The sequence below is a fragment of the Triturus cristatus genome, chromosome 5_2 (assembly GCF_964204655.1).
Source record: "Triturus cristatus chromosome 5_2, aTriCri1.1, whole genome shotgun sequence".
In the NCBI taxonomy this organism is placed as follows: domain Eukaryota; kingdom Metazoa; phylum Chordata; class Amphibia; order Caudata; family Salamandridae; genus Triturus; species Triturus cristatus.
This window is the reverse complement of record NC_140588.1, coordinates 454,087,647-454,231,825: the sequence shown is the minus strand read 5'-3', so window position 1 is coordinate 454,231,825 and position 144,179 is coordinate 454,087,647. Positions and strand designations below refer to the sequence as shown.

The 144,179-nt window shown below is 45.2% G+C and overlaps 1 protein-coding gene across 1 annotated transcript; it reads left to right on the top strand.

Moving 5' to 3' along the window:
- The first annotated feature begins 67,504 nt into the window (after nt 1-67,504).
- MRPL32 (mitochondrial ribosomal protein L32) lies at nt 67,505-133,230 on the top strand. The gene is made up of 3 exons (XM_085607423.1): nt 67,505-67,851; nt 93,192-93,373; nt 132,679-133,230. The coding sequence occupies exons 1-3, from the start codon at nt 67,743-67,745 to the stop codon at nt 132,931-132,933; spliced, it is 546 nt and encodes a 181-aa protein (XP_085463549.1). The 5' UTR covers nt 67,505-67,742; the 3' UTR covers nt 132,934-133,230.
- The last annotated feature ends 10,949 nt before the right edge of the window (nt 133,231-144,179 follow it).

Below are 144,179 nucleotides of genomic sequence, written 5' to 3'. Positions count from 1 at the left end.
ATCCGGGAGGGTGGGAGGCGTTCTGCCACTGGACCGCCAACCCTTTCTCCCTCCAAGATGGCGCCTATGCCCCGCGTCGTCAGCCCCTGATCGGCCACGGCGAGAGGAAAAGGTGAGTGAAACGCGCCTCAGTGCTAAACAAAGCTTGTTGTCACTGAGCGCGTAAATGTACAATTAAAAAACACCAGTTTAAAATATGTACAATCGTTAAAAAAGACTCGCCAGAAATGCAACAGGGATAGAATAGAGCCCCCGGCTTCCGCCTCAGGGGAGAGTATCTAGTACACAGAGCGGTGGACACTCGCAACTTAAGTATCCGGGAGGGTGGGAGGCGTTCTGCCACTGGACCGCCAACCCTTTCTCCCTCCAAGATGGCGCCTATGCCCCGCGTCGTCAGCCCCTGATCGGCCACGGCGAGAGGAAAAGGTGAGTGAAACGCGCCTCAGTGCTAAACAAAGCTTGTTGTCACTGAGCGCGTAAATGTACAATTAAAAAACACCAGTTTAAAATATGTACAATCGTTAAAAAAGACTCGCCAGAAATGCAACAGGGATAGAATAGAGCCCCCGGCTTCCGCCTCAGGGGAGAGTATCTAGTACTCAAATCAGTCTTGACCCTGTGCCTCATGGGTACAGTCCAGCCTGAACTGCCAAGCCAGGTCCTTCCTGGACCGTAAACAAGCCTCGAAGGACCGGTTTCGGGTTTTACCCCATTCAGACAGGATAGCTTGATTCTAGTGGCACAGTGAGCCAAGGACCCACGTCTGGGCATACCTGCCGCACTTTGGGCGAGAAAGCAAAAGACACACAATTGATGGACAGAATGCAGAACAAATCAAAACATTCACCCCGTCAAGAGATCTGGGATAAACCCATCATTCTTTTGCTCACCATGCCACCCTAGTTTAGACCTGTCCATTTGCAAATCAGTCTTGACCCTGTGCCTCATGGGAACAGTCCAGCCCGAACTGCCAAGCCAGTTCCTCCCTGGACTGTAAACCAGCATCCTAGGACCGGTTTCAGGGTTTCACCCTTCTTCAGCCAGGATAGCTTGATTCCAGTGGCACAGTGAGCCAAGGACCCACGTCTGGGCATACCTGGCACATTTTGGGCGAGAAAGCAAAAGACACACAATTGATGGACGGAATGCAGAACAAATCAAATCATTCACCCCTGTCAAGAGATCTGGGTTAAATCCATCATTCTTTTGCTCACCATGCCACCCGAGTTTATACCTGGCCATTTGCAAATCAGTCTTGAACCTGTGCCTCAAGGGAACAGTCCAGCCCGAACTGCCAAGCCAGGTCCTCCCTGGACCGGAAACAAGCATCCTTGGACCGGTTTCGGTGTTTCACCCCTCTTCAGCCAGGATAGCTTTATTCCAGTGGCACAGTGAGCCCAGGACCCACGTCTGGGCATACCTGGCGCACTTTGGGCGAGAAAGCAAAAGACACACAATTGATGGACGGAATGCAGAACAAATCAAAACATTCACCCCAGTCAAGAGATCTTGGTTAAATCCATCATTCTTTTGCTCACCATGCCACCCCAGTTTAGACCTGGCCATTTGCAAATCAGTCTTGACCCTGTGCCTCATGGGAACAGTCCAGCCTGAACTGCCAAGCCAGGTCCTTCCTGGACCGTAAACAAGCCTCGAAGGACCGGTTTCGGGTTTTACCCCATTCAGACAGGATAGCTTGATTCTAGTGGCACAGTGAGCCAAGGACCCACGTCTGGGCATACCTGGCGCACTTTGGGCGAGAAAGCAAAAGACACACAATTGATGGACAGAATGCAGAACAAATCAAAACATTCACCCCGTCAAGAGATCTGGGATAAACCCATCATTCTTTTGCTCACCATGCCACCCCAGTTTAGACCTGGCCATTTGCAAATCAGTCTTGACCCTGTGCCTCATGGGAACAGTCCAGCCCGAACTGCCAAGCCAGGTCCTCCCTGGACTGTAAACAAACATCGAAGGACCAGTTTCGGGGTTTCACCCCTATTCAGACAGGATAGCTTGATTCTAGTGGCACAGTGAGCCAAGGACCCACGTCTGGGCATACCTGGCGCACTTTGGGCGAGAAAGCAAAAGACACACAATTGATGGACGGAATGCAGAACAAATCAAAACATTCACCCCGTCAAGAGATCTGGGTTAAATCCATCATTCTTTTGCTCACCATGCCATCCCAGTTTAGGGCCTGGCCATTTGCAAATCAGTCTTGACCCTGTGCCTCATGGGAAAAGTCCAGCTCGAACTGCCAAGCCAGGTCCTCCCTGGACAGGAAACAAGCATCCTAGGAACGGTTTCGGGGTTTCACCCCTCTTCAGCCAGGATAGCTTGATTCCAGTGGCACAGTGAGCCCAGGACCCATGTCTGGGCATACCTGGCGCACTTTGGGCGAGAAAGCAAAAGACACACAATTGATGGACGGAATGCAGAACAAATCAAAACATTCACCCCCGTCAAGAGATCTGGGTTAAATCCATCATTCTTTTGCTGACCATGCCACCCCAGTTTAGACCTGGCTATTTGCAAATCAGTCTTGACCCTGTGCCTCATGGGAACAGTCCAGCCCAAACTGCCAAGGAAGGTCCTCCCTGGACCGGAAACCAGCATCCTAGGAACGGTTTCGGAGTTTCACCCCTCTTCAGCCAGGATAGCTTGATTCCAGTGGCACAGTGAACGCAGGACCTATGTCTGGGCATACCTGGCGCACTTTGGGCGAGAAAGCTAAAGACACACAACTGATGGACGCAATGCAGAACAAATCAAAACATTCACCCCCGTCAAGAGATCTTGGTTAAATCCATCATTCTTTTCGTCACCATGCCACCCCAGTTGAGACCTGGCCATTTGCAAATCAGTCTTGACCCTGTGCCTCATGGGAACAGTCCAGCCCGAACTGCCATGCCAGGTCCTCCCTGGACCGGAAACAATCATCCTAGGACCGGTTTCGGGGTTTTACCCCTCTTCAGCCAGGATAGCTTTATTCCAGTGGCACAGTGAGCCCAGGACCCACGTCTGAGCATACCTGGCGCACTTTGGGCGAGAAAGGAAAAGACACACAATTGATGGACGGAATGCAGAACAAATCAAAACATTCACCCCCGTCAAGAGATCTGGGTTAAATCCATCATTCTTTTGCTCACCATGCCACCCCAGTTTAGACTTGGCCATTTGCAAATCAGTCTTGACCCTGTTCCTCATGGGAACAGTCCAGCCCGAACTGCCAAGCCAGGTCCTCCCTGGACCGTAAACAAGCATCGTAGGACCGGTTTCAGGGTTTCACCCCTATTCATCCAGGATAGCTTGATTCCAGTGGCACAGTGAGCCAAGGACCCACGTCTGGGCATACCTGGCGCACTTTCGGCGAGAAAGCAAAAGACATACAATTGATGTACAGAATGCAGAACAAATCAAAACATTCACCCTGTCAAGAGATGTGGGTTAAATCCATCATTCTTTTGTTCACCATGCCACCCCAATTTAGACCTGGCCATTTGTAAATCAGTCTTGACCCTGTGCCTCATGGGAACAGTCGAGTCCGAAATGCCAAGCCAGGTCCTCCGTGGACCAGAAACAAGTATCCTAGGATCGGTTTCGGGGTTTCACCCCTCTTCAGCCAGGATAGCTTTATTCCAGTGGCACAGTGAGCCCAGGACCCACGTCTGGGCAAAACTGGCGCACTTTGGGCGAGAAAGCAAAAGACACACAATTGATGGACGGAATGCAGAACAAATCAAAATATTCAACCCCGTCAAGAGATCTGGGTTAAATCCATCATTCTTTTGCTCACCATGCCACCCCAGTTTAGACCTGGCCATTTGCAAATCAGTCTTGACCCTGTGCCTCATGGGAACAGTTCAGCCCAAACTGCCATGCCAGGTCCTCCCTGGACCGTAAACAAGCATCGTAGGACCGGTTTCGGGGTTTCACCCTTCTTCAGCCAGGGTAGCTTTATTCCAGTGGCACAGTGAGCCCAGGACCCACATCTGGGCATACCTGGCGCACTTTGGGCGAGAAAGCAAAAGACACACAATTGATGGACGGAATGCAGAACAAATCAAAACATTCACCCCAGTCAAGAGATCTTGGTTAAATCCATCATTCTTTTGCTCACCATGCCACCCCAGTTTAGACCTGGCCATTTGCAAATCAGTCTTGACCCTGTGCCTCATGGGAACAGTCCAGCCTGAACTGCCAAGCCAGGTCCTTCCTGGACCGTAAACAAGCCTCGAAGGACCGGTTTCGGGTTTTACCCCATTCAGACAGGATAGCTTGATTCTAGTGGCACAGTGAGCCCAGGACCCACGTCTGGGCATACCTGGCGCACTTTGGGCGAGAAAGCAAAAGACACACAATTGATGGACAGAATGCAGAACAAATCAAAACATTCACCCCGTCAAGAGATCTGGGATAAACCCATCATTCTTTTGCTCACCATGCCACCCTAGTTTAGACCTGTCCATTTGCAAATCAGTCTTGACCCTGTGCCTCATGGGAACAGTCCAGCCCGAACTGCCAAGCCAGTTCCTCCCTGGACTGTAAACCAGCATCCTAGGACCGGTTTCAGGGTTTCACCCCTCTTCAGCCAGGATAGCTTGATTCCAGTGGCACAGTGAGCCAAGGACCCACGTCTGGGCATACCTGGCACATTTTGGGCGAGAAAGCAAAAGACACACAATTGATGGACGGAATGCAGAACAAATCAAATCATTCACCCCTGTCAAGAGATCTGGGTTAAATCCATCATTCTTTTGCTCACCATGCCACCCGAGTTTATACCTGGCCATTTGCAAATCAGTCTTGAACCTGTGCCTCAAGGGAACAGTCCAGCCCGAACTGCCAAGCCAGGTCCTCCCTGGACCGGAAACAAGCATCCTAGGACCGGTTTCGGTGTTTCACCCCTCTTCAGCCAGGATAGCTTTATTCCAGTGGCACAGTGAGCCCAGGACCCACGTCTGGGCATACCTGGCGCACTTTGGGCGATAAAGCAAAAGACACACAATTGATGGACGGAATGCAGAACAAATCAAAACATTCACCCCAGTCAAGAGATCTGGGTTAAATCCCTCATTTTTTTGCTCACCATGCCACCCCAGTTTAGACCTGGCCATTTGCAAATCAGTCTTGACCCTGTGCCTCATGGGAACAGTCCAGCCCGAACTGCCAAGCCAGGTCCTCCCTGGACCGTAAACAAACATCGAAGGACCGGTTTCGGGGTTTCACCCCTATTCAGACAGGATAGCTTGATTCTAGTGGCACAGTGAGCCAAGGACCCACGTCTGGGCATACCTGGCGCACTTTGGGCGAGAAAGCAAAAGACACACAATTGATGGACGGAATGCAGAACAAATCAAAACATTCACCCCAGTCAAGAGATCTGGGTTAAATCCATCATTCTTTTGCTCACCATGCCACCCCAGTTTAGACCTGGCCATTTGCAAATCAGTCTTGACCCTGTGCCTCATGGGAACAGTCCAGCCCGAACTGCCAAGCCAGGTCCTCCCTGGACCGTAAACAAACATCGAAGGACCGGTTTCGGGGTTTCACCCCTATTCAGACAGGATAGCTTGATTCTAGTGGCACAGTGAGCCAAGGACCCACGTCTGGGCATACCAGGCGCACTTTGGGCGAGAAAGCAAAAGACACACAATTGATGGACGGAATGCAGAACAAATCAAAACATTCACCCCGTCAAGAGATCTGGGTTAAATCCATCATTCTTTTGCTCACCATGCCACCCCAGTTTAGGGCCTGGCCATTTGCAAATCAGTCTTGACCCTTTGCCTCATGGGAAAAGTCCAGCTCGAACTGTCAAGCCAGGTCCTCCCTGGACAGGAAACAAGCATCCTAGGAACGGTTTCGGGGTTTCACCCCTCTTCAGCCAGGATAGCTTGATTCCAGTGGCACAGTGAGCCCAGGACCCACGTCTGAGCATACCTGGCGCACTTTGGGCGAGAAAGGAAAAGACACACAATTGATGGACGGAATGCAGAACAAATCAAAACATTCACCCCCGTCAAGAGATCTTGGTTAAATCCATCATTCTTTTCGTCACCATGCCACCCCAGTTGAGACCTGGCCATTTGCAAATCAGTCTTGACCCTGTGCCTCATGGGAACAGTCCAGCCCGAACTGCCATGCCAGGTCCTCCCTGGACCGGAAACAAGCATCCTAGGACCGGTTTCGGGGTTTTACCCCTCTTCAGCCAGGATAGCTTTATTCCAGTGGCACAGTGAGCCCAGGACCCACGTCTGAGCATACCTGGCGCACTTTGGGCGAGAAAGGAAAAGACACACAATTGATGGACGGAATGCAGAACAAATCAAAACATTCACCCCCTTCAAGAGATCTGGGTTAAATCCATCATTCTTTTGCTCACCATGCCACCCCAATTTAGACCTGGCCATTTGCAAATCAGTCTTGACCCTGTTCCTCATGGGAACAGTCCAGCCCGAACTGCCAAGCCAGGTCCTCCCTGGACCGTAAACAAGCATCGTAGGACCGGTTTCAGGGTTTCACCCCTATTCATCCAGGATAGCTTGATTCCAGTGGCACAGTGAGCCAAGGACCCACGTCTGGGCATACCTGGCGCACTTTGGGCGAGAAAGCAAAAGACATACAATTGATGTACAGAATGCAGAACAAATCAAAACATTCACCCCGTCAAGAGATGTGGGTTAAATCCATCATTCTTTTGTTCACCATGCCACCCCAATTTAGACCTGGCCATTTGTAAATCAGTCTTGACCCTGTGCCTCATGGGAACAGTCGAGTCCGAAATGCCAAGCCAGGTCCTCCGTGGGCCAGAAACAAGTATCGTAGGATCGGTTTCGGGGTTTCACCCCTCTTCAGCCAGGATAGCTTTATTCCAGTGGCACAGTGAGCCCAGGACCCACGTCTGGGCAAAACTGGCGCACTTTGGGCGAGAAAGCAAAAGACACACAATTGATGGACGGAATGCAGAACAAATCAAAATATTCAACCCCGTCAAGAGATCTGGGTTAAATCCATCATTCTTTTGCTCACCATGCCACCCCAGTTTAGACCTGGCCATTTGCAAATCAGTCTTGACCCTGTGCCTCATGGGAACAGTTCAGCCCAAACTGCCATGCCAGGTCCTCCCTGGACCGTAAACAAGCATCGTAGGACCGGTTTCGGGGTTTCAACTCTCTTCAGCCAGGATAGCTTGATTCCAGTGTTCCAGTGACACAGTGAGCTAAGGACCCACATCTGGGCATACCTGGCGCACTTTGGGCGAGAAAGCAAAAGACACACAATTGATGGACGGAATGCAGAACAAATCAAAACATTCACCCCCGTCAAGAGATCTGGGTTAAATCCATCATTCTTTTGCTGACCATGCCTCCCCAGTTTAGGGCCTGGCCATTTGCAAATCAGTCTTGACCCTGTGCCTCATGGGAGAAGTCCAGCTCGAACTGCCAAGCCAGGTCCTCCCTGGACAGGAAACAAGCATCCTAGGAACGGTTTCGGGGTTTCACCCCTCTTCAGCCAGGATAGCTTGATTCCAGTGGCACAGTGAGCCCAGGACCCATGTCTGGGCATACCTGGCGCACTTTGGGCAAGAAAGCAAAAGACATACAATTGATGGACGGAATGCAGAACAAATCAAAACATTCACCCCCGTCAAGAGATCTGAGTTAAATCCATCATTCTTTTGCTGACCATGCCACCCCAGTTTAGACCTGGCCATTTGCAAATCAGTCTTGACCCTGTGCCTCATGGGAACAGTCCAGCCCGAACTGCCAAGGAAGGTCCTCCCTGGACCGGAAACCAGCATCCTAGGAACGGTTTCGAGGTTTCACCCCTCTTCAGCCAGGATAGCTTGATTCCAGTGGCACAGTGAACCCAGGACCCATGTCTGGTCATACCTGGCGCACTTTCGGCGAGAAAGCTAAAGACACACAGCTGATGGACGGAACGCAGAACAAATCAAAACATTCACCCCTGTCAAGAGATCTGGGTTAAATCCATCATTCTTTTGCTGACCATGCCACCCCAGTTTAGGGCCTGGCCATTTGCAAATCAGTCTTGACCCTGTGCCTCATGGGAACAGTCCAGCCCGAACTGCCAAGCCAGGTCCTCCCTGGACGGAAACAAGCATCCTGGGACTGGTTTCGGGGTTTTACCCCTCTTCAGCCAGGATAGCTTTATTCCAGTGGCACAGTGAGCCCAGGACCCACGTCTGAGCATACCTGGCGCACTTTGGGCGAGAAAGCAAAAGAGACACAATTGATGGACGGAATGCAGAACAAATCAAATCATTCACCCCAGTCAAGAGATCTGGTTTAAAACCATCATTCTTTTTCTCACCATGCCACCCACGTTTAGACCTTGCCATTTGCAAATCAGTCTTGACCCTGTGCCTCATGGGAACAGTCCAGCCCGAACTGCCAAGCCAGGTCCTCCCTGAACCGGAAACAAGCATCCTAGGACCGGTTTCAGGGTTTCACCCCTATTCCACCAGGATAGGTTGATTCCAGTGGCAAAGTGAGCCAAGGACCCACGTCTGGGCATACCTGGCGCACTTTGGGCGAGAAAGCAAAAGACTCACAATTGATGGACGGAATGCAGAACAAATCAAAACATTCCCCCCCATCAAGAGACCTGGGTTAAATCCATCATTCTTTTGCTGACCATGCCACCCCAGTTTAGACCTGGCCATTTGCAAATCAGTCTTGACCTTGTGCCTCACGGGAACAGTCCCGCCCGAACTGCCAAGCCAGGTCCTCCCTGGACCGGAAACAAGCATCCTAAGACCGGTTTCGGGGTTTCACTCCTCTTCAGCCAGGATAGCTTGATTCCAGTGGCACAGTGAGCCCAGGACCCAGGTCTGGGCATACCTAGCGCACTTTGGGCGAGAAAGGAAAAGACTCACAATTGATGGACGGAATGCAGAACAAATCAAATCATTCACCCCAGTCAAGAGATCTGGTTTAAATCCATCATTCTTTTTCTCACCATGCCACCCACGTTTAGACCTGGCCATTTGCAAATCAGTCTTGACCCTGTGCCTCATGGGACCACTCCAGCCCGAACTGCCAAGCCAGGTCCTCCCTGAACCGGAAACAAGCATCCTGGAACTGGTTTCGGGGTTTCACCCCTCTTAAGCCAGGGTAGCTTGATTCCAGTGGCACAGTGAGCCCAGGACCCACGTCTGGGCATACCTGGCGCACTTTGGGCGAGAAAGCAAAAGACTTACAATTGATGGACGGAATGCAGAACAAATCAAAACATTCCCCCCCATCACGAGACCTGGGTTAAATCCATCATTCTTTTGCTGACCATGCCACCCCAGTTTAGACCTGGCCATTTGCAAATCAGTCTTGACCTTGTGCCTCACGGGAACAGTCCCGCCCGAACTGCCAAGCCAGGTCCTCCCTGGACCGGAAACAAGCATCCTAAGACCGGTTTCGGGGTTTCACTCCTCTTCAGCCAGGATAGCTTGATTCCAGTGGCACAGTGAGCCCAGGACCCAGGTCTGGGCATACCTAGCGCACTTTGGGCGAGAAAGGAAAAGACTCACAATTGATGGACGGAATGCAGAACACATCAAATCATTCACCCCAGTCAAGAGATCTGGTTTAAATCCATCATTCTTTTTCTCACCATGCCACCCACGTTTAGACCTGGCCATTTGCAAATCAGTCTTGACCCTGTGCCTCATGGGAACACTCCAGCCCGAACTGCCAAGCCAGGTCCTCCCTGAACCGGAAACAAGCATCCTAGGACCGGTTTCAGGGTTTCACCCCTATTCCACCAGGATAGGTTGATTCCAGTGGCAAAGTGAGCCAAGGACCCACGTCTGGGCATACCTGGCGCACTTTGGGCGAGAAAGCAAAAGACTCACAATTGATGGACGGAATGCAGAACAAATCAAAACATTCCCCCCCATCAAGAGACCTGGGTTAAATCCATCATTCTTTTGCTGACCATGCCACCCCAGTTTAGACCTGGCCATTTGCAAATCAGTCTTGACCTTGTGCCTCACGGGAACAGTCCCGCCCGAACTGCCAAGCCAGGTCCTCCCTGGACCGGAAACAAGCATCCTAAGACCGGTTTCGGGGTTTCACTCCTCTTCAGCCAGGATAGCTTGATTCCAGTGGCACAGTGAGCCCAGGACCCAGGTCTGGGCATACCTAGCGCACTTTGGGCGAGAAAGCAAAAGACACACAATTGATGGACGGAATGCAGAACAAATCAAAACATTCACCCCCATCAAGAGATCTGGGTTACATCCATCATTCTTTAGCTCACCATGCCACCCCAGTTTAGACCTGGCCATTTGCAAATCAGTGTTGACGCTGTGCCTCATGGGAACAGTCCGGCCCGAACTGTAAAGCCAGGTCTTCCCTGGACCGGAAACAAGCATCCTAGGACCGGTTTCGGGGTTTCACCCCTCTTCTGCCAGGATAGCTTGACCCGAAACCGGTCCTAGGATGCTGGATTCTGGTCCAGGGAAGACATGGCTTGGCAGTTTGGGCTGGACTGTTCTCATGAGGCACAGGGTCTAGATCAATGTTCCCGCTAACATGCTCGCGTGCGCGCCCGCGCACCTCCCTTCCCCAGAGCGCGCACTGCCGTGTGTGGAGCGCGCACACACACAGGACATCCCACAAGAGTGTTCGCGCCGCTGCTTTTCAAAGGCGAGCGGCGCAAATAACAGGCATTTCCTGGATGCGGTGAAGACGGGAGCGGCAGGTAAGTCTATCTCAGCTTAGGGCTGAGGGCACTTGCTGTATTGTTCTGTTACTAAAGAGCGGGTGCGGGGCAGATTGTGTGCTTTTGTTTAAGTATTCATGTTAATTGCAGCCCCTTCACGAGCTGTGATTAACAGGAATACTTAAACAAAAGCACACAATCTGCCCCGCACCCGCTCTTTAGTAACACAAGAATCCAGCACATCTACAAACACTGCGTGTCCTTTCAGGTTAATTTGAAGATACACGCCGTGTTTTTTAACTTTCTGAATTATTGTGTTACTAAAGAGCGGGTGCGGGGCAGATTGTGTGCTTTTGCTTAAGTATTCATCTTAATTGCAGCCCCTTCACGAGCTTTGATTAACATGAATACTTAAAAGCACACAATCTGCCCAGCAGCCGCTCTTTAGTAACACAAGAATACAGCAAGTTTAAAAACACGGCGTGTATCTTTAGATTAACCTGAAAGGACAAGCCATGTTTTTTAATTTGCTGTATTCTTGTGAGCCAACATGAATTATTGAGGTGCCCATTAAAATGTATAAATTATTGAAAAGATGGTTCAATCACCTCCCTCTCGCAGAGATTCCAGGGGCTTGGAGAGGACTGTCTTATAACAGAAGAATATGCGCACATGCTATGCTGGGATTGAATCACCGCATAATTTGTTGCTTAATTGTAAACCCTTACACCCACTGAGACTGCACATTTTAGTGCTGTTTTGAAGGATGTCCGGATTGTTTGCGACTTTGCTTCTTTAAATAACTTAATGAATAAGACTCTGCTTGGATGTTTGATAAAATACTGTGAGATTATTTCTTTGCTATTTTAGACTTTTTTGTTTTTTTGTTTTAAAAAGCCCGACTAGTGCGGAAATGCCGACCTGGGCGCGTTGTTTATGCGCGGACCTTATCTCGCACCACAGAAAGACGTTTGCACTTCAGCAAATAAAATGATGTTAGAGCCCCAGCACTGCCTCCCTCGGTTGTTCTTTTTTCGTACCTGGTGTGTGCCCAGCTGTAGTCAGGGTGGAGGGGGCGGCGGCGGGGGCTGCAGGAATGCCTATTGATTTCTTTCCACATGTGATTGTGCGTTTGCGTGATTGTTCACCACATCTTCCACATTTGGGTGTAAATGTTTACCTTATTAGGCTGAATTGGCTGAGTGTTACACGTGCTAGTAAACCATAAATTATATTTATCTTACAGAATATTCGCAGCTTCCTAATGTCCCCAGATCACTCGGGAAACCTTCAGCCATCAGTGCTTTCAATGCTGCTGGTTTTTAAGCTCATAATTACATTATCGAGTAACCAAACGTGAAATCCCACATTGAAAGGTGCCAAAAAAGCCAGTCCTGATTGAAGATGTCACATACACCAGGTCACTTGGCAACTATGGCGTGCTGGTAAATATGTACATGCCGTGTTTTTAAACTTTTATTCTTGTGAGCCAACATGAATTATTGAGGCGCCCAGATCAACCTGAAGGACACGCCCTGTACCACACACAGAAACTACAATTCAGGAATTGGACAGCCGATATTCAGACAATTTAAGATCCAAATACAAGGGTACCCTAAGGGTAAAATGTAGGTAGACTGGTTTGATTGTTATTGCCATACTGAAAACCGGAAGATATTCCCCGAACGCATGACTGCAATTCAAAAAGTCGCTGGCAGCATTGGGCAGTTATTGCTTCACACTATCTGATGCACTGAAGGGAGTAATTCACTTCTCCCCATTAGAGATTCACCTCCGCAATCAAAAGTTTGGAGTGATATTTGGCGCTGCACACATGTGCGGTCTGGTTTCTGGCACACACAGCCATGGTGCAGAGCACAGAGACCCTCTACTGCCGCACACAGAGGAAAAAAAATTAGAGGGAACATTGGTCAAGACTGATTTGCATATGGCCATGTCTGAACTGGGGTGGCGTGGTGAGCAAAATAACGATGGATTAAATCCAGATCTGTGACTGGGGGTGTATGTATTGCCTATGTGCAACATTCCGTCCATCATCTTGCGTGTTTTGCTGTTCGCCCTGTGTGGAAAGGGTATGCCCAGACTTGGGTCCCGTGCTCACTACGCCACTGGAGTCAAGCTATCCTGGCTGTAGAGGGGTGAAACCCTGAAACCGGTCCTAGGAGGCTTTATTCTGGTCCAGGGAAGACATGGCTTGGCAGTTCGGGCTGGACTGTTCCCATGAGGCACAATGTCAAGACTGATTTGCATATGGCCATGTCTGAACTGGGGTGGCGTGGTGAGCAAAATAACGATGGATTAAACCCAGATCTGTGACTGGGGGTGAATGTTTTGCCAATGTGCAACATTCCATCCATCATCTTGTGTGTTTTGCTGTTTGCCCTATGTGGGAAGGGTATGCCCAGACGTGGGTCCTGTGCTCACTACGCCACTGGAGTCAAGCGATCCTGGCTGAAGAGGGGTGAAACCCCAAAACTGGTCCTAGGATGCTTGATTCCGGTCCAGGGAAGACATGTCTTGGCAGTTCGGGCTGGACTGTTCCCATGAGGCACAAGGTCAAGACTGATATGCATATGGCCATCTCTGAACTGGGGTGGCGTGGTGAGCAAAATAACGATGGATTAAACCCAGATCTGTGACTGCGAGTGAATGTTTTCTCAATGGGCAACACTCCGTCCATCATCTTGCGTGTTTTGCTGTACGCCCTTTGTGGAAAGGGTATGCCCAGACGTGGGTCCCGTGCTCACTACGCCACTGGAGTCAAGCTATCCTGCCCGAAGAGGGGTGAAACCCCAAAACCGGTCCTAGGATGCTTGATTCCGGTCCAGGGAGACATGGTTTGGCAGTTCAGGCTGGACTGTTCCCATGAGGCACAGGGTCAAGACTCATTTGCATATGGCCATATCTGAACTGGGGTGGCGTGGTGAGCAAAATAATGATGGATTAAACCCAGATCTGTGACTGGGGGTGAATGTTTTGCCAATGTACAACATTCCGTCCATCATCTTGTGTGATTTGTTGTTCGCCCTATGTGGGAAGGGTATGCCCAGACGTGGGTCCTGTGCTTCCTACGCCACTGGAGTCAAGCTATCCTGGCTGAAGAGGGGTGAAACCCCGAAACCCGTCCTAGGATGCTTGATTCCGGTCCAGGGAAGACATGGCTTGGCAGTTCGGGCTGGACTGTTCCTATGAGGCACAGGCCAAGACTGATTTGCGTATGGCCATGTCTGAACTGGGGTGGGGTGGTGAGCAAATTAACGATGGATTAAACCCAGATCTGTGACTGGGGGTGAATGTTTTGCCAATGTGCAACATTCCGTCCATCATCTTGTGTGTTTTGCTGTTCGCCCTATGTGGGAAGGGTATGCCCAGACATGGGTCCCGTGCTCACTACGCCACTGGAGTCAAGATATCCTGGCTGAAGAGGAGGGGTGAAACCCCGAAACCGGTCCTAGGATGCTTGATTCCAGTCCAGGGAAGACATGGCTTGGCAGTTCGAGCTGTACTGTTCCCATGAGGCACAGGGTCAAGACTGATTTGCATATGGCCATGTCTGAACTGGGGTGGCGTGGTGAGCAAAATAATGATGGATTAAACCCAGATCTGTGACTGGAGGTGAATGTTTTGCCAATGTGGAACATTCTGTCTATCATCTTGTGTATTTTTCCTGTTTGACCTATGTGGGAAGGGTATGCCCAGACGTGGGTCCCGTGCTCACTACGTCACTGGAGTTAAGCTATCCTAGCTGAAGGGGGGTAAACCCCAAAACCGGTCCTAGGATGCTTGATGCCGGTCCAGGGAAGATATGGCTTGGCAGTTCGGGCTGGACTGTTCCCATGAGGCACAGGGTCAAGACTGATTTGTATATGGCCATGTCTGAACTGGGGTGGCGTGGTGAGCAAAATAACAATGGATTAAACCCAGATCTGTAACTGGGGGTGAATGTTTTGCTAATGTGCAACATTCCGTCGATCATCTTGTGTGTTTTGCTGTTCGCCCTATGTGGGAAGGGTATGCCCAGACGTGGGTCCCGTGCTCACTACGACACTGGAGTTAAGCTATCCTAGCTGAAGAGGGGTAAACCCCGAAACCGGTACTAGGATGCCTGATGCCGGTCCAGGGAAGACATGGCTTGGCAGTTCGTGCTGAACTGTTCCGATGAGGCACAGGGTCAAGACTGATTTGCATATGGCCATGTCTGAACTGGGGTGGCGTGGTGAGCAAAATAATGATGGATTAAACCCAGATCTGTGACTGGTGGTGAATGTGTTGCCAATGTGCAACATTACGTCCATCATCTTGTGTGTTTTGCTGTTCGCCCTATGTGGGAAGGGTATGCCCAGACGTGGGTCCCGTGCTCACTACGCCACTGGAGTCAAGCTATCCTGGCTGAAGAGAGGTGAAACCCCGAACCTGGTCCTAGGATGCTTGATTCCGGTCCAGGGAAGACATGCCTTGGCAGTTCAGGCTGGACTGTTCCCACGAGGCACAGAGTCAAGACTGATTTGCATATGGCCATGTCTGAACTGGGGTGGCGTGGTGAGCAAAATAACTATGGATTAAACCCAGATCTGTGACTGGGGGTGAATGTTTTGCCAATGTGCAACATTCCGTCCATCATCTTGTGTGTTTTGCTGTTTGCCCTATGTGGGAAGGGTGTGCCCAGACGTGGGTCCCGTGCTCACTACGGCACTGGAGTCAAGCTATCCTGGCTGAAGAGGGGTGAAACCCCGAAACCGGTCCTAGGATGCCTGATTCCGCTCCAGGGAAGACATGGCTAGGCAGTTCGGACTGGACTGTTCTCATGAGGCACAGGGTCAAGACTCATTTGCATATGGCCATGTCTGAAATGGGGTGGCGTGGTGATCAAAATAACGATGGATTAAACCCAGATCTGTGACTGGGGGTGAATGTTTTGCCAATGTGCAACATTCCGAACATCATCTTGTGTGTTTTGTTGTTTGCCCTATGTGGGAAGGGTATGCCCAGACGTGGGTCCCGTGCTCACTACGCCACTGGAGTCAAGCTATCCTAGCTGAAGAGGGGTGAAACCCCGAACCCGGTCCTAGGATGCTTGATTCCGGTCCAGGGAAGACATGCCTTGGCAGTTCAGGCTGGACTGTTCCCACGAGGCACAGGGTCAAGACTGATTTGCATATGGCCATGTCTGAACTGGGGTGGCGTGGTGAGCAAAATAACGATGGATTAAACCCAGATCTGTGACTGGGGGTGAATGTTTTGCCAATGTGCAACATTCCGAACATCATCTTGTGTGTTTTGTTGTTTGCCCTATGTGGGAAGGGTATGCCCAGACGTGGGTCCCGTTCTCACTACGCCACTGGAGTCAAGATATCCTGGCTGAAGAGGAGGGGTGAAACCCCGAAACCGGTCTTAGGATGCTTGATTCCGGTCCAGGGAAGACATGTCTTGGCAGTTCGTGCTGAACTGTTCCGATGAGGAACAGGGTCAAGACTGATTTGCATATGGCCATGTCTGAACTGGGGTGGCGTGGTGAGCAAAATAATGATGGATTAAACCCAGATCTGTGACTGGTGGTGAATGTGTTGTCAATGTGCAACATTCCGTCCATCATCTTGTGTGTTTTGCTGTTCGCCCTATGTGGGAAGGGTATGCCCAGACGTGGGTCCCGTGCTCACTACGCCACTGGAGTCAAGCTATCCTGGCTGAAGAGAGGTGAAACCCCGAACCCGGTCCTAGGATGCTTGATTCCGGTCCAGGGAAGACATGCCTTGGCAGTTCAGGCTGGACTGTTCCCACAAGGCACAGGGTCAAGACTGATTTGCATATGGCCATGTCTGAACTGGGGTGGCGTGGTGAGCAAAATATCTATGGATTAAACCCAGATCTGTGACTGGTGGTGAATGTGTTGCCAATGTGCAACATTCCGTCCATCATCTTGTGTGTTTTGCTGTTTGCCCTATGTGGGAAGGGTGTGCCCAGACGTGGGTCCCGTGCTCACTACGGCACTGGAGTCAAGCTATCCTGGCTGAAGAGGGGTGAAACCCCGAAACATGTCCTAGGATGCCTGATTCCGCTCCAGGGAAGACATGGCTTGGCAGTTCGGGCTGGACTGTTCTCATGAGGCACAGGGTCAAGACTGATTTGCATATGGCCATGTCTGAACTGGGGTGGCGTGGTGATCAAAATAACGATGGATTAAACCCAGATCTGTGATTGGGGGTGAATGTTTTGCCAATGTGCAACATTCCGTCCATCAACTTGTGTTTTTTTTTGCTGTTCGCCCTATGTGGGAAGGCTATGCCCAGACTTGGGTCCCGTGCTCACTACGCCACTGGAGTCAAGCTATCCTGGCTGAAGAGGGGTGAAACCCGGAAACCGGTCCTAGGATGCTTGATTCCGGTCCAGAGAAGACATGGCTTGGCAGTTCGGGCTGGACTGTTCCCATGAGGCACAGGGTCAAGACTGATTTGCATATGGCCATGTCTGAACTGGGGTGGCGTGGTGAGCAAAATAACGATGGATTAAACCCAGATCTGTGACAGGGGGTGAATGTTTTGCCAATGTGCAACATTCCGTCCATCATCTTGGGTGTTTTGCTGTTCGCCCTATGTGGGATGGGTATGCCCAGACGTGGGTCCCGTGCTCACTACGCCACTGGAGTCAAGCTATCCTGGCTGAAGAGGGGTGAAACCCCGAAACCGGTCCTAGGATGCTTTTTTCTGGTCCAGGGAAGACATTCCTTGGCAGTTCGGGCTGGACTGTTCCCATTAGGCACAGGTTCAAGACTGATTTGCATATGGCCATGTCTGAACTGGGGTGGCGTGGTGAGCAAAATAACGATGGATTAAACCCAGATCTGTGACTGGGGGTGAATGTTTTGCCAATGTGCAACATTCCGTCCATCATCTTGTGTGTTTTGTTGTTTGCCCTATGTGGGAAGGGTATGCCCAGACGTGGGTCCCGTGCTCACTACGCCACTGGAGTCAAGCTATCCTAGCTGAAGAGGGGTGAAACCCCAAAACCGGTCCTAGGATGCTTGATTCTGGTCCAGGGCAGACATGGCTTGACAGTTCGAGCTGGACTGTTCCCATGAGGCACAGGGTCAAGACTGATTTGCATATGGCCATGTCTGAACTAGGGTGGCGTGGTGAGCAAAAAAACGATGGATTAAACCCAGATCTGTGACTGGGGGTGAATGTTTTGCCAATCTGCAACATTTCGTCCATCATCTTGTGTGTTTTGCTGTTCGCCCTATGTGGGAAGGGTATGCCCAGACGTGGGTCCCGTGCTCACTATGCCATTGGAGTCCAGCTATCCTGGCTGAAAAGGGGTGAGACCCCGAAACCGGTCCTAGGATGCTTGATTCCGGTCCAGGGAAGACATTGCTTGGCAGTTCGGGCTGGACTGTTCCCTTGAGGCACAGGGTCAAGACTGATTTGCATATGGCCATGTCTGAACTGGGGTGGCGTGGTGAGCAAAATAACGATGGATTAAACCCAGATCTGTGACTGGGGGTGAATGTTTTGCCAATCTGCAACATTTCGTCCATCATCTTGTGTGTTTTGCTGTTCGCCCTATGTGGGAAGGGTATGCCCAGATGTGGGTCCCGTGCTCACTACACCACTGGAGTCAAGCTGTCCTGGCTGAAGAGGGGTGAAACCCCGAAACCGGTCCTAGGATGCTTGATTCCGGTCCAGGGAAGACATGGCTTGGCAGTTCGGGCTGGAATGTTCCCTTGAGGCACAGGGTCAAGACTGATTTGCACATGGCTATGTCTGAACTTGGGTGGCGTGGTGAGGAAAATAACGATGGATTAAACCCAGATCTGTGACTGGGGGTGAATGTTTTGTCAATGTCCAACATTCCGTCCATCATCTTGTGTGTTTTGGAGCTCTAAACCAGGGGCACAACACAGGCCCCTGCATCCTCTATTGTGCAGGGGTTCCCCCAACTCTTCAGGGAGCCCCAATCATCCAAAGCCAACATCTGTGATATATGAGACTCACCTCATCAAATTCAGATTTGGGGGGGGGGGGTATAATTTTGCATGACGCCACAGCAGACGGTGGCACACAGAGGCTGAGTACAATCATTAAATGTGGGTCAGAGAGAAAATTGCGGAACACGCCAGGTATGGGAGAACATGGAGAGAAGTGCTGCCTATCAGCAGGAAATGATATTGTTCAGAGCTCTTTTTTTTAAATATAAAATCGGGGCCTTCGGTGGTCATTTCAGAAAATACATTTGAAAAAAATCTAATTGTCTATGGGTGCTTGTGGAAGACACGTTTCTATGGCCTGGAATCAAGGGAATGCTAAAGTGATTCTGGTATTTTACTGACCTCTACTGGTCGTTTTCTATCAAGACAGTTTAATAGATGTAGTTGCTAGAAAAAACAGTCCCTAAGCAAAAGCGGAAGAAGACCAGTCCTGGGGATAATCTCCAGAGCCCACAAAGTACATACAACAGATCTTCCTGACAGCGGAAGCGCTGTCTAGGCTCAACCTAAAATTCAGGTGGGGTTGCTCCTCATCCGGCACACCTGTCGCTACGGGTGGTGAATATTATATGCAGCCGCCGTGGCATGAGATAAGTCCGGTGCAGATAATAGAACTGTGTAAGCTTAAACTGCACATTAATAGCACTGTTCCTCACTTGGGCACAAGCTGCTTCCATTTGCCATCGGTGAGAGGCTCGTACAAATCTGCAGCCCAACCATTACGGACAGTTTCCAAATCTCTGTGTCATTCAGGGCTGCATATAGTTGGGAAATTAGGTCCCTGCTTGATTCCGGGTTTAGTATGACTGTAAGAGTGTGGGATTCCTCCAGTTCCTCTGGGAATGTCGTCCAGAACATCCAGGCTTATTCAGGAAAGTTTGGTATTTTGTAGCAACTCCCCCACTTCTCCTCAGGTCACAAAGGTGCCATTCTGGGACATATTCATCACTGAATTTATACGCATAAAGAGCTGCAACCACCCCAACATGAGCAGCTTCGCATATGAAGATCTTCCCAACACTTAAGAGACCACTTGCTTCCACACTCTAGGAACTTGCTGCAATATAGAAGGTTGAACCTCCGGTCCACACAGCAGCATTTTGAGGAGGTTCTGTCTCTCTACAAGGCCTGCCAAGAGCTGATTCCTTCAGCTATTGCCTTCCACGCACCACAGTGGCTTGTACTGCAAAATTCCGGCCATGTAATACAGCTGAAGATCCAGGAGACTCATCCCCCTGCGGCTCCAACTTGAGTATGTCCAGCCTGACCCTACGTCTCTTGCCTGCCCACACCAATGACACCAGTAGTTTCGTGAACAGGGATTTCGGTAGATCACAAATGGAATTTTGCGTTGCATTAAGACACTGGAGAAGCAGCACCATTTTACTCAGGGCAAATCTACTTATCATTGATATTGTCAATGTTTTCCAGAATCTTATGGACGCTTCTAAACCTTCGATAACCCGGCTCATGTTTAGGGCATATTGAGGGACAGGGCGTGGGCCTGCATTGCCAGGTACCTAAAGCATTCTGTGTCCCAGGGGATTCCCACCTCTTGGAGGTCAGACTACAGCCATGACGCCAAGTTAGCCAAGGAAAAGAGGACCATCTTATGCCTGTTAACCACAGTCCAAGTCCCCGCCCAAAGTCCTCCATAATACCCCAGAGTTTTGGTGGCAACGCCTCTGGCTGAGTTAGGTATATGAGGGTGTCATCATCGTACATGGACACAATATGGACTCCTCCTGCAACCCCCATTTCCTAAGATTCCATCTCAGACATATCGCCAATGGTTCCATAGCCAAGGCAAAAAAGAGGGAAGGGGGGGGCAGCTCTGCCTCGTGCCTCTCCCTATGTGGAGCACTTCAGACATTATACTCCCCATCCGCACCCACTCAGTGGGGGTCCACGTACAACAGCTGTACCCAGGACAGAAAACCCAGCCCCACACCCATACAACGCAACACCTCCCACAGGTACCCCCATCAAACGCCGTTACGATATCCCCGTTCTATGAGTGCTGGCTCCATGCCTGTCCCCTGAGAGGCGTTGGAAATTCATGTGGGTCCCCTGCCCTGAGATAAACCCACACTGGCCGTCATTTACCATGCTAGTCACTGGGCGCTGCAGTCTAGTCTCCAACACCTTTGAGAATATCTTTGTGTCCACTTTCAGCATGGACAGCGGCCGATAAGACCATGTGTCTCTTGGGTCCTTGCCCGGCTTAGGGGGCATCATAATCAGGGCTTCTCGGATCAGCAGTAGTAGAGAGCTGCAGTGCCTGGCCTCCAAGAGCGTCTCCAGGAGCCCAGGTATCGATAGATCAGAGTGAGGCTCGTAATTTTCCTCCAGAAGCCCATTGGGTCCCGGACATTTTCAGGGGCCATATCGGATATGGCAGACTGTATTTCCTCCGATCAGAGTTTCTCCTCTAGTTCCTCCCTTTGGGTCTCCATGAGATGGGATAGCACAACATTCTCTAAGAAGGATCTCACCCCATGCACTGTCTCTTCTCCGGGGGCCCCATAAACCCCACCCCTGTCAGGTGATCTTACAACATCACAGGTCCTATACACTCGAACCAGTGAAAGATTCACTGGGGGGAAGGGTCTCTCACGTTTTAGTAGTCAAGCCAGCAGCCTGCCCGACTTGTCTACCACTCTGTGAAGCCTCTGTCTAGTTTTGCTTCATGTAGCTGTCAACGGCTGTCCCAGAGTTCTGCCACTCGCGCAGGAATTGATTCCCGTCTGCAGTCTGTTGGTTCCTCACCTGACGCTGAATTTCCTCCCCTTCCACTAGGTATTTTTCCATTCTCTGGTGCCGTAGTCTAGAGAGACTCTCCCCTCTCACCACCACATTCAGGGCACCCATTCCGTATCCTGCAACGAGGTCGATTGCCAGTTGGACTCAAAATAACTCTGCAGGACCAACCTGATTGCTCCCTTATAAAGGAGGTACCCCGGAAGCTCCATTCGAAGATGCTATAGAGGGATCCTAGGGTGCTGGTCACTCAACCTACACTCCAACAGTAAGGGCGCATGGTCCGATAGAAAGCGTACCAAGTACAGCACTGCCTGCACATGGAATACCCCATCGTCTGACACTAGAAACCTGTTCAATCGGCTGTATGCCCAATGCACTGGGGTAAAACAGGAGAATTCCCTGAAATCGGGGTGGAGCTCCCTCCAAATATCTACGCTTCTCGGTCTGTGTTTTGTCTCACACAGACTAGCCGTCATTGGGCTTATACCAAACCCTAGGGGGGGTGCCGATCCAGGAGGCTGTCCAACAAGCAGCTGAAGTCCCCAGCCAAAATAATGGGCATCCCCACACATGGGATCAGATCTCTCTCCATTGTAAGGTCCTTGTTGACAACATTAGGGGCATATACGTTAAGTAAGCACATTTCCACTCTGTCCAACACACCATACACCAACACATATCTCCCTTCAATGTCAGCCTTAAAGCTATGAGGTTCGAATATGACATGGGGAGCCATCCATATTGATAACCCTTGCCATAACTGGAGTATGTAGAGGAGTGTAACTGTGCCCGCCATTGCTTTGCAGTTTCTGTGCCTTCCCCTCTGTCAGATGCGTCTCCTGGATCATTGTTACGTAGACAGCCAAGTATGCATTTACTCTATTTTTTCGCAAAGGCATTCAGGCCCCTCACATTCCATGTGGCCATATGTATCTGTTCTAGTTTTACATCAGTTGAGTCCCGCAAACCCCGCCATTCATCTTCAGGCCCCTCACCGGCACCTAAACGACTACTTCACCATTGCGGGCCCGTTGTGAGGGCTTGGTAAATCATTATGCTGCATAAACCAAACCATATTGAACACCCCCCAGCACTCTACCCTCGTGGGGGTAAACATTCACCAACCAATATTGTCTCCTCACCTAAATCAGACTCGCTCCCCAAAATATCAAATTGAAATGTGTGTGACTCGCAAGTGCTTGTTAACATCCTGTCCCTACACCCCAAGTGTGTGGCCCAAGAGACACTCTGAGACCCTAAACTGCCCTCCACTACCCATGCCTCGCACTGTTCCAGCAGGAAGTCACCTTGAACTACACACATTAAACACCTACTCCACGCCATCCACCCCACATCTCTCACTCAGACCCGCCTGCAAATTGGAGATCGATAGACTCAAGGTCAGAAAAAGATGCGAGAAAGAAAGGGGTGAACAAAGGAGGGAAAAGATAGAGAAGAAAAAAAGGGGGGTACTCTTGGGCTTTCCTCCCCACTACATAATTCCGCTCTATGCCTCGCACCTTGTGTCCAAAACAACTGCATAAACTCAATGAGGCGTTACATGTATGTCTTAGCAAGAGTCTACACGATCCCCCATGGGGCTCCGAGACCCACCTCCACCATCACCACCACGGCTGACCAGTCCATTCAGGTCCCTCCGTGCCTCCCCATTCCAAAGTGGAGTCACGGTCTCACAGCAGCAGCCTTCACACCAACGAGTATTTACGTGGCTGCGAGTTCAGGCGTTTTCTCCACAATGTCCGATCCGCTGTCAGTGGACGTCACGGAGGTAACCGTCTCCACCAATGCTCTGGCTTCCACCCTTTCCAGCCACTGTCTCTCCTCATCAAGTGTGCCATCTTGACGCACCACCACCCAGGTTCGCGAACCCGACCCCCACCGGTTACACACCTCCTCACCGTCCTCCGTGGACAACCTTCAGCTTTGCCCGAAATAATAACATATATTTGAGCCCCATGGCCTTCAAGTTATATTTTCCCTCCCTCCCCCCAACGTTTGTCTCTGCTGTTGCACACTCTGAGTGTAATCTGAGAAGATCCGAATGACTGTTTTCATGGGTGGGAACCCCCAGATGCCTTATCGCCTGAAGGACAGGATCTCTACCCCTATAGTTAAGGATCTTTCCAATGAGCGTCCGTGGAGGCGGCAGTGTCAGTGTCAGTGTCATGTGGGCTTGCTTCACCACAAACACTGAGGACTTCTCAGCCTCCGGCAACGTCACCCTAATCCGACGTAACAGAAAATGTTTCGGAGCCGTTCCCTCCACTCCTTTAGGTTGTTTGCCTAGTGCTACCCAAGCCTTATGGACCACATCCCTGTCATGTACATGGATCCTGTTCTCAGCTCAGCAGCTTTACTTTCTCAACCTCATCAGATAGAAAAGTAGACTTTAGTTAGGACCTTGTCAGTGTTTTACTTCTAGAAAACATGTTTTTAATAATCTCAAATCATCAAAGAGACAATGAAAGACTACCAAATACTGCATTGTGCTTAACATATTACATACTGCACTGGCTTCTGGCAGTCAGTCTAGCTCCATTAAATGCCTTCCTAAGGAAAGTGAACACCTGTCCACTAATTACATAGACTGTAAATTGAGCCTTGTGTCCACAGTTTCGTGGTAGAAGAGAACCGTGCTGTGTGTTGGTGTTCTATACCATATGCAGGTGTACATTACTCAGTGGGCGATGGTGCGCTTTGCCACAGGTCTTAGTGCACGGTTCTGGGGGTGATGATGTAGTGTGCCTTAGGTTATAGTTGAATGCACTGTGGGTGGTGGGGAACTGCATGAGTGGTAGTGCCTGCAGTATATGTGGTGGTAAACCATGGGATTGGTGGTGGGACACTATGAAATTGCTAAAGGTACACTTACAGACCATATGATGGTGCACGGTTTGGAACATTTCTGGTATGATCGAGGATTGTATGTGGGATTCATCTGTCATTCATGTTTTAGGCTTAACAGTCTTCTTGTTCTTGCATTACTGTTGGAGAACATATTGTATTCTACACTTTTTTAAAGGAGCTTTCTTGCACACATTATATCTCTCAAATGTACTATAACCACTTACTGTAGAGTTCACGCTCGCTCTGTATTATTATTACTTAAGAGCTGGAAAACCATGTTTATCAACAGAAAACTGCTTCTAGTACTGTCATTTAGAGTCCTAGAATGTAAAGAAAAAACCTGGACTCTGTCAGGACCGTAGGTTTCAGATTATGCTTCTCAATTCTTTACTGCAAAAACACAACAGCCAATGAAATCGTAACAACATTTTAGTAATCAAACAAAAGCAACATTTCCCATGAGCAGTCCATGACATCATTCTCTCGCAACAATTCATACCGCAACACAGTGTATATAATACTGATATACTTGCTTTGTGCTTAAAGGTTTACGAGCGTTTTTTTGGTGCAATATGACCGTCTGGCACATGAATTGCGGCTCGTTTTCATCAGCCGGCGCGATTGTGTCACTGTAAAAGGTGTTTAAGTTATTGACTTTGCTCCGAAATAGTATTAGTTTAGTCTGTGTTTTTTACTTTACTTTTCTATTATTTAGCTAGCGTCGGGCCGTGACCGTAACAATGGCTAACTGGAGAGGAGAGAGAGGATATGCTTTAGTTCTCTAAACTAAGCGCCAGGGCTTTAAGTGGGCCGGGTCTGAGCATCGGCAGTTATTTTCAGGGGGTCTCGAAACGGGTCTCTATCGGGCTCGATTTTTGGGCCTCGCAAAGGGCTTTGACATGCTGTGAATGGAGTCTGCGTTTATTTATGTGTGAATAGTGTGTTTAGCAATGCCTAAATTGTTAAACAAAAACAGACAAAAGTGCTGGTAGAGTGACTTCATTAATGAAGGACTACTCAGATGAGGAATGCACCCACATTCAGGGTAGGATGCCCACTCTGTTCTACATCACAGTTTTCATACCACTGGTCATTATTATGTGGATCATGAAACCCGCCCCACCACATGGCTCTCGATCCAGTCAGAGGGAGCAAGGGGGTTGCAGGCTGCAGGAGCGATCCTTCAAGGCAGAGCATAATGTAACCTGAACTTAATGATGATCCTTTCAGAGTGGAGTCTTAATGGACTTTAAGCAGGGCTGGCTGAGTGCAGTTTACTGTTTACTGTAATAAGCCAGGCTAATCATGTGGTACTAACACGACAACAAGTTTAAAGCAGGAGGGTCCTAGGGAAATTTTAACAATGTAAAATCCTTGGGTCCACTTTAAACAGGAAATAAGAGGGAAGGTTTTGCAAAAAAGCCACAGACTATAACGCACAGACCTGGCTGTGGGAAATTCCCTTTTAAGGACGAAATCCCTCACTCACCAGAGGTGACATGCTTCATCATTTGGGATTCTCCTCTCAAAAGAAAAACCTAGTTCCTTTGAAGGCTACAACTCCCTCTCAGAGAGGGAGGAGCTCAGGGATGTTTTAGGTATCTAATCTATTGGGATATTCTAAATCCACAAGTGATGAGAAATACAGTGTGAACGAGGGCGCAGCGCAAAGAAAAATAGTATATATAACGTGAGGAATGTGAGAATAAAACTAGCTAGCGAGCACAGAATGTGAAATTTATTCAGGTGCACTCACTGCCAGGATTAAAAACAGTGCATCAGCAGTATGGATTTAAACCGCATTTGTGTGGTGGAAAATAGTGGTCAACATGTTTCAGCCGAAATGCCCATAAATAGGGCAAGGCTTTCGCCAGGACCTTTATAGATGCTGCTGCTTGAGTGCTCAAGTGAATAAACCAAAAAGGATACGGGAACCAATACTGTTCGTGGTTCGGCTGCTTCAGAAGGTAACTTTACCCGCTACTGCTGGACAAGGGACTTCACCTCAACCTGGCGACAGCTCAGGATGGGGGCACCGCTCTCTCCGTCGGTACTCCGTGCTCAAATGAGCCTGTGACCAGAGGTCCGATGGAGAGACTCCTCTGTAGACCCTGACATCTTGCTAGGCTGGTTGCAGCATGCTATTTATTCGGCAATGCCAACTGTACCATCTCTTTGGAGCTGCGGAGCTCGGTTCTCATGTGCATCGACCCCCAGCTAGCTGAGTTAGCAACAGTAGAAGCAGGCCCAATTATTCTGCAACCATTTTGTTAAAGATATTTGCAAATTCGTGACCACTTTCTCTACACTAGACAAGGCCCAATCGTCCCTGAAGAAAGTTTTTCACGATTCATTTTGTGGCAGAGCTGGACACTTTAGAGGCCGAGCGTCAGGCTGTGGATATTACCAGGCTTCCCACAGAGGTTACCACGCCAGAAAAAGAGGAGGTGGGAACTTCACCTCTCACCAAGGGACCTTTTAACCCACCAGGAGTTGACTAAGTCATGGGGGATTTAGATGGTCTGGCTATTGTGGTGGAAAACCAGGTTCTGCAGATTTCACAGGTAAAATTAATTTCACTTTTAAAAGTCACACTGGGAGGTCGGATCAGACACTTTATGACCAATTGGTGTCAAGTTACAAATGACCCTTGCATCTTACAGATGATGTGGGGTTTCAGAATAATATTCTGTGGGAACCCCAATCAGCAAGTCATTCTCATGCCCCTATCTTTTTCCCAACAAGAAGCAACATTTATTGATATGGAAGTTTTGGAACTTTTGAAGAAAAAAGCAATCGTGCTGACGCACCCTCATCCCAGAGGCTTTGTCAGCACGGTGTGTCTGGTGCAAAAGAAAGGGGGCGGGCACCACTTGGTCCTCAAGCTCAAACATTTCAACTCCTGGGTAGTTTATTGCCATTTCAAGATGGAGGGCATTCACTTACTCAGAGATCTTCTCCAGGTAAATGATTGGTTAGTCCGACTGGATTTAAAGGACGCATACCTCTCCAACCCTATCCTCCCTCCCTACAGACATTTTCTGCAATTTCAGTGGGGTGCCCAATGGCCCGAATTTTTCACCCTTCCCTTTGAGCGGTCTTAGGCCCCTTGGTGTTTCACCAAGTTAATGAAACTGGTATTGGAGACCCCCAGACTCAGGGAGGTTCATCTTATCATCTACCTAGATCATCTGATTATTATGGCGCAGAGTCGAAACAAGCTTCTTGTACATCTCCATTGGGCAATGCAGTTGTTACAGATTTTGGGTTACATAATAAATGTCCAAAAGTCATGTCTGATCCCTTCCCAAATGACCGAGTTTCAGGGTTCTTGTGTAGACTCGATTCAAGCACAGCTATGCCTCCCTTTTCAGAAGATGGTCTCAATCAAGAAGGAATTGAGACGAGGCTATCATCTTCGATGATGTCTTTGAGACCCCTTGCCAGACTAGTGGAGCTGTTGCCCTCATCCATTCAGGCGTTTTCCCAGGGCCTATTACCGTGCCCTTCAACACCTAAAGATCCTCCTCCTTTGGAAGGGATTATCATATGCAGAACAGATAACCTTGTCCCTGGAAGCCAGGGTGGAGATTTCGTGGTGGCTGGACCACATGGAGGCCTGGAATGGCAGAGCCATCTTTGTCTGCATTCCGGATGTAGTGATTGAGTCAGACACCAGCAGAATGGGCTGGGCAGGAAGATGTGGTCTGATCTCCACTGGAGGTCATTGGTCCCTGTTGGAATTCAGTTACGTATCAAGTGTCTGGGGCTGCTGGCAGGTTACTTAGTGATCAATCGGTCTTGAATTTGTTTGAGTTAGAGATATTGGCAATGAAAATGGCAATGTCTTTTACCTATGTGTTATAGAATGTATGTATGTGGTGCGTAGTTGAATTTTGTGTATTGGATTGGATTAGGTAGTTGTGTGGCATGGAATTGTGTAGTGTGCATGGATTGGATATGTGTAGAGGAATTATGTTGCATTGTGTGTTGTGGTATTATATGGATAGTAAACGTGGTTTTGAGTGTACTGGAATTATGTGGAGAGGGATTGTGTGTTATGTAGTGTAATAATGTGGAATGGTATTTTGTGGTGTGTAGTGGAGTTTAGTTATATAGGGCCATATGTAGGTAGCCCAATACCGGTCGGTAACGGCCGATTTTCGGTAATTATACCGTTACCGACCGGTATTTAGGCTTTTGATATGTAGGGGGATCATTTCTGTATTCGGTAATTTACCAAATCGGTAAAATTACCGAATCGGTAATTTTACCGATTCGGTAAATACCGAATACAGAAATGAGATGTAGGGGGAGTGTGTGGTGGGTGTGGGGATTCGTTATTTACCACCAACTGAAAGTTGGTGGTAAATGACGATGGACTCAGTAAATGCATTTTTTGGCCCTTAGATGTGTGCAATGTGGCAGACACACATGCCCTCAGGGCATGTATGTGTGCCACATGTCCACACATGCAGGAATCAGGGGTGCAACAGGGTGTCAATGTGACACCCTGCCACCCTTGATTGAGCTCCCCCCATTACCGATTCGGTATTTACCGATTCGGTAATGGTAACTGGCTTCCCATTGATTCCTATGGGCCTCCTGGCCCATAGGAATCAATGAGATACAGGTTACCATTACCGAATCGGTAAATACCGATTCTAAAATACCGACACTTACCGAATCGGTATTTTTTTACCTACATTACATTTACCGATTCATAAATACCGAATCGGTAAAATTCGGTATTTAAGAATCGGTAAATGTAATTTACCTACATAAGGCCCATAGTGTGCTGTTGAATTAGGTCGCACGATGTGTAAATGTGTGGTGTATTAGATGGATGTGGTGCATTGTGTAACTGTGCTGTTAAGTTGCATTATGTGGTGTGGAATTATGTGGTGTATTGGCTTGACTAAAAAGACCAGAACGGATGTTCTAGAAGCTACGTGCACGTCAGTGCCCTAGGGCTGCATTGTGAACAACTTGAATTATAAATAGATTCAACCTGAATCTTGATTATACAAACATGAAACAGAAGCGTTTCTTTCAAAAACAGGTAAACGGCAAATCAAAGGAAAAAAACATTGCGTTCTTCATAAGTTGAAATATCCTTTATATTGTGAAAATGTTGTAGTTTCACATTCATGATATGCAGAATCAAATACATAGTTTTTCCTGATCTTTTCCATTCAAACAAAACCCAATGCATCAATCGGCCCTTTGTCAGGGGTCACTGTGATCAAAATGAAGCATATTGTGTTTAATGATTTCAAATTAGATTTGTGTCAGGCACATACTTTGATAAGCTCATTAAATGGAGATAACTTCATGCAAATTATGAGAGGTTTCCAAACTGGATACAAAACAGAAAAAGAAAAGGAGAAAGACGTCCACGCACCATAGCTAGAAAGTAAAAGAATAGAACAACGGACTGTGCTTGCTCAAAAACTACCTGTCCCAGCATGCATCAAACCAGTTTAGTAAAAAAGTGTGCCTACATGCCTAGACCCGCCCTAAACACCCATGTCCTGCATAATAAAGTGAAGTGAATTAATATAATCCCGGCATCTCGTACCTGAAATGTAATGTTCTGTATAACCTCTGATTAACGCAGTGCTTGTCATTGAAGAAATTAATCTTTTCAGAGATAAAACAATAGAGAAGCCCATGCTTAACCAGTGATCAGCAGGAATTATATGATGCCAACTTGTTTTGGTAGTGCTGTACTGCACTGAAACACTGTGCCATACCGTCAATATTAAATAGAAAGGAAAATAAGACGAAACATAAAAGCGGGCTCACCCATCTTCCGTCTTGTTTTAAGTGAACACGATTTAAGATCTTTAAAAGATGTGAGCCTGAGGCAAAACACTGAACCAATGGGCTGCACACTATATATAGCACGTTTTAGCGGCGAGCATGTTACTTCGGGAAATGTCCAACTAGCTATGAAGAAACAGGTTGCTGTTAAAAGTATCTACATGAAGTATTACTTTTCAGCAATTAAACCCTGTACAGTGGCAACAGCAATCTAGGTAATGCTATTAAAAGGCTGAAACCGGACGGCGTAGCAGGTAGGAAGGTGGGTGTGGAGGTGACAGACACCTAAGTCCCGAACAAACAACACTTGGCTGGTGCAAGCAATAACAATGATTCTCCAGTATTGTATCTCTTATAGATTCACATGCTTGAATCTTCCCCGTCGTCATGGTGGGAGTCCCACGGTAAAAGTAAAAGAGCAGTATTAAAGCTTAACATTGAAAAGCCCATAAGAATTCATTAACTTTAGTAACCAATAACCATTGTTATAAAACATCCAAACTCCAGCCAATCAGAGCTTAGACCATAGAATCTCCTTCCCTTGCAGGGCCACCATACCCTCAGATTTCTTACCGCACGTTGTGTGCTAGGGAGTCTCCCTGAGCTCTGCTCAGTCACAGTGTTTCTACTGTTGCCCTTTTGAACTCCAGCTAAAAAAGTATCTCTGTGTTCATTTTTCTTCTGAGGTACCAGTCAGGAGAGTGGGTACCCATTTTTTCTTCATTATGTCAGAGTCTAAAAAAGGGTTGTTTAGGCCCTGTAAGACTTGTGGAAATTCCAGACTTTATTCTGAGGACCCACATAAAGACTGCATTTACTGTCTTTACCCAGAGCATAAGCCCAGTGAATGCAAGTACTGTCGTACTTTTTCCTCAAAAACCCTGAAGGACCGTGAGGGTAGGCTGCTTCTCTGGCGGCAAAGGAAGAAAGCAGCTAGGACTCTGATTCTGAGGCTGAGGAGAAGCCCCATACCGCCTCCAAGACGAGAAAAGAAGAAGGATTTTCTTTGACTCTTAAGGACCCCAAAACGTCCAGGTAGGCTCCGATCTGCCCGTCTCCTCGTCTCTGGAGGATAGGCTTCTAGATGACTATCTCCCGGATAAGGCCATCTCTCTGACCTACCGTAAAATGCTTAATAATTCCCTGGAAATTCTCGACAAACTACGCACAAAATGGTGTGACGACGTGGAGGACTAATCTTACGAGGATTGGAGGGAGGCCCTGTCTTCACCCAGTGGGGGTGGCTGTCCGTTCCCGCTTCAAGCTCATACAGCTTAAAACCGGGGCAGAGGTCAATATCTCTCTTGCCCTCAGCTTTAACAGCTTTTCCAGCCCTATCACCAACAGGGTTTTCGTACACAGTACTCTTCTGAGCCCTTTCGGCAAACCTCAACATCGACCTACTTTAGACCAGCAGCACGTCGACGCCAACCATCAGGAGGTAGGGCTCACGATTCTAACAAGAGACAATGAGGTTTCACAGGCCCCTGCTACCGCAGTCCCACTTCAATTCGGCTTCATGTGCTCCAAATTCTTCAAACAATGGAAACTTATATCTTCCGACAACTGGTGTTGCAGGGATTCTGCTCATGCACAGAACTATGCGCAGGAAACCAGGACCTCAGTGAATTGTGGTGTACCAAAACCTCACCTCAGTACCCAGAACCCCAATCCGACTAGCATCAGTGTCCCATTCGTTATCCGTATTCTCTCGGAGCTCCCAATGTATAGACAACCCAGAACAAGCGACTTAGAGTACTCTCAGGAATGGTGGGAATCAGAAATACCTGTTCGTTATTATTCTCATATCAGTCCACAACAAGAGTAATCAGAGACACTGTAAAGTTTAAAATGTTTATTTTATAAACTACGTGTCCTAAGAAGCAGTACTTTGGCTAACATAAGCAGACAAATGATTAAAATTAAAACCATCAGCATTGTTACAATACCATAGAAAATGAAGGGAGAAATCATAGTATAAATGACAGTGGAATACAGCCACCTTCCCTTTGCTAGTAAGCTAGTATTATTAGACTAACAGAAGGTCTCTAGGTTTGAATGGTGAACCCCATACCGTAAAGATCAGCTTAGGTGAATCACATCACAGGATCAGCTTTGCTCTGTGCCTGGAAAAGCTCTTCTCCAGAATGTGTTTCTAACGCATGCAAACTGTAATATTAAAGGCTCTCGACATTCAGGTATCTGCAGCTGTGTGCGTGTTATGGCTAGAGAGTGGGCCGATCAACCTGAACTCAAAAACATGCATTGTCTGGAGATCAGACTGTTTCTGCACACAATGTTCAGACCAAGGTCATCGTGCAGGTCTAGGGATGTGAACAACAGACGGTTCTCATGTGAAGAAAAGGGAAGCTAGCAGTTTTCAAATAATAACATGTATCTGCAGTGTTGAGTGCAAAAGCAGCAAAAGGGGCAAGATGGCTTTTCTAACATCTAACACGCTTATGCTAACATAGGAATGTATGTATCTAAATCGCTGCCTTCACTACACCCCCCCTTGATCGGACCATGAACAAATAGGTATACAAAAAGGAACGCAGAGTTCAAGTTCGACAGAGCAGAACCAAGTGCATGTATTGGAAATCCAGGGGGCGCTAGGTGGCGCAAGTGCAGAATGGCTGCCTCTGGGTGAAGCTCCCGCAGCCTGGTGCCTGATATCCGAGAAATAATCCTTCCTAAATGCCCATGCGGGGACGAAACGGAGTGAGCAGGAAAGCTTACGTACCCCTGAATACTCGGTGACAGTTTGGGCAGTGGCGAGGTAGCGGGTGAGCAGAGAGCGGCGATTGAATCCGGAGCGGAGAGGAGGCGGGTCCTGCCGGAGGCCGCGGCTGGGGAGAGCGACCTCACGCGAGGACGCGGCGCTCACGTGGAGAGAGCGCCCTGCTGGTTCTGGAGCCGCGGCGGAGGGGGAAAGATGCGACCCCCTGGCCTCAAACCGCCTGTCCCGCTGAATGAGGGTGCTAAAGAGGGTAGCGGCCCTACACGATCTCGAGGTCTGCACTACAGGAGCTCGAGGCCGGTCTGGAGACGGTGATAGCAGGGGGGCCGAGCTGTGACCTGGGCGCGGGCCCTGGAGAGTGTGACGGGTCGTGCAGGAAACGCCTGGCAGAGTGAAAGGCCCGAACGTGGATCTGAGGGGAGATCGGACCGGAGGACGCCTGTTGGAAGAGCGAACAACACTGAGCCCCTAATACTGACGAGAGGTCCCTGGCGGTGCCACTCGAGGCAGCGAGGCCTGCGGCAGAGCGGCGACTCGCCCGCGGCCATAGCGGTAAGACTATCCTGGTGGGAGGTGCCGCGCAGTGCGGCCTGCGGCTGTGGGGACACCTGGCTGTAGAGCTGAAGCGATCCTGGGGCATGGAAAGAGAGGGGGGAGACCGGCATGAAGAGATAGCCTGGAATTTCATTCGAGAGCGCCTGGCACTGCGAGATCAGAGAGGGCTGGGTGCCTCGAGAAGCGAGAAGTGGAGGGTGAATCTTCACATTAACTGCTCCCAACGAGGGCCCGCACTGGCAAGCGGAAGCCTGGAGGAGAGGGGCCACTGCGACGGGTGGCGGCTGCGGCAGATCATTGCGGGGACAGCGAAGCTACGGGGCAGAGGCGCGGCTTGGGAGGCTGGACACCTTGCTGTGACCTGTTAGGGAGAAGGTGAACTGACAGCGGTCTCAGAGCGTGGAAGGGAGCGAGCGCTGTGCCACTTGGAAGGAGGGATTGATCCAGACTGGAGCTGCGCAGGGAGAGTTGGAGACAAATAGAGAGAGCTCACTGCAGACAGCGCAGGATGGGGAAGACGGACGCGCGACAATTGCGGCTCCCATTTGAGACCAAGAAGGGCTCCAAGGCGGGCTCGGAAGGCGCTGATGAAGCTGCTGCGTCGGGGACGCGGGAGACACAAATGGAACCTGACTCGGATATGAAAATTATCCTTTTGGAAGTGCGACAGGGAATAGCGTCAATTGCAGCCAAGATGGATGACATGAATACGAGGATGGACAACATAGTGCGCAAAATAGACGGCCATGAAGATAGGCTCAAGGAGGTGGAAAAACGTGTCTCGGACTCGGAAGATACTGTCACGCAGGTGCAAACAGCAGTAACCCAGATGGACAAGCTGCTGAAAGTGATAGCAGCCAAGAGCGAGGACATGGAGGCGAGGAGCAGACGCAACAACCTCCGCCTCATAGGTATTCCGGAAAGTACCAATATGGGCAAGATGGAACTGTACGTTGAAAAACTGCTGCTGGCGGTGGTGGGGTAGGAAGTACTGTCCCCTCAATTTGTGGTGGAAAGAGCGCACCGCTCTCTGGGACCCAGGCCCCCAGTTGGGGGCGTGCCCCGACCTATAATAGCTCGACTCCTCAATTACAGAGACCGAGACCTAGCCCTCAAGGTGGCAAGGGAGAAGAAACAACTAAACTATGAAGGCATCAGCTTTACTATTTATCCGGACTTCACCGCAGCGGTACAGGAGGATAGACGGCGATTTCTTCCTGTAAAACAGAAATTGCGACAGGCGCAAATAGATTACGCTTTACTCTATCCGGCACGCTTGAGAATTACCCACCAAGGGAGACAGATGTTCTTTACCAGGCCGCAACAAGCGGAGGAGTACTTGAATTAGGTGAATCGCCGTGGTAAAACGCCCCGCTCTGCTGAAGATTCGAGGATGCCCACCACATCGGACGTTGAATAACTGCGAAATAAGGAAGTGACAATACTGGGCGTGGAGGGCGGCCATAGCAAAGACTGTGAAACCCCTGCCACCGGGATATATGGACACACGGGATAATCTGTAAGTGGCATAATGGAATAGGTATGGAGCACACCGGGCACCCTTGCTTCCTCTGGGGGACGTGGCAAGCTACATCGCGCCCCTGGGGGAGGTAGGTGTTCCTTGTAGCCGCCTGGTGGTAAGCCCCCACGTGGGAGAACCCCTGCACTGTTTTTGTTTGGTTAGCCTCAATATAGACGGCCTACTGGCCCAGTTGAAGAGGCGTAGAGGGGATGGGGAGGGGGGAGGACAACACAGTACTGGCATGATTGGGATGTTTCAGTGGGAGGAGGGAGGGGGGAGAGTTGAGGGGAATATGACTCAATGTATAACACAGTTAAGAAATGCGAGGTCAGTTTACGTGGCTACAGACACCGATGACAAGTTGGCAACTGCACGGTTGGAGGTATGCAACACTTATACCCAGGTAGGGAAACATGACGCAGGCTAAAGGTGTAGGGGTTATGTCCTGGAATGTACGAGGACTGGGAGACCCTAGAAAAAGAAGACAGATACTATCGTACCTGGATCGCCACCATATCAGCGTGGCTTTTTTGCAGGAGACACCCTTCACCCCACAGCGGCCCTACACTATTTGCTAGCAAGTGGGCCGCATACCGTCTGTTCGCTTCCTATTCCTCTTATGCCAGAGGAGTGGCCATCCTTATTAAACGCCACGTGCCCTTCCAGCCCCAGGGGGAGGTGATTGACTCTCAAGGACGGTACGCCATAGTCTGGGGGAAGTTGGGACATGATACGATTACATTGGGCAGCTGCTATGGTCCGAATGTAGATGCGCCTGAGTTTTTCTCAGTCCTTTGGGGGAAGGTGATGGCATTGGATACCACACACGTCATTTGGGGGGGGGGGGGGGAGACTTTAATGTGGCATTAGATCCCCAAATGGATAGGTCCAGGGCACAGCCACGGCACTACACTTGCTCGCAGGCAGTGCTGCAGGATATTTTGGCGGAAGGAGGGCTCATAGATGCATGGAGACACAGACACCCACGGCACAGAGAAGGTACGCAGTTCACGGTGGGCGCGGCAGCCTGGGCTCGAATAGACTACTGTCTCACGTCGAGGGGACTGGGCCCGTGCATTGAGGGGGTGAACCACTTAGCGCGCACATACTCTGATCACTCGCCGGTGCATTTAATGATCGACATATTGGGAGGTGGAAGATCACGCCCCCTCTGGCGGTTACAACCTACGGCATTGCTAGATGAGGTATTCCGAGCGGATCCAAAGTTTCTTTCAGAGAAACAGGGGCTCAGTGGAGTCGATAGCGACAATATGGGAGGCCTTTAAGGTCACGGTTAGAGGGGTGTGTATCTCAAAAAGTTTCGGAGTGCTTCGGGACATTAGGAGGCGACTCCATAAGCTGGAGGAGGAACTGAGGGCGCTGGAGCTGCGCATGTCAGAGGGAGATGGAGGGCAAGCTTCGACCGAATTTAGAGGGCAACTATCGGAGTATATAGCTGAGGCGAACCGGGAGGCAAAGTTTATGGGAAAATACTGGCAGGCCCGGAGATACGGAGAAGGGGAACGACCGGGGAGAATGCTTGCCAACATGGTTAGGAAACGCAGGAGCGCTACCGCTATTCTAGAGATCAGGGGTAGGGCAGGAGATGTACACAGGAACACAGCAGATATACAGGCAGATTTCAGGGACCACTATGCTAACCTGTACGCTCCACAGCGTGGGGATAGTCTAGAACTTGAACCGTTCTTGGGGGACGTTGCGCTGGGATGGTTGGAGGATCATCACCGGGAATTCCTGGGTGCCCCGTTTGAGCTGGATGAAATACGGGAAGCCATCATGCAGCAGAAATCTGGCAAAACACCGGGCCTCGACGGACTTCCTGCCGAGTTCTATAAAGAATATATAGATATCATGGCCCCGGTGTTACGAGAGGTATACGGGGAATCCATGGAGGCAGGGTTGCTCCCCCCTCGATGAGAGAAGCCTGGATTATATCTATCCTGAAGCCGGGCAAAGAGGCCACGCTTTGCGACTCTTATAGACCCTTGTCGCTCCTGAATTGTGACACTAAAATACTGGCGAAACTCATTGCAAATAGAGTACTCCTTTTGATAGACAAACTGGTGCTGCCGGACCAGGCGGGCTTCATCCCTGGGAGGGCGACGACCCATAACCTCTGTACACTGCTCTCTATAGTACAGAACGTGTCGCCTGAGCTACCGATAGCCGCGATCTTTCTAGACGCCATGAAGGCTTTCGATTCGGTAGAATGGGATTACTTATTTAGTATCTTGGGCCGTATGGGGTTCCCCTTGGGATTCATCTCCTGGATAAGGCTGGTCTATCAACAACCTACGACTAGAGTGCTCATTAATGGCGGAGTCTCCGATGCAGTCCCTATCACTAGAGGGACTAGACAGGGCTGCCCCTTGTCCCCCCTTCTCTTCGCGCTGGCGGTTGAGGCCCTGGCGTGTCGGCTGCGACAACGACATAACGATAAAGCTCTCCGATGTCCGTTGAGACCAATACTAATCTCGCTTTATGCGGACGACCTGACACTGTATGTTAGAGACCCTCAGAGTAATCTCAACCCGCTGCTGCGCGAATTCATAGTATTTGGGAAACTCTCTGGAATCTCCATAAACTGGGAGAAGTCGCAGCTATGGCCCCTGACGACGGCGGTACGCAGATTCCCCCTTGATTACCCACTCACATGGTGCGATACGGACCTGAGGTATTTGGGGATTCGGATTTCTGGAGATAGAGACGACATGATCCGCCTTAACTATGGAACGTCCATCTGCCGGCTCACTTCTAATGTTACACGATGGATCACCCTGACGCTATCAATGGCGGGCAGGGCTTCGTTGATCAAGATGGTGGTACTGCCGCAATTTTTATATATGTTCCTAAACATACCTTACTATCCAGGCCGGGCTTTTTTTCGAACGTTGCAATCTGAACTTACGCGTTTATTTTGGGGCGGCAAGCAGCCGAGGATCCAGTGGAAGACACTAACGAGGCCTGTAGCGCAGGGGGGCTTTGATATTCCGGACTTTGAATTATATTACGCATGTGCCCAGGCCCATTACGTGTACTACTGGGTGCACCAGCCAGTTTGCATGCCGCAGGTGGCGGCGGATCACTGGCTGGCCGACCCGATACCCCTGAATGGGGCGATATATGAACAGCCCCGCCCTCGTAGTGTAGAGCTCTCCACAATAGCAAGTACGATAAGGGCGTGGCATTACATTAGAAGAAGTGTAGGAGTGCCGTATATCTATTCAGCGGCCTTGCCCCTGACATACCACCCTGACCTATCACTGTTGCAGGAGACAGGATTTCGGCAGCTGTGCGCCCGTGTTCACAAACAGACCTGGGGGGCATTGTTCTGTAAGGGGACATTTTGCACACCAGCCCAGTTCTTTGGGGGCAAACAACCTACACCGCTGGAGATGTTCTTATATGTGCGACTGCGGCAAGGCCTACGGGCTATTTTTCCGAGTTTCCCACGCGAGCCGGACTCCCTCAAGCCATTGCAACACCTGCTGCAGAGCACCAGCCCTGGACACTTGGTGTCTAATCTGTATCGGATGATTCGAACAGAGGGGGACCACCCCTGTAGCGCCGCACGAGCTCAATGGGGAAACAACATGGGCAGTGAACTAACAGATGGTCAATGGCAATATTGCGGCCTACAAACTGCGGAAATATCGGGGAGTGCCCGGCTCCGTATTATTCACTATAAGTACTTACAGCGCCTGTATTATACACCGGCTAAGATGTGTCGCCTTGGGATGCGGGACTCAGACAGCTGCGATAGGTGCGGCGCACTGGGGGCTGGATTCCTACACCTGGCCTGGGAGTGCTCGGCTGTGCTGGAGTACTAGACAGGGGTCTTTGAGGCGCTCGCTGAGATGATAGAGCAGCCAGTGGAGCAGGACCCTCTAATCGCGCTGCTAGGGTACACTCAGCAAATTCCTAAGGGGCGACGCAGGTACGTTACGATGTCGTTGTTGCTGGCTAAGCGCAGAGTGGCCTGTAGGTGGGGGCGGGGGCGGGCTCCCAAGTTTAAGGAATGGCTGAAAGACATGACATACTGCCAGGACCAACTTACAAGATATGCGGAGACATTGCCCAGGGCCTCAAGACCTCTGGATATATGGGACCCCCTCAAACGCTTCCTGTTGGCCCATACTGAGGAATCTCACCTAGCTGGTGGGGACACTGCCCCCCCACTACCCCCCCTGAAGTGCCACCACCCTGACGCCCCTAGATAGGGGACGAAGATGTCTGGATGGCAGTTGAAACGACCTCGGACTTCCGTCGCAGGGCGGAGAACTGCACGATACGCAATGGGGGTCTGCTTTAGCGTGTAGAGGCAACGGACACGACATACCCCAAGATGAGACAAGTGCTGTCTGGGTCTGTTTCCTATTCAAGGCAGAGCAAATTGAGTTGATGGACGTAAATGTGATGTGCATATATCCAACTAATGTAAATGCGTGCTGAACTGTAACTCACATGACTGAAATGCAATGTTTTGTCTTTAAGTGCAAAAAGCATAAATAAAGTTTTTTTTTTTTAAATGTATTGGAAATCCAAATAAAGAGGAGTGAAAGTGCGAAAAAAAAGTTTAAAAAAACAAAAATGAAGGGGAAAAAAGAAAATGGTAAGTCAATACATCATGCAAAGGCTCAACGAGCCCAGATGTTGGAACACACAAGAAAATGTGAGGTTTGTGCAAGGGAAGCTGGACGACATTCAAGTTAATCCATCAATGTGTAAGCACAGTACGTAGCGACAGCTTCCAAGAGGAAGTCATTGGAACGATTTGCAAAAGTGTCCGCCATCCAGTCTAATAAGGTAAACAAACATACATGTTCCTCGACAACTGGGGCCTCGAGCACAATCAGAGGACAACTGACGTGTTCTTCAAGATAACTTCTTGCCAAGAAGTCATACGCTGCCGTTCCGATGTCCCAATTCCCTAGGACTCCATGTGCCGCTCCACAGGCCATAATCCTGACACCAGAAAAGTCCAACTCATGAGCCACTAATGGACTCACCAGTCGATCATAATCCGGGGCAGGGGACACCGAGTTTGACAAGCATAAATCCAGAGCCCATTCGAAAGGACAATCTAGGCAATGAAAAACAGGTTGTACGCATGTAAAGTAGGAAAACCGGAAGGATAATCCATAGGCTATGCTCAGGGTTGCCAGTGGTAAAGTTCCATAATATTCAAGCATCCGGTTACGAAGATGGAGCAGCCGGGACAGGCTGTCGCGTGACACAAATTGTGCAGCCATTGCGCAGTAAGCAGACCAACAACAGTACACCAGCCGCGAGGGCGAGAATCAACGGGAGCCCGCCAAAGACGCTGGAAAAAATAGAATGAAAAAATGCCGGTATCACACCAAAAACAGTTTGGAAGGAGGTCACGAGGCCGGAGCCTACAATTTTGAAAAAATGCGCCAAGCCAGTTGTTGACGAGGCATTAAATATAGTTTGAATCAGGGCACCAAAATGAAGTGGGAGATCAGTATTCAAAAGCGCCTGCACCTCGGTGCGGGTGTTGGCTACGTGAAGGACAAATGTTTCACGGGACGAAGTCAGAGCAACTTCTTTTTGAGACAATAGAGCCCTTATTCTGCTCATCTTGTCGAACTCTGCTTTCAAGGTTGGAATGGAAGGCCAGATGGATACATCCAGCCGCCCATGCGGGGGTGGGAAAAGGACATTTTTACAGCAGACTACTCTCTGCGATGCAGTCACAATGTAAGGAATTCCCACTAGCATCCCACAGCAAGCCTCGTTATTTAAAAGCAAATAACTACCATTGGCTAACAACGTGAAAGAGGGTGTAATAGCTGGCACTGGAATCCCTTTCAGGACGCATGCTAAATTAGGCGCTTGCACATTGCACGCGCCATGCAATTGGATGTGCCTACAGACTACAGAGTGATCAGGTGTGGAAGAGCATTCCTCACCCTTCAAATAAACTTTTTTACCTTCTCTCATGCACCTGTATGTAAATGGGAGTGACCAAACTTCATGCAGGAAAGCAGTACCCAACGGTTCATATCTGCCTGGGGCATAATGATTCATGCACAAACTGAATTTAGACTAAGGAATTGGCAATGTGAATAACCCGTGGATAAGCCACACAGCTGAGTTCAATTCGGCCACTGAGAAAGGCAAAGGTTCTAACTTTTCCATATGCAGTAATGAGTATGTTGCATCTTTCATGGACATGAATTGTTGTTTCGCAGTTAGATTAAAGGGAAGGAATAAAGATGAAGTATTCATGTAGTCCCAGGGGACTTTCCCAGCCTTTAACGTTTGCAAAGTCCATGCAAACTGCATTATAGAACACAATTGATTCTGACCATGATACAAAACAGAAATATGATCCTGCACAATATCAACGACAGATGAAACAATATTATCTAACGTGTAAATTCTGGAAGAAAGGGTGCTAATGCTATTATCTATAACAGCTAGTACTTTCTCCAAATTGGCTTGATCAATAGCTATCAATCTGGAAGCAGCTTCAATTTGTGATAACTTCCAAACCTCGTTATAAATAGCATACGCCCATCTTTTGGACCTGCCACCCACAGGACCCTTAACAAAATCATTCAAATCTATTTTGTCATGTAATTTAGATAAATGAAGTTTAACAGATGCCAAGGTGGAATGTTGCAGCCAAGATTGGCATAACTTCCCAACAGAGTAGGTAGTAACAGAATGAGAAGATTCAAAGCGGGGGTCTACGCGAACCTGCGTATACCCAGGCTGCAGACCCAAAAAACGATGTTGACAGGAATCTGAGCTTGTCTGCCAAGTTAACCATCCTTCCGAATTTAATTTGGAAATATTGAATGATGTGTTAGTAATGTATGACTGCAACGCATCAAGGGACAGATCTGTATGATTATCCCAATTTGGATATGCACCCAGATCTGGAATAGAGGGGGAATTCAGCTTTTTAGAAGTAGCCAATCCAAAACAGGTGGTCTGAAAAATAGTTGAATTAAAAAATAATATGTGGTTCGGGATGAGGCAGGCACGATGCAAAGCTTCTGTTCCTTGTACCTGCCATGGTTTAGAACCCCAAACAGATTTAAGATCAATAGTAGCTTTCCACAGATCATAACCCCTGACCGCCAAATCATCCATAAAGGATTTGGAATACAATAATTTAGTGTGTGTTAGCCTAACCTTCGAGGCAGACTCCGCTGCCACTTTAAAATAAAAGGCGGCAGGTTTTGAAACACTGAAATCAGTAAAATAGGCAAATTTGTTCACCAATGTGCTGGAGCTGCCTAGCATTGGCGTTGGACAATGTTCCCATTGCGTATAATTCACAAAATTACGTTACGTATTGGCTTTATGTAGGAAATGATTGCCATAAAGTTGATAGCAAAACAGCTCCCCGTGATTAGCAGTATCTAAATACAAATCTTCAGCATCAAAAGCAGCATAATATTTCAAATCAGAAAACAGTGCTTCTATGGCCTGAACGTCCCAATCATCAGAGCAGATGTTTTGTTTAACCACATCACCCATAGAAACACGAAACACATTTGGAACATTAATAACCTCAGTGGGTCCATGAATTTGAAATTTAACAGCATCCCACGCAATCCCATCTAACACAGGCCAGGCAGTAATATTCACAAAAGTCAGGTCTCTCTTCATGATGTGTGATGAGGAGTGGGGGGGCCAAAGTTCCATCAATTAGTCTAATTGTCGATCTTTCTTTTAGGTAGTGTCCATTCACAAGACGAAAAAATACCACCACAAATCCGATGGACATAAACAAAAAAATACATATGAGCATCAGCCAAATGTAAGTCCAAGGGGGAATCAAAAAATGTCTTTTCAACCAAACAGCAAAAATAGAAACTTTTGATGGGGCACTGGAAGTCATAGAGATAGTATCAAAGGAGAAACGTGACTGGGTAACTGTGGTTGATTGTAAAACAGGCAATGTTACATCTGCAGGATAAGCATACTCAGTATCTTCAGGTAGACCACCAGCTGGTGGTAGCAACAAAGGAGCAGTAACTGTATGCATCTCGATGGCAATATCAGGCATGGTGGTAGAAGCTGGAGCCAAAACAGAATTTCTCAGCATCGCAGGGCAAGAGACCGCTGGAGTCATACTAAGAAGAATCGGCCACTCGCTGTAGTTTTACATTGTCAATGTAGATGTACCTGTTATCCTTGCGACCAGGAAGTGGAGGTAAAATGACTGCTCTTGTACCCTGCACGCCAAGCACTGGAACCGGGGCACGATAAGAGGGGCCGAACTCCTTCTTGTTCTCCACCTTCTCACGGACCAGGTCACCAACTCGAGGTAGCCAGCCGACTACCGGAATCTGAAGCGCAGCATCAGATGTGGAGGGCAAGTGTTCCTTCGCGAGACTGTCTCTGGTCTCTTGTAGACTCAGTAACACAGCACAGTGATCATCTACGTCAAAGGGTGCGGCAGACACCGCCATGTCTAGACCATCAAGGTCCGGGACAAACATTTTTATGCCAAAGAGCATCATCTATGGGGTCCGCCCACCCAGAGAACTTCTAGGGAGATTATTAAGTGCACGTTGAACGTTCTACAAATGGGCTAACCAGTTCCGGCCAGTGCCTAAAACCCTGGCTGTCAAGGACTGCTTTAAGTCACGGTTCATTCGTTTCACTACACTATTACCCTCAGGCCGGTATGGAGACGAAAATTTGACTTGGACCCCCAAGGATCTCATGGCTTCTTTGTACGCCTTAGAGGTGAACGCAGGGCCCTGATCAGAATGAAAAGTACCACACGCAAAAATTCCCACAAAGACACGCAAATCCCTTATGATAGTACGAGCATCAGCACTCCTTTGTGGCCATACCCAAAGAAAACGTGTGCACGAATCCACTGCAACTAAGATGTACTTATACGCAGTATCAGAGGAGAAAGGACCGCAGTGATCTAGATAAACATACCCAAGTGGTTTATTAGATATGTACAACTGAGTTTGTGGTGGGCACGCAGCAGTTGAAGGTTTAATCTGATGGTAAATGTCACACATTTCGTTTCACTACACTATTACCCTCAGGCCGGTATGGAGACGAAAATTTGACTTGGACCCCCAAGGATCTCATGGCTTCTTTGTACGCCTTAGAGGTGAACGCAGGGCCCTGATCAGAATGAAAAGTACCACACGCAAAAATTCCCACAAAGACACGCAAATCCCTTATGATAGTACGAGCATCAGCACTCCTTTGTGGCCATACCCAAAGAAAACGTGTGCACGAATCCACTGCAACTAAGATGTACTTATACGCAGTATCAGAGGAGAAAGGACCGCAGTGATCTAGATAAACATACCCAAGTGGTTTATTAGATATGTACAACTGAGTTTGTGGTGGGCACGCAGCAGTTGAAGGTTTAATCTGATGGTAAATGTCACAGTCAAGAACATAAGTGCTGGCCTGTTTATATAACCCGCGCCACCAGTAACGTTGTTGTAACAGAGTAACAGTTGCTGCAACGCCGGCATGGGCAGAGGTCATACCCTCGTGAGCCGCTGTTATCAAGGACGGCCTGCAGTCCGCGTTGGGAATCAATCTGTCACCAATGTCGTTAATTCTCACTAATGGGACATTATCAGGACTTAAGTGATAATGGTACCGAGAAGGGAAGCCTCTCGGGTAATTACTTCCCTTCTCTGTAGCAGTAATAGCTGCCAAAATGTCATCATCGATCTTACTTTTGGATCTTGTAACTGCTGCTACTAGATATGTCACCACTGCTATTTTCGCTGCCTCATCAGTTAAGCTGTTGCCGACAGCGTGGACACCAACTCGCTGGTGACCAAGAGTGTGAATTACATTCACGAGAGGCAGATGCTGTTTAAGTTCCGCCACTCGAACCCAAAGCATTTTATGCTTGATAGTGCTACCCTTGGAATCACGATATTCATTTTGAGACCAAAAGAATAGATTGTCGTTAAAGGACTGAACACAGTAAAACGAGTCACTCACTATAAGAGTAGTAACCCGAGGATCAGCAAACTCCAGTGCAAGCACCAGAGCACGGAGCTCTGCCAACTGTGCAGTACAATCACCCAATGACTGCGTATGCACAACATCAGACTGGAATTCACCATTCACGAAAGTGCCCACCACAATTGCGCAGGCTGCTGAATGGCATGCTTCGATCCCGTTGCCGGTTGCGCCGAACCGTCGGTGTAAATGACACAATGGTAATCTTCGAGCGGGCGCAAAGACAGAGGAGCCGGATGAACGAATTCATACTGCAAAAACTCCTGAGTCTGCAATGAGGCATTGAAGATATAGGTGACATCTGCCTATGTCAAAGAAGTGTCCCATTGTATCCAACGCGGATGCAAAGCTTTAGAATTAGGTACACTGGCTTTCGTCACTGCCTCTAGAGCAGGATAGGGTGTAACCACTAACATGCGTTTTCCTTGCGACAGCGCTCATGCTTTAAGAATCGCCATCTGCACCACAGTCAAAACCTTTTCAACCGTGGAAAAGCGCAGTTCAGCTGAAGTTTACAAGTGTGATTTGTACGCAATGGGGACGGTATCGCCCTCATTGAACGTTAAGTACGTGAAACCCACTGTACCTGGCACAATTCTTATCACCAGGTTAGTGTGGTTATCACGTGTCAGTAAATATTTCGAAGCAAGAAGATCAGCCTGCAAAGATTGCAAAATAGCTGAATGCTCTGGCAGCCAGCTCGATTTGGAAAAAGTAGGTTGTACCAAGGCATATATTGGCTTGATACGCTGGGCATAATCGGGAATGTACGTACGACCGAAATTCAGAAAGCCCAGCAAAGACTGTAATTTTTTGAATGTTGTAGGAACATGCAGGCATGCACACTTCTCCAGAAAGTGAGGAGCTAATCCTCGACCCTCATTGTTGAGCTCGTACCCCAAAAACAACACTGTATACTCTGCAATGTGAGACTTCACAAAGTTGAATTTGTAACGAAGTCTGAAAACATAACAATAATGCGATCAACACGACACAGATGCGGCCACAACTCGTCGTCTGTGAGATAGATATCATCAACATACAAGTACGCATCAGGGTCAATGCTCTCTAATAGAGAGACAACACGTGCGGCAAAGACGCCAGGGCTGTTTTTATAGCCCATGGCTAATCTCTTAAACTGCTTTTGTTTGCCGCCAGAAGTAAACGCTGTCCACTGACTACTAATAGAGGACAGGTTATGGCTGTAAAAGCCATTGGATATGTCAAGCGTGGTCTTAAACCTTTTTCTCACGAGACTATCAATGAGGGCAGAACTGTGGGTATTCTGTACCGCGCATGTCCGGCAATGAGAGTTCAAATGCCGGTAATCCAAAACTAGGCGGTACGACCCATCAGGCTTCGTTACAGTGAATAAAGGATTATTCATTGGTGACACACGTTTCAATAACTCCCTGATATTCCAATTACTCAAGGATTTCAGCGACGTGAGACCTAGCTTCGCGGCGCATGGGATATTGGGGTTGTGGTTGAGGCATAGACCGTAAGGGAATCTCATGGCTGGGAGACAATTTATCCCAGCCTACCTGAGTACGATACAAAGCCGGTGCAAGCACCTGAGCCCACTCTTCGGCAAACCTTTCAACGTGCTCCTTTGGCACTGTGTGCGCAAGGGACGGGAGGATTACCTCCTCCCGTCTAGGAGCATCTAAAATGAAAGCCGGGGGCCAGTCCGCCTCTGCCAAGAGAATGTCATAGGAAGAGGTCAGATTATCCCGGAAAAATTGCTTGTATTGTACGCTGTATGTCACCTTCAATTAAGAGGACGATGTCATATAGTCTGTCAGGGGGAGCCACTCTAGTGTCAGCAGTTTCTACAGTAATGAACGTGTCAGTTGCTGTCGCCTCCAGATATGGATGCAGTGCTTGCCGTACTACTGTAACCTCCGCTGCACTGTCAAGCAGCGTTAGTGCCCATGTCAGGTTCCGAAGCTGCGTTCTCACTATCTGTGGCATACCTCGCTGTTAGTGCGGCAACCTTCTTCTGAAACGGGGGACGTTGACGTGCAAACTCGTCCTGCTTGCCTTTACCGTCAGGCTGACGGGGTTGCTCACGTCCTTGTTGGTCACCCCGTCCTTTGCCACGTTCTCCGCCACCGGACTGTGAGACCGATGTTTCCTGTGAAGAACGAGGAGAACGTTGTTCAGTAACCTGAAATCTATCAGGTGACCAAATACTAGTGCGATCGCGCAAATCGTATGTGCGTTCACCAGTCGCCTGTACTGGTGACGCAGGACGAGACCCCTGTTTCTGTTGCTGCTTCCCCTGTTTCTTTGTTCGCCAATTTTGTTTAGGAAAAGTTGGACAATCGTCTTTAACGGACAAGCTCACCTTAGTCTGCTATATCAAGTCTGGAATGACTATAGTTGGCTTAATCCCCAAACTACTGCGGCCAATAGTCTTATAGGCTTCCGCAATAATTTTAGGCAACTCTCGGGGCTTATCGAGCTCATCGACGCGGGCTAAGCCATTAGCAACTTGGAATTGTACCGCATCTCCCTTGAGATTACCAAGGACGAGAGAGGCAACTACGTCGAACACACCGACAAGCCGCATTCCCAACTCGACGGCCGCCTCCGGACCGTGGTGATCTTGAACACGTTTAATGACGGAGGGAAGCACCGCCATAGATGGGGTGCCGAAGCACTTCGAGTAGACCGCTGCAAAAACCTTACCCCAGTTGTCACAATCGGACACCTCTGGGACTACGTCTTTCTGCAAACTAATGGTGAGGATCCTGTGTTTCTCCACAGGAGTAGAGTGCGGAAATACTGCTTCCAGCTGGTCAAATTTCTCAGCAAGCCAATAAGGCAAATCGTCCTTATTCTGGGGGCGCTTGCCCATTACCGAATTAACCATGACGGGACTAATAACAACCGCGGCTTGGCCAGCTGGCTGTCCTGCAACAGCAGGTGCTCCCACCTGCACGTTGCGCGAAACGTATTGCACTAAAGCCCTATATACTGTAATCAGGGCTGTATGGAGGACACGCAACTCATCCACCGCAACATTCAAATAGCGGGGATGAGGTGTAAATCCGGCCAGCACCGGACATGTGGCCCCTGGAATTGACAAAGGGCCCATTGTAACCAGTGTAACCGCATGGGGAAGGGCACCATTAAACCAAATGCGATGCTGCCAGGCCGAAATAGGATTTTCTTGCGTCCTATATGGCGTGTAGTTTACTGGGAGGCGCGTGTGAGTATAGGAATGAAACGTACCATCATCCGCATTTACTGCCGGCAGCGTCACCCAAGAGTAAAACAACTCGTAGGGGTTGGACGCATCGGCACTCACCACAAAAATAACAGCCATCCCATCGTCCGGCACCCCAAACTGCGTCAAATGACGCCGCAGAGGTGTACGGTTATGCGCAGCAATTTCGACCGCCATAAGGACACAGAGAAGAACAACAATGGATTTTACAGTAGGACAAGGGTTCAGAAAAAAAACTTTTTAATTAACAAGCTTGAGAGAACCTATCGTACTAATAGGTAGGTTATATCTGTCACTCCCGCTATCCGGAAACAAGAGTGAGGGTGTTGTGGACTAGTATAAGCACTACTAAGGCGTTTCAAATCAGAAGACCAAACGTTAGGTGCGCCATGTTGCAGGGATTCTGCTCATGCACAGAACTATGCGCAGGAAACCAGGACCTCAGTGAATTGTGGTGTACCAAAAACTCACCTCAGTACCCAGAACCCCAATCCGACTAGCATCAGTGTCCCATTCGTTATCCGTATTCTCTCGGAGCTCCAAATGTATAGACAACCCAGAACAAGCGACTTAGAGTACTCTCAGGAATGGTGGGAATCAGAAATACCTGTTCGTTATTATTCTCATATCAGTCCACAACAAGAGTAATCAGAGACACTGTAAAGTTTAAAATGTTTATTTTATAAACTACGTGTCCTAAGATGCAGTACTTTGGCTAACATAAGCAGACAAATGATTAACATTAAAACCATCAGCATTGTTACAATACCAAAGAAAATGAAGGGAGAAATCATAGTATAAATGACAGTGGAATACAGCCACCTTCCCTTCACTAGTAAGCTAGTATTATTAGACTAATAGAAGGTCTCTAGGTTTGAATGGGGAACCCCATACCGTAAAGATCAGCTTAGGTGACTCACATCACAGGATCAGCTTTGCTCTGCGCCTGGAAAAGTTCTTCTCCAGAATGTGTTTCTAACGCATGCAAACTGTAATATTAAAGGCTCTCGACATTCAGGTATCTGCAGCTGTGTGCGTGTTATGGCTAGAGAGTGGGCTGATCAACTTGAACTCAAAAACATGCATTGTCTGGCGGCTCAGAATGTTTCTGCACACAATGTTCAGACCAAGGTCGTCGTGCACGTTTAGGGATGTGAACAACAGACGGTTCTCATGTGAAGAAAAGGGAAGCAAGCAGTTTTCAAATAATAACATGTATCTGCAGTGTCGTGTGCAAAAGCAGCAAAAGGGGCAAGATGGCTTTTCTAACATCTAACGCGCTTATGCTAACATAGCAATGTAAGTATCTAAATCGCTGCCTTCACTACACTGGGTGTTAGACGTATTTCTCCACGGTCACACCCTGGAATTTATTGAACAGCCTCTGAACATGCCTCCATGCAGTACTTCTCTTCGCCATCTCCTTATTCTCAAGAAGGTCTGGTTGCTCTTAACCAAGCAGGCAATCGAAGAAGTGCTGCCCGATCAACACACTCAGGGGTTCTATTAACCATTCTTTTTGATAAAAAGAAAGACAGGAAAATGGAGGCAGATACTGGACTTAAGATCCCAACCTGTCAGAATGTTATCGCTCCAGGAAATTCTGCTTCTAATGGATACAGGAGACTAGATGTCTTCATTGGATCTTCTGGACGCATATTTTCACGTTCCCATTCACCCAAAACATCGTCAATTGCTGAGGTTCGAGGTGGCAGGATGCCATTACCAATTTTGAGTACTTCCTTTCGGGCTGAAATTGACTCCAAGAGTCTTTACCAAGTGCATGGTTCCGGTGGCGGCCTTTCTTCGGCGAACCAGTCATCAAGTATTCCCTTATCTAGACGACTGGTTGGTCAAGGCCCCATCGCTTCAAGCCACCAAGAGATCGACGGATGCCTGTGTCCAACTGTTTTGCTTCCTGGGACTCAGAAACAACTGGGAGATGTCCTCCCTGGATCCCTCCAGGTCAATAGTGTTTCTAGGAGCAACTCTGGACACTACACTCTTGAAATCTTTTCCCACAAAAGAAAGAATCCTACAACTGCAAAAGACAGCGAGGGGTCTGCCGGCAAAAAGGTGCATTTCAGTAAGGACATACAAATCAATGCTAGGGATGATGTCATCCTGTATCCCGCTGATTCCAAATTCCCGCTTAAGGTTGAGGCCTTTCCAGGAGGAGCTCGACGCTCAATAGAGGCAATCTCAAGGCTCTTTCAAGGACGTCATATCAATCACTTCAAGGATGGTCTCAGCAATGTCCTGGTGGACGGTCAAAGACAATCTTTCACAAGGTCTCTCTTTCCTCATGAAGAAACCAAGGTTGGTCATGACATAGGATGCGTCCATGGACTGATGGGAGACTCACCTGCAAAGATTGCAGGTCCACGGAAAATGGTCTGTTCAGGAAGCTCAGTATCACATACATTTCTTGGCACTCAAAGCGGTCTTTCTGGGTCTTCAAGCATTCCTGCCAAGAATTAGGAGATCATCGATCCTGATCCGTACAGACAACACCACCACCACATTTTATCTGTTAAAGCAGGGAGGGAAAAGATCTCAGACCCTCTCAACCCTGGTTCAACAGATTTGGGAATGGGTGATAGCCAACAACATATCGATTCAGGTTCAGCATATGCCAGGAGTCCAGAACGATTTGGCGGATTCACTCAGCAGACACAAGGCAGTGTCACGAGAGGGAACTAGACAACAAGAAGTTGCAAAAGGTATTTCACTGCTGGGGATTTCCAACCCTAGATCTGTTTGCTACATCTCTCAACAAAAAAAGCAGATCCTTCGCCAGCAGTTTCCCTCAACCAGGTACTCTGGGAAATGCCTTCCACTTCTCATGGGAGGGAGCGTTCGCCTACGCATACCCTCCATTTCCTCTCATTCCAAAAGTTCTCCAAAAGATCAAACTGGAACCTTGCCATGTCATTCGATAGCCCTGGCGCGGCAATACTGGTTCACAGAGCTGTTTCGCCTATCAAGGTGTTCTCCGATTCACTTGCAACGAAAATAAAATCTCATTTCCATGGATCAGGGTCAAGTAGTTCACCCCCAGATGGTTCGCATGCTCAACTGGACAGCCTGGCTCCTCATCACACAGAGTTCGGCTGATTAAAAATTTCTGAGAAATGCCAAACAATACTACAGAATGCTGGAGTTCCCTCCACGATAAAATGTTACTCTGCCCAGTGGAAAAGGTTCTGTATATGTGAGGAACCAGGACCCACGGCGCCTACCCAGCGTCTCAGGACTACAAGTCCCAACAACCCCGGAAAAAGGAAGTGGGCGACTACATAAGGCTGGCACGCACGTCAGGAGACGTGCGTTATTTTGAATCCGGAGAGAAACCTTTGTTCGCAGCTCGGAGCGAGGCGTCCCGGCGAGACAGAGGGTTTGCTGCGCATCAGGACAAAATACAGAGGGCTTCACTTTCCCCGTCCCTCGGAGCTTGGCGACCAGGCGGGGAGAGGAGTGACGAAGTCGGTCTCATCTAACCGGGAAGCCAGGTGAGAGGGTCAGAGCTCGGCTGAGCTACCCCGGGGACGCGTCTTGCGGACCTCGAGACCCGCCTTCCTTGGTTTCCAAAGCCTCTAGCGGCTCAGAGGAGCCGTGACCTTTTGCGCTCACAGGAGCGAATGCAAGTGGAGCTCAGAGGAGCGTATGCCTGGGCTATCCGTGGGGTTGTTCACGCTCGGATGAGCGAAGTATCGTTTCAAGCTCGGAGGAGCTAACAGTTGGTTGATCAAAGCTCGGAGGAGCTCTCGCATTGTTTATCCACGCTCGGAGGAGCGAAGACTTAGGTTCTACATTCAACTCCAAGCGCTGTGAAAGCGCATGTCAGCCTGTAAAGGGAGAACGAGACTTTGATACTCCTAGGGATTTACACGGAAGTGGAGAGATCTCACTGGCACTAGCGTGTTGATATCCCCTGGGTGAAGGAGCGCTACAACGTAGGGGCTCAAGGCAGCGGTGTCTTCACCGTGGAAGCCGGTACTCTTTCACAACCGAGACTTGGCCCCCTAAGAGAGGGGATTCAGGAGTCTGATGTAAGATCCTTGGAGGACCTAACAGGAGGGCAACAGAGGGTGTGTCACTGGGGGGCTCCAAACAGAAGAGTGTGGCGAGTCAATTGTGTGTACCCTCAAGGGATGTGATGTCCCAGCATTTATGCCGTTGGTAGCCTCCTTTATTAGTGAGACCGAAAGAGAGTAGACTGTTGATTTGGTATTGTTTGTTATTGTTTTCTCGTTTCAGATTCAAATTCCTGCTGACCCCTTCCCCTATCCTTTCCCTCGCCTGATCACCTCTGGGCTCTGTAACCTTCTGGTTGGAGTCCGGGGAGATCTGGAGGTGGACCTCTATAACACCACCCGGATCCTGAGGAGTTCTGCAGATCCAAACAGAATAACGCACCCACGTTTGGTGCTCCTCCCGGTCCGGGGGGGGGGAAGTAGAGTATGGCCTCCTTAGAGGAAGTAGTGCAGGCCTTGGCCTTGGTTCAGCAAGAACTGGTGGCTTCACGCCTAGAGACGGCAGCCTTAAGAGATAGGATTGATAGGATGACACGTAATCCGTTTGATGTGGCATCACCTATTGGGCAACAGATACAGGTGACGGTACCACCACCGATTCCGTTGGCCAGTCCCGAGAGGTATGCGGGGGACCCGCAAAAGATTCAGATCTTTCTTACGCAAGTGTTGTTGCATTTCTCATGTAAACCTTCGTCTTTTCCCACTAACCATTCTCGGGTAGCTTTCGCTATCTCTTACTTAGTGGGTGACGCGGCCTCTTGGGCGGTTCCTTTGGTTAGAAACAATGACGCGGTGCTGTCGGACTGGGACGCTTTTAGAGCTGCGTTTGAAGGGGTGTTCGATAGACGAACAACTACCTTTAGTACAGACAAAGAGTTGCTATCATTGAGACAAGGGAAGAATGATTTAGTGACCTACCTCACTGCGTTTAACCGGTTAGTCGCGGAGGCGGCGTGGCCGGAGAAAAAACGCATGTCCTTATTTTATCAGGGGCTCTGTGATGAGCTAAAAGACGTGGTGGCACAGATAGACCCCCAACCCACAACCTGCGCGGCGCTGATGAATTTGGTTTTGCGACTAGATGGTCGCTTGGCCGAAAGAGGGGGAGACAGGTACAAGGGGAGTGGGGGAACGGCTAGGTACACACGGAGAGAAACCACCCCGGTTTCGACGACTAATGAACCTATGGAGGTAGGGGCCTTGAGACCATCCTTAACCAGGGCAGAAAGGGAAAGCCGGCGAGCGTTAGGGCTCTGTATGTACTGTGGTAAAAGGGGGCATTTTGTACGTGAATGCCCTTCTAAACCCAAGACTTCCGTGGTACCATATAGAGGGAAGAAAGCAGCTGTATCCACCCTGGTAAAAGATACAAAAAGTCCCGAGCTTGCCTCTCCTTTACCACCGGAGAATACAGTATGGAGGATACCTTCACTAGACAACACTAGATCCACAGCCACGGAAGCACACATAGTGCTAACCGCTGGATTGGAAGTGGGGGAACATGAGCACCAAGTGCTAGTGATGTTGGACTCAGGAGCTACCGGGAACTTCATTGATAGAGGACTGGTTAGTTTGCTATCAATGGAAGCCGTTCCAAGGGAATCCCCGGAGGAGGTTCTGGCAGTGGACGGCGAACCACTTAAATCAGGTCGAATTACTTTACACACAGGGGATCTAAAAATGACTCTAAAAGAAGGCGATCAACAACATCAGGAAACAATAGAGTTTAACATCATTGCCGCCCCCCAATACGAAGTAATACTGGGAATGCCCTGGTTTGTCCGCCACAATCCCACGGTGAATTGGAAGGACAGAACTGTACGATTTCTGTCTCAGGGGTGTGTCGAACAATGCTTACTAGTTCATCATTCTCCGGCCCGGGTTCTCGCTGGTCCCCTCCGCCTGGCTACGGCAGCCGAAAAAGACGTAGAGTTGCCGGCGGTATATGAGGGGTATGTTGATGTTTTTAACAAAACTCAGGCAGAGCAATTGCCCCCGCATGGGCCTTTTGATTGCCGTATAGACCTGGTAGATGGGGCGGTCGTCCCGTCTTGTAGGGTGTATGTATTATCTGACCCGGAAACACGCCACTTGAGAGAGTATCTTGATAAGTATCTTGCACTGGGTTTCATAAGGCCTTCCCGTTCCCCCGCGGCATCTCCGCTCTTTTTCATAGCCAAAGCTAATGGGGAATTGAGAGCATGTTGCGATTATAGGAATTTGAATAAGAACACCGTAAGAAACCGGTATCCGTTGCCACTAATCAGTGTCCTGCTGGATCAGGTACGAGAGGCAGTTATTTACACTCGTTTAGATCTCAGGGGAGCGTACCATTTAGTACGGGTCAGACAGAGGGAAGAGTGGAAAACAGCGTTTAAGACCAGGTTTGGTTTATATGAGTACTTGGTGATGCCGTTTGGGATGTGTAACGCCCCGGCGGCGTTTCAGTATTTCTTAAACGAAGTATTAAGAGAGTACATGGACATCTTTGTAGTGGTCTACATAGATGATATTTTAATTTACTCTGCAGAGGAGCGGGACCACACCACGCATGTTCGGTTGGTTTTGGATAAATTGAGGGACAACCGATTGTATTGCAAACTCAGCAAATGCGAGTTTGAGGTAACCACTGTGGAGTTTCTGGGAGTCATACTAAAGCCAGAAGGTTTGAGCATGTCTGAGAGGAAGGTACAAGCTATTCGTGAATGGCCTATTCCCCGTTCAGTGCGTGAGGTGCAGTGTTTCTTAGGATTTGCGAACTATTACCGCAGGTTTATACAAGATTTTTCCTTAACGGCAGTACCCATAACACGACTGTTAAGGAAAGGAGTACCCTTCGGGTGGAAGAAGGAAGCGACGGAGGCTTTTGAGGCGCTGAAAACCAGATTCACCACGGCTCCGATTTTGAGACATCCACAAACGGATGTTCAGTTTATTGTGGAGGCAGATGCGTCGGAAGAAGCCATAGGGGCAGTGCTGTCCCAAAGAGATCGAGACACAGGTCGGCTACCCTCAGTAGCGTATCTCTCAAAGAAGTTAGACAATGCAGAACGCAACTACACGATTGCCGAAAAAGAACTCTTGGGAATAAAGAAGGCGTTCCAGGAATGGCGTCATTATCTGTGGGGGGCGCAACATCCAGTACTGGTCTATTCCGATCATCGGAATCTGTTGTACTTGAAGACGGCACGCCACTTAACACCGAGACAGATGAGATGGACTCTTTTTTTTGCAGAGTTCGACTTCATCATTACCTTGCGGCCCGGCACAGAAAACAGGAAGGCCGACGCTTTGTCCAGACAGACCCTAACGGAAGGGTGTGTCACCCCTGCGCCTCTCGCTCTCATCAACCCGGCAAAGGTGATCTGCGTCGTGAGAGCAGAGGAGTTCTTGGAAGAAATAAGAGCCAGCCGCTCAGTAGAAAGGTGGAAGGACTGGAGCCAAAAGTCTCCGGACCGCAGTCTCAAGGAAGGACTTCCTTTTCACAAACAACAGCTGTTCCTCCCAACGCAGGCGCTAAGGATCAAAGCCTTTCAATGGTGCCATGACTCCCCTCTGGCCGGTCATCCTGGGGTTAAAAAAACAAAGGTTACCGTCTCCTGACATTTTTGGTGGAAAACTATGCAGAAGGATATCCGTCTCTGGGTTGCGGCCTGTGATGTGTGCGCACGGAACAAGAGCGAAAGAGGGAAGAAGAAAGGGAGATTGCTCCCGTTACCCACACCTCAACAACCATGGCGGAATATTAGCGTAGACTTCATTACAGGACTACCTGAAGACAGCGGACATTCAGCAATCTTAGTCGTGGTTGATAGCCTGACCAAAATGGGTCACTTTATCCCCTGCCACAACTTACCCACGGCGGGACAAACAGCGCAGCTGTTGTTAAACCACGTGGTAAGGCTACATGGTTTACCAGGAGTGATTGTTTCAGACAGGGGCCCCCAATTCGTGGCCAGGTTTTGGAAGACGTGGTGCAAGGCGCTAAGGATCGAATCCGCTACGTCCACCAGCTTTCACCCTCAATCTGACGGACAAACAGAGCGCCTAAATCAAACATTAAAACAGTATTTATGGTGTTACGTGTCGCATTCACAGGAGTCATGGGTGTCAATGCTGTGGATGGCAGAACTGGCTTATAATGGGGCATGGCATAGCTCGATCGGGGTGTCTCCATTTAAAGCCAATTATGGGTATGAGGTGAAAACACTACCGGTGCCCATGCCAGAAGACGTGGGGGAGCAGCCGGCAGTTCACTCCAGAATACGAGCCTTACACAGGCTTCAAAAGCAGACGCAAGGGGCCTTAAGGGCGGCCAAGCTGAAGTACAAGATGTGGGAAGATCGGAATCGGAGAGCCGGTCCGGAGTACGAGGTGGGCGATCGAGTGTGGCTCTCCACCCGCTATATCCGTTTTAAGCTGCGTAGTGTTTTCCACCCGAAATTCATCGGACCCTACCAGGTGGTGCGGAGGATCAATCCAGTGGCCTACAAGCTCAAGCTGCCAGGTTCAATGCGCATTTACCCCGTTTTCCATTGCAGTTTGCTGAAGCCGGCATTGACAGCTTCCAAGAGGCCCCCCCTCTGGTGTGGGTGGATGGGGGTTTGGAATACGAAGTGAGAAGCATACGCGACGCCCGTTATCGGAAGGGCCAGTTATGGTTCCTGGTTTCCTGGAAGGGGTACTCGGCGGAGGAGGATTCCTGGGAACCGTCGGCTGCGGTGAGAGCCCCTGCGGCGGTGCAACGGTTTTACGACCGGCATCCGGATAAACCTGGCTCTAGGAGGCGCTTGGGGAGGGGACCTACTGTGAGGAACCAGGACCCACGGCGCCTACCCAGCGTCTCAGGACTACAAGTCCCAACAACCCCGGAACCAGGAAGTGGGCGGCTACATAAGGCCGGCACGCACGTCTGGAGACGTGCGTTATTTTGAATCCGGAGAGAAACTTATGTTCGCCGCTCGGAGCGAGGCGTCCCGGCGAGACAGAGGGTTTGCTGCGCATCAGGACAAAATACAGAGGGCTTCACTTTCCCCGTCCCTCGGAGCTTGGCGACCAGGCGGGGAGAGGAGTGACGAAGTCGGTCTCATCTAACCGGGAAGCCAGGTGAGAGGGTCAGAGCTCGGCTGAGCTACCCCGGGGACGCGTCTTGCGGACCTCGAGACCCGCCTTCCTTGGTTTCCAAAGCCTCTAGCGGCTCAGAGGAGCCGTGACCTTTCGCGCTCACAGGAGCGAATGCAAGTGGAGCTCAGAGGAGCGTATGCCTGGGCTATCCGTGGGGTTGTTCACGCTCACAGGAGCGAAGTATCATTTCAAGCTCGGAGGAGCTAACAGTTGGTTGATCAAAGCTCGGAGGAGCTCTCGCACTGTTTATCCACGCTCGGAGGAGCGAAGACTTAGGTTCTACATTCAACTCCAAGCGCTGTGAAAGCGCATGTCAGCCTGTAAAGGGAGAACGAGACTTTGATACTCCTAGGGATTTACACGGAAGTGGAGAGATCTCACTGGCACTAGCGTGTTGATATCCCCTGGGTGAAGGAGCGCTACAACATAGGGGCTCAAGGCGGCGGTGTCTTCACCGTGGAAGCCGGTACTCTTTCACAACCGAGACTTGGCCCCCTAAGAGAGGGGATTCAGGGGTCTGATGTAAGATCCTTGGAGGACCTAACAGGAGGGCAACAGAGGGTGTGTCACTGGGGGGCTCCAAACAGAAGAGTGTGGCGAGTCAATTGTGTGTACCCTCAAGGGATGTGATGTCCCAGCATTTATGCCGTTGGTAGCCTCCTTTATTAGTGAGACCGAAAGAGAGTAGACTGTTGATTTGGTATTGTTTGTTTTTGTTTTCTCGTTTCAGATTCAAATCCCTGCTGACCCCTTCCCCTATCCTTTCCCTCGCCTGATCACCTCTGGGCTCTGTAACCTTCTGGTTGGAGTTTGGGGAGATCTGGAGGTGGACCTCTATAACACCACCCGGATCCTGAGGAGTTCTGCAGACCCTAACAGTATATGGTGCGCCACAAACTCTCTTGATCCACTTTCTTCGTCACCTGAGGACGTTTTGCCTTATCTATTATCTCTTGCCAAGGCTGGTTTGGCGCATGCATCCATCAGGATTCATTGGTGGCAATCTCCAGGTACAGACGTCCTTCTGGTTCTTTGTCCCTGTGGTCTAATAGACTAATAAAGGAATTTATGAGAGGACTTTTCAGGGTTTATCCTCCAGTAAGATCTCATCTAGTACAATGGCAGTTAAATACTGTCCTGTCGCAGCTTATGAAATAACCTTTTGAACCTATTCACAAATGCAACTTAAAGTATCTCCCTTGGAATGCAGCCTTCCTGTTAGCCATCACATCAGCAAGACAAGGTGATTCTTCGGACAAACCCATCTTTCATTCCTAAAGTGCCTTCAGCATTTCATCTAAATGAACCAGTAGTTTTGCCCTCCTTCTTTGCAGCTCCTTCTCCAGATGAAAGGGCCCTCCATTCTCTGGACATTAAAAGATATCTGAAATTCTACTTGCAACAGACTCAACCTTTCAGAAAGTCTACTCCGTTACTTGTCGCTTTTTTTGCCCCTAGGAAGGGTCAGCTTTGACGCGGGCTTCTATCGCTCGTTGGGACTCATCAATTATTTTCTTTTGCCATGAGAGGGCTGCCCGTCCTCTGGTTGCCAAAGCCACAGCGCACTCAAAATGTAAGGTGGCAGCTTCCTCTGCCCGGTTTGCTGGGGTGTCCTTGCCGGATATCTGCAGGGCAGTGACGTGGACAAACGTCCATATCTTCACAAAGTATTACTGCTTGGATGCCTGGCAGAAGGTGGATGTGGCAGTTGGTCAATCTGCTTTGAGGCATTTATTCGCATAAGGTATGATGTTTAATCCTGTTCCCTACTATATAAGTTTACTGTTTGTTTTGATAAAGTTTTTCAGATATTCTCGAATATTTTCCATTTTTGTATTGATATATATATGTCTTTTAGCATTCATATGCATTATTGAGAGTTCATGTTAAATGATTGACTGGGCAAGCAAGCATACTAGAAAATACAAGTGATGTGTTGGAACGAATCTGTACTAAATAATGAATAGAAGGAAAACATAAATTAATCCTTCGGACTGAGGTACACTCTCTAGATTAATCATAAATCAATCAATATCAAGGACAGACGGAAGTTTTTTGAATAAGACTTTTTATATATCTATATCTTCACGAATTCAAGAAGCCCTTTGCAAGTCAAAATTGTTTGTAAAATAGATAAAAAAAGTACTAAGGGAATTGTTCAGAGGATAGAGTGTTTGTTGCTCATAGTACTGTGTAACAGGGCTATCTGAGACAACGGAATGCTCTTATAAAAAAGTGAGAGCATCCGTTTTTATTATTAGGGGAATAGGGAATAGAGGAGATATTCCTAGTTGTTTTGAGTTAGGTTTTTCATTTTTTTTATTTTCTTTTTGTTTGTTTAAAACAATGCTATATTCGTATGTGTAGTTGAAAATATAAAGTATCATTGCTTTCTTGCATATAGATATATAAAAAGTATTTTTTTTTAAACTGCCGTCTGTCCTTGATATTGATTGATTTATGATTAATCTAGAGTGTACCTCGTTCGAAGGATTAATTTATGTTTTCCTTCTAATAATTATTCAGTACAGATTGGATCCAACGCATCACTTGTATTTTCTTGACTGCTATACTGATTCAAGCATGTGAATCTTAAAAGATACACTACTGGAGAAAAAACAAGTTACTTACCTGTACACTGTGGTTCTCCAGTATTGATATATTTTATAGACTCACATGCGACCCTCCCTCATCCCCTCTTCAGGTTCACCTTCCATACCTCTTCATCACCTAGGGCACTCGTGCTTGAAATCTGAGGGTATGGTGACCCTGCAGGGGAAGGAGATTCTACAGTCTAAGCTCTGATTGGCTGGAGTTTGTATGTTTTATAACAATGGTTATTGGTTACTAAAGTTAATGAATTCTTATGGGCTTTTCAATGCTAAGCTTTAATACCGCTGTTTTACTGTTACCGTGGGACTCCCACCATGACGACGAGGAAGATTCCAGCATGTGAATCTATAAAAGATATCAATACTGGGGAACCATAGTGTACAGGTAAGTAACTTGTTTTTTGTGCATGGCGAACGAGAGGGAGATGGGAGATGGGAGGTGGAGGCACCAAATAATCCCACATCATTGAGAACATTTGAAACCCACATTTACTTTAAACAAATGCATTCTGGGAGTGGGGGGGGTCTTGGCTTGGTTCACTAATATCGGATCTACATGGCTGAGTTGGAAGGAAGATGGGGCAAACTGAGTCACCTAGTTTGTAACTTTACACTGTCCCAGGCCCGCCGCAGTAGTCCTCAGGAACTGCCATTTCCCCCAACCACACTCGTATTCACGAACCCCCGGGGGCCACTAGCCAGGCAACCCTGTGACTGAAGTGGGAGTGAACTGACCTGGAGCCCTCCGGTGCAAAACAACCAACCGATGGCGACGCAGGAGAACAGGGGCCTGAAGTCTGGAGATGGTGTTGCAGGTCGGAGAGTTCTCAATGAGCGAGCGCTGCCACACAAAAGGGTCAAATCAGGAGGCAAGTCACAAGGGTGAGATCACAAGACTCTGTGGAGGAACAAACGCGGCGCAGCGCACCTGTAGAGGAAAGTTATGTGTGCAAATAAAAGAAGTAGTCCCCAAAGAAACATATGTACACCTATAGCGTAACTAAACAGTAGTTGGCCTGTGCTCCTGACTGAAAAACTGAAGTGACGTCTTAGGAGTGCCAACAAAGAAGAGCGATGTAGGAGTGAACCAACTGCAAGCAGCAGGTGGGATAACACTCTGTGTACAGATTACAGAAGGTCTTGCAAACAGCACATGCGTGCTGATGCTCGACCTAAAAAATGTCTAGTTGTCGCATTAAAGAATTTCCAATTATTTTAAGTACATGGGTCAGGATTATCCCACCCTGTTGTATATTATGGTGTATGTTTTGCAATGACTTAACTATGATTCTGTTGATGTGTCACAAATAAGGTTACATGTGCCAGGACACTCTTGAGTATTTGAGCGCGGTATAAATCCATTATAACATAACATAACATGTGTTACAGCCCACCATTGTTGTATTTCTGGTGAGGGCGTTATTAAGTGATGTTCTTAATTTTTTCATAGGCTCTGGTGCCAAACAGGGTTGAAAACTGGGATTTATTATGCGAACTGGTTGACGTTCTAAAGTTATGGAGTCATCCTATGGTCAGAGAGATTGGTGACATCTGTTAATCTTGGATGGATCTTTGGTTAAGCGGAAGCCATGCTATTCTGGTTAATTTCCTGGAGCTTCTAATTCACTTGTGATGAACTCACAAAAGAAAGCAGAAGGACAAAGGAAGCAGCATGTTATATAGACTTTGTTATGATATGATTGGTGGAGAGAGAGTGATGTCATGGACTACACATAGGAAATATTGTTTTTGTTTGATTACTGTAATGTTGTTACAATTTCATTGGCTGACTGTGTTTTTGCAGTAAAGAATAAAAAAGCATAATCCTCGCCTCCGTATCCTTAAAGGAATAAAGAAATTCTTAGACGCAACAGCTAGAATTTGTTTTCCTGGAGCAGCACGTCACACAAGGACGTGGGAAACTTGAATACTGTGAAGAGGCAGAATCGTGTGGTATCTGTCCCTTATGTCAGATGCCAAATTTTGCAAATAATTGCTCGTTTTTAATCTGTAAGTAAGTCCAGCTACATATAATGCTCAATATTTCGGTTTGTCATACAAATGAAAGAACATAAATCTACTTTGACTTTAACTTGTGAAAACTCAGAAAATTACCTGTGAAAATTAATCAATACTGATGTCAATTTGCCTTGCGATTCAATACGAAAATACATTTAAAAATAACACATAGAAATATTGCTGAATGCACTACGCTGACCTTTCTATTGCCAGAACTTTAGCATAGGCCTTCCTTTCTATAGCGTAGATGCTTTAGGAAAATGCTGAACTTTGCACAAGTGTATTCAATAGACTGGCCTTAATGTGACTTACTTAGATGTTGTCATGATTGTAGAATGTGCCGAGCTTACTAAATGTATTATTTCTTCAGAAACCTATTTTCGATAAACTAGAACTGAACTTCCTTCATTGTCAAATGTTTGCATAAAAATTTAATACAGTGTGTTTTTAACAATAAACGGATGCTTATAAGCGATGGACTGCTCTTACCTAACAGGAGATCTGCAAACCAATGTTTCTGAATTTAGCATTGTTCATTGTTCTTCAGAGAAAAATGTAACAAGCGATAGATAAAACACTGTAGTATTCTTCCCTGCAAACCAAGGCTAACTTGCCCCAGTCTTACAAATATTAACATGAGATGAAACTTTTCTGACTATGGATTGGGAGTTTTACATGTCCGCCATGGGAAAATAGGGGCGAGACTGCTTACAAAGGATGCCTTCCCCTTTGGAGAACTTTCGGAGATGCAACATTCTACTGATGTGTTCTTAAGTCTTTTATAATAGTGCATGTTTCTGGTTATACAGATGCCATTTTTCCTGAGCACCCATTTGTGTTATTCTACTTTGCACTTGCCTTTTTGCTGTGAGCTACTGTGGACAGTGATAGCTATTGCCTGACACTTTGTAGGTGACTATTCCTTTACCCTTCTGCCTTGATGGGTGCAGCTACTGCTGTATCTGTTTTCTTGATCGAGACTTTTGTGCCGTTGCTACTGCAACTCTATACTAATGCTTATGGAGAGATGAGACTCGGCTGAGTTTCAAGAACTACTCTTTATGGGGAGTACAACTTATTTGAGACTTTGATGCTCCTTTGATCTGGCTCTTTTCCAAGAACTCTTTAAAGGTATTGATAGGGTAGGTTACTTCTAGACAGAATAGGGACTATATACTTTATGGAACACGCTGTTATTTTGCTATATTGATGACTCTAATCATATTTCTTATGATCTCTGTACCAGAATGTATTACTTATTGTTATATTATTCTATGTTTGAACATGTATATAGGTCACTGCATAAATAAGTTAAAAAAAATCAGAACTATTTATCTGCAATTGCTACACTATAGAATTTCCAAAAAATTCCCAAAATATATTATAAAAACAAATTCATTTGCTTAAAGTACAGTAAACACTTGAAAGTCTGAGTTTATCAAATACAACCTAAATCTACATGTATTAACTTCCTTATACATACATTCCTTCCATGTACTTATGTTTTTTATTTTACCGAGTTTTATATAGCGCGAACTTGACCCGAATCGGGTATCAGAGCACTTTACATAGCACCAGTTGCATTACATGAGGACACATTCATTGTTGTTAGGCACGGGGAGATTGTGATTTGCCCAGAATCACAGGATGTTCAGCGTCATTGCCGAGACTCAAACCCAGTTCCCCAGATTCGAGGTCGACCGCCCTAGCCATTAGGCCAACTCCTCTCTCCAATGTATCTATATATTTCTTCATTTACTTCCAATTCAGTATTTCCAATGCACTACCCTATACCTCACCCTATACCTCTCTCAATATATCCTCAACCTCCACTCTCCGACTCATCCCAAACCCCAATCTACTACTATGATCCCAAAATACCCCTTTGTACTCTTCCCTCCTCTACCCCTCTTTACATCATCTCAAACCTCTTTTAGCATTCATATCTCCAAAACAAGCCTTTCTAAACCCTTCCCTCTGAGTCTTCCCCCTCTAACTCCCCTTTATTCATCCCAAACCTCCTCCTACTGCTATGATCTTCAAAAAACACTTTTTTAGACCTTCCTTCTTCTATCCATCCACTATCCTTTTCAATCCAAATAACAAACTCACATGTCCACCGTTCAAATTAATTTCATATCTCCCTATGCTAATTCACCACTAATACTTTTTGGGTTCCAGTGCAGCGTGCTACTCGCCAAAAAGCTCTTCAATGCCTTGTCTGGGGTTTGTAAGCGCTATATAAACTCAATTACAATTTACTAATTGAATAAAAAAAACAAATAAAAAGAATTTACTAATCTTTTAATGAGAAATAAAGCTTTGAAACTTTCCTAAAACTCGCATCATTGACTAAACTTAAATGTAATTGATGTCAATGATTAGTTTGATTTGAGCTGGTTTTCCATTCATTTACGGTGGCAAAGATCTATTGCCATGCAGAAGACGAAAAATATAGCATGGAGTTGAAGTCCATTCTTGTAAGTAAAAAGGTCAAACTGGTACAGGCCAGTGCTTTAAATGGGCTGGTACTGTCCAGTGCCGAGTACCAGCACTTTTCTATTTTGAGACCGAGAGTGCCTGCACTGTTTTTTAAATTAGAGGTAATACTTTTAATTGGAGAGTACTAGAACTTCTCTGAAACAAGCAGGTACTCTGGTACAGAATACCAACACTTCTATTTCAAGCACTGGTACTGGTGACTATAATTGGACTCTTTCCGTGCTATCGCTTGTCTCTGCAGTCCAAGGCAAGAGTAGGGGGTATACGTAGGTGGACAGCGTCCACCCCTATTTTCACAGGGTAGACGCCGTCCACCCTGCCAAGAAGTTGGGACCCACTGAAAAATGTGCTGAACTCATCCCGGTGTAATTTGCAGACACCGGGACACATTCAGCAGCGCCTGCACGTTGTTGTCTGCTTTCGATCCGCAACAACGTGCAGGCTGGGAGGGGGCTTTGTTAGTTCAGAATCCTGCTGGACCCATAACAAAGGCCGAATATGAGGGTTCATCAGCCCTCCTTTTGTTTGAGTCTCCTGGCTGGGAGCAGTCAGGAGCCTCACACCTAGAAGCAAATGCAGGTGAGGGGAAACAAAGGCTCACACTTTGTTAGCACTTCACACATACTTTAAAGATGCAGCTTTTCACTTGGTTCAGTCCCTGTTTACAAGATACACTTGCACAGTAAGAATGTCAGATGTGTTGGTCTTACACAGTATTTACACAAAATAAATAGCATTTATATAGTGCTTACTACTCCTGAGGAGGTGTTGTAATAATTTAAATATCACTATTTTTCATGTAAAGCACTATGGGTAGAGGAAGTTTGCGGTGACAAAAGGCAACATTGTTTTATCTGTAGCTTACAAAAGTGTGAATCTTCTGCCTAAATCAGGAGGGTTTCCCTGTATACTGGAAATGTGCTCCAATGTACTCATGGTAGACAGGTTAAACATATATGTGAGAGCTTAGATCTCATGTCACCTCCTGTGATGTCATGCGCCGTGATGTCACGCATTGTGATGTCACTTACATACTGATTAACTAGGTCAGTCCCCCCACTTCTTTTTTAGGTCTCGCCTGGCGTTGCAGCGCGCATGCGCTGCTCGCTCTGCGAGGGCTTCTTGGAATCGATGCGGTTTCAGAAGGGGACTTGAAACCCCGCCCCTCTTTCCCATTGGCTCGCGTCATCGTTTATGTTAAACGCTGGCGCGTGATTGGAAATCGGGCTTTTTTGTTACCGCCCTGTCCATTTTTAGGACGGCCCATCTCGACAGGCCGACGCCATCTTCGTTTGGCGTGACGTGGGAGGGGTTCGGTTTATGGCAAACGCTGGCTCGTGATTGGAAATCGCTTCCATTGAGCGCGCATGCCCACTTTCACTTTTAAAGTGCAGCCGGGCAATGCAGCCGTTTGTATGTGTCTCGCATTCAAATGCGAAACATATGACATTGCAAATATTTTTATCTTTCGTAGCAGCTGATGTTTGCACATTGCTCAGACCTATTGCATTGCAAATGCTTCTATACCCGCCTCAAACTGCGCGCTGCATGCGCTGCTGCCACACCCTTTCCTTGCTCACGTCAGCGCTTTATAAAACATCGAACCATATGCAAGCTGACAAATGTCTTGAGGTTCAAATGCGTTTTATGTTCCATAACGCTCATCTTGCTCCTGCTGACGCGGCACTGGGAGTTTATTAAACCAAACAACGGGCTCTGCCCCTTCCATCGGAGTAGCTTTTTCACTCGAAGAGATCTTTCCTAAATGATCCCGCAGACCTCCCGTCTTTGCCCCCTTGGCTGTTCTGTCCCTGTTGAAAAGCCATGTTCTGTTGATTAGAAGCCACCGTTTTCTCCTTTCGGAAGGAGTATTTGTGGTTTCCTGTTGTTTGTTCCTGGGGACAAAGGCAATGATTGTGAGTTTACAGGCACGTTAGCGCTTTTTTCATACGTGCATGCATAGCTCTCTTGTACAAGCAGCTAGTAATGTAAGTAAGTTCCTTTGGTGCACGCACATACCCTATTTTACATTTTATTTGAACGGAGGTCAAACGGCCACAACAGGGCACCATTGCTCTCCTATGCCTGCCTATAAGCTTCCCTCAGCCATTGCAGGAGGGCTTTCTTCTACGAACTTAGATCAATTTGTTAAATTAATCACCTTCTAGGGCACTAGTCTTGCTAGACCACGTGCTCCGACCTCAGCTCTTCTTTCCTAAAAAGAACTCGTTAAACCGGCATACACTGAAGGGAACAGAAAAGAAATGTAGATTTAGTGCCCTGAAGTAACTGAAAAACGGGATGTCCAAACTTTTCAAAAACTTCCAAACTAAATAAAACAAGTATTGGCAAAACCCGTAGTTCTCATTTTTAGTTTAACTTTTGGCTTTGGCAATCAAATGGGTGGGTTGAGGGGTGGATAACAGGATGACATTAAAAAGTGCTATAAAGCAGCCAGCGCTTGCCGCTTTTTAGGTCCAGATTGACACAGACACCGGGTGGTGGGAGAGGGGAGAATATGCGGAGACCGGGGAGGAGAAACGGGAATGTAGGATACGTTATTAAAAAAAAATAAGCATTTGCAATGCAATAGGTCTCGCATTTACGTGAGTTTGAGCTATTGACATTGCAAATGACAATGCCTTTTATTTTAGTTCCGTTTTTAAAACATAAATAACAGGCATTGTTATTTACAATGCCAATAGCTATTGCATTGCAAATGCTTGTTTAGGACTTGTGCCCTGCTGCAGTCTATTTACCTACCTTTATATTATTGCCAGACTTACCCAGATGCGTCCATAAAATGGATATTTTATCCTGAATTTTGAGTCTTTGTCGTGAATTTGTGGGGAGAACTATCACTTAATTCTTGACACCAGCCCCCTCCTTACATGGGGAAATATATTTTTAGCTGGCAGGTCTGGAATCCCATTATGCCGTAGCGATTGTGAGTATATATAAATAGGACCAATCTGCTGTTCCACCGTGCTCCGGGTTGTATCGGAACTTGGAAGACAAAACGGAAGCGATATCACGTGACACTGACTCCAGGAAATTGTCAAATGAAGTCCTTCTTCAGTTGCCCCGGCTCAGGCGTCTGATTTTACTGAAGTAGCCACTTCCTAGGGCTTAGTCCTCTTTTTGTGTCTACCCTGCTTGTCAGTGGCGTGGGTTGCTGTATGCATTATCCAAGGGCACACGCCGAGTTCAGCCGGTTGCAGAAGGATGGCTCCAATATCTTCGCTTTCAGTTTGGTCTCTCAGGGCAGTGTGGCGGGGCGCGCTGGAGGCTGAACTGCGGCTCTTGCAGGTCCTGGGGCTGCACCGACCACCTGGTGAGTGTGTGTAGTCTGTGTGATAGTTATAGGCAATCATCTGGACCCAAACCGATTAACAAGCTTGCTTGACTTTATTGGCCACAGTGGTCGAAGGCTCTTCCCAATCGGACTCTTCCCTTTGTGATGCTCACGGTGTAAGTTTTCACTTTTAATTGTCTCCTTCAAATAACGCGTGGAATGGGAATAGTCTCTGCAAAGTGAAAACGACATAACTGTTATATCAGCGTGTAGCTTGGCATGTTTTTACTCACTTCTTAACAACTAAGAAGTGAAGGGCAGATTCCGATTAGGGTGGTGACCAACTGGCATTGGTGCAAATTCAGGACGGTGAGTGTAAACATTCAGGACAAAGGGTCAAAATTCAAGACACAAATTCAGGACAGGAGGTCCAAATTCAGGACAAAACTTCAGGACAAAAGGTAGGTTTTACAGACCCATCAGAGGAGGTCGCACAATAGTATATAAGTAAGCCCAGCCATATCCAAACATATTCAACCATTTGCAAACCTATCCATCATGTATCCTTCCATCTATCATTTCACTCATCCATCCTTTCACTCATCCATCCATTATCCATCCATCCACCCTTTCACCATATCACCCTATCCATCTGTACACTCATCCATCCACTCTTCTACCCATCCATCCAGCCATTTACCCTTTCACCCATCCTTTCACTTACTCATCCATCCACCCAGTCACTCATCCTTCCACCCATCCACCCTTTCAGTCATCCATCCATCCATCCTCCCTTTCTCTCTCCATCGACCCTTTCACTTAGCCACCCTTCCATCCATCCATCCACCCACCCATCCATCTACTCATCCACTCATGAATCCATCCGTTGACCCTATCACTCATCCACCCTTTCTCTCATCCATTTATCCTTTCACTCCTTCACTCCTCTTTTCATCCTTTTGTCAACCTACCCTCCCTTTCACTCACTCATCCATCCTTACATCCACCCTTTCACTCATCCGTCCATCCATTCACCCTTGCACTTATTAATTCATCAATCCATCCATCATTTCACTCATCCATCCACCCACCCACTCCTCATCCACCTTTTCACTCATCCATCCTTTCACTCATCCAGCCACCCTTTTACCCATCCAGCTACCCTTCCACCCATACATCCAGCTATTTACCTTTTCTCTCATCCATCCTTCCACTCACTCATCAATCCATCCATCCTCTCTCATTATCCATCTATTCAATCTTTCATTCATCCATTCACCCTTTCACTAATTCATCCAGCCATCCACCCATCCTTTCACTTACTCACTCGCTCACCTTTTCATATTAATTTTGAGCTGAGCCTTTTTGAGAAAAGGCCCATCAAGAACTTCACCCTCTCTGCAGGAGCCATTCCAGGGCTGGGACAGAAGCCACCCAGGGCGGAGACAGGATCCACCAGAGGGGGGGGGGGGACAGGTGCCATTTCTTTATTTTATTACATTATGGACTGCATGTTTGAAGAACCGAGGTTTGCTTACAATTTAGTAACAGTAATTAAGCTCTGTGAAGAGAACCACGTGCTGCCTCGGTGTAATCCGGGCCGGTTCTACGATTTTTGGGGCCCTGGGCAGAAAGGGAATGTGTGAGGCCCCTCTAAATTGCAGAGACGTGACGCATTCAGAGCTGTTTGCATCTGAATAGATGCCCCTGCTTCTGAAGCTGCAGCCCCTCCCTCACCTTCAAGCACCTCTTAACAGCTCATCACGGGTGGAAGGTGTGAGAGTTGCCATCCCGCTGTGCCTCTCCAATGCTGATGGGTATATGAGCTTTGGTACTGCATCGGAGTCTGTTGCACCCGACCTCAACAGCATCGGAGTCAAGAAAGGAGGTGGGTGGAAGTTGTACCGGCTTTAGGGTGGTGCGATCGGTGCCCGGTTAAAATTACGGACAGATGGCATCCGTTAAAGAATCCTTCACGGACAACAGACAGACGGCCGAAATTACGGACTGTCCGTGAAATTTACGGACGGTTGGTCACCCTAGTTCCGATGGAATACACAAATGAGAACAAAATGTGCATCCTGTATTTTCCACTGACTCTAATTATGTGGTAATAAAGGGCCAAATTATATGGCAAGCTAGACCAAGTTATCTGGCAAGGCAAGGCAATTTATGTGTGTTTTCTTTTTAGGTCTCGCCTGACCCAGCGCATGCGCTGGTCTGGCGAGACATTTTGTGAGGGCTCCAAAAAGTGCTACCAGGCCAGCCTAGAGCTACAGTGCATGTGCGCGAGCACGTGCGCCGCGCTTGACTGAGCTTACTTTCACTTTCGCGCCGCTTTGATGTTTGATCGCGATCACTTTCGCGGCCGCACGGCTGCTTGGCATAAATGTAAATGTAAATGTCAAGGTACTTATAGAGCGCACTGTCACCAGACGGCCACCTTGCGGTGTCGCCTTTGCGGTTTCCTGGCGCTGATACTCATACCGCTGTGGAACCCCTCCTGGCTTTCCCTGTGAAGTGTCCACTCCTGGGCGCCCCCAGGGTGAAGCCAGGCATCCTTAGCGCTGTTGGGGCCGGTGTGGAGGCTAAGCAAGCTATTGCCCAGAGTTGCAGCGTGGGGCCCGTGATTAGAATAGGCACCGAGGCGAGAATAGACAGGTCCGAGGAAATTGAGCCCGAACCCCGCCGAGGCGGGAATCGAACCCTGGTCCCTGGCCAGAACTCTGCTTCAGGGTCTGCCGCTCTAACCATTGAGCCACACTCCTCCACATAGTTCCAATAGGTCTCGCTTTTGGGACCTTATAAGTATTTAGTTATGCAACTGTTGCATGGCTAAACACTTATAAGGTCCCAAAGGCGAGACCTATTGGCTATGCCAATGCTTGTTTATCTTGCTACTGTAATATTGCAACACCCGCCTTGAAACCGGATGGATTCAAGCACTGTACAAAATGCAAATGTGTAATGAGAAGGGAAACTGCAAATTCAACAGATCCCGCTAAAAATGTTACTCAACAAATAATGTTTTTTCTGTCTTGGAAGCACTTGAAAGACTCCCTTTTATCACTGTGCTTTCTAACTGTTAGAGTAATAATTTGCGAGTAAAGCCCACACGTACTGTTTCTATAATAAAAAATGCATCTGTTTTATTCTTTGTATCCAAAACCTCTTGTAAAGCTGGTCCTGAGGATCGGCTTTATTCGTTGTCCACCCTGTTTGAATCTGAGAGCAACTCTCTTTTACGAAACGGCCCCAGCGCATTGTTGTACATTACACATGCATAATGCTGGCTCGGATTAAAGTACAGCCCCAAGACATTCGACCTTAAAAATAGAAGTAAAATATTTTGGATTTTTCCATGTCCGGAGTGCCCTCTTGAAATAACAGCTACATTGAGAGTAGCTTCTGTAGAACCTGTTCATCACCTGCGTTAACAATCAAAACGTGCGAAGTACCGAGATAACGTTGGCAGACCGTTTGCTAGTTCATTGTTCACATATTCTTAATTACTTTACTAATTTTTTATTTGAACTTTAATTTTTTTTTTTATGTATATTTATGCAAAAGATGTTGGATATGTGGCAAGTGTGTATATCTGTATTTAGGCGGAACATGCTGCAGGTTCAAAATTTCATAATTTCATAATTCCAGTGCCCCTGCTCTTTGCCCGTTTGCCCATGCTCTGCGAGGCATGCTGTAGTAGAGTGTGCTGCGGAAGCCTTGCACACTCTCCTCCCATATTTGTAATTGGATTGTGTCATTGTCCTTGGTAAACGCTGGCTTCTGATTCATTATGAGGCTTGTTAGTCCTGCCTTAGAACCACCCTGTCTCCATTTGCTACCACCCATAACGACTGGACCTTTTACTTCGCTCTTAACACGGCATGCTTTATCTAGTGGGTGAGCACTATTTACTTTATTGACAATGGCAGCTGCTTTTTTTGTTGTATGTGCTTGCTCAGCGCGGCGCCCGCTTCAGGGGCACCGCGCTTTATTTATTTATTACTTTAATTCAGAGTGTGGCACCCGCTTCACGGACACTGCGCTCTTTCTTTTTTACAATGCCAGAGGTAAAAAACTCATAATTGCGAGACCTATAGCATTGTAAATGCCTGGTTTACAGGTTGTGGGGCTCTGTAGACTGCGTTGTGGTTCGGTAATGGATAAGACTCTTCTCGTCCGTTGTTCATTGACTGTGGCATTAGGTGGCTAGACAGGTTTTATGCCTAGCGTTTAGCTGCTGTATGCCCTGCCTCCCAAGGGTGGGCGGCCTCCTGCTCCGGAGTTCAGAGATACCGACTCTGAACTGAGTGACGGGTTGTCTGGGAGGAACCAGCGGCCTGTGGCCCAGCGAGTCTGTCCGCCCCAACAAGTGAGTAGACTCTCTCAGCTGCTTATGCGGCGTGATCGCCCTGTTTTGGGGAACGAACCCTTAAATGCCCGGTGTCTCTAGGTGCTATATAACTAAAGGCAGGGAGCAGGCCAAAAAGTAAAGGACCCCGATGCAAGGTTGGAGCAGTACAGCGCCTAGACAGACTCTGCACGCTTCACAATTGCATTATTGTTGCTGAGGCGATCCCCAAACCTTGCAGACTTTATGATCCATCTCTCAAAAAGTACATACAAGTCTAATAAACTCAAAATAATATCCGCCTTCTCGCCTTAGCACGCAACCCATTAGTGTTATAATTCTGGAAAATAAAAATATTATACAAGATGTTCACTTGGTTCCTAGGCTGCATTGACACAGGCGAGCTGAAAAACGACATACTGGAATGCGGGCCAGAGTAACCAGTGGCTGAGAGTCGTTCGGGCATTCTTCCCATAGCTTTCTTATACTTTACCTGTTGGCGTTTTAGACATTTCTTATAATAAACGTATGCTGTTCGTTACATAAGCAGTCAGTGGTTTAGAGCCACCTAACCCACTTTACTAAACAAATGTCTGTAATCCTGAACGTATCGTGCTAGTCAACGAGAAGTCTTCTCATCCTGCCATACCTTTTTAAATTCTCTTGATTGCACAAACAGTGCAAATCTTTTCATTTCTGTGTCCTGATGATGGGTTCACATGCATAATAGCTGCATCTATTCAGCTCACTTGGTACAGTTTATACGTCTCATTACATCTGTTTAATTGTTTGTCTACACGCAGAAAAGTGTGTGCGTGCGTGCGCGCGCTCGCCGGTTATGTTCATCTTTCTTCAACGTGTTGCAGTAAATAAACCTACCACGCAGCCCTGTTTTCTGTCAAGGGAGTCCCGCTGAACTGTAAAACCCAGAGTTTGCTTTTCTGAAGCACACCCGTTAGGTTTCCACACTGTGAGGCATGCAGTAGTCGAGTATGTTGTGGAAGCCTCGTACACTCTCCTCCCATATTTGTAATTGGCTGGTGTCCATGTCCTTGGTAAACGCTGGTTTCCGATTCATTATGAGGCTAGTTAGTCCCGCCTCGGTACCGCTCTGCCTCCGTTTGTTGCCGTCCATAAGGACTGAACCTTTTACTTCGCTCCTAACACAGCATGCTTCATCTAGTGGGTGAGCACTATTTACTTTATTGACATTGGCTTCTGTCCTACTGCAGGCACGAAATGCTTTGGTGCCTCCTTTACTCCTCCCCCCCCCCCCTCCTCCCGTGTCTGTGCCTTTTCCCCCCTCCCGTTGTCCATGCCCTCAAATAACCCCTCTCCCATTGTCGTGATGCCTACCTTGCCTTCGCACTCACGTTGTTCGTGCTGCCCCCCCTCCAGTTGTCCGTGATCACTACCATTTGCAAAGTAATAGGTCTAGTCAATGCGAGTCCTATTGCATTGCAAATGCTTGTTTATTTAGCGTGAACAGGCACAGGTAGATTATGTATGCTCCACTTCCTCTGGACTCTGCTCACACTCCTCAAGCCCAAAGGCCTCTGCATGCGCTGCTGATAACGAGATACAGCTGTTGGCAAGCGCTGGCTAGTTGTGATGATTTTGCCTAATGAGCGGCTCATTCTGGGAACAGAGGCAGTCATCCACTCTTATATCGGCAGTGGAAGCAGTACTAAAATATTCCCGGGCTGGAATGCTTCCTGTGCGCCAGCATGGAAGAAGGACCGCAGGCAAGCAGTGGCCTCGCCTAAGGAGCTAGCGGAGGTGGCTTCGTGGGCTGTTGAACTGCGTGCACCAGGCTCTGTGATGCAGGAAAGGGGCAGGCAGTAGCCTCACATAAAGAGCTAGTGGAGGCGGCTTCTTGGGTCCGGGACACGGGCATGCAGTAGCCTCACATAAGGAGCGAGTGGAGGCAGCTTTTGATCTGGGAGCATTGGGCTCTGTGAGGCAGGAGACTGGCAGGCAGTAGCCGCACTTAAGTAGCTGGTGGCGGCGGCTTCTTGGGGCTGTTGATCTGGGAGCACTGGGCTCTGTGAGGCAGGAAACAGGCAGGCAGTAGCCTCACATAAGGAGCAGGTAGGACATGTGATTTGTCCAGAATCACAGGGTTTAGAGCCAAAACCAGGACTCCAATCTGCATCCCAATTTCAAAAGTCTACTGCTCTGGCAGGCTATGTGGACAGAATTGCCAAATCACATCATATCTACATGGCTCACCTCCTGCTTTCCTCTTAAAAGTCATTGTTATTGGGTACATAAATGATGAAATGTGGATTCTACCAAATGAATACAATTCTCATAATGCTCTAGGTTTGAAATTCAGGTTCAGAACTGAAAAAATTGGGCACTACCGACAAGGGTATATCTGGCAAAAATGGGTAATTTTCAACCCTATTCCTCAGGATGTGGCTCGGACTGCTTGGAACCTTGTGTCCAATCTTAAAATTAAGGTTATTTTCACAGGAAAATCCACCGTTTTTCACTGCACAGCCGATCTGATTATGTACGTTTTTGTGCCCAACATTCTTATTTGCTAATCTATAACTCCTTAAGTGTTCACCAAAACAACTGAGTCTTTAAATGCTATGCATTGTACAAACAAATGCATATTATTTTACTCATTTTGGGGTTTGTGAGATAATCCTCCTTACATACTGCCCAAGTCAACCAATAGCAAACCAATAACTTTTAAGTTTACGTAACCAACAAATCTTATGGTGCCTCAAATTCAAATATTCTCTAATATGCGTTTCCACAGAAATCACTCAACTGGAGACAACCAATATTAATTACACTGCACTTTCAATTTTGTTGTTGCCTAAAAGACTGGCATACAAAAGCGACAGCTTAACACATTGCACACAATGAGAGTGGGTACAGTAAACCTAGGGGGTGACTGAGTGCTGGTATGGCTAAGGTTATCTAATGGGTCCATGTAAGAAGGCACACCGAGTCCCAGCCCTGGGATTTTGCTTAATAATCTAAAGAATCCTTGGAGTTGTGGTCACTACACTCAAAACCAAAACACATAGGTAAAAACATTGGCATTTAGAATATCAATAACTTTAACTCTTGTAAATGCGAGACCTACTGCATTGCAAATGCTTGTTATCAACTCTGGCTGGCTTTTGCTGACATTCTGGTACCTGGAAGTGATGTCTCTAAAGCAACGTTTCTTTCACGTGGAATGCTGAGGTGTTGATGGACAACATTTAAGTACCCAGTTTTGCTCGACTGATGGTATTTTGTAATGGTGTTGTTGTTTGAATCGGGTGGTGCATTGTGTAAATCGGACGCTTGCAGTAGGATTGCAGCGTTTATCGTACAGAATTGTTTCCCACGCTGTTGCATGCGCACTCAACCATGAGGTTATTTTAAAGATAATACCAATAACTCGTTGCAGTGAACCCCGTGATGCCTTAAAGAATTATTTTACAAGTAGTCCGATTTCATAAAGGTTTGTGGAGAGATACGTTTTGTATGTTTTGCATAGTCTTGACACCAGAGCGTTTTACAGGATGTTGTTTGAGAAAACGAGGTATATTTACGCATAAAGTTTTAAAAATGCACCAGGCTTCTTCTCATTAGGCGGCTACGATGGTTTGGCATGGATCGGTCCTAGAGGTAGTATGAAAAATAAGTTTAGGTAGAAGGCACTTTGCAAAAGCGCGCAGGATAAGGCAGTAGATACATCTAACACAATGAAATATTGCGGAGAGATGCACAGTAAAACTTTGCAAACATAGGTTGGACATGTTGGCGTACAGTTGTGGGAAAGGGCGTAGTGCAAGCTTAATCACAATGATAGGACATGACATATTGTAGTTGTGGGAATGATGCAACGCAAGCAGGTATGTGGAGGAGGTTATCATATATGCTTGGAGAGTTTGATAGGTATTGACAAATGGAATGGAGTCAGTGAGGGAATATATTGGTGTTCAGGTGTAGGAACCGCTCGATTTTTCATATTTCTGTTGAGAAAATCATACTTTAAGCATGATTCACAAAAGCATATGCCTGTGCACCAGTGCTAAGCATAAGTGTGCGTAATGTAAACTCATGTGTAGACTATGCATATACTGATCATAACTTTTCATATGTATTGCATGAAACTGCAATTCTCTCATTCCTTCCTGCTGTAAGTAATGTGTTACTATTACCAAAATCAATGGTAGATTACCAAACTTGGGAGTATGGAAGGTTGCAATGACCCTGCTGGGATTCTAACTCGTGACTTGCAGATTTTTGCAGTTGTCAGTAGTGAGCCTTTAACTCACTGAACTATATTGCCAGCTAAGTGGGGCCTTTAAGGGAAATATGTATGGTTAAGAAAGCAATAGTGCCTTCAAGTTTTTCTCAATGTACTTATTGTGCCTTGTTTTGATATTGACAAGGTAATGCAAGAATACATCAATCTGAACGTTTTAGGAAGTGGTCAAACAAGTGTAGACTTTGTAATTTAGAATGTATATAAATGCACACTGACATCCCAGTTAAAACACCAGGGAGTGACGTGCAACTTCAAATTTTAGACCGTGCTGCGGAGCTGAATTCAAGCGAGAGCCTGCTTGTGGTGGGTGTGGGTTCGAAACATAGGATTTGGTACTCATTATATTTACATACATTTAGTATCTCTAGTCAGATAGGTCTTCTTTTGATGTCGCTGTCTCCATCCTTACTTGCACTGCTATCTTACCAGTGCTTACATACTTTGTGAGTGTATGGTAACAAGAATGATTGTTTTGTGGCCATTGCTGCATGCTGGTATTTCATTATTTAGTGAAGTCCACACGGAATGCACTGGTGGTGTTTCACCAATTTAGTTTTGGCTTCAGTGTCATGAAAATCAGCCATCCTTTTGTATTTGTGGTTGGACTGGTAGATGTCTTTTTGGGGTGGGTGGCGGGGAGTAGAGTTTTCTCAATAGAGACAAACAAGGAGGCTTTCTCTACTAAACCCTGCCAGCCCCAAGTGACCTTCTGACCAGCTCACACCCTGTTGATTCCGGTGCTATTGGAATGCTCAATATTTTTATTTTTGCTTTTTTGATTAACTAGGCAGATGCTTTATGCATGGGCGTCCTCATGACGGCCTCTGATTAAAGTTGCAATGCTTATAAAGTAATAACCATCTTCCCCATAGCACATATCTTATAATGGCGAGGAAAGAGCACCACATACATGCAGTGGGTAATACATTTTTTAATAAGAAATGTACTACAGTTTTATACATTTTGTTAATTTAGAGATATTTGTTGCAGGCAGAAGGGTAATCTTTTTTCAGCATGCGTCCCAGGATTCTAGTTTAGAATATGTATACTAAATGAATAAAATATATCACCGAGATTCAAAGGCAGCAGACAGGCTAACTACCTAAAAGTGAAAGTTTACTAGGTGATGCATAACTGTACTTCGCAAAGATAAAGTTACTACTAACAGGCTCTAAATTAGTTTTGTCCAAAATCAGGTCCCCTTGCCGAGATGCTCACAAGCAAAGGGAGGTGGTGAGTGACATCACACCAGTTAAACTACCAGAGAACAGACAGGTTTTGGGAATATGTAGTTTGCCAGGATCCATTTACATATTTTATCTCCTAACGCCACTTTAAGCAACTCTGTCTGATACAAATCTTTTTTTTAACATACCAAGAGACTGATACTGCATGCCTTTCCTGACCGGCCCGTATAATCAAGGTGGGGTATTTGTCTTGTGTGGTTGTATGCCCATATATCATAAATCGCCCACCCCCCCGATAGAAGAGGGAAGGGAAGGGTTTGCATTTATTTACCGCTTGCTACCCCTGATGGCGCATCAAAGCACTTTCTGTTAGTTTGTTAGTTGGATTGAAGAGAACAGTAGAGGGGTAGAAGAGGGAAGATTCTAGAAAGTGTTTATTTGTAGACCATAGCAGCAGGAGGAGGTTTGGGATGAGTAGAGGGAAAGGGGGAAGAGTCAGAGGGAAGGATATAGAAAGGCTTGTTTGGGAGATCTGAATAGTAAGAGGTTTGAGATGATTGAAGGAGGGTAGAGTCTAGAAAGGGCTATTCTGGGGATCATCGTTGTAGACTGGGGAATATTGTGAGAGGTATAGGATGAGAAATAGCGTAGTGCATTGGAGAGAGTAATAGAATGAGGTTTGGGATGAATTGCAGTGTGTAAGTAGAGGATACATTAAGAGAGGTATTGGGTGAGATATAGGGTAGTGAATTGGAGATGCTGAATTAAGAGTAAAGTAATCAATATAAAGATACATAAGTACATGGAAGGTATATATGTGTAAGAAAGGTAATGTATCTAGATTTAAGTTGTATTTAATTAACTCAGACTTTCAAGTGTTGCTGTACTTTAAGCTAATTTATTTGTGTTTATAACATATATTTTTTTATTCAATAGTGAAGCAATTGTAGATGAATAGTTATGATAAAAAGGACTTCTGCAGAGACCTCTATACATGTTAAACACAGAATAACATAACCATAAGTAATATGTACATTTGTTAAGCAGAACAAATGAATATTTATATGTTTATAAACATGATTATTATACACAGTTATACAAACAAATACACATATATAATCCAAAAAAAATGCTTATATACACAGGGATATGCTGTATATTTATGTTTGATAATGGTGGTTATGTGGGGAAGAACCAACTCTTGAGTAGACTTCTGAAGATAAGGTAGTTATCCGTGGATCTTATGTTTGGGGTAAAAAGTTCCATAGTTTGGCTGCTTGAACAGAGAAGGATGTGCCATCTATGTTTTTTTTTAGGTCGAGCCTGGGCAGCGCATGCGCTGCTCTGCGAGGCATGCTGTATTAGAGCATGAACTTGAAGCCCTGCCCACCCTCAGCCCATATTTTTAATTGGCTTGTGTCATTGTCCTTAGTAAATTCTGACTTCTGATTTGTTAATAGGCTTGTTAGTCCCTCCTTAGTACCGCCTTGACTTCATTTGTAACCTCCCATGAGGACTGGCCCTTTTACTTGTTACACGGTATGTCTTATTTAGTCTGTAAGGACTATTTTTTTAATGAGTTTCTCCTACTGCAGGCACAACATGCTTTACTGCAACATTCAGCGCCCCATGCGTGCTTTCATTTTCCAAGCAGCCCGGGACAATGGCGGCCGCTTCTTTGAAATGAAATGGGTCTCACATTTACGAGAGTTTGAGCCATTACCATTGTAAATGACAATGCCTTTTATTTGTGTGTTAAAGATCAAGACAGATAAATAAAAGGCATCGTCATTTATAATGCCAATAGCTTAAACTTTTGCAAATGTGAGACCTATTGTATTGCAAATGTTTGCTTGAAGTGTGCTGTATCTTAGTTTGGTGCTCCGCCGTGAAGTACTGTTTCATAGCATAGTCACAGGTTTCTATCGGGACAATCGATCAAGGATTTGTTAAGCGTGGCAAATCACACGTGAGGCTCTCATGGCACTGAATTTGCTTGCTGCTTCATGGTGATCTGTTCATTCAGGTGTGAGAAGAAGCATCCTCCTCTGTTGCCTGGGTGGATCTGGGGGGCAGTCTGCGAGGAAGTGGAGGTGGATCAAAGGTGTCTGGTCGGTCAGTGGAAGGTCATGCTTTTGTTGATGTAAGCTGGTCCTTCATTGTGCAGGACATGTACTCTTAGGTCTTTTATTTTTTAGACCTTGCACTTGAGATGACTCGGCTATTTTCTAACATCTTTTTCAAGGGATAGGCCGACATGAAGGCTTCGTAGAGTTACTTGTATTGGATTCTGAAGAGCTGCTATTGTCCTGTACAACTGTTACCATTGGCAATTGTTTCAGCATTGATCCGCCCCTTTTGATTCTTGAACGAGTTTGAGTTGCAGTTCACCTTGGTCATGACTTTCATGGGAACAAACCTTGGTATCACAGCTCCCTATTCCACAGCTGGCACATTATGAACTGTGACTACCAGTAGTGCATGCTCATCCTTTGCTGTTCCATGTCTGTGCGTCATTCATGGCTTAGTCACCCATTACACTTGCTAATGGTTAATGGACCTTTGCCCCTTTGGAGCTTTTGTGCACACAGTTGAGGTGTTTCTAAAGCTGTGGACTTACACAGCCTTGCTTCCACAAATGTGCACATGCTTGCCAACTTTCATAGCTTTTTAAAGAGACCAATGGGGTGATGTTGCTTTCTGTCTGCTTGCCACAGCGAAACTATTCGTAGTTGACATCGAATTGACGATCTCCACATTGTCACTTCCTCACCTCTGTAGAATAATGATTTTATGTACCTGGTCATCAGCAAATCGATTCTCTTGGCTTTTGGGCTGATTTCTCCTTTGTTGCAAAGGTGAATCCTAGGTGCATACACTTAGGCTGAGGTACAGTGGGCCGCTTGTCAAAACAAGTAACTGAGCCACCAACTTTTTTGTTTATGGTTCACATCTGTTCATAGTAATAATGTTTTTAGATCGAAAGATGTCGATTCTAGTTGCATGTTTAATGTAGCAACATAATAAATGGTAGTTTTTAACTTTATAGTTACCCCTGACAAAGAGCTGTTGAACCTAAAATGCATTGGGTTGATGAGAATATGATTGCCAAGGATAAACAATGTATTCCTGCGTGCTACAGAAAAAGGCATGGCTAAGCATATTGTTAGCATTTGAAGCAATGGGAAAGCATAAATACCTTGCGTGTGAATAGAGAAGCAAAGAAAAGCTATTTGACAAGGAATGGAGTAAAATTGATTAAAATGGATTACTAAATCAAGAACGGAGTCTTGTGAATACTTCTGGATATTGCTGTGTGACTATCAGGGGAGCACAACTGTTCTCCACACCTTATGGATAGATGCATTCGTGCCATTGGGGCAGAGGCATGGGCCAAGTATGCAAACAAGAGATAAATATTTGTGTTTAGAACAACTGTGAACAAATAAGTAAAAGACGGAGTGCATTCTATCGCTTGCTTGCTTGGACACATGCCTGTATGACATATCGCCTACCACTGCATATGATATTTGTGAGCCACCCCAACAGTAAGCCTGACAGCCTAAAGCAGTGTGCTTAATATTATATGTGAGGGCATACCTGCATGAGCAGATATGCTGCGGTGCTGGTCAGTTCGAATACTGCCAGTGCAAGTGAACAGTGAAGCCATTTTAAAACATGTGCTGGACCCTGGTGAAAACGAGTTCCCCAGGTACATGATGGCTTCCCTGCAAATAGGGATGTTTGATATCAAACCTCTCATATTTATGAACCATCACTAATTCCAGTGTTGAATTTGTCAATACATGCACCCAAAGGGCACCTCCGAGGGGCCCCCTGAAACTGTACCAACTGCTGATGGGCTGACTGACTGGCTTTAGCCAGCCTGACACCAGAGGTGAATTCCTTACCCCAAGGGGGAGGGCCTTCACTCTCAGGAGGCCAGAAACCAGGTCAGCTTTGGCAGGGGATATTTTCGACTCCCTCCCATGAGATGACCTTTGGCTTTGGTTTGTGACTCTGGTTTCTATCATAGGAGAAGATGCCAAACCCCTTGTCCTGCTACACTTTTGGTGGGAGGACAGGCTGGAAAATTATTTAGACCAGGAGGGGTGCCCACATTCAGCCAGCACCACCCCTAGGGTAGGGAAGGTGATGTGGACCCCTCTCTTTAGATTCTTCCATCTTGTCTTTGAGATTATTAACCTACCAGGGTCTGGGTTATGCCCACTTCCCAACAGAAGTAGCCATATGAGTGTGTAGTCACACTAGAGGTAAGTAGCCCATTGGCTACTACCTGGCACTCGAACGCCCCTAAATTTGGTATTTAGAAGAATGAAGAGAGCACCTGTCTTGGCCTCAGCCCCTCCGACCTGTCTGCAGCCCTTGTCAAAAGCTGTGCCAAAGTCTACTCGTTATGTAGCTGTTGACTCCAGAAACTTGGGAGGACTGCCTGCCTTCGAGCAAGACTCAAGACCTTCCGTGAACTGTGGACCTGTTCTGAAGAAACCCTAAAGAAAAGACTGAGGCCTCCAGAATCGCCAAAACCCGACACCTGAAGTAACCCGTCGCCTCCTGCCCAAGGTGAAGTGGGCCAACGGTGTCAACAAGGTTCCCCAGCCCTCCGGAGCTCGAGTCCACTGTGTTTTTACCCCTCCTAGCCTGCTCGACGTCCCCTGCAACCTCTGCACGCAGGCCCCCTTCCAGTAAGGAAAAACCCAACGCCTAAAGACACCTCTGCACCCGTCACACACTTGCATTGGAGAAGAGGATCAAAGTCGCCCCCCCCCCCCCCCCCGTCCCTGAGCATTGCAAGGCCTGAGCCCACTCTCTGGTTCAGCCTGACTGGCTTTCTAGCCAGAGACTGCAGCCTGTTTTTTACAGAGACCGATTCCCATTAAAACGCACGGGGCACCAGACGTGGTCTTGCACCCGGCACCTGGCCGCTGTTGTGCTGCTGATGGTGTACTGTTGGTGCTGCCTTTGACCTTAACTCCTGGAGTTTGGTCCTGTAAGTCAATGTACTATACCTGTTGCCAGAACTTTTGTTTCCTTCCTTAGGATAACATTGCTGAACTCAAAAAATTTTGACAGTGAAAATAATTTATATTTAAAAAGATACTTACCTGAACACGTTTTCTCTGTTGCCTAAACATATATAAAGATACTTGCTATTTTTATAAATTGGTGTGGATCTCCTCGAGTCATGTTATCATTAATTGACCATTGTGTGTATTTTGTAAATGACTTGCGCTCCTCTGTGTTAAGCCTCAGACTGCTCAACCACACTACTCTCTAATAGAGCACTTTGGGATTGCATTGCAAGCCCCTGTCCACTAGTAATGGAACCCCTGAACTCTTTACACAGTATAACAGATTATTGATAGATCACGTAAAGAGACAGCTTCCTACGGTCATGTAAGGTAAAAAAAGAAAAAAACAGCTACCTACCCAAGAAACGCAATCCCCTCCATGTCATAAGTAATGAACAGTCTTGTAAGCATTCTTTTCACAGGATTGTATTTTTAGGAGGTTGCAAGTACGGAAAACACTTCTTGTGGACAGGATGTGCTTTGTTGGCAATAGTAAATGGATCAATACATTGTTTTGTTCAGGTCATGCAAGTACTGAGAGCACCGAATACAGTATGTATTAAGCCACAAAATCAATTTAATAAACTATTCAAAAATCATTATAATAATATCAAATAAATCCCACACTTCACTAATGGACAACTCTCTCATAATAACAATCATACAAACATCATGCATTAGACGCATTACCTGATTTAATTCCCACTCGATGTTCCAACTTTCTCTCATTCATTCCAGCAGCCAAACAACCAGTCAATCTTGCACACCCCGACTCATTCAGACAAACAACAATTTTTTATATACATAAGAATGATTTAGAAAAAACAATATTTTAAAGCAAACAAGACCTAAGGTGAATAGATTTCACAATTACTATCAAAATCACAAATAATTCCAACATATAAAGACACTCAATAGGTCCAAAATACGACAGGTCGACGCGTTTCAAACACCCCAATCCAATTATTGGTGTTCTCCCCAGGACCAACAAAGCTTGATTTCTTTAGATAGATAGTTTGTATGATTGTTATTATGAGAGAGTTGTCCATTAGTGAAGTGTGGGATTTATTTGATATGTAAGAATTATTATAATGATTTTTGAATAGTCTATTAAATTGATTTTGTGGCTTAATACATTTTGATATATTCAATAACTGAGAAGAAAATGTTCTAGTAGTCCCTTTGTTTGGTTCATTGTGATGTGTTAGAAAATAAGGTAGAAGAAGTGATCAGTATTGGCATTTTGTTGTTTATTGTGTATTGGGGCTCTGCCTTGTTGATTAAGAGTCCAAACCCTGGTTGTTTCAATCTGTGATTAGTAAACAAACACAGCTGAGCACCATAATCAACATTACTAGCAGACTGTATACAATGAACAGCCCAACCATGGCAACTAATATATCTGTCTAGGGCTAGGTCTACTCTTAGTATGTGACCACAGGGATATATCAGTGCTCTCTGAGAGTAGCACTGGACCCCATACCTGGTGTGTGTTGGTCTGCATCATAGGTGTAAACTCAGTTTACACAAGGCTGCTGCCTCTGTTCCAGGACAGGTCTCTCTGATGAAAATATCTTCTCTGCCTCCCAAAGGGGCGAAGCCCAGTTTCTATGATGAGAACTACTGTGTTAGAAAAATTCAGATGTGGTACAGTGTTATGTCTAAAATTGTTAGGAGATGTTGCTGACTGGGAACAAGAATACAGTACACCATGTTGTTCGACCATATACGAAATGTTTAAACAGAATCCCAAGAATTCACTGAATAACAAATAATATGTTAAGCGTGTTTCTAAAATAACAGCATTTCACAAAAACAAATGTAGTAATTGTGGCTATACAAAGCAAAGGCAACCTAAAACTGCTAATACTTGCAACTAAGGTAGAACCAAAATGGGTCCAAATGGGAAATTACCACAATATGAGCTGCAATCTGCCTTTATCAGTATTAGAAGACTTCGTGCCTGGCAGGACAAATCAAATGACCTCCTGCCACTTTCTGGCTGATTTCAATGTCTCAAAATGGCCTTGGTGATTCATGGACACTTGGTCTGATCATGCTGACCCTCAGTATTTCAGAGATGTTGACCACATCTTGCCATAATTTGCTTTAAAGTTGACATAATCATCCTCCCTTAACTGTTACCAGAAATATCTTGGCGGCAGAGATGTCAGTTGATGCATTTGTCAGGACCTTGAAGCCAAATCTGCCCCATAGTAGAGGATTCTTATATAGTGTTTTAGCATTTGTATAGCTGCAGTGGTGCATGTGTCAACTTTGAGTTCAGAAAAAAGACATCTTTGCATTTATATTATTTAGAGATTTTTTCATATCTTTCTTTGAGGATGCTTGTGGGATAAATTAGTATGATTATATGTAAAAATATTGACTTGCACTATTTACCAAACATATGTACTGTTTTAGAATGATTTTGTGTTGATAAAAGAACATGAAAGTGGTAGAGGAATATGTAACTGATCTAAGAAAGGTAGCCTTGAGCTGCAATTTTTAACACAAAGGTGAAAATTAAATAAGGGATCCGGTTATTTTAGGCTGTGACTTTGGAAAAGAGATGAATTATGGCACCGTGACCGATCTCTCAGTGGATAATTGTTAAAACCAATAAAATTAAAACATTGTAATGCCTGTGAAGAATAGAGGGTTAATGTGCATGAAGCAAGTAGGCAAACTTAAACCTACACACAATGGACTGTCTCAAAATCTCCAAAGAAGATGTTGTAGACGTGGGGTTTTTGGTCACATCACTAACAGCAAAGAATATCCAGCTTGGAAAGTGATATGCATACAATGTGAATGTAAATGTAATTTTTCCAAAATTTGTAAGAGTGAGCAAATGCATAAAAGCACAGATTGTGAAAAAAGACTTTGTCCAGATTGTGGTTGAGATAAAGATTGGATCATTGAACACAGTAAAGATAGAAGATACAGCTGGAGAAATGTTAGACTAAGGAGCTAGACTGGCCCTAATATCCAGGTAAATGAATGAGGATAATATTAAAGAGTGAAGTTAGACAAACCTGGCATTTTTCCCCGTGTATTTTGAAGTGGAACTGATCAAACATTTGGATATTTTGTAAACTTTCCAGAGAAAGGTAGACCTTCTGGAAAGTTTGTTTTAATTAGAAGTGCACTCTGTTCCCCCCCCCCATGCTGTTGAAAGAAATGGCGAAGGGTAGATAACTATCACTTGAGGCAAGGAAAGAGGTAACATCTGAGGAGGAATTTCTAGAGCTGTTCTTCAATCATTTGGAATGATTGAAGGGTTACATGCATAAAGTAAGATTGAAAGGAGATGCTCAACTAAAAGTGAGCAAGGTAAGAAATACACTTACAAGACACATGGGCCGTTGCCAAAGAATTAGAATGGTTAATTGAAGCAAGTTGAAGCCATGGAATGGTTTTGCCCCTGAGATGACAGCACAAAAGGGAGAGAACAGAAGTGTGTAAATGTACGCAAATTGAGCAAGTGGGCTATTCCTAGTTCCCTTTGTAATAGAGATGATATCATGCTAAGAGGTAACATTTTTTTTTCCAACCATCAGCTTAACACCAACCTATCAGGTGAGGCAACATACAGTATCTAAAGACTTAAGAGCATTTTTTAAGTCTCATGGCATATAGTAAACATTGGGAATGCTGTCACAGATCCAGTCAGTCTGCAACAAGGAACAGGGGTCCACAAAGTCTTGGTTCTCTCTCCTTCCCATTTCAACCACTACCACAAACCCCTATGCATGATCCTTTGGAACTCATGAGTCCTGTTCCACCTATGCGCTGATGACTCTCAAATCTACCTGAAGGTCTAATACCCAATAGACTTCACTTGCATAGCCAACTTCTCAAAAATAATTTAGGCTTGGATGGTGAAAAGTGACCTCAAACTAAACCCAACAAAAACAGAATTTCTTCTCATCTACCCAAATAAAAATTAACTCTTCTGTCCAAGAAAAAGTGAAACTCCTCCCGGATATCGACGACCACCCCTTCATCTTTCAGAATGACAAATCTCTTGGATTCACCCTTACCAGCTATCTTAACCTCCAGAGCCATATCTCCTCCATGGCTAAGAATGCTCAGTTCCAGCTAAGACTGCTTTGGGGAATTGTGGAAACTCATCCCATCACAAGATCTCAAATCTGTTGTCCAGGCGCTCATGCTCCCCTGGTGGCTAGACTATAGAATATCAGTCCTTTCCGGCATTACCAAAATCCATCTAGGTCCACTAAGATCAGTCCTATATGCGATAGCCCACTTTGTGACAGGTCACAAGAAATTCATCCACGCCTTCCCTATTTGTGGAGTTCATTGGATGTGTGTGTGAGGAATTCAAATTGCTACTATAAACAACTGGACACAGAACCTCCTCTATGGCAGTGCTGCATCAAACAAGACTGAAGTAGTGATCGTCTGCAAGGACACCTCACCATGGGACTATAACTGGTGGCCAGCTGAACTCAGACCCATACCCAGAACCCATGCCTGGAACCTCAAAATACTCATCGACAACAAACTTGGCATGACGGTACAAGTCAAGGCGGTCACTGCATCCTGCTTCCACACCCTGAAGATGATAGGTTAGATCTTCAAATGGTTCCCAAGCAACACTAGAAAAACTGTCACTCATGCCCTAGTCACCAGCAAGTTGCACTATGGGAACACCCTCTATCCTGGGATCAACATGCAACTCACTAGAAAACTACAGTCCACCCAGAACTTGGCAGCCATACTACTACTCAACCTCCCACACAGAACTTGCATCACATCACACCTCCGGGAACTACACTGGCTTCCAATACACAAACGTGCTCATTTTAAACTTCTCACACACATTCAATGCACTCCACAACTCTGGACACACCTACCTGAACAGTTGCATCGCCACCCACCAACCATCCAGACACCTCTGCTCTGCAGGACTCATGCATACACAGAACCAGATCAGGAGGACGGACATTCTCTTACATCGTTCCTAATGTGAAGAACAACCTCGCGCTCCACATCAGAGCCTCCTTCTCTCTTCTTGAATTCCACAAGAAGTTGAATACCTGCCTTTTCAACTAACCAACCTACCCCATATAGGGCTAGACACACACACACACACACACACACACACACACACACACACCCCTACTCAGCCCCACAATTCCCTCGTGGATGATAGTGTGCTTTACAAATACACATAACGTAACATTATACGCTCCATTCAGTGGCTTGCTGTAGAGGCGAGAGCTCAATTTAAATTTGTCTGCACCACTCGTAAAGCTCTTCACTCCCTTTTGCCCTCATACCTCAAAGAAACTGAAAATATCAGGCTTCAAACTAGATTCATGAAACGCTCAATTACTCCTCGCCCCCCCAACACCACCTTTTAAACACAAGCGATACATGAACCAGTCCTCCTCTGGAAGGTCTGCAAGAATCTGGATCTCCCTCCTGCTGAACCTCTGTCTGTCCACGCCATATCACCTTGAAAATAAATTAAAAAGAGACCACAAAGCTCTTCTCTTTGATCAACACCTGGCCTAATCCACTCCTACCTTCTCTTGGTCCCGTCAATCGCTTACCAACCTCCACCTGCATAAACTATTGATGACCCTCACAGGGTACTGTTTCACCTGCTTTTCAATGCTAGGTTTTGCTATGAATGTGTGAAGTACTCTACCTCCTGGGAAAGGCTAGCCTGGCGTTCACTCCATTTTAATGTGCTTGTATATTGTCTTATTTGCTATTAATGTGTTCTGGGTTTATTGTGAAGTGCTCTGATGCCTCTGGGTCATGTCCGAACTTTATAAAGTCACAAATAAAAAGAAAATTACAGATAAGTATGACTACTAAGTGGTATGAGACACTACAACTGCACAGTGCAAGACACTGTTACTTTGCTTCGTGTAGGGCATGCCGTTATCCTAGCATGCTATGACGGTATAATCATGGTTATTCATTTCTGACTTATCAATATGCAAACTCAATTTGAAAGAAACTAACCTTATTGGGATACAACTTTTAATTTCTTGTATCTTGCCACAACAATAAAGTATGCACAGATTCTGCCTTTCAGATTTTACAATAGAAACCATGCATCTTCACCATTTTTACTTCACTGACAGCAGCCACATTGCTATTAGTCAGAGGTTGAGAATCTACAACAGGAACTGCATGCCTCCTATCTTCTAACTACTGGTATCGCACATTACCTCACACTGACGGAAGCTAATATATAGACCACACCTACTACATCTTTCTTGGTCCTCAAAGTGCATGGCTATTCCTTCGTAAACATGATCTTACACCCTGTCTTCCACTATATCACCAGTATGACCACATGGAGACAGTCAGCCTGTGCTTCTAGAAATCAGGCAGGTTAATTCTCGATCACCTTCGTCAGCCTTTCTGAATCAGTGCATGCATTCACACACCGTCACATATCTGCAGGTCTTTAATACGTAGTGTTGTAGTGCAGAATATGAAGAAAAAAAATAATGAAAAACCTCTTGCAGAGATTAGCGTTGCAAAGGTACGTGTAAATATTAGGCAGACTAACAATACAAAGACACATCTCATCTCAGCATAGAGATTTTGCGTGTGATTTTTGATGTCCTGCAGTTACTTTTTGCTTTAAAATTGCACAGTTGGAATGGAGTATTTTCACCACTGCTCTTACAAGTACTTTATTGCCCGGCATCTTTATTTCCTCCTCAGACAAATTGTACTCAACACAGCCATATTTTCTTTGTCACTGTTGGGCAGGTACATCTCATTGACCTCTTACTGGTCTCCATTTGCTGTATTCAGTTTGCTGGTTGATACTGTACCAGTAGTAGAGCATCATGCAAAGGAAGAACAGGTGGACAGTGCACATTTCTGAAGTAGAGTTTAAGGGCCTTATTATGAGTTTGGTGGTCTTCCTCTGGGACAGCCACCGCGGCGATCCCAGGAAGACCGCCAAGCCTGTGATAAACATGCCTGCTGGATTTTGAGTTAAATCCAGGGTGGGCGGGAGTTGTGGCGGCAATGTCACGGCCGCTGGTTTGTTTAGCTCATAAGCGACCCTAACCAGCATACCGCCTCCGCAAGAGGGTCTGCAGCACGTATGTGCACGATATTGCATGCACCATGTCATGCATGCCACACAGTGTGCACACGAAGGTGCAATTGTAGGGGGCATAACATGTGCCCCACCTCCTGCAGGCACCCCCTTGGCCAGATTTGCCCTGGAGCCCTGATAAGGCTTGCTTACCTGCATTTCCGCCACCTATTTCATTGCGGAGTCTAAGTCATGAAATGGGCGGTGGATATGCAGGTCGTAATATGCTGGGCAGTGCCGGAATTGACACCACCAGCATATTAAGACCGCTGCCGCAGGGGTGGGATCCTGGATCCCAGCAGAGGCGGCTGTCTTGAGGTAGTCTCACTGCCACAATTGTAATACAGCAGAAGGACTTTAGGGTAAAGACTAACTTAGCTAATGCCTTTTCATCAAAAGGGCCTTCTCCCAGCTTCCATATTCTAGACCAAGATGTTGCCTTATGTGGGGGTTTTCTTTGTATGAAGCTGACTGCAACACATCGAAAGTTATACAGCCATCACCAAACACATCCCATAACATAACGCCAGACCTGTCATGTAGGGAATCCACTTTTTTGCCCATGTTGGTTTTTTTTGTTGCTTTTTCTAAAAGATTTATCTCGTTTTATGCCTATGTGTTGTGTGTCTCCGCCATTCAGTGCACCATGTACTGAGTCCCCAAAACTGTAGCTTTAAATTGGTTTCTACCAATTGGTCTATTTAGAATTCCAGGAAGACCACTAATGTGGCACAGAAAATGCACTAGTGGCGTGAAAGTTAAATGTCATGTGTGGGTTGCATAGTGTTATTACAAAACTCACATATGTGACCAAACCGTATGACACCAGAAAACCCCATTACACACACTCTGGGCAGCAGTTTTAAAACCTCTGTAGTGGCACAGGGCAAGTTAAAGTTTTTTGTGCGTAGGAAAACCTTTTTTTTATATTAATTATTTGTTATCAATAAAGAGGGCTTTGAAATTCTATAGGGCTGGATGCTTCATATTTAAAAGTGGGGTAATGCTAAAAAGTAAGGGAAAGTGTTTCACCACATTGAACTGTTGTAAAATGTTTTTCATGAGTAGTCCTAGTTAGGATTAAAAGCCTATGTTCTGTAACTTCGCCTGGGAAAATGCCAGAACTTTAATTCAAATCTATTTTTACTTAAAAATCGGATTCAGTAATGATTCATTTAATTGAAAATGGCTTTCAAATACTGTGCTTTGTGCTGCCTGACAGCAAACCGGTTTAGAACTGGTTTGCCTTGTAGTCCTGCTCTTGACACTGGAATAAACATTCCGGATTTGCTACTCAAACTGTCCTCCAGGAGGACAATTTAACTGCCCTTGGGAACACAAAGGATAAAGTGGTGTCAACAATTACCAGATAGCCAAACTTGGTTATATGCGGGTGGCCATTAACAGTTGGCAAAACAAAGGGTAGTGTTAACATATATTCCTTCCATTCCAAATTGGGTGCTGTGAGGAACTAAAACCATTCATGCCCTGAGCCACAGTCCGCTTTCTACCTGCAGTGATACAAGAGGAAATACCTTATCCCCATATTGTAATGGCTAGAAGGGAGGACAAGGCTTCTGCTGATGGAGAAATGCCAAAGTGTTTTTGATGAGAGACCATTGGAGGGTTTGCAGTAAATTGAGAAAGGAAGTTCTGAAAAAGGAGGTTGGGAGTTTGCAGGAAAGTTTTGAGGATTAGTTATAGGGAATTCTCCTATCACTGGCTAATGCACAGAATAAGACTAGCACCTTGCCACCAACACTCCCTCTGAAAATCTTTGGTCCTGGGAAGAAACCTCTAGAAGAAAAGAAGATTCTGCCTGAAAGCAGACTGAAGAAGTCCTGTTGGCACCCAGACCCAGGAACTACTGTCCTGGGGTCAAGTGGTTGTCACACTGTTGCTGCTCTGTTGATTCAAAACGCAGAATTACTTCAGGCTCTGAAGAAGCCCCTACTGACCATATGTAACTGAACGCTGATAAATCCTAGCTGGAAAGAGACCTAGTGACTTGAAGACCGTAGACCTGTAAGAGAAACAGGGAGTGACTTTTCTAGAATTGGGTCTTTTGATTGTTGCATTACACAGCGGCAGAGCGGCCTGTGTCCCACTAGAGCTGCGACTGAAGTTCCCTAGAAGAGTACCAAGAAAACTGAAGACCTTTAAGTGCCCCAGAGTGGGAGATTGCCCCCCTGGCTGCCCAGCCTTTTTGATGCACAACTGTATCTAGTAACGTTTTGTTTGTGATGCAACAGTAATCCCTGGTCACAGTTTTTGGGCAGTGTACATAGACTGAAGGCAACTTCTACATGAGCATTGTTCCTATGGGTGCGTAACTCTTGAAAAATGCATACTACTGATTCCCTTTTTCAGATTTTAACCATTTTTGTTTCCTTTTTTCTCAATACATTTTTCTTGATTATTCAAAGTTATTTTGGGAATTTAATTGTGCTGTGTTAACATTAATGATGCCAATTGACACACAACGCGACACACATTTCTGTGATACAGTGCCCTCTTTCTGTGCCACAGCTGTGTTTTGGGTTCTGCATAGATTCTCATAGAATGTGACCAGTTTGTATTTGAGTTGGTAATCAATTAAGAGTCGGGTTCTGGTGTATTGGTTTTGCCAGTGCTTGATTTTCAGGTGCTTGGTCTGAAAGATGACGTCTATAGCGTGACCCCTTTTGTAATTGTTGGTTGTAGCATGTGTGGTATGAAAACCTGTTCCAAACACCTTTGTTGTGTATGCATGATGTTGTGCAGAGGAGTATAAGGTGGTAACCTTTTTTTTATTTTATTTATTTGTAAAATTTTTGTTGAACATATTCCATCTGGTAAGCATCATTTCATATGGAAATAGTATTTTTAATTTTCTTCTGAAGTTCAAAGTAGTTGGCGTGCGTTCAAATTTTCATGGTAGTAAAGTGACTGAAAGTAACTAGAAACACTGCTAATTTGGTATAGCATACGCCTGGATTTTGGACGTAAACCTGGAGAACAACAAAGTAAGTTGCAGCAAAATTGTTTTTAATCGGGCCCTCTGTGATTCTGCTCATCAGCCATTCACCATCAAAATACAAGTAAAATCATGTACGGTAGAAAACAATGAATGAAGGATAGCAAAGCGTACAGTACTTAAACATTGCAAAGCGTGTACCCTACAAACTGTATAAAACTGCTTCATATTATCCACGAATTATGAAGTTATATCCTTTCAACTTACCTGAAAGGTGATGGTTATTCCCTGCCAGCAGAAGATTTCTCTCATTGGTGTCCGCTTTAAAGTGAGTGCTAGTAAATAGGATGGTCTAACGATACTATATTTATTTCTGCTTCTCTTCTTTTTCTAACCCAGCTCCTGCATTGGTTTTGCAACCCCCACACTGTATTTCTTTGGAAGAAGGATCCGTTGCTAAAACAGAAGAAGACCCTAGTTTTTTAGACAGCATCTTTTGGATGGCAGCACCCAAGTCTAGACGTACAATTGAAGTCAACCGCACTAGGAGGAGAGCTGTAGAAAAACTTGAGAAATTAAAGGTAAAGTTCTTTTTTGGGGCATCTGCTTTTCTGTTGTTTCCTACAATGCCAACTTGTGCTTCAAAATGTAATGTTTGTTCAACATTCCTTCCCAAAGTGCAGCACATGCAGACGTTTTTCAACATAAATGTAATTTAAAACCAGCATTGGCAATGCAGATAAGTCTGGCTTACGAATGCACCGTAAAGCTAGACCTAAAAATCTATGTACATTAATGACCTCTCTCCTCCCATCTGTGCTGCTGCTACAGAGCACCACCATACATTATCTAGTTATCTAAGACTTTAGTAGCATTTCAGTGTCTGGTATGTGCCCCTGAAAGTTCGAGCTCGGGCAGCTGGATAAATAAACAAAATGGTTACAGCTGTATGAAGGTCAAGCCTTTTTTCCCCTGTGGAAGCACACAACTCCTGCCCAAACAAAAGGTACTCCTGGCTCCCAACATGTGGGCTTAGCCAAAACCCCTCTTCTTGTCATTCTCACACAATTGTCTGGCAACAGCTGTGCTGTCAAGACGGACCATAAAAAATTAAACATTGTGGATGTCCTTTTACCAAGAAGGAAAGCCAAAATGTCAAACCGAATAAGTACTAAAAGCGGGTTAAAGAAATCTAATGCTGTGCTTATAAGAGAACAAACCAAAGAAAGTGCCTGGAGGGTTTGGAGCAAAACGAAATCTATGGACTTACAAGCATTGGTATAGCCAATAGGTCTCGCTTTTGGGACCTTTATAAGTATTTATTTATGCAGCACAATATCCTTAGTGCAACAACACTAACTGTTGCATGGCTAAACACTTATAAGGTCCCAAAGACGAGACCTACTGGCTAAGCCAATGCTTGTTTTCTGTAGCGGATGCCTTCGGCTTCTGGTAATACTCTATTGATCTTTCCAAGAATGTTTTTTTGGATAAAAGATTGATTTTCCATTTAAGTCTTATTTGTCTGACTGCATGTTGGTCGGCTGTTGGTTTTCAGTGTGTTATGTTATGTGTAATTGTATAGCACACAACTCGCCTGGGAGGATATCTAGGCGCTGATGTGTGTGCCATTCCCTTGAGTACCTTAGCCTGCAGCTAGAGGAGGTTTTCTGTTAGGTTAATGGCATTGTTTGTCTACCTCTGCAGGTCAGAATGAAATTCAAATTGCAAGAAAGTGGCGGCCCACAACATTTTGAACAAGTTCAACACCATGGCTGGAGGGAACGTATGCATTTAAAACCTTTTCCAAGAGATTTGCTATTGAGTGCCCATCTACAGAATAGTTAGGCTGTGGCTGGACAGTTGCAAATAATAATGACTGACTAGGTTATGCAAACTTCTTAATACACCGCAAACCAAAGAATGAACACATACAGCAGGTCTGGCAGTGATTGCTGTAGACCTTTCAGGATGCTGATGTGAAATACCACTTAAGTGAGGATGTTGTCAGAACCCCATATGCACTCACTCAGCCACACATACGTTCCTCACAGTGAGTAGATCACCAGATCCAGAGATCTTTCTGTAAGCTACCTGTCACTCCTGACTCAACTGTAAATGTATGAGTGATGAAAGCTTATACAAGTCTAGCTGCTACTGCCCTGCTGGACCAGTTCTTTGAGGTGGCAAAGTTTGCAGTACTGCCCCCTCATTTGTATGTGTCCTGTGATGAAGAAAGCCTGCGCTGCTGCTGTCCGAACTGTACCAGTTCCGCGAAGGAGGAAAGCTTGCACTGTTTCTGTCCTGTTCTTTGAAGAAGTCGTCCTTCCACTGCTGTTGCAATGACTCCGTGTGATATTGTTTTCCAAAACATCTTTTGCAAAAATCACTTGTGAAAAAACATATTAAAATAACATTTATTTAGTATGTAGTGTAGTGTATTTTGACCAAAACCTTTTTTCATAAATGTTTACATTCCCTTAACATAGTTATATTCAATTAAGCTGTGGTGTTGAGCCCATAATTACATTGTTAAAAGCAAAACCACAAGAGAGACAATTCAACTTGCTGTTGGCTGAAAATCTAGTAATAATTGGTGATGGCATATGTCATAGTGCCATTTGTCAGGCTTCTCTGGGGCTTACAGTTCTAATTGCGTCATCTAACGCATACGGAGCATCTCACTGCTAATGGATTCTCGGCTTAAAATTTTTTCTTTTTTCTTTTTACTTTCCCATAACAATGCAAGCAGCAACAGCTGAAAGTGTCTGAAGAAATACAGCGTGCTGGTGTCCTTTTTCCTGAAGCCATCCTAGAGGTTGACTTGATTTGGGTGGCGCGCCTGAGGTAACACTATGAGGGGCCCTGCATGAACAGGTGCTGCAGAGCTGCCGCGGGAGCACTGTCAGTGTTGCAAGCAGTCGTGACCTGCACGCGCAGGACGGCGCTGGGACATGCCCAGACTGCCAGCTGCCCTGCATGTGTCACCGGGAGGCCGCCTGTTCCTGGGTGTGAAGCTCGCGCGTCTGATAATGCTGCATTTGGCAAGTGGTGCGGAGCGAGTGAGATTTTAATTAGGAGTCTGGTTTTAAGTGGACGGAAGTAAGAGTATTAAGTAGGAGTAATTGTTCCTGTGCAGACCACGGGTCCGTGTACCAACACGGGGTCTCCGAGGGCCTGAGTATTTGCCGGGGGGAGTGCACACAATCCTGTCAGGTTTGGAAGCCGGTGGTGAAGTGCGAGGCAGAGTTTATTGGAGTCAAATGCCCAGTTCGCCAGGCCTTGCGTTGGCAGCCGAGTCATGGGGTTTAAGTGTCTGCGCGTCTAATTGAGGAATTAATGGCCTTGTTTTCGTGCTTCGGACGTCCAGCTCGTCATCCTTCGCAGCGTCAACCAGCTCTCAGGGTACACTAGAACACTTGGTGCGACAACTTTTCCAGTCAAAAGGAAACGAAAACAAAAGAGGATCACACCGGAGCTTGTCTTTATGGGGCCATGTGTTTAAAGCACCTGGCCCCATAAAGATGAGAAAACGCTTACGACGAACGGAAAGCAGGCGAGGCAGTCCAAGCGGGCCGGCACAAAAAGCCAAAGAGAGGCAACATACATAGCTCTTTTCCAATGGCTGGCCACCGTTTAGCAAAAACGGTAACGCCAGCCAATGGAAATGAGGGGCAGGGCTTAAAGCCCTTTTATTAAAGTAATCATCTGCATTAAATCTCGCCGAGCGAGCTACGCATGTGCGCAGCAACGCTAGGCGAGACCTAAAAATATGTGGGAAACCTGATGAGGGAACAGTGATAATAAGGTAGGAGTCACATAATGAATAGCCTTATAATGAAAACTGCATGTAGGGTGGGTGCAAGCAGAGATGGCTGTGCCCTTGCTTTCTGGAATTTCATAAGGTGCACACAGTTATGTTATGATTACAAATAAAGCGGTATTTAGGAAGTCAGACAAAGAAGACAGACTTGTTGCATTTGAAACCAAGAGGGCATTGGCTGTATTTTTCTGTGAGTAGGCTTCTGAGAGGTGCTATTAAAATTTGCATTGTGAGGATGTAAAGCACAGAATGTTCTTAGATCATGTGCGGTGATGAAGACCAGATTGGAAGTAAAGGATAATGGACCGAAGACAATACATTCATGTTCAAAGTTTTGTTTTAGAAAATGAGACTCTCCATAAGTCTGAACCAGCTAAATGTTTCTGAAGTGAAAAACAAAGTGGAAAACAACGACAATTCTATTGTTCAAATAGTGGTGGTAAGAAAGGCATTGTGGCACAGAACTTTTTGTCTTGCTGGGAACCACCAAAAGCAAGCATTGCTGCAGTGTCAGCTTGGGTAGGCTCCCAGTAATAAGCTGCAACCTTGCCACAAATCTCAGCCAACAAGTTTGTGTGCGACTGCAACGCCACATAGAAAATCTGCTTTATGTGAGAGGTGGGTATTTTAGTAAGATGTGGCACGCTTGCAAATTTCAGAGTGTAAATAAGCGATCTGGAAAATAAATTAACCAGAATGCAGGAGGGATCCCAGGGTGCTCAAGATTTGATATTGAATATAATGAAAAATGTAAGACCGTTGAGGGAGCATTATAATCGGTGTGATAGGTACTCCTGTCAGTCATCATGACCTAGTTTACATAGAGAAGGTGACAAACCTGGTAAATTCCTTTTTTGGTTGTTACAGAGGGAGATGAGCAGAACCCTGATTCTGAGAGTGGTGAAGGAGATTGATATGGACAAGATGACAGCTATATACTAATTGTGTGTCCTACAGGTATTTGAGAGGGATGATTGCCCTACAGGAGAATCTTCCTGAGGAGCGAATTGGAGAGTAGTTGATGGGCAGGATTGCCCACACAGTCAAGTAGTGATGGAACAAACTAAATAAGGCCTTCAACTGAAATAACCATTGACTAGAATGCAGGGTGCGAAACTCGAGACTGAAATGGCTTCCCGCTAGGGTTTAATGGGTGAATGCCAACCCTTCTGATGGAGACATTGCTGTAGGTTTGGTAGGAGGCCCAAGAACTTCAGATATTACATGGTTTAATTCGGGAATCACTGATAGTGATGGGACCCAAGCCCAAGAAGGACCCCATTAATTTTAAGGGTTATAGGCCATTCTCAATGATTAATACATACGTCAAAATCATCAGTAAAGCAATAGTATAGACTCCTGCGGGTGCTGCCAGATGTGGTGCACCAAGGTTACTCTGGTTATGTGATAGCAAAGTGCATACTACTATATTTTTGATGAGTGACCCACATAAAACATTCACTAGAAAATAGTGAGAATGATTGTGTGGTATCTTCTCTTGATCTAGAGAAGGCATTTGAATATAAGGGTAGAAATGTCTGTTTGAGGTTCTGATGGCCGATAACGTTGGCCCCTGGTCCCTCGTTTGGATGTCACTGCTATACTCTGGCGTAACAGTCAGGGTCAAGACCAATGGTATGATCTCGGGGTGCATGGGAACAGTGGGTTAGGTACTAGGCAGGGCTGTTCACCGTTGCTGGTCCTGTTTACACTTGTCTTTGAGGTAATTGCATCCATCCTCAGGAGGAAGTTATGGATAACGCTATAAAGGTAGGCTTGTTCTGGCCCAAAATCAAGGCTGCTCCAACTGCTAGAATCATTTTGTGATATGCCTTGGTTGAAGATCAATTGCTCGAAGTTTAGATTGTTTCCCTTATGTGCCCTGTCTGGAAAATAAAAGGAGAACTTCTCAGCCTTGGGAATGTAGAGGCAGACTAAATCTCTGAAGTCCCTGGCAATACAGGTAGTGCACACTAGGGAGGAGGCCCGCTCTCCAAATATGAGACATTGATATATGGGGTGTGTATATATACATCACTTCTTGAACAAACTGACAGCATCACTGATGGGCCGAGCAATCTTGGTAAAAGTGGTGATACCGGTGTATTACAGAGGACTTTGTACAAATATATATACATACACCCATAAGAGTAAGGAAGGCCGAAGCTGCGAGATGCTTTTGAGCTTATTATAAAACATTTCAACTCCACCACCTACCACAGTGAATGCTTGTCCATAACCACCCCCTTTTGTACCGCTGTCTCTTACCCTTGAGCAGTTCTTGCTGGCTAGTTGTCATATGAGGTCCTCTCTGTCCATAATGGTTATGAAACCAAATGAGGCATTAACAAGAGCTCTACAATTGGCACATTGATGTAACAGGTCTTGCAGAGGACGGTGATAAGAAATGTTGGTGGTTGTTCCCCAATTGAAACGGACTCTAGCATATGTAATTTCCCACATTTTGGTACAGCATCAAGCAGGTGTAGCACAGTGGATTTGTCTATGAGTCACTTTGTTGCAGGGATTCTTCGCTAGAACAGAACTCTGCTTGGGACCATAGAACATCAATATGTAGGGACTAAGTCACCATACTACCTCAATATCTATGAGTCGGAGTCTGACTAGCTATAGTGCCTCCCTTGCCCTCCTAACCTTATCAGAGAAACAAGTGAATTTGCACCCCTGAGTACAACACTCTCGACCCTCTCCGGGATCGCAGTAACAGGACACACCCTTTTGCTTTTTCACTCGTACTTGTCCACAATAGGATAACCAGGAGAAGTTTTGAATATTTATTTAAACTATTGTGCTCTGAAATGCAGGTTACGTCCCACAATTGGAAAACAAATACATAATAAAAATACTGTTAGCTTGGTTAATAATCCATGAAAAGCCCTGTCATTTAATAGGACAGTGACCTAAAGTTCCTCCCCTGATACTATAGCTAAATTATTATATATCAAAGATCTCTGGGATTATTGGCAGGTCCCGTACTTTAGCATACATACCTTCTACATCTCAGCAGACGCAGTGCTCTTGTCCCAGAATTCTTGTTCCATGTGTGTATTTTTGGCTCATGGGCTTGTCATTATGAGAAGATATATATATGCACATAAACAAAAGCTGCATTCTTGTACTATGTCTATGTGCTAGTGCCTGGCCAGAAAGAAGAACAAGGTACATTGTTGTTTGACTTTTTCGGTGGTGTTCAGATTAAATCCCTTGAAAAGAACAGAACACGCTTCCGTGTGAAAGTACAATGTGGCACAAAGGCAACCGCGTTTATATAGTAACGTGTGCAAAGGAAAATGAGGCCTACGACGTTCACAGTTAGGCTAACATAGGGAAATCTACAATGGGCCATGCAGGAACCACACAACACCCCATCCTTGGTCAGGATAATAGCACTTGGAAAGATAACTAGATATGATAAATGTAGTCGGAAAGTCAACCTACTCAAACTTTTGTTTCACAAAAGTGAATGACTAAAAAGTTAAATTTGAAGTAAAAGACAATTTGAAAAAATAATCAAATTAAAGTGCTTTGGAGAAATCCATAGTGTCATTTACCATTTTATAGGCCAAACACTCCATGAAGGAATCTGATTCTGCACACAATTATTGGTCAACAGCCCAAGTCACAATCTCCAAGGAACAAACGTGCTGTCCGGTATCAGCCAATGCTGAGACAGTTACCGGGCAACCTGCATCCGTGTTAATAGAGCCTGTCTGTAATGATTCGTGCGCTGAATGTAACACGGTGTTGTGATACCATCGGCTGACAAATAGCGTAGTGCTCATAATGTCATGTAATTGTTTTGCACAGAGCTGGTCTCTTTAAAGCACTATTTTTTTGATGTTATAACACTCCATAAAACCAATAACTTTTTTTTTTAAACCCAATCTCGCAACATGGGCAAATAATAGTTCTCTCTGGAAAAAATGTATTTAGCTTCAGTGATGTCAAACAGGTTCTCGGCAGATAGTTAACTTGCTCACAGGCTGTGTCCCATGCTTTTTTGTTTGCTCCACCTCCCTAATCTTGTTTTGGGACCAATATCATCCCACTTACACCACGCCGAACATTGTTGCCTCCACATCAGTTTGTGCTGTGTGCATTTTACTATTGAGATGTCCTGCTCAATCTTCATGAATGGCCTGTATACCACAATGGTGTGCCCGTCGCAAAAGTGGGCCTTTGCCTTACTACTTCGACCACTCTTTCCAGCACCTTACTGAACGGTCTCTTAAACTATTGATAAACTTTGGAATGTTCCATCGTGTCATGAGATGATCCGGTACTGAATTCTTACCTTATGTTCTCCACAGCAAGCTCTTCTCCCAATTATTCCCTCGTCTAACCACCAAACTGTATGCCGTAGCTGAGATGCCATGCACTATAGCTCATTGTCTGGCAGACCCAGTTCCCGACTCTCCCAGGGCATTTTCAGTGTGTCATGGTGGAAAGAGCATTTTGTTTAAGGAAACCCTTCCTATCACTGATAGAGGATGTTCCAACATTTAACTGAACACTTAAATCCTTGAGGACCACCCTTGTTAAGTGTATGCCAAGGTTCTTTGTCATGCAGTACCTGAAAGCCCCATCAGCGGAAAAACATACATCACCCTCTTGGTTGCTATTGTTCTTTTAAGCTCTTAACCCAGCCAATGGAAACAGTCTACATGAGTCCCAGTTAGTACATAGGCCTGATGTCTCTCCAAACAGAGTGAATTCTCTCAGAAGTAATGCCACTTATCCTTCAGGGTTCCTCAAATAAAGGCTATCATCCACATAAATGGATGTAATTTGAGTCATTTTTTAACTTTTATGCCTCATTTCCACAGGCTGCGTCTCAAATGATATATCCGCAGCTCGATTGCGGTCTCAAATAGTAAGGGTGAAAGAGGACATCACTGCCACGTTTCTATTTTTAGAGCCCAGCTGTTGCATATCTTCTATCCTGGCTTTACTCTGTGTAGGAGAGTAGGATCTGCACTTATGTTGCCCCCACTTTTTTTTCTGATGTTAACACTGGTTTCTGGCTATAGTCTGGCTGGGTCCCTGCTAATCAGGGCCCCAGTCACTCTGTTCTCTCTAAACAACTTTGAGTGCATATTAGATGCACTAGTGATTGGATACTGTGGTACCTTATGAGCCCCTAGTATATGGTACCTTAGGTACCAAGGGCATAGGTACTTCACAGGCCTACCAGGGGCTGAAGCATGTATTGTGCCACCCCTGGTAAGCAGACTAAATCTGACACCACAGGCCTGCTACTGCAGCCTGGGTGAGGCAGTGTTAGCACTCCTCACTGAGGTATAGGTTCCTATATCTCACCTTACACACACACATATAAACCTATCAGTCACCCCCTAAGGCAGGCCCTATCAATCCTGAGGGCAGGGTGCTTGGTTTTCCATGTGAGGGGTGCCTCTGCCTGAGCAGGGCCCCCCTGCAGCTGGCAGAGTCTATTCTCTGTGGCTGTTTGTGGATGCGGTTAAACCATATACTCTTAAGTGCATTATAACCTAGCGGTAAATGCTAACTTTGGGATGACTGCATCAAAACATGTCGTGTTTGGTGTCAAACGCCTTAGAATCATACCCCCACACCAGTAACTGGTGTGGGAGTATGATCCCACCCTTCTAGAGGGATAGACATGTACCTACTGTGGAAACACGGTAGAATCCTGAAAGAGCCCTGGCATCACAAAATGGATGCCACCAGCACAGACACTGGGCTGCCCTCCTACTGCTGACCGAAACTCACAGTGGAGGAGGCCCAACAATAGGCATCCTGTCACAGGGAGGTGTAACCACCTTCCAGACAGGATTTAGTGTATTGGGGCTGGTCGGGTGCACTCCTAGAGTGCTTTGAAGTCCTGCACTGGGGGAGCAGTAGGCTCCTCTGTGCATATGCCAGCTCAAACCGGTTCAGGGGCTACCAGCCCCTGGTCTGGCGTGAAACTGGACAAAGGGAAGTGGGTGTAACCACCCACTCCCCTGACTCTCCCATAGGAGTGGTCATAGAGCTAGTCCCTCCCTTTCCTTTAGTATAAGTTAGGGAACCCTTGCCATTGCAAACTAGATATCCCTGGACGGCGCTCTGAAAGAAGAATCCTGGACCTTCGTTCCACTACCTTTGGAATACTGAAGAATCTCCCTTGGAGTCAAGGAGTGACTCCCCTGCTTGGCAGGCACCAAAACTTTGAATCAATGGTCGCAAAGTCCCTGCAGCCCCGGAAGTGCATTTCCTGACTTCTCGACGGCCATTGTGAGTCCCCAGCAAACCTTTGGCGAGTGGACCCTACGAGTGACGAGGAACAGCAATACCCGGGTACCGTGCACTATTGTCGAGTGCAACCCCTTCACGACGTTCTACGAACTTGTGCATTGGACCACGTGTGGTCCAATCCTCCAGCAGGATTTCCACCGAGAATCAGTGGCCTACCTCGTCCCGAGTGACCGTGGGCTCCTGTGAAGTGAATCCTCCCGAGGCGTCTTCGCGATCCCTTGCCGGTTGGCTTGTGAGTCCCCTGAAGGCTTTTTCATCTAACCAAAGGCTCCCCTGGTTGTTCCAGGCCTGCCCTGACTTACCCTTGCTGGGTGAGTCCCTCAGACCTTGCTGGTCTGCACCGCTGACTTTCTTCATATTCCACGAGACTTGCTGTTGCCAAGGCTTGTTGGCTCCAATCCGGTTGCCGACACCTCCGTAAGCTGCAGACTTCGTGGGACACTCTGAATCCAGCTCCTGGTCGTCCTTCTCCTGGACCTCGTGGCTGAAGAGTCAAGACACCCGTGATCACCTGAAAACACCCGACTTCTGTGGGCATCCAGCTTCCTGGCCCCGGGTCACTGGCAAGTGACTTTGAACACTGTCTCCACTGCTTTCAGGTCTTCTTTCTTCAGAATTCAGCCTTGGATTCCACCGGACACTTCTCCTGTCTTCACAAGCAGCAAGTCTTCTTTGGCTCCCATTGAAAACGACGCCGCGACCAGACACCAAAAGACACCTATGCACCCGGCTTCCCTGGGTGAGGTAACTCGAGTACTCCGGTGCTCCTGTGTGTTTTGGCCCTAGAACTACTTACCCTGTAAGTGACTTGCTTGTAGACTCTCCCGAAGTATCCTAAAACTTTAAAATTCCAACCGCGACTTGCTCCGTTGAAGTCTGTTGGGATCCGCGGCTGTGTTCTCACACTGCATGCGTCTCCCGTGGGTCCTTTACTTACCTGCCTTGGGTGGATTAGTGAGGCCCCAGCGCTTCTGAAGACCTTAGGCCTTCTCAAGTCGTTCTTCTTGTACCTCTTTTTTAGTATATGGTCTGGTACGCCCCTAGGGCCCCAGCTATATAAGTGCTTAATTTGTTGTGAAACATTGATTTGTGCATATGTTCCTGACTTCTAATCTCATAAAGAGATTAGTAGAGAGTGTCTAGTAATAAATACATATATGTTTTACATATATACCTGTGTGGTGTCCTTTCATTTAGTAATTCAAGAGATTATAAGGTAAAACAACCTGCTTTACATTCCTCTGAGACTGAAGGCTGCTCTCCACAGCTACCACTAGGATAGCTTTCTTTAAAAGGTTGTCTTAAACCTATCTACCATAAGAGTCGAATTGGACTGGTGCAAGGTGGCAACTTTAACTAGTGACCAGCATATGCCAGGCCAACTTCTCACACTCTGGCATTCTGCTTTGAGTGCATCAGCTTGACATACTTTAGGTATACCCCACCAAATCCCATGCATTCGAGCATCCTCCAAATAAACTCTTCCACTTTAGTATCGGACACCCTTTCTATATCTAACACCGTCAAAGCACATTTTTGTTTTCTAGATGACATTCTCTGCGTAGCTTGTGTGTGTGGTGCCTCAAATTGTGCATAGTGCTTTTGATGTGCTATGCACCCATACTGGTCACTACGGTCCAAATCCTCAACTACCACCTATTGGACAATTCCATAAGGCCTCTCTTGAACGTTTCCTATCTCTGTTAAGTATTTATAGAGGAGAGTGAGTAGTAAGATCTAACAACTGTTGGATTCCTGATTGGTTTTAGAATGAATGTTAACAGTGTCTTTCTTATAGTGAGCTTCCCATTAAATCTTTCCTGATACACCTAAAGTATAGTAATGTGTCACAGAAGGTTTCTGCAATTGACTGATAAAACAGCCAGTAAGCCAAGACTCGCTGTGAGTTTCCATCTCGGCATTGCCTTGATTGCAGTGAGGAAATCCTCCTTGATCAGTGGTGCAACAAGCATGCTGCTCTGCTCATCCATAAATGTTGGCAGGGCAGTTCCGTGACAGTAATTTTGAATTTGATGATATTGCATTTGTACATCTCAGCAACAGTGACCTGCCTTATTAATAGCCACTTGAGTAACCATTTCCTCTGAATTCTCTTGCACATATAGTACTTGTAACAGTGGCATCTCCCTTTTCATTTACCAGACTAGAAGCTGCCCTTGCTTGCTTGTCCCCTGTGTAGGTGCTGTGTGTATGATCTGTTAGTGAACCTTTCCAATGTGGTCCATGTATAACCACATTGTCTCCAAAGCGCCACTATCTCCATTTTTCGGTTGGTTTCTGAATAATAAGTGTTTGCTCAAGCATACATTTCGTGCCATACATCTTACCCGGGCAGCCACCTCTCATGCAGCACATTGAATACTTCCCATTCATTTGCTATACTCGCGGCTTCCCCTGCCCCTCCAAGTTAAATTCAAAAATATTACTCTATGCAGGTTAGTAGTTTCCTATATTCTACCTAAAGAGGGGTGTGATCAGACAATAACGTGAACAGGTACACCACACTGGTGTATTTGAATCGATGTTCTTGTTTGCTTGTAGTCTAGTCTGCTGAAGTATTGTGTCAACGAGTGGCAGGAATATACTCTTGCATTAGTTTCACACGGTCTCCAGGTATATACTATAACCACTTCAACCATAACCATTGTTAATCTGTCCTTAATCACTAGTTTAGTTAAAGTTTTGGGGTGGGAATCTGTCTACTTCGCTATTGAGAACACAATTTGCGTTTCCTACCCCATATTGTTGTTCGCAATATAGGCCGATGTTCCATTTAGTAGTGCTGGAAAGAACTGTTTGCCATCAATGTTTAGTGTATATATATTCAGGAGAAGATATCCTACTCATATAACATTCCATATAATAGTAGGCACCTCACCTGAAGATCCGCTTTAGTTTCTTTCTTTTGAAACAAAACCCCAGAGTCACATAAGTCGGCCCTCCTAGTGTATAAATAGAAATCGCTGCTGCGTACAATTGCCCACACCATTTGCATGTAGCTTTTCCACATCTTCTAGGGCTGGATGGATATCCTACAGCATGGTGATTGCAGTCCCACATCTTTTCAAATAAGAACTTACCCTGCCCTCTTGAGCTATTAGTTGATGCCTTTACCGTTCCACATTACTCATTTTATCAGTCCTCCCATTCCCCTGCTAGTTTCAATTCCAATTCACTGCTGCCCTCTTATTCAGTGCAACAGCAGGTTTTGTCTTGAGTGACAAATGTGCCACGCCCCATCACCCCCACACCCTGTCAGCCCCATCAGTCTTTTCAGGCCCGCATCTATCCTGATTTCTTGCACTGGAACAAACATTTGAACAAGATTATTCCTCCCCACCCATGTGTAGCTACCTATGAACTATAAACCTAAATCCAAAACCCTGCGAAAAAAACTGAAATTCACTCTTCACAACCACATTCGTCCTGTTAATAAGAAACCCTTTATTTCATTATAAGGCCTTGAAAAATCATAAACGTTTAACCAGACTTGCAGGTCTAATGACTTACTATCTACGTGAACTAACTGTAAAGCGCTTAAATTAGTCTCAAATTGTGTAATCCTAGGAAAATATTTTATTTCCCAAAGTCACAATTTTCTTTGTTTTAATATGAGAGCACCATCAAATATGTGGGTTCAGCATGTCTGCTGTACCAAAAAATTATTTTGTTTTAATAGATTAGACGTTTGCTCCATGTATAATTCCATGTATAAGAATCTAGCCCTCATATAGGGTACACATGATCCTTGACTTGCTTCTTAGTTTACTAATAGCTTTGTCTTGTACACAAACAAGGTCCATATGTAGTCGTAGAGTAGGGTACATGAGTAGGTTTATTAAGTCATAGTTACAGGATATTCAGATGGTAAATAGTAGATAGAAGTTCAGCCCCACTAGGAGCAGCTCCCTTGCTGCTCAGCCCACACACTCCAACTCACGCTCTCTCAACCACACCAGGCACTCCAGCATTCCATTACCTCATTAAGCACTCCAGCATTCCACAACACCTCATTCATACTGACTGAGCAGCAGGGAACAGGTAACTAAGGTAGAGGATACATAATGAGAATTCAAGCAACAACAATAATATCATTACAACAAAAGGAAATAACATACAGGTTCTATGACATTAGATACATTACAATTACAACAAGGTAGCAGAATGCAGGACTAGAAGAATAAAGAGGAAGTCCTACAAGATGACAATGACATCAATGTAGTAGAATACAAGACTAAAAGAATAAAGATGCAGTCCTACAAGATTACAATTTCATCAATGTAGTATTATGTGACAAAATACCCTCACTCACCCCGTCCTGCACACAATAGAGGGTACCATGTACATACCATCCAGGGCATTTGACCCTTCAACACAGCACTAGGGTACACGATCCTACAACACAGCACTAGGATACATGATCCTTCACTGCAGCACTAGGCTACATGACCCTACAACACAGTAATAGGGTACACGACCCTTCAACACACACACAAAATATTTAAGGACACAAGACAGGCAGAACGTAAAACGACAAACAACCCCTTGCCAGAGTACGAGATTATATATTCATTCAGAAAAACACATGCCACACACCATTACAATACAGGTTAAAACTCAAGATACCCTAGTGCTGCTTTGAAGGGTTGTGTACCCTACTACCGTGTTGTAGGGTGGTGTCCCACCCTCGTCGCCATTGTTGTAAACAAACAAGGTCCATATGTAGTCGTAGAGTAGGTTACATGAGGAGGTTTATTAAGTCTTAGTTACAGGATACTATAGAACAAAAAGGTATCCCTTCCAGAGTGCGACCGTCTCCTTGAAAGCTAATGTAGGACCTATGGTACGTCGTGTGATGGCACACCCACTATTAGGGGTGGGAAGAGAAAGGTGACCCTTTTCTTTATATAACCCTCACCCACTCTAGTAGTGGCATGCTTCATCACCCAGATCCCTAATGGTCCGGTATGAATTTCCAGTATAATATCTCTTGGAGATGGTTTTGTTCCAGCTTCTCCCTGAGAGTTAATTTCCAGTCTTTGGGCTGTCCCAGTTCCTACTTGTATCACAGTATAATAGCCAATATTATTGCTTCAGGTATTGCTTTGTGTAGGCCTGCCGTTTGTGTGCTCAGTGAGCACTGTCCTACTGCTTATCAGCCCACTGTTCTCCTTCGACACCTCACTTCAGCATCTTTGAGCTCATAGACTGCATTCAGCCTCTGTCTGCTGCACTATTCATGCTCTCTTGCATCCATATTCCTGATTGTAGTTTCACTCCTTGCAGAGCATCAGTACATCTGTTTTCCCTGGTGAGATGTGCGTTAGATCGTTTGCTTAGGGCTTTATATTTCCAAGGCCTGTATCTTTACTGTCACTGCTTTGAATGCAACGCAATATCCTTTCAACCTATGTTATCACTCAATCAGGATGTAAAAATAGTGTTCCTTGCTTAGTCCCTGTCCCACTTCATGTCCACTTGTGGCCCAAGACAGTCTATGCTTATGGCGATCCAAAGTACGAAGTCCAGGTATACCAACCTCCTCACGTTTAAATCTGTTTAGAAGATGGTGTGGTGTATATTTTAAGCCAGAGTAGGCTCCCTTAGCAAGGCCTCTTAAACAATCACTGAGGGTATTCCCCCACTCGCATCTATTGTAGTTCAATTGACTTGCTGAGAGTGCTGCAGACTACTGGTCTTTTCTCACCCTCTTCCTCCTGCTCACCCCTGCTGTCAAGGTAAGTTACAGTCCATCATACTGATCTAGTGGTCTATACTGGCTGTTCATGGGAGCCTCCACTGTACCGTTCGCTGTCCAATCCTGTCTCGCTCTTATCTCCGGTAGCTGATCTACCAGTCTTGATGCTGCATCTGTCACGGGACAAGTCCGTATTCCTTTCTGTCTCCACTCATTGAGCTCTCTGTTTGGGCACTTTGGACATCAGCGCTACCCAACTTGACCACCCCAGTTGCCTAAGCTACACCCACCGTCACAGGCTGCAACTGCCAGCAGCCATTTTGTGTTGATCTCCTCTGGTGCTATGGCATTGTGACAGCAGGCCAAAGGCAGAAGCAAGAGCGAGCTTTTATCTTTACACCACATCTGGGGATCGGTTACGATCCAGCTGATTTCTATTCACTATTCCAATTGAGCATTCTACTGTACCAAGCCTCGGAGGAGAACTCGAGACGTAAAATGTTTATACGTTTAACTTGTTCGCATAAATACATTACACAAAAAGAACTCAAAATAATTAACGCATTAAAAATAATAGCAAGCAATTACTATGGAATTGAAATGAGAAAAATGTGATGCATGGAATAAGCCCTTCTCATAAGCATTGTTCACTTAAAATGACTCTCAGGCGTTCAGACGTTTTGGTAGCCCTAGAACTTTTTCTCTGAATCAAGTCAAATTCACCATCTTTCTCCCTGATATTTTGAGAGAAATACGCCTTTGAATTCTCAGGTATTCATCACCCAATTAAGTTTTATATTCTCCCATCGTCTGTTTTTATGGCATTTCTAAAAAGTTTACAATCTTTATGCACTCCAGTAATTGTGGACCACTGGGCACATCAGCAGGTGTTAACATCGTCACCAACTTTAACTGTGCTATTTTTACATTTTCTTAAAAAAATAGGTTGTTCTGTTTTTCTGGAAAACTAATTATTTTTCTTGCCACAAGCTAAAGCCATTATCCTTAACCCGTTTTCTGCATGTCAATAAATACTTTATTCTAATCTACTAAGCCATAAAAGTTGATTTAAAAGAAAACAAATGCAGTACAATACACAATGATAATAGTAAAACTGCATATTTAAAATCCATTAAAGAAGGACACAAGTTACACAATTTGTAAATTCATTATTTGCTGCAAGCTTTTAATGCACTTAGAATATAGTTCAGCACAGCATAAATAACTTCTGGACTTCACAGATTATATAGATAAGCCAGGGTCAGCTTATAACCCCTTACCTCAGTGCTTGTAACACTGGTCGAATAAAGAGCTTAGTGCATTGGTGTGCAGAACCGTCACAAGGGCAAAGAGGAAGTGATGAAAACCAGCTGCCTTGCACTGGGAAAGCTGCCAAAAAATGTGTGGTTTGGAGGAGGAACCTGGTCTGCAAAAATGTTTGCCTCCCATTTAAAATTATTTGTAAATAAAGTTCAGGCTATGCAAAGGACTATTGAGGATACTCTCCCGACTCAAAACATCTATTCGCCATACGGGCCGAGTTAATATGTTTGTAGAAAAGGTCTTTGACTCTACCAGATTAAATGCTGCAAACACTGCCTGGGTTGGAGAAGTATTCTGGTATACACAGCTTAGTAAAACTGAGTTTAACAAACATGAGCCATGCAATGTCCAAAACTTTATCCAGAATCGATCAGTAAGTACTGTTTTACAAAAATGAGCCTCTGTGTTTTTCCATGTCATCCAACGTCTCAAAGCAAAGTACTGGGAGTGGGACCTTTAAAAGTTAAAAAGGTGTCTTCCCAGTGGAGGTATGGAGAGACATGTCATGGGCTGTGATTTCTTCCTGTAAAGTTTTCTTTCAATCCATGCTGTGTGCTTGGTCTAGTTGAATATCCTCTTTCAGAGTTTTCTTCAGTCCATCCCTATAGCACCATTACGTTTGGGGTTGTAAATAGAGCTTTTCTTAAGTATTCTAGCAAAATCTCTCAAGAACTCAAATCAACCCGAACTGAATTGTGGGCCATTATCAGTTAAAATAGAATTGTTCTCTCTTAAAGACTACTTCTAGTAGCTTAATGATGCCAGATGATGAAACCTCCAATGCACAAGCGACTTCAAACCATCTACAATGTAGACCAAGAAGTACAATTTGAAATGGTGTATAGTTCTCACCTCTCAACAGGCTAGCAATATCCATGGCAACCTCATCCCAAGGATGTTTTACAAACTAAGGGCACATGTCTATAGACCTGCACCTTATCGCTGATGTTGCATTCCCTACAATGTCTTACACAGCGTTCAACCACCGAGGCAACACCAGGCCACCAGAAACTGGAACATAGTTTTCACAATAACCATGGGTCCCTCGTGAGGCAAGGCAGTCGACCTAGCCCCGAGTCTCACAGGGGCAGAAGCCAAGTACCTCTCAACAGAAAGCAATTGTCAACTTCAAATTCAGTTACAGAGTAAATTATCTCCGAGCCTTTAAAACAGCGAGATGCATAGGCAATAAGCTCTTCAACCCCATTTCTCTTTTGAAGTAATACAGCTCTAACAACTTTTGGGCTAGAGTCTGTGGCCAAAATTGTGTCAACCCCAGACACAAATGCCTGCAAACTGGGTGCATGCTTTAAATCACCTTTCAACTCCAGGCATTACTTCTTACAACCTGATTTCCACCGAAACTCCACTTTTCTTTTCAATAGTGATCTTAAACAGTTTTATCAGCACTGTTGTTGACATATTTGTTATTGTATATAGTCATACCTAGGAATGAAGCCCATTTCTCCTTGTTACATGGCTCTATCAGATTCACAAATGTATAAACTAAATTGTTCTCCTGTCTAATGCTTGTACCAGATATTTGGTGTCCTGGATAATTCAATTTATGAACACCAAATTTGCACTTGTTTTCATTAAGCGTCATCCTTTCCAAAACCGATTGTACCCTTTCATCATGTTCAGCCTGATTTACTCTGTTGATGCATGGTGGCAATATTGGTAACAATAAACACCCAACAAACCTTATAAGACCTTCAAATTACTCTTTGAAAAACTAAAGTAGCAAACGCAAGCCCAAACAATATTCTCTTAAATTTATACTCCCCTATTTGGCGTTATGAAAGCAGTTAACTCTTAAAAGGAATGATCAAGTTCTATCTGATCGGTAAGCAGAAGTTTGGTCAAGAGTGAAGTATTTGGCCTCTGCAAGTGTTGCAACCAGTTCGTCAATGTTAGGCAACGGAAATCTGTCAACAGTTAACTCATGATTGAGTGATCTTAAATCGATGCATAAACATATCTTTCCACTTGCCTTTCTGGCTTCTATCATGGAAGCAAGCCACTCCATAGCTTCAACGCCCTCCAAATCAATCCGCTTTTGCAAGTTGACTTTTACTTTCTCTTGCACACTCAAAGGGACTCGTCTCACTTTACCTGCAACAGGAATTGCATCCTTTTTGAGCCTGATGTGCTGCTATAACCCTTCAAACACCCCAGTTGTTCATTTAACTTTTTTTGCATTTCTGCATAAAATCTGCTGCCTCTTGTTGCATCTCATGCATCCGTACTTGAGGGTTCATATTAGGATGTAGATTGACAGCTAGTAGCTTTTGATGTGGCCACCAAAACAAGTTATCACCTTTGATGGAGATTTATACTTTTTGTACAATACACGGATTGCGCATCTCCAACCTGGCATCAAAATAATTTGACATCTTGATGGAAGGTTCCCCATAGCCTCTTGGTTGTACATCTAACCTGCACAGTGAAGCTCTTCTTGCAAAGTTCTTTGCGAAAACGTCTCTAGTATTATGTTTAAATGTAAGCAAGAGCTCCATCTCAGAAGTACATCTGAGGAGTTAATCTTTACTATCTCAGAAGGATGTTCATGTTTAGAATTTTCTTTTTCTTTTTTGTTGTACCTCTTTACCTTTGTTCTTTAGGAATTTTATATTACAGTACTTCCCAAAATTACCTTTTGTTCCACACACATTACAAATAACATGTATTGCTGGAAAGTAACTTGCATTAACTTTGTGCCTGTCTGCCACATCTAAACATTCTCTTTTAAATTTCGCCTTTTCATCCTCATCCAATCATTTTTTTTTTTTACCAAACACTTTCTTCAACCTTCTCTTGAGAAATAGTTTGCGTGTTGCTCAACTCTGTCACACAACTAACCATGTGCTCAGCCCTCTTGGGTATAAAGAGGACTTCCACAAATGGCAGTTTAACTTTGAGCCACAGTTCTTCTCTAATCTTTTCGTTAACAGAACAAATTGGTCCTGTATCCTTTCCTCCATCCCACCAAACTTACTCATGAAAGCAAGTTTTCTGAGACTAGTGATGTAGTCTTCTACTGATTCAGCCTTCCCTTGCTAACCTAAGATCAAGGTGATACCTCTCCATAATCCTAGGTAATGACGATCTAACTTCAACATGCATATTTTGTATTCATTCAAATATTTGCTCTTCTGTACTCAGTTCAGACAAATCTCTTGAACCTCTCCTTCCAGACAGTGCAATAAAAAAAAGAGTACTTGCACTCTGCTGTGAGATTTATGTGACGGACCCTTCCAGCTCATCCACTTTACAGGTGGATTACCTAGACTAGTCAAGACAAACTAAGGAGTTACATTCTGCGTTTTTTTTTTTTAATGTTTTTATTATTTATTTATTTTTACATATTTAAAAACAAATAAGAAATTAGTCTGACAAATCAGACCCCAACAACTACACTACATTGTGCTGCTAACAAGTCATACGCATGCCAATCACCATAATACAGGCATGAGTAGTTTGCCCACTTGGTCAAAAAGGAGTGCTTGTCACCGGAGTGAGATTTGAGCAAATCTGGATGATGCTGAAATTTCACAAAAGATTTGGTATGCCAGTCTCTCCGCATTAATGGCACTAAATGCAAATATGTTTATATTTTGATTTTTGTATAAACAAACTTGCTTCCTTTGTTAACCTATTATCATCAATCCAATTCTTGAAGATGGTTGTCAATACAGTGGGATTGTTGAAACCCCTGTAAAGCATGGAACAAAAAGATACATAGGAATAGCACAAAGAGCTGAAATACCTGAAGACATGAAAAGCAGACAGATGAGCAAAGCAAATAATGACAAAAAGCACCTACATATGAAGCCGGAGATCCAAGCGCCCAGTATAGGGCCACACTGGAATAACAGTAGACCGGAGGGGAGTGTCCGAACAAGAGAAAATATCTGTGTAAACAAATAAGACAAAACCATAGGCTATAAAGATAGCCTATTGCGCACAATACAAAAAGAGGAATGGAGGGAAAAAAACGTGAGACAATACTCACAATCTCAACTACTCCAATAGATACTAGCTTTTGCCTCAATTCATCTGATATTACGGAAATGGGGATCTCTCCATAGAATCCCCAGAAGCCAAGGTATCTGCAGGCAAATTAGTGTATGAAATTAAAGTGGGAAACTATATGTAAGAACAGATATGGTGTAACAACAAGGGGTCTAGATACGACAGAATACCTGTAAAGTTCTAGAACACAGAATATTTCCCAAAATGTCCTCAGGCATGCCAATGCAACGAAGTCCCAGGGCAATGAGACATAATCTAAAGATCAAGGGACAAACGGTAAATAGTTAAGAGGGGGACTACTAACCCCCGAAAAGAAAAATATGTCGGTAAAGGAATCCGGGAGGTCAGAACAAATAGTACTTATTTCATATATCGTTCGCCAATGCCGTAAAAGATCTCTTCCCCCCCCCCCGCGATTTTGCTGGTGAAAAGACTACGTGCGTCCAAGTCCTATAAATACAGCAAACTTACGGGCATCTATACCCAGGAATGCGGGGCACCTGTGCTAACTAATAAAGACTAGAGTGGGATTTAAAATGAAGCATTGGCAGGAGGCTTTCGGCCTTATTGAAAGACACGCAGGGGGAGCTAGACAACTATTTTAGTGCTTGCCGGGAGGGAAACAATCGGCCATAGAGGCTTTTTCCAAAACATCCCGGAAAAATAAGGAAGCGACAAAAGTGAATAAATAAACTAAATAAAAGATACAGAAAATAATGTAAGATAACTAGGCGCTGAAAAAGTGATCACAGTAAAGCAACCTGAACGGTGCTACAATCGGAAGGACATGAAAGAATAATATGTCTGCCATGATGGAATGACAATGAATAGAAAGAACAGTGAAAACGACCAATCTGGTCAATCAAAGGCAAATTCTAATGCCCAAAACTAGACACAAAAGAGTAATAATAAATGGATGAAATCTAGACTAAATATATGGTCCCTCTGTGAAAACAGCAAAGAAAACAGGAGTGACGTACCTGAACCTGGTTAGATAATGGCCTTCTCCCAGGGGAATAGATCAAATTTAGACCCAATATGTGATACCCCTGTAAAAATCCGGTGAGAGACAGCAGAAAAGGAGAACGGGAGAGACGTATCTCCCATGGGAGGCACTCATTGAGGCCAGTGTTCGCAGTCTGAAGGGTAAAGATCCAAAAGACTTCTCTCTTAAGCCTCTGTGCATCCATATTGCCATCTTTCAGTCTATACAACCGTTCCAGGATGAGCCTTTTCAGTTCATTGACAGTATGTTGTTTTTCCAGCCAATGAGCAACCAAAGGTGCTCCTACCCTTTGGTTGCGAATAGAGGATTTATGTTCACTGAAACGTGTTCTAAACTCTCTACTAGTTTCCCTGACATAGCCTCTGTTGCAGGGACAACAAATAAGGTATATAACATTAGCCATGCAGCAGTTGATCATCTCCTTAAGGGGGAATCTTTTCTTTCCCCATTCCAATTCAGAAGTAACAATGGCTGCATCACACACGTGGCAATTGCCACATCTGTATGTCCCACATATAGGGTTAGACCCTGTGATGGATTTCTGAACCAAACCACTGTCTCGTGAAACCGATGCTCTGACCAACGAGTTTTTAAGGTTTTTGTTGCGCCGAAACGCAAAAAGAGGTATTTCAAGAGCCTCCGCGGTTTTGTCTGTATTTAAGATGTGCCATTGAGAGTTAATGATTTGCCGAAGTTTATCATTAAAATTAGAGAGGATAGTAACTACTACCAATTTGGTGTCTTCTTTCTTCTTGTTGTCACAGAGAAGGGCTTCTCGGTTAAAGTATTTAGCCCTTTTGTAGGAATCTTTGACCAATCTGTGGGGGTAACCTCTGTTGAGAAACTTGATTTTAAACTGGGAGGCATGAAATTCAAAGTCCCTGATGTTAGTACAATTTCTACGGAGCCTCAAGAATTGGCTGAAAGGTATGCTATTTTTTTGGCTCCGAGGGTGATAACTTTCGTAATACAAAAGAGTATTACGAGCGGTGGGTTTAGTGTATAAAGCCACCTCGATGATTTGATTAGTGACCTGAATCCATACGTCCAAAAATTCAATTTTAGTTGTACTGATGTTAGGACTGAATATCAAATGAGGGTCACACAGATTGATTGATGACAAAAATTCTGAGGAGTGGAACCAGAAGAAACTATGGAGAGACCATCCCTCAGCTGAAGTGCTGCTTGGGGGATTGGCCTGCAGTGGTTGCCTGACTGCCAAAGAGAGGAGAAAGGACTTTGTGTGCATTTTCATTCAACTTGTGTAAGGATCTCCAAGGGCTTGGAAAAGAGCTTGCCTCCTTCTAAAGTCTCAGGGACAACAGACTTCAACCACCAGCTCCCCAGAGTTCTTTGAAAGTGCCTGCTGCTGTTTTGGGCCTTCTGAGGGACTGCGTGTCGCAAGGAGCTGGAAGCGCGACTCACGGAGAAGAAGCGTGTCGCAGCCGCTGCCGTCGCATCACTGAACAAGGGTGTCGCCGCTGTAGCTGTCGCATTGCACCGCATCACGAGAAGCGTCCTGCAACGCTGAAGAAGCGTGTTGCCGTCGCAGCCGCTGCCGTCGCAGCCGCTGCCGTCGCATCACTGAATAAGGGTGTCACCGCTTAAGCTGTCGCATTGCACCGCATCAAAAGCGCCTCGCATACACGGAGTAGCGTGCCGCAGTCGGAGCTGCTGCCGTCGCATCACTGAACAAGGGTGTCGCCGCTGCAGCTGTCCCATCGAGCGGAAGCGTCTCGCATCGTTGGAGAAGAGTTGTCACCGCCAAAGCTGCTGTCGTCGCATCACTGGACAAGGGTGTCGCTGCTGCAGCTGACGCATAGTCGAGTCTTCTCGCAACATCGGAGAAGCGTGTCGCATCAGGAAGATCTTCACGTCTTTATTTCTTTGCACCAAACTTTCATCGCATCACCATCGTTGCAACACTTTCGTTGCCCTGCGTGTCGCATCTAAAGGTACATTGACTCAAAGTGTCGCATTTTAAGAACTAAAGAGAACTAAGCTACAACTACCCTTTTAAGTAACCGTATTGTGGATTTTTGTCGTTTATGGTCTTGTGTTAAATCTATATAAAGAATACTTATTTTTGATATAAAACTTGTGTGCTGTCCATTTGTAGTGTCACTTGATTACTGTATGTGTTCACAAATGCTTTACACACTGCCTCTGAGATAAGCCTGTCTGCTCGTGCCAAGCTACCAAGGGGGTAAGCAGGGGTTATTTTAGGAGTGTACCCCCTTACCTTGACTAGAGGCAAGGGTCCCTATTTGTCACAAGTCTCTACCTGTGCCAACTACAGACCTCCAAATCTAACATTATGTTTCTATATATTTATTACTTTGCTTCTAATTCAGCATATCCAATGCACTACCGTATATCACACCCTATATCTCTCGCAATATGTCCCCTACCTCCACTCTGACTCATCTCAAACCTCATTCTACTACTCTTTCCAATGGACTATCCAATTTCTCACCCTATGCATCTATCAATACATCCTCAACCTCCACTGTCTCATACTTCCCAAAACCCATACCAGTGCTGTAATCCTCAAAATAACCCTTTCTAGACTCTTCCCTCCTCTACCCCTCCTTGCATCATCTCATACCTCTTTTACTATTCAGATCTCCCAAACAAGCCTTTCTAAACCCTTCCCTCTGACTCTTCCCACTCCACATCCCAAACCCCCTCTTACTGTTATGAACTCCAAAAAAGAAGAAATGTAACAACAAATTCTAAACCCTTTCCTCTTCTATCCCTCCACTATTCCTTTTCAATCCAAATAACAGACTAACATGCCCACCACTCAAATTAATGTATATACTAATTCCCCACTAATCCTGTTTAGGTTCCAGAGTAGTGTGCTACTCGCCGAGAAGCGCTTCAACACCTCATCCGGGGTAGCAAGCACTATATAAATGCAAGCCTTTTCCTCTTGTATCCCTCCACAATCCTTCCTAATCGAAATAACAGATTAACCTATTCACCGCTCAAATTACTTCCATATTTCACTATACTAATTCACTACTAATCCTTTATGGGTTCTGGAGTAGTGTACTACTTACCAAAATAGCTCTTCGATGCCTCGTCAGGGGTAGAAAGTGCTATATAAATGCAACTACGATACAATACAATACAAAATTCATTCTAGTCAATGACAGAGTGCAAAGGAAACTCAAGAGCTAAAATGGAAACATGCGGTGAAAGAGAATATAACAGCAATTTAGCCAAACTTTGTAGTTTGAGAACTGGGAAATGTAATCCCGAAGTTTATATGCAACTGCTAGCCCTTATCGGCGTACTGTAACTCAAAGGAGAATGGAATACTAAATGTGAATCTGACTTGTCATTGTTATTATATTGATGCACGCGCCACTACACAAAAGATGCATGTAGCCAGAGTGCCATCCAACCTGCTTCAAGGTAATGAAGAGACTAGTGTAAAAAGCACCACTAAATCCAAAATGCCTCTTAGGTCATTTAAAAAAAAAATAACTTTATTTAAAAAACTTAGTTGATCTGCCGGAACTTAACAAAGATTGAGTTCTGTATCACATCTGATAATCATCGAATGATTTAAATAAAACCAAACTCGTAATTCCGACCGGTGCGCAGCGTAAGCAGGGGTTTATGCTAGGCCTGGGCAAAAATTTAGTTCCGTTCGCGGAAATTGCGATAATTTGACATTTTTGCGTTCCGCGGAGAGCGCGAAAATGTCAAAAATTCCGGTTTCCGCAGCTTGGCGATAATTTGTTTCTTGCTCGCGCTGTAAAATGATACATTCTCGCGCGCGCGCGATCGCCTTACCTGAATCCCTGCGTTCGCCGACAAGTTTTCTTGATCCGGTCGCGTTCTCCATGAGATGTTGTATTGTTTTTAGCCATTTGCGCTGTCTCGCGACAGTTCGCGCCCGCAGTGACGTCATGCGTCGCGCGATCACGTCTTTCTTCTCGCGATCATGCACCGCGAGAACAACTCAAAACAAGATGGCCGCGCCCGCAAGCAACCACATGGGTAAGTTGGCGACCCGCAACCATGCAGAAAATCTCGCGAACATGCCGGAAAAAAACTTCCGCATCTTCGCGATATTTCTGCTTGTTTGCGATAATTTTAAACATTCTCGCGATAATTTGCGAAGGTTAATTCCGCAAATTCCGCCCACCCCAACTTTATGCACAGCCAGGTCGAAATACACCGACCTACACGTAATCCGGCCCAAAATGTGAAAAGAAATGTAGAAAAAATACATTGCGCAGCTCGTTTTAGAATTAAAAGTGTCTCTGAAGAGTATTGTATTTATCATGTATGAAACTCACAGTGAGGTGATTTAGAATCCAGGACATACAACTTGAAAAGAGATTTAAAGTGTTTGAGATTGCCCAATGGTGCGAGTGTCCTGATGAAGAAAAAACTGCAGTTTTGGAATCCGTGTCTGATGAGTCCATGAGTTAGTGTTAAAAGCGAAACAAAAAAAGAATAAGAAGGAATTGGTAAGCTAACGTCCTCCCCTAATATCTATCAAATGTGTACATGAACAATATCTGGGCAACGTTTTCACCTCTTTTAATATCGGAGTTCAGTCGATTTCTGAAAGGGAGCGGTCTAAAGTGTGGGGGGGAGGGGGTGCAGCGCTATGCTGTGCAGTAGTTTTAACTTTTGATCCGTTTTAAATACTAGTCAAATTTTAACTTAAAATCTGCAAATTATTCAGCAGATGATGAAGTATGTGGCGAATGCGCAAATGTCCGTTTTTATGTGGAAAACTCTGGCTGCACAATCAGGTTTTTCCACCATTTCAGATTATAAACCAAGACGTCAAGTGTGTTTTCATGCATTACACTCATGCTTTTTTGCCTAAAGAATTCTATAGTCTGTTTAGCTGAGAAGTAATTCAGATGGCGGGTGTTTGTGAGGCAGTGTACCAAGGAGCTTTGATGACTTGCTAAACTTTGAATTTGTTCTTGATAAGACCACCTAGATGCCGGATACCGGTTTGTTTGTTTATTTATTTATTTATTTTTTTACCTGGGGAATATTTTGAAATCACTCTAAAGCTACCCAAAACGCAACGTCCATCATCGCTCATCCCTAAATTGCATTCCAGATGTATTACCGAGGCATTGGGATAAAGGAGGTGAATTTATTTATTATTATCGTAAACTATGATTGATGAGGAAAACTGGGCTTCCTGAATCCCGAGAGTGGCGACTGTCCCTTTGCCTGGAGGCTTCCTATGAAAAATGATTGCGGTGTGGCCGTTGAGTATTGGGTCCAACACCCCCCTCGTGATGTTATTACAGTCCATTTCGAAGTAGTAAGGGAAATACATGTTGATGTCACCAGCTGCCCGGAGTGCAGAACAGATGTTCGGCGCACACAATAGCAGCTCGTACAGATTGAGTGATTGTGGAAGGGAAAGGTCAGGTTTGTCAAGATCTTTCACGGCTGCTTTGGTATTACAAAAAAAGTCATGAATCTTGAACTGTAAAGGCCACATGTCGCCAGTGCCGAGTGCTTGGGCAGTCCTGATGTATTGTTTCCATACCGAGCTATCCCAGTGGAATAAACCTGGTCTTGAAATGAAATGTCCGTTTAGCCATTCTTGGGATGTTACAGGCCTTCGCCGTCTATGGTTGGAAACTGGGAAAAAAGGTTGCAATATCCAACCCCCCCATCCCTGCTCCAATTCAGTTGAAGCTGCACCTTTTTACAGAACTCTACAGCATAATGCAATAACAACCCACCAACCAGCTTCCTCTTCATTCACCTGTTGACTGAATTCTTGCCTGTTTCATGCACAGCTCTCTGCTGTCTTTGGCAAGCACATACATTCATAAATGTTTGCATGCATGCATATATTGCACTTAAATTTAACGTTTCTATACAGTCTTTGGATGGACTGCAGGCTTGGATGGGTGACCACCCCCCACCAATCAACCCAATTTATGCAGTGAACCTAGGTGCCCCTAAAGGGGTTGAACGGTAATTCTTCATTCCTAGCACTACGCTCCTCCAGAAGGTAGGTTCTGCTGTTAAGGCCGCAAAAGCTTCGGTGCTCCATGAAAGAAGTCTAATTTTAATGGGCTTTTTGCCCCCTCCCTAAAAGTACCTCCGAGCTACCGTTACCATGCCAACAGATCATTGGACCTGGCTGAGTGATGTTGCAGTAATTCTTGTCCTTGTCAACTCGGAGCACAAGACCCTGAAAGAACTGCCAGAGCCCCGTTTCAGAAATACGGAGGGAGATTCAGTTGCCCTCTTTTCTCTTTGCCAAACGAATTCCTTCTTCCTCCATCTCACCAGTTCACCCTTTCCCAAAACGGCCTGGACCCTGATCAGATCTTAAGTGGCAGTCGCATCAAAAAGAAGCTGTATCCATTTTGCTCCCTTCTGCCTCCACCCCAAGTTCTGACTAAACCCATTGTTACCCCTAGCTGGGATGTAGAACATGCAACTTACAACCTCTCCACATTAATTCAGTGCACACACTATCTAACCAGCAATGACAGCATACTTAAAGCCACCTCCGCGATTCCTTCCTTCCCCACTTAGTCGTAGGCTGCCCTAAACTCCCCTGTAATTTACTTCACCAGACTGATCCTCAGCGCCTTCTAGCTCGCCACCTGCAGAGATTTGTATGTAGCCTGGGTTCTCAGAGTTGAATTAAAATGGCACAGGAAGTTAAAATAAAATGGGAACTGTGAGTTTGTAACAATGAATGGTTGATCATATGCAAGTAGAAAACTATCTTAGTATCCAAATTGCTAGTGCGAGTGATGCTTCCTGTAGGAAATTGGGTTACTGTTTGAGGGGTTTGAAATGCTACTCAAGTAGCAACTACAATTTCTGTCAGGGTGAGACACAAGCAAACCCCAAATTAACCTGTGCTCAACCCTGTCATAGCTTGGCACAAAAGCGGTCAGGCTTAACTTAGAGTTAATGTGTAAAGTATTTATGCAGAACTTCAAACAGTAATAACGTGAAAACACAACACAAGAAAAATCTCACACCAATGTAGAATAATTGAGTAACATGTTATATATTATATGAGACAAAAACAACACAAATCCAATTAGTAGAAGCAGACACATGCAGTTTCAAAGTTTTAATTAAAAATAGTGCCTAGAAGCACAAAGAGCCAAATGTTATCTGGTTGTGATGGACTGGATACAGAGACCAAGTTAGGTCCACTGAATAAAGTACCTTAAGCCCTAGTTTGCGTGACATTACGAGGTCCAGCGTCGAGGATACACTGTGCAACGGTGGGTCTGAAGAAGCTGTGATAAAGATTCCTGTGTCATCGAGGATGCGGTTGATGTGGGGCTTGCGATGCAAATGCCTACGACAAGATTGTGTCGCTCAGTGGGGGTTCAGAGGAGACTGCATGCTGCGATGGGAGGTCCTGGACGGTGATGGATCAAACCCAGATCTGTTGACTGGGTGTGAGTGTTTGATTGGTTCTGATGTTCCGTCCATCACCACCCCTTTTGTACCGCGATGGGAGGTCCGGCATCGGGGATGTGTTGCACTGCGGTGGTTCCATAGCAGAGCTGCAAAGTGATGCATCGTGTTGCGTTGGTTCTAACAAGACCACAGCTGGGCTTTCAGAGCACCTTCAGGCCCACTTTCAAAGGGCCATGACTGAGGTGGCACCAGTTGGGGAGGTAAGACTCGCAGCAGACAGAGTTTAGGTGCTGGGTTCAAGGTGGTTGGAGCTTTTTCTGTCCCTGAGGCTCATATCCGGATGCCAGCCAACTAGCCCTTGGAGTCACTCTGGTAGTCCTGGAGTCAAGATACAAGTCCAGTCCTTATCACTCAGGCGGCATGGCAGCAAGGCAAAAGAGTAGCAGTCCTTCTTATAGAGCAGCACAAGAGCCCTTATGAGTCTTCCACAGGTTCTGAGGTGTACGGAGAGTTGGGTCTGAAGGTCCACTTAGAAGTAGGAGAAGGTTCTGGAAGTTTCCACTGCCAGAGGTGCTTGGAATTTCTTGCCTCCCTGCTCTGGCCTCAGCTTGTCTGGAGTGACAAAAGACTAATGTCAAACCTTTGTGGGCTGTCTAGGGGCTACTCTATGGGTGACATATATGTATTAAAAGGAAGCTTTCGGCCTGGTAAAAGGTTTATATTGCCTGGTCAAAATGGAAGTTTAAAACTACAGACACAGGCTGCAATGACAGGCCTGAGACATGTTTAAAAGGCTGCAATGACAGGCCTGAGACATGTTTAAAAGGCTATTTAAGTGGGTGGCATTTCATTTACAGGCCCTCTGTACATGTAGTACCACTTTGTTAGGGACTTACTAGTAAATTAAATGTTCCAGTTGGGGGCAAGCCGGTTTTACCATGTTTAAAGGGAAGCGCACAAGCACTTAAGCACTGGTTAGCAGTAGTAAAGTGCGCAGACTCCTAACGCCAACAAAAACTAAGTAGGCAAAAACAGGAGGATTGAAGGCAAATATTTGGGGGAAAACATGACAAGGATGTTAAGTATACAGGAGGGTATACACCAAGATACTGCTGGACACTCAGACACCCTGCAAACGGCTGATGACCTGGGGGCTTGCAGCATGTAGGCAGGGACCGAGAGGGAGCTGCCTTGTCAATCATGAGATTTGGCTCCATCCATGTAGACCCCAGGTAAGAAGACTACCAAGCCTGTACAGGAAACCTGTCCATTCTCTGCTAGCCAGCTGCTGCTGAAGATGAGAAGGCAGCAGGGCGTGGCTGTAGAGAAAGCATGAAGAAAGAACCTCAAAACTGTGGTGATACACGAGGCCCCATAAGAGCACTACTGGTAGCTCAAGTGCACCACCAAGATTAAAACAAAACAGAACCTATTTAAATCAGGCCAGCATAGCCCAAGATATCCATAAAAGTTGCAGTCCATTGTGTGTGGCATGCAGAAACACTCACAGTGGGTGCTCTGAGGCATGGGTGGACACAAGGAAATGATGGACGGACCGCTGGAACTTTTCAGACACTCTCCCCCAGTCACAGATCTGGGTTGAATCCATCATCGTTCTTTAGGCATGGGTGAACCTCCACATTAAGAGAGTCCTGCAGAATCTGTAAATCACTCTGGAAAAACGTGGCCAATGGGTCTATCTTTGGGACCAATAACACTGTTGTGGAAGGGATGCTTCTGGGTGTTCCTTGTCCCCCCAGGGATGACGAAGTCTGAACTACCACCGAGGAAAATCCTGTGCCTATTCCATGGCCCCATGCCGTCGGGGTCCCTTCACGGCACCAATGCCAAGGAGCGCATTCGTGCTTCTTCTAAGCTTTGTCCTCGCTTCTGAGGGAGTGGAGAGAGAACAGTCGGCTCCACCACCTGTGACTGAGAAGTGCGTTTCTGGACGGGTGAGGAACTCCATGTTCCGTGCTTTCATAGAATAAGTGTGGGGGTGCACTCAGAGTGGCAGGGGTACCCAGACAATCGCTGAGGCTGGTGCGAAAAAATGCTTACTGGTACGTTGGAAGTTTGCATCAAATGCCGTAAGAGAACAGCCTTGGGGCAAAGAGGAGTTCCATGATACACTGGGATGGCAGTTTCTCAGTTTTTTTCTCGTTTTGTTCCCGATGGAGCAGAGGCGCCACAGTGTTCTGATTCTGCGGGCCTGATAAGAGCAATACATGCCTATCCTCCACCACTAATGCCTCGCCATTAGTACCCCCACATGGAGGGGAAAAAGTGACACCCTGAGCCTTTTTGCGTGCTACATTATTAATTATGTGTATTATTGTGATTTATGGGGGTTACGGGTTGCTGTCCCACAAACTGTTAATGGTGGCTCAGACTTACTGGATATAGCCCGCATTTATGAGATTACTTGATCACTGCATTCTTTCTTTATTGCGTACCCCTTGATCTGCGAGGCCATTTAGAGGGTATTCCCATTGGCTTTCCGTCTGCCACTTTGTACATAGTTATACTGTTGTGTGTAATCTTTAGTTGTGTTTTGTGAGTATGTATGTGTATTAAAAGAAATCTATATTAAAGCACCGGCTGGACGTAGATTTAGTGAGTGGTGTGGGTTGTGTTGCTGAACTCTGCGTTTGTAACTCACACCACTTCCCTGGTTAAGCCTTGGGCTGCTCGGTCTCATCACCCTGACAGTTAAGTGCTAAAAGGGGTTCTGGGTTAGTGCGTCTGAGGGTCCTGCAGTAGGCCAGAAGTGAAAGACACCCGTTGTCACAATCGGGGGCCCAGTAACTGACTGTCTTGGGGCACTCTGACAGGTTTTATCGCAGCACAGCTTTGTTATCAAATCACTTACATCAGTTAGTCTTTATGGAAGGGAGCCCACCTGAGCCGGTCACTAATTTCCCACTGAAAGTAGTTTTGCTCCAGTCCTCTGGCCTCTTGGGGGACCATCACAAAGTCCCAAGATATTCAGCATTAGTTCTTTGTCACCTCTTTCAACTTTCCTCTCCTGCATTTACACATTCCAGCAACAAACTGCTTGTCAAAATGTGAGATCAGAAGTGGCACCTCACTGACTATTCCCCTGTCCAGTTTCAGGTAATGAATGTCGCCCTTCAATTCTCCTAAAGCCGACGAGTCGTGGGATCCCACCGCCAGGGGCATAACACCAGCCCCCGCGGTGCACTGCTCATTGCCTGCTTACATGATGTCAAAGATGTGTCATGAGCTTGGGTTTAACTTCCCTTGAGTACAGCCCCTTTCCTTATGCCAAAGGCAAGAGCTGAGATGAAGAGTGCAGTCTGTTGCCTTCGAAGCTTTTGGCCATGACCCAAGAAGGCCTGTTATTCTTATTAGATCATCCCTGAATTAGACTTACCCCTACCTGCCCTCTCCCCACTTACTCTCTACTTTCCGTCCTTTCTGCTGGCATACAAAGGCACTCCACTAAAACCTTCCCTGAATTTTAGGTAAATGCCTGCAAAAAAGAAAGTCAGTAAGCCCATCCACATTTATGGCATTGCTGCCTGCAAATAGAGCCTTCTTAACTAGGATGTGCTTCTTGGGTGTCTGCTAACCAAAAAGGCAAATACTCTTTGCTTGATGTAGCTCGCAGTTTCTCCAAATATGATGAGTTTGCTCGTTCTAGCCTCCTAGACATTTTTCCTAATTATTATCCCAACTTACCAACTTTGCTAGCAAGCAGCGGGTCTGTGGACCCAATTAACTAGCCCTCATATAGGTTTATTAATCTATAGAGAGAATCCTTGATATGCCAAAATGAGAGGCTTGTGTTTCAATGTCATAAGCCCTCAAAAAATGTTATTTTGGGTTTCCACGCTAGTGCCACTGTGCTCTCCTTCTCTTTCCGTGTCCAAAGATGACCACAGTTATCAGTAATTAGAGTGACCTACTCACAAGTACTTTTGATGCAATCATTTTACCAACATAGCGTTTTTGTTATTGACGGAGATCAGAATATTCTAAGTATTTTCTATAAAGAATATTATACTTGCTTTCTCCACGAAGTTTCAATAACATGGAGTTGCCCTGGATTTAAAGTGTACGGACATTGGCTTCTGGTATGGCATTACTTAAGACATTTACAATAGACTGTGGAGAAAAGTGTCAAAAGGCCAGATAATTTTAAAAACTGTTAACCTAATTAGATTGTCTTCAGTTGAGTAATTGTGTAACTCTGATTTGATCTAGACAAAGTTTGGTTTGAATTCCGTTTTTATTCAACATAAGATGAGATGGCGACAGTGCTGGTGTTTGCCTGACGTGGCACAAACCTCTATGGCTGCTTCTTTAGGGCAGCGTGTGCATCTTCTTTGCATACATATAAGGATGAGTAACCTTTTCTCCATGTACCTGAGCGCACAGATTTATTTGCCCGACATGCAATGCATGCTGTTTCTTCAAAGCCACTGGGCAGGATGGAGGAAAGAAGGATGGATGTGGCTCCCAGTCCCAGAATGTGGGAGTGACTGAGCCTCTATCCCAGCCTTGGCTGCTAGTCATGTGTGGTTCCTCATCCATGCACACTTTTGGAGCAAGGCCAAACTTAGAACAAACCCACAACAATTATCATCTCACCAAGCTACAACAGATGCCACTTCATGGGTATCATTTATGCCAATCTACCATGGGTGTCTTGTCTTACCAGTGTTGTATTTTTTTGGTCTGATCATATGCCAGCACCCCTCTAAATCGGTCTGATAGTTTATGAAATAAAGTTGAGACCAGATAAAATGGCTGAATTAGTTTGAGATAATCTATACCACCTCAACCTTTCTAAGGATATCGAAATATTCACCAGCGACCATCATAAATGCATTCTAAACGTAACAAACACCTTGGTGTCACCAAAATACATATGTCTGCACTGCAGACCCGTTAAACTCCACTTTTTCTGAAACCCATTTCACCCTCAAAAGAACTCTTTGTAATTCGGAAACATTACACCTATCTATGTCTCCTATTCAGTTAAGCTAAAAGCAGTAAGAAAAAGCATCAAGAAAGAATTACAAGAACCCCATTTTAAACACCAAATCTTAATACATAGAAAACCAGAGCTCTTCCTCCAACAGCTCCTTGGGTACTGTATTCAAACACATCAGCGACAGAAAAGATCCTATCGTCTGCAGACTCGTCTATGTTGAACTGTAATAAAAGTATGCCCTTCTTTATAGAAACAAAATCCGTGCTGGATAAAACATTTCCTCTCTTCAAGCAAAATTATTTTCTTAGTTACAAAACTTCACTGTTACTTTTTCACCCACTTCTGTATTGGAGCTAATATGATCCAATATCTGAAAGCAACCAGCTGTTTCTAGGACAACATTCTTGCATGTATCATACAAATTACATCTTTTTGAGACAGCCTGGCTGTATTGTTTATCTGTATGTATCCGATTCCTCACAAGGCCTTTTGTCCAACTCCCCAAAAATAGGCCAGATTAGCCCATTCTCACAAAAAGTAATCCAGACCTGAGCAATCATGCCAAATATAGATTGGTAACCAACCTATCATGGCCTAGCAAAGCCACTGAATGTTGGTTCCAATCAGTTAAGCAAATTTGTCAGCGATAATCAACACATCCGTATCTATCAATCGGGTTTCAGACAAGATCCTCCGTTAAAACTGTTACCACAGATGTACTTGGCAACATCTACTGCGTCATCGATGAAGGAGATTCCTGTATGTGATGATATCTCTCAGAAGCTTCCCACTCCATTGATCCTCCATGGATGTGATTCCAAGACAATTTTAGGCTGCTAAATGTTCTTGAGCGCAGAATGAGCATTCATAACCAGGTTCTAAATTGGCTCACTTCACAAATCTGTAGTTGCAGCAATCTGTTCAAATTTCTCACTATCCTCTCCTCTGCTGTTAACCTGACTTGTAGAGTCCCTTATGGCTGCATTCTGAGCCCATTATTATTCGACTTTTGTCTGGTACCTCTCTCGGCTATACAAAGAGTCTGGAGTTGGCATACGCCAATACACTGATTACACGCCACTCTGCTTAAAAACATGAGTTTACTAACATTCACTCATTAAAGTCTTAACTCTAGAAAATACAGCTGTAGATAATGTGCAAGTTCCTCCTACTAAACAGGGTTCTTGCGCATCGTTCCAAGGAACACAAGCAAACCTGTGACCTCCCCCCTGAACAAACTCTACTTGGACGGCTTACACCTAACAAAATGTTCACCTGTGAAATACCTTTGTTTTACTATGGAAGGCTCTGGATGAACCTTTAGGTAAACCAGGAATTTTACCAAAGTGCTTGTGCTCAGACGTAAGGCACACACACCTCACATCTACTTCAGTCCTGGTCTTCAAAACGACTAGCATATATGACAAACAGGAGATTTGTATACAGGTAGGTGCATGTAGGAATAGGTCGGCCAAATACGTTGTATGGGATATGCTTGAAAGGAGGGATGAAAAGGGAGTGGAGGAGAAAGCTGTAATAACGTGAATGTTCCTGTTTCTTCATTCCTTCTTTGTATTACATCATAGGATTTATTATTATTATTCACTGCTTACTTTTAATATGGTCTACACCTCAGAGCGAACTGTAGTTTGCTGTTCATTGATGTGTTTTATCACTGAATGCAGTGGTATTCGTTTTAGTGACATTAGAAGGTTGAAACAGTTGTTTCCCCCGAACTTCTTTACCTTCCAAAATGCTTGCTCTACAGCAATCTTTCCACCTGAAAGACTTTCTTCCACTTGAGAGGATAGAATTGGGATAGTGGGTCAATACCAGTCACCCCCCTCACTGAAGGTATTCACATAACTCAACATTGGTGTAATTTCTCTGGTGATACATTGCACATTGGATAAATAGAACTCAAGTTCCACACAACAAAAGTGGGATCTTCCCCAGAGGTTCCATTTTTATGGCAGACTGTTGTAGTCTCGAACGGACTAGCAAGGGTGTATCTTATTCAGTGAGATTGAGGGGATGCAAATCTCAAATTTCTCAACTATACACACCGTGGGTTGCAGGGTGAAAGGGTGAGATGACCAAGATTCGATATGGTCTGTTCCCATGAGGAGCATTGTCAGTACTGATTTGCATTACGTGGTTCTTTTGGGCTGATTTAGAGGTTAGCAGACAGGTACTCCATTGCAACCACGATGGAGTACCTCATACGCCCACCTGAATTTGAGTAGGGCGGCCGACAATCGCAGACAGAGTAAAATTTATTGAGTCATTAAATTTTCCTCCGATGGCCCAACGGCATTGGTGCCATCTGAGGTAAGCCATCCGACCGTCAGCCCTATTTAGAGTAGATGGTCAGGCGACTTTTGTTGTTTTTAATTTTTTACAGTCACCCACCTCCAGTTACTTAAAAAAAAATTCCCCGCTTTGGAAAAGTCTGATGGCCAGCCTACATGCTCAATGGAGCCATCCATCAAACGTTTCCTATATTGACAGGACCTGCTATGATGATGATTGCTACCAATGTATAGACATTTCTGTGGAGCTGGCGGGCATCTTTAAATTAAAAGACAAAGTAAAGGCAGAGTGGGGGACCTAAAGTCCTCTGTTACCCTGCCTGCATTTACTCCCTCTGCCAAACCCTAAATTAGTAATTCTGTTGAGAGTGACTCAGTGGGCAAAAAACAATGGTTTGGAATGCTACCTGGACTCATTGTCACTGGTTAGACTATTTGCAAGCGTTCGTCCCATTATTTTGGTTGTTTGATTGGCATTGTTATCCTTCGATACTTGAGACGTGCCAACTTCCATCCTAATTAATATTGCCAATCATTTGTGAACTCTAAAAAGTAGAACATTTGCATCCATTCAAGGAATACTTCTATAGGTTAACATTTGCTACTACTTTTGTAAATAGGTCACTATATATATATATATATATATATATATATATATATATATATATAATCTACTGGCAGTCGCCAGTAGATAGTTATAGTTAGGACCGTGTTTGTGGCGGTCGCCAGTAGATAGTTCTAGTTAGGATCGTGTTTCCATAGGAAATCCGCAACATTCTATTTGGAATAACTTTGGCGCCGATTGACGAATCCTCGCGAAATTTTCTAAATAGGTGGGGCGCTCCGCTCCGCTCCTTCCGTGAAAGTCTCGGGGGGATTCGTCAAGCGGGGGCTGAGAATAAGGGGGGTCCCAAACCGCGTTTTCCCCATGCATTTTTCCATAGGACCTTTAGTCCAAGCTACAGCCCGAACGGCTGAACAGAATTACTTGAAATTTGGCAGAGAGGTAGTCCTCAGGTCAGGGATGTGCCTTTTGCAGGTCTGGTGTAAATCTGTTCAGTAGTTCCTGAGAAAATAGCATTTAAAAGCATATATATATCTATAAGCGCGCACTGTGCGCGCACGGTAAAACTTAACGTACGCGCACGCTGCCGTGCGCGAGCGCGATTCTGATTGGTTGTTAGATCTTAGTAAACATTCAAATCGGTCGAAACGGGAAGTGTCGGCCGCCATTTTGTCTCTCGCAGTCCGAGGGGGTGAAAAACAAAGGTGGAGAACGTGAAAAGGGGGCAGGGTGGACAGTTCCTGACCCCCTAGCCTTTGTCAGGGGGTCCCAGAAGGACCCCCAAGGGCCAAAATTTCCTTTAATTTTTTTGCGAAAAATCGAGGAGTGCGCGTAGCGTGCGCGTACGGTAGAAACGGAAAAATTCTGCGAACTGCGTAACGTGGGCGCGCGGTGCACGAAGTGCACCGTGCGCGTACGGTACACGCACGGTGAAAAACCTTTAAAAAATAAATAAATAAATACATAACTTAGCATTTAAAAAAACGTACAAATTCACTGAAAAAACCATAGGTTTCACACACGTTATAGTTAGGAATTAGCATTTAAAAAACCTTGCAAATTCACTTAAAAAACCATAGGTTTCACACATGTTATAGTTAGCTGGACATTTCACTCGTGAAAAACCATTGAAATTCCCCCGTTATAGTTAGAGCAGGCAACTATAACTCACGCGACCGCAATCCTCTGCTGATGACGTCAGATATTACATCACTGATGACATATGTGTCTTTCTGAAAAAAAAATATTTGTAATATATGTATAGCTAAAAATTAATGGAAGAAGACATGGGTAAATAAGTGTCTAAATACAGTGATGTAATATCTGACGTCATCAGCAGAGGATTGCGGTCGCGTGAGTTATAGTTGCCTGCACTAACTATAACGGGGGAATGTCAATGGTTTTTCACGAGTGAAATGTCCAGCTAACTATAACATGTGTGAAACCTATGGTTTTTTTCAGTGAATATATCCGATAAAGACTCCGCTGCGAACAACGCAAGAAACAGTTGCACTCAGGATATATTCAGCAAAAAAAGTATTTATTGACTTTGATATATAAAGTTTCACATTGCCAAAGCTTTAGGACGCACTTTCCATCGTCAAAATAAGGCAACAACACCATCTGCAGCTCCCTGGATGAATAAATTGCCTTACGCATTTCAGACATAAATCGTCCTTATTCATAGGCAGAGCAACCTCGAATGAAAGGCACGGAAAACAGATACCTTTTATTGGCCACAGGTGGAGCCTCGCAAACCGAGTAGAATGGCATTATGGGAACAGCAGTTCTGTAATTAGCCTCGTAGTTTATGATAAACAATAAAGTCACTCCAAATATATTTCTCACAGAACTGCTGTTCCCATCCCCTCCCTGGAGCTACTATTTACCATAATCTATTTTATTTGACGGAACAGAAGAAATTCAAAATAAGAACACGATTAACATACATGTGCATTGTGCGGACAATATCTTTTTATACTAGTTCAAGTGGTTATAGGTTCCAATGAATATTAATTTATTTTCCTGATTCACTATTCAGTAGACTGGACTTGTTTTATGTGCAAATCAGTGTAATGTTCAGAATTTTCAAAAGCTATACTGTGCACAGGTACTTTGAACATATAGTAAGATCCGGTTCTGTAGAAATTGAAGCTAGCAATGCTTATCAACTAAATATTTCTTTAATCCAGTAACATAGTAATGGCAATGCATATCTTTTATCCTGGGACTAAATATGGGTAAAGTGGTAGTATATTTGTAACGTTATGCAATTGTACATTAATATACATCAAATCCAATCTTGAATAGCATAGGTTGAGCTTGCGCTACCACGCATGTTACTAATTACTATTAGACTGCCTTGCTGTATTTTGTGTTAAATGCTCTCTAGTGAATAAGTGACTCATTGTTCTTACACGTTTTTATTTGCCTTTTTAGACCAATATAGATGTTTGCCCTGAATGTGGTCATCTGAAACAGAAGCACATCCTGTGTGGGTTTTGCTACGAGAAGGTGCTTAAAGAGACTGCCAAGATCAAAGAGGAGATTAGATTGAAGGAAGGTGGGCACTTCAATGTGGCCACTGTAGAGACGGCAGTCCTTTATGAAGGAGAGAAGAACACAGAAAGGGATGAAGGAAAGAGGATCATTGAAAGAAACCGGAAGCGCCCCGCGTGGTTCCCGTTGAATTGATGTGTAAACAATGCATATTCCTAGAACGATGACAGAGCTCTGTTCAGCCAAGACAAACTCTGAACACCACAAATTATTTCACTTTTTTGTTTGTTTGTCTGGTATAATATCAAATAAGAAGTAGTCTTCTCAAATATTACATTTTTGTGTGTTTTATTTTGTATGTTTTTAATGCCTTCCATCATTTTTTGACTTCAGGGGAGGAACCGTTGATGAATGAAATATGCCATCTGCAATGTTGTCAAATATGCTACATTTTGTATGACCACATAGCCATAAAAATATCTCGACATTTGATATTCTGCAGTACTTTGTCTTCATTTGAAATCCAGTTTTGACTTCTATTCAGCAAAGTAGTGGGAAGGGTGGTAGAAACTGCAAATTTGGTTTCTCCTTTGTAAATGATAAAATTACTACGTGTCTGTAGGCAAATTACTTTTGTTTTTAATTTGTCCTAGAAACCCTTACTGCCACCCAAGGTTTGTTCTCCAGCATTGAATCTTTCATATATTCACATGCTTGAATCTTCCCCGTCGTCATGGTGGGAATCTCACGGTATTAGAAATGTAGCAGTATAAAAGAAAAATTCCATGAAAACCAATACAAAGGTATTATACTCTGGTAACCTATTACCATCATTATATGGTTCAAAAGTCGGCCAATGATACGCCAGCCCTGAGATCACAATCCCCTGCAGAGCCCCCATACCTCAGATTTCTAACCGCACGTCGTGTGAGAAGAAGCTCTGCTCAGTTTTCTCTCTGTGGTGAACTTTTGACCTTGCTTTCATCTCAGTATTTCTCTGGAAAAGAGTTATTGTTATTTTCTTCATTTGGGAAGATGTCGGAGGGCTCTAAGAAAACATTATTCAGACCCTTCAGATCTTGTGGGAAGGCTAGACTGTTCTCTGAGGACCCCCACAAAGATTTTTTTATATTGCTTATATCCAAAATATGTTCCTAAGGAGGGTAAACATTGCAGGACTTTCTCTGCCAAAACTCTAAAAGACAGAGAGGCATGTTTCCTTCTGTGGCTACAGAAGAAGAAATCCAGATCAGAGTCTGGTTCAGAGGCCGAAGAGGCTCATTCTACTCCAAAAAGGAAGCTAGAGCCTACTGTTTCAAAAACTGACTCTAAAAAAACAAAAGGTCAGAGAATCTAAGGACCAGGAACCAGAATTACTGCCTCCTGAAGGTGGTTCTAAAATTTCTTCTTTTGCTTCAGTGCCTCACACTCCTCATAATAAATCTGTGGAGAAAAAGGCCCCGTTGACGGCAGCCTCGTTGATGAGAGTAATGGTGTTGATGACGGTTACTCCGACGGCAGCGTTGTGGACGGCAGGATCTCCGATGACAGGCTCGCCGACGGCCGCCACGATGACGGCAACGTCGACGACCTCAACGATGACCTCGTTGACGGCTTCGTCGACGATGGTATTCAAATCTCCAAATATACAGAGTTCGTCGATGACCATTTCACTGAAGAGGTTTCCACCATTGATGGGCTAGTTGACGGAAAGAAAAAGGTACTCAGTCATACCTGATTCAGGAAAATTTTCATCAGAATTGGCATCCTGGAGCAAAGTCTCACCGTTACTACCATCCCATCTGTTGGAAATGCAGGAATCAGAGGAGGAAGGTTCTTTTGGACCAAAGTATAGTCCCTCTCAGCTCAAGGTGAAATGCCAAGACACTGATGAGGAAGACTATCAGGACAAAACTGAATATTTACATGAGGATTTCTCTTTTAAAGATCGTCCTCCATCAAGATCGCAGAGGTACAAATCTTTTCAAGACACTTAGGAGGAGGAGGAGGATATTCCTCCAATGCCCGGGAAGATACTATGTCGGTGCCAATTTTGTTGGTCACAGATCTGAGGTACATAAGCACTATTATAGACGCTTTCTGGAAGCAAATGCTCCTTTACCTAGCACCCCAAGTAAGACGCAGAGCGCACCCTCCGCTGAGAAGGCAGCACCACCGTAAGCCACACAAAAGACGTGTCCCCCTGTAGTGTAGTCCTAATAGTACCCTGTCATGCAGGACCTACGCTGTTTACGGATAACATATACTGTGGGTCTGGTGGCAGACTGACTCCATGCACCCCTGCCGCATATATTAGCCTATGGTTTGCATTAGCTAGCTCACAGTGCCACTAGACTCTCCTGCTATCAGAGAGATTAGTTTTTGGCAACCTCAGAACACAATAACCTCACACTCGAAACAATATACTACTTTTCACCCAGTCACTCGTGCATGCTTGTTTTGCTCTCGGAACGATACAGAGAAGGAAACAGTTGAGCGTTTTTGCAATAAGAATTTATTGTACCGTTGCTCTTCTCATGTAAAATAAGTGCGCTGTTACGACTAACACAGCAGAGATCTAGAACCAGCAGTACAGTGAATAAAAAGAAATCGTATTGTTCTACCATTTTTCAATTAGTCATGAACATCTACAGGAATAGGAAATGCATTTATAAAATAAAGTGCGTACTCCTAAAATACCCGACTAGATGTACCTAAGTGCACATAGCATGTAAGTAGGTGCTATAGAGCTTAAGCCTAAGAGCCTATGAGTCAAGAATCCCACTAGGCTTTAGTCGGAGCCCATACCTGAATTGTGAGTGTGTGGGACTTCATCCTGGACTTGAACTGGACACCCCGTAAGGGATCGTCAGACCACTGTCAGCTGGAGCGATGGTAAGCCAGATCCGCAGCGTCTCTGGTCAATGTGTCGGCCTCGAAGTCTCGGTTCCCTCCTGCCTTCTACAGTCTTTGTACGTGTGTTAACCATTGTTCAGTATGAGGATGACGTAAGGGATTAAATCTTGTGCATCGATGGGAGAGGTGAAGTGTACCCCCTGGAGAGTGTACTCATCAATTAATCATGTGCGCTAAGGATGACGCCTTAGCAATATCGATTGGGGGAAAACCCACCCTCGGCATGGAGCTAGGTGAAAGGTTTAGTCCATAAAAGGCTGCAGCCCTTATAAGGTGTGATGTCCATATAAGGCATTCTGTCCTTATTTGAAGATATATCCTTATAAGGCTCGTTCATATGAAATAACGGGAGCTGATGTAGGGAAAGTGTACGATGTTCCCTGGACCTATATTAGGGCACCGATATGAAATAGAACACCCACTCCACCTTATACTTAGCAATAATAATACACATTTCTGAGATACACATTTTCATAAGTGTCGGTGTATACAATTATCAAGCAGTCATTTAAAATGTTTCTAAAAAAGTTTCAAAAATCATTTAAAAACATTTTTAAAAAACGAGGAAAAACTTTTCTTGGTTTAATGTTTGACATTGTCGTAAAGTTCTTCAAATCACAGTTCTAAATGAGTTCGACCACACAAGTTGAACTACTATAAGCGTACTTAGAAGGCCATGCTTTGAGATAAAGTGTCAATTTTGAAAAGTTATTACGAAAAGGGGAAAAAGCTTCTGAATTCGTTCCCAGCACAAGGTGAGCCAGATTCAAATTAGAAGTCTTGGCTGGGAGAGATAACATTATCGCTGTCTGCTATAGCAGGGGACAAGCATTGCAATACCTCGCATAGCACACATCAAATGTGCATAGATGAAGCTCCTCGCTGCCAACAGCTGGTGTGTAGGCTTCCGGTACCAGATTCGAAACCTCGCTGTCAATGCTGGAGCTGAAATTTAATTCCGTCGTGAAAGGCACCTGCGGTTCCTCAAGGAAGGCATGCGTCAAGATGGGAATACGCTGGGGACAAAGTCGTGCATGGGACCACAAGGGTTCCAGCCTGGAGTCTACATCCGCTGGCGTCTCCGTCAGAGGTGTCAGACAGATGTCCAACTAGCATTCGCCTCCGCAGAACAGGCATCGGAAGACAGGTACGATGCAGTCTTCAAAGACTGGTCTGAAGGATAAGAACCAAGAAGCGCTTAGTTCTCGTAGGCAAGGTGCACCGAGCTGCTGTACCATGCGCTCACGGTAATGTCTTTCCAGGAGAGGCTTCGCGATCTCGCTGGCAGATGGTCCGTCCATTGCGCAGCAGGTAGACGATAATCAGGATTCCTGCTACAGCGAGCAGTATCCGAGGTAGACCCCCGAAAATGCTTCAAAAAACGGAGTGTATGAAGTTAGGAATAACTGAGTATAGTCTGGAAAGTGCTAAGGAATCCGGACCCTATGGTCTTAAATAGGTGAATAATGGCACTCGTATCAGACATGTTAAAGATACATCCCACCATTTCTACGAAATGTCGGTGGTAATTTGTTAGAATTAGCACCTGAATCTGTCGAGGTCCTTGCAACTTGAAGTTCAAAGGTTTCTCGAGAGGAGGTCAGTGGCACGGTTTGCTGTAAAAGCATGGCTTTCATTCCGCTCAAAGCAGCAAACTGTATCCCGAAAATATTCAGTGAAGGCCATACTAGCGCCTCCCTGACTGTATCTGTCGGAGGAAACGATACTTGCATACAGCAAGTAACCCTGGTGTTCACGGTGACCAGATATGCAACGCCTGGAAGCATGCCACAACAACCTTAATCATTCAGCATCAAGTAACTCCCATTCAAAAGTAACTCTAACACTGGCGATATTACGGAAGCTGGTGTTCCTTTCATGTGGCAAGACCGATTTGAAACTGAACCATTACAGGCTCCGTGCAAAACGATATCTTGGCACATGAGAGAACCGCTTAAAGCGTTCTTGCAGTTGGTACCAATAAGAAACACTTCTCGATCCCCACTCCAGCATCGAAATCTATATGGTAAATCCCAGTATTTCTTAATGTATTCTTTAACCAATTTTTCATATCTGCCTGCCTGCCTTTGCTCAAGGAAATAGTGAAACTGAAATGTAGTGACCGGGAGAGTGATTTGGCCATGGATTAGCCACTCAGTTGATGGTAATTCAGCTAGTGTGAATGGTAATCGTTCCAGTTTTTCAATTTGCAGCATTGTATATTTAGCTCCCCTTTGTGCCATTTCAATCTGTGTATGTTAGATTGTATTCTGAAAACAGAGACGTACTGTTTATAAAACGCCAAGGCACAGGGCCTGCAGGCAATGATTGCAGCATCCAGCTCAATAACATAATAGAACGGAACTGTGATTGGCCGTGTTGTAATATGGATAAATCCTGTTCCAGTATGTCAATAGCAGAAGATACAATGTTGCCCATCGAATATACTCTGGAGGTCAACGTTGTTAACCCATTATCCACCACAGCAAAAGCTTTTTCTAAGTTGATACGGTCTATTTCCCGTATTCTCTCTGCGGCTTCTTGTTGGGAAATCTTCCAAATTTCATTATAAGCAGCATAAATGCCTGCATATATGAAACGTTTTTGACGTTGTTTTTTAGGTCCTAGTAAAAAGTTCCTGAGATTCATGACTTGTGAGAGTAAAGATAAGTGTTGTTTCACTTCTGTAAGTGTTGAGGTTTCTAGCCATTGTAGGCACAACTTCCCAACACTATTCGATGTCACTACCCCTGGATGTTCTCTCTGTACTTAACGTGGGCCAGGCCTATGCATGTTAAGTCCCTCGGTGATGTGTAGGCACCTTTTATGACAAGTGTTTGTGTCTAAGGGCCAAACCTCCCACTCCTTCCAATTTGGGACTGTTCTGTTGTACTTTAGTATGTCATCAACAGTTGCCCCTTCCTTTATAGAAGAATTCTGCCACCCATGGGTTGGTGTTGGAAACTTTGGAGAGTTCAGTTCCTTCATCTTGGCTATTCCAAGACAGGATGTCTGTTGCACAGTATCGTTTAAAAAGATAATCTGCTGTGGAATGAGGCATGCTCTAAATAGTGCCTCTGTACCCTGGACTTGCCAGTCTCTCGAACCCCAAATCGATTTTGTGTCATTTTCGTCTTTCCATAGGTCGAAAACCTGTTCAGACAATTGGGCCAAAAAGGAAGCAGAGTAAATCTGTTTATTGTTTGTCAACATAATTTTCAGCGCTGATCTTGGTACAACCTTATAGTAAAATGAGGCTGGATCTGTTGTGTTAAATTCTGAAAAGTATGCAAATTTCTATGCACACACTTGTGAACTAGTTTTTGGTGGTGTTGGGCAATGTTCCCACCGATTGTATTCAAATACATTTCTGGATGAAATGGATTTGTGCAGGAAATGATGACCAAAATGTTGATAACAGTACAATTTGTCATAATCTGATGAACCATCTAACATTGCATTATTAGAAAATGCAGCAGTTTCTCTAAATCAGATAACCTGTTATTAACTGTTTCAGTGTTCCAACCATCAGAAAATGTACTGGAGGTAATGAAATCACTTAATGAGATTTTAAATACATGATTAATTTACAAAAGTTCGGTCTGTCAGAATATGATGAAATCAACCTTGTCCCATACTATACCATCGGGTATAGGAACAGCTGTGATGTTCACTGATGACAAGTCTCTTTTTTCACGATGTGATGATGTGTGTGGCTTCAGGAGGATGTTGACCTTTCGGGCTGTGGAATCTTGTTGCAGATAATGTCCATTAATAAGCATACTAAAACTCAATACTAAACCTAGCCATAAAAGAAAACATTATCCCTGAAATTACCCAGAGTTCAATCCAAGGTGATACCAGGTATGTCTTTTGAAGAAACAGAAGTTCTTTAATTCTTCCTTGAACGGTGTCTTAACTGGTGTCGTTTCCGCTAGGATCCTATATATATATATATATATATATATATATATATATATATATATATATATATATATATATATATATATAATCTACTGGCGGTCGCCAGTAGATAGTTATAGTTACAACCTAGTTTCCATAGGAAATCTCAAAATTCTATTTTGAATAACTTTGGCGCCGGTTGACGAATTCTCGCGAAATTTTCAAAACAAATGGGGCGCTCTGTTCAGCTCCTACCCTGAAAGTCTCGGGGTGATTCGTCAAGCGGGGGCCGAGAAAAAGGGGGGGTCCCAAAACACGTTTTCCCCATGCATTTTTCCATAGGACCTTTAGTCGAAGGTACAGCCCGAACGGCTGAACAGAATTACGTGAAATTTGGCAGAGAGGTAGCCATAAGGTCAAGGAAGTGCCTTTTGAAGGTCTCATGTAAATCTGTTCAGTATTTCCTGAGAAAATATAATTTAAAAGCATATAAATATCTATACGCGCCCACATTGCGCGCACCCTGTCGTGCGCGAGCGCAATTCTGATTGGTTGTTAGATGTCAGTAAACATTCGAATCGGTCGAAACCAGGAAGTGTCGGCCGCCATTTTGTCTCTCGCAGTCTGAGGGGGTGAAAAACAAAGGTGGAGAACGTGAAAAGGGGGCAGGGTGGACAGTTCCTGACCCCCTAGCCTTTGTCAGGTGGTCCCAGAAGGACCCCCAAGGGCAAAAAAAAGATTTTTTTTTTTCGAAATATCGCGGAGTGCGCGCACGCTGAAAAAACACACACATTTTTTTTTTTAAATTTAACGGAAAATTAAGCGAGGTTCGCGCACCGTGCGCACACGCTAAAAATCCCATAAATAAAAAATACATACATAAATTAGCATTTAAAAAACCTTTTGAAATTCACTGAAAAGAACCATAGGTTTCACACACGTTATAGTTACGAATTAGCATTTAAAAAACCTTGCAAATTCACTGAAAAAAACCATAGGTTTCACACATGTTATAGTTAGCTGGACATTTCACTCGTAAAAAAACAATGAAATTCCCCCGTTATAGTTAGTGCAGGCAACTATAACTCACGCGACCGCAATCCTCTGCTGATGACGTCAGATATTACATCACTGATGATATATGGGTCTTTCTGAAAAATAAATATTTGTAATATATGTATAGCTAAAGATTAATGGAAGAAGACATGGGTAAATAAGTGTCTAAATACAGTGATGTAATATCTGACGTCATCAGCAGAGGATTGCGGTCGCGTGAGTTATAGTTGCCTGCACTAACTATAACGGGGGAATTTCATTGGTTTTTTACGACTGAAATGTCCAGCTAACTATAACATGTGCGAAACCTATGGTTTTTTAAGTGAATTTGCAAGGTTTTTTAAATGCTAATTCGTAACTATAACGTGTGTGAAACCTATGGTTTTTTCAGTGAATATATATAGATAGATGGATATATATATATATATATATATATATATAAAAACCGAGACCTGGCGTACCCTATGGCTAAACATTTCTCCGAAAAACATCAAGGGAACTCACTAGGGTTACGCTATTTCGGAGCCAAAATGATGCAACCTAGCGAGAGAGGTGGGGACATAACTCTGGAATTAAGAAGGGCTGAGTCCAGATTCATTTAAGCGCTAGGAACAGAAAAGCCCTTTGGCCATAACTTGGATGCAGAATTACATGTTCATTTATAAAAACCATGGAAGACCTAACCCTGACCTGTGGCTTTTAGTGGAGAAATTCAGGAGAGCAAAAGGATGAGTTTTTACAAAATCATGACTATTAAAGTGAGACTGGAAACAACTGGAATACCTAGAAATGAACTATGGGCCACCTGAAAAAATAAAAGAGTTTTAAACAAGACCATAACATTGATGGTAGATTGGAAAATGCAAATTTGCACAATGCATCAGAACTATATATGAACTCATGCTACTTGTAGCATCAAATGATATATCTTATAGGACTGAAACTGCTTGTTTGCACGATATTTTTGTATTCGATTATGGCTATGGCACCTTGTGTTCATGAGTCTAAAAAAATTGCAATTTTGCACAATATACTTGCATATTTGTACTTTACTGAAATGCACTGTATAACGCCTATGGCAGGTTGGATCTCATGAGCCTAAATAATTGCATAATTTGCACGATACACTTGCACTTTACTAAAATGCACTGTATTACAGTTACTGCAGCTTGGATCTCAAGAATTATTGATAATTCCCTTGGGTTTTGAGGTCTCCTCCTAAAATTAGTCAAAACTGAAAATCCAGTTTTTTTCCTGCATATCCCTTAGGTTGTTTTTAGGATTTTTTAGGACCTTTTTAGGATCTCTCTCCTTTTTTCTTTGGAATGTGAATATATGCATGATCCTGACAATCATAGCATACATGGTATTCTAAGGCCCTCATAAATAAGTCTTCCATAATTGGTGAGTACTTCACTCAATAAATCCACCAACGCTGTCTGGTCACCTGTTAAGGACCCAGAATAGGAAGTGTTTCCTATGTATACAACAAAACACATAAATAAATAAGAAAAAAAATAAAAAAATAACGAATAATATATAAAAAAAAATAAAATGAATAAATAAACAGACATACATAAAATAATAATAAAAAAATAAGAATGGAAATGTAAAATGGCGCCTAATGTATGTCATCGTTGAGTGTGGGTTAACATTCTAGTTTACAGATAAACACAAGGTTAATTATTTGTTTTTTGCACTCTGTCACTTTAAAAAGACTGTCTAGATGTTGGGACTCTATGGTCCAGTTGAAGGCATTTGCCGAAACGCGTCGACCGTCCCTGTTGTTGTGCACCTGGTGAAGATGAAATAAAACGTTATTGACTGACCTTGCTGTGCTGTTGGGCTACCTTGTTGCCGTGGATATCTTGGTGGGGGATGCTACCAAGTTTATTTCCTAAATATATATATATATATCTCTATATCCGCGGACCCATCCCAGGACAACATCGCTGCGGTGGAGGGTCAGACGGGAGAAATATCGCTGGCTGAAATCTATCAATCCATAGTGGACCACAAGCTTAAAACCCGCACAGAAAATCTTAAGACTCATACCGGCTGTCGGAAACTCCAGAACACAGAAGAATAGCAAAAACTTGCTATGAATTTTCGGACAGAATGAATGAAGTAGAAACAAGAGTATCAACCCTAGAAGATGAGGTAACCGCACAAAAGACCACCCTCAGTGCCATGACTTCTAAGAGAGATGATACCCAAATGAAAATAGTGGATTTAGAGAACCGGCTACGCCGTAATAATCTTAGCGTATTGGGTATCCCTGAAGGCTCTGAAGGGTCAGATGTGCGAAAATTTGTGATTGATCTTTTTACTGAAGCGAATTAACAATGTGGAACTGTTCTATGGAGATTCAAAGGGCCCTCAGGTTTCCGTTTAGACTGCCAGCTAAGAGACCTCAAACCGAGATCAAGCCAAGGGCGATTTTGATTTCTTTAAATAACTTTCTAGTACGCCAGGCCCTGTACGATCTGGCACGACCAGACAAGATGCGGCATGGAAAAGAGATCCAGTTCTTTGTAAGGCCCGATTTCTGTCTCATGGTCGAGAAGAGGTGGCTGCTACGACAACTCATAACACTGTTTCAGAACAAAGGGGCACAGGCTTTTCTGCTTAAACCCAGCCACACTAAACGTTAGTAAAGGCCATATGAGATTTTTTACGTCAGAAATTCAAACCAAAGAATGTCTGGACTCTATATGAATAACTTAAAAAATGGGATTGTTGGATGCTACAGGCCTGAGACTGTATAACAATATAACAATACAACTATATATATATATATATATATATATATATATATACATATATACACACACACTTCTGGGGTAAAAAGTCACTACAATTAGAAGAAGGGGAGACAGAGGCGCAAGTCTCTCTCCATCGTAAGGGCTATGAGCCCTTTTGCCTACGTAGAAGGGAATGGGTGGGGGGAGGTGGAGGGGGTAGGTGGGGGGTACGGGGCTGGCCACTGCGTTGGGTGAGGGGGGAAGCAGGGTATAGTGGCAGGGGGGATTGGGTAGGGAGTTGGGGGCGACACAAGGGAGGGGGGTCAAATAGAGGGGGGGGCTTGGGGGGAAGATAAGCAGGGGGGAAAAAAAAGAAATCTGAGGAATTTGTCTTTATTGGAAATAACAAAATGACGGTGCGAGATCAGCAATGGCCAGATAAGGGAGTTATCAGCATAAATTATGGATACATTTAGGATCTATTGATCTAAATTTGGAGCCCTAAATGATAGAAAAAAAACGGGAAAAAGTATTTGAGATACTTAGAACATTTAACCCAGATCTAATATGCTTGCAAGAAACCCATATCCCATGGCGAAACAGGAATCTCTTAGAGATCAGGGGATATTGTTTGGTGGCATGTTCTTCCCAGCATACTATGATTAGAGGGGTTGCGATATATACTAGACAACGGGCTGGCCCGGCAGTACGATCAGCCGCAGATAAGTGGGGGCGATGGGCGATAGTAGAATTATCAAATGGGTTAACAGTTGTGAATGTCTATTGCTCTAATCTAGATGATGATGGTTTTTGGAACGAATT

What these genes read in the sequence shown, in the direction of transcription:
- MRPL32 (XM_085607423.1), top strand. Translation starts at nt 67,743, where the DNA reads ATGGCTCCAATATCTTCGCTTTCAGTTTGGTCTCTCAGGGCAGTGTGG. An exon ending in GGGGCTGCACCGACCACCTG is followed by an intron (nt 67,852 to 93,191) that starts GTGAGTGTGTGT and finishes TTTCTAACCCAG; the next exon opens with CTCCTGCATTGGTTTTGCAA. An exon ending in AAAAACTTGAGAAATTAAAG is followed by an intron (nt 93,374 to 132,678) that starts GTAAAGTTCTTT and finishes TTGCCTTTTTAG; the next exon opens with ACCAATATAGATGTTTGCCC.